Here is a 108,174-nt window from a genome sequence, read left to right on the forward strand (position 1 = left end):
CTCTATTTATAGAGACTTGGCTTTAGACGTCACTATCGATTGAGTCATCGACCATTTTGTTGGAGCTAAGAACGCAAGACGTTGACAATTCGTTGTGTAAATTCTGGGTAAAAATTACAAATATTTTCTTCATAATATTATTTTCTTTACTCCTACAAAAGCATTAAAATTGTTTATGAAAATTTCATTAATTTCTTCGTTGCTAATGTAGACATAGAGAGATTAAGAAAGGAAAAGAAAGGTCCATTGTTTAAATGTAGGTAAAATTTATATAACCTCATCGCTAAGTGAAAGAAGTAATTTTTAAATATGATATTTGTACTTCGTAGAAAAATGTTTTAAAAAGTAATATTTGTACGAAAGTACTTCGTGTAAGATATGTCGATGTTTTCTTAAACGTTAAATACCTCCTACCAGAATGGATTTAGCAGTTATTCAAATACACGGAATATTTTTAAAGTCGATATCAAGCCGAACAAATTGTCTAATATGAAACATAGTTTCAGTAATAATATTTCGAAAAATTAATTTGTTTAGCTTAGTACGGACTTCATTTTTAAAAGTAATAATAATTACAGTAATTACTTTGCGTTTATTACAGCTTTTTTGAAGTCAGTTAATTACAAAAAATAGTTTTATTTTCTGCTTTCTAGTGCTTTTTTTGAAGACCGTTATTTTTCTATTAAGTTTGTTTAATTTTTCCACTTTTTCGTTACCCAGTAGTTTAGGTAGGTACCTAAACTAAAGGTAAAACAAAGCGTCTGCGACGTGGGAGACTCGGTGGCAGTAGCTCATGTGGTTCGGATCCCACGTTAAGGTGTAAGTCCACGTCTCATATAGCTTCAGTGCTGAAAGGGAGGCTAAACTCCAAGCAGAGGTAAGACACTAGGGGCCGTATGCAGAGTCGTTCTGACGCGTGATTAGTGCCTACTAAAGAGTTCGACTAACATATGTTACCTGAAGTAGTCAGACTTTTAGTATGACTTTAATCATGTATCAAAACGACTCTGCATAAGGCGGTAGCTTTCTACTTACGAAACATGCGAAATTGGTTTACTTACGAAACATACTCTACATAAACATTTGTTTTTAAAAATAGATCTATGTGTTTTAGAATTATGCATGAACATACACACAGTTATGGTATTAACACTATCAGTCATTGGTGAGTTTTATGGTCTAGCTCCAAATACTGTCATTAGATACTGATTAAATTTACCTGGCACATCCACAGAAGTACCGGTATACTGTTTCAAACAAATGAACTAAAATCAGTGAACACAGTAAAAATGATTGTGTTAATTCAACTCAATTTTAACACAGGGCAGTGATTCCAGCGTGACTACCACTATGCGGTGTTAATTTAACACAGACCCCGCTGTGTTGGCGTTTAACACAGGGGGTGTATTACGTTAACACACAACCGGTGTTGAGCGGTGTTAAATTTGGATCTGTGTTAGTATTTTCGATGTTGATTCGACACCATGTTAGGTTCGGTAGTGTTGAATATTACTTGTGGCGGTGTTGTACCAACACGAAGAAAGTAACACAGTGTGTAGTGTGTTAATTATTTTGAGTTAATATTACACCGTATTCAGTATCAATATAACACAGTCCCTGTGTTATTTCAACATCATTTTCTTATTATTTCAACACACAATCTGTGTCATAATTCAAGGTCAAAGCCATATAAGTAACACTGTTTTGGTGTTAGTTCGACTCTACTTCTGTGTTACTACGATTCCTATTTGGGTGTTGAAATAACTCCGTGTGTGCTGTTGATGTAACCATTTTTCCGTGTTGGAAAAACTTGTGGTGTGCATGCTTACGATTACCGAAGATTCTAATTTTAAAAGAAAAATAATAAACTATAGAACACTTCATTTAGAAAATCTTCATAAACTTTTTTGTCGTCCTCCCCAACAATTACTGTGAAGTATTTCTTGATGGTGCGAAACACAACCTTCACCAACATCTTGTTCAAGAATGCTAGGAAACTCTCACCTACATCCTTATAGTATGTTTGCCTCTTAATCGTGTTTCTACTTGTTTTCCGCCATTTTCAAACACAGTCCCCGGTGTTGACTGGTGAGTTCTAATGCAGTACAGAAGTGACAATAATACGATGTTGTTTCTCGCTGTTGACATATTTCTTCAGAAATATTATATAAAACAATTGAGAACACATTACAGGGTTTGCACACTGAAATTTTGCGAATATCTGGATTTGTTTAAGTATTTCTTTCTACTGTGTTTGTCTCAGTACATAAGCCTTTATAATTAGATGTCCAATATATTTGGCAATCACGCAGAAAACAACACCGAAGATTCTACACTTGTGTTAATTTAAATCACAGGCTGTGTGTCATTTCAACTACCGGCATTTGACAACTCCAAATGCAGAGTGAGTTGTTCTAACCACCTGTTTGTGTTATATTTTAACATATGATTTTAAAATAAAACAAAGATTTTTTACAGTGTAGGCCTACGTCTTATCGATATGCGCTGTGGGTCTACATCATTAGACTTAATCGGCCATTCTAGCCATGGTAACATTCAATGTAATGTTTTTTCTAGCCTAAGCGTGGGGAACCTGCAAATTTCAGAGCCATAAAGTGCGGCCTTCTGGGCCTCTTGCGAAAATGCAAAATTATGTAAGAAATATGAAGTATACGCGATATATAATTCTGAAGTTACATATATCAAATAATATAGTGTTATACAAGGTAACCAAAAACATTCTTGCCGTTTTTGGCGTCCCACTAATCATGCACTCACAGAGAGGAAACGAAATGACACACGTGCCTGTAAAGCGATCGGGAGTTAGTCAGACCATCGGCATGCAGTAATATAAGCACGTTCCGTACATACAGCAGTCACAGCTTGTCCAATGTCGAAGAGAAATGGAGATATTGAAGCTCCTTATTCGCGTGTGTTTGTAGTATGACTTTAAGGTCCTGTTGATTGCCGCATCAAGTCGCCGCATATGCCAGGCATTTGGAGAGAATGCCGTGAACGAATAAACGCACCGCCAGGCATTGGTTCCAGAAATTCCGTTCGAGAGATGCGAGCCTTTCGAATGAATCTCGCAATGAACGACTGTATGTGTTGGATGATGAGGCCCTGAAAGCAGCCATCGACTAGTGTGATGAACTTGCAGAAAAGTTCCATGATTTCGCTGAAACAGTCAAACTACATCTGCATGTGATAGGGAAGTCACACAAGTTAAGAAAGTGAGTACCTCCACATACATTGTCGGCAGCTAACAAGGAACAACGAGTGACTGTTTATCCATGCTCACTCTGCACCATCCAACTTTGATCGCTTTGTCACTAGCTCGTTTATGATACTCCCAACAGAGATGGAGTGGGTCAAGTTTTCTGAGTAGTCAGTGGGTCGTGGGTCAACAGAATGTGACCTACTGTAACATCATCCACTGTAACCCACTGCGACCCACCACCTCCGTGATCCACTGCAACCCACCACCCACCATGACCCATTGCAACCCACCGACTCAGACTGACCTACCGAATCACTCTGCTCAATGCATTGTAGACAGTATCTTCTGAAGACTGGTAAATTTGTCTGTGTTTTACTTTCAAGATGTTCATTTTTCTTCCTTTTCCATTTGTTTCTGTCTACTCACCTGAGGTGAGTATATCTAAGCGAAAAAAGAACTTCAGGCACTTTTGGATATTGATATTTCTAATTGTAATAATAGCAATAGGACTTATACTACTACTTGTCTTTCGAGGCCTGAGAGTTTTTAGAGGAGCTAACTACTGGAAAAATACATTTTTAAATCACTGTAATGTATAAATTATTATATAAAAAATTGAATTTAAGCATTATGTCTACCTGATCATCACAGCTAAATTTCAAAGTCAAATGAAATTACTTTTGGTATATAGGGACTGTTGTTAGGCCTTATTCAAAACTGGGATGTTATATTGCTTTCATTATAATACATATCCTAAGGAGGAAGTGAGGATCCGAATTTTTGTGGGGAAAAAAATGAGTACCTCGCAAGCCGTTAAACTTGCGGAGCTGAGATTCGGTGTACTAACTCTTTATTGAAAATAAACAGAATGTGTCCTAGCATTTAAAAAAAAAAAAAAAAAAAAACTATCGGGGGAGGGGGACTTTCCATATATGGAAAATTGGTAGTGAGTTGGTTTATAAAGTTGATCGAAAACAATCGATATTAGCTAAGGAAAAAATTCAGAAACAAAAAATAGAGTGCTTCGCTTCATATATCCATTGCTTTCTACTATAGTAATTGCTGAAGCTTATGTTTATTATATGGAGCGCTTACAGCACAGGGCAATCAACGCATAAAGTTGTGAGACAAATAGACATAAAATTTGTACTGTAACCTAAATTACACAGAAATTTTAAGTTTGGATTGTACGCATAATTATATGGAACATTTTACACTTTTTCCCCCTTTACGTTGGTCTACTTACCTTGATTTGGAGCTTTCAAATTTCATCCTTTTTGCCACTGAAAAGTATCGATAATTCAACAACGAAATAATTATACTATGATAATTTAATTAAAATTCATCGTAATTTGGCCCATGACAAACAGTAGTGTGGTAATTGAAGGGGAAGAAGGGGGAAAATTCCCATTCACCTCTGAACACCTCCCCGGAACCTCGTTCCCTTTTGCTTTCTAGCGAGGGGCAGGAACTTGGTAATGATATCAAACCTTCATGTGTAATTACAAAAATTAAATTTATAAATAAATAAGAAATCATCAGTTTATCAGGCTTTAATTGATAATTTATGCACAAGATTCCCTATCGAAGGTGTGGTAGATGAAGTTTCTGTTCTCCATGAGTCGACATTGCCAACTGACATGGTCGATATGGAAAAGATGTATGGTGATAGAGAGGTGATTCTTCTTGCTGAGTAGTTCAAAACTGACCGAGAAAAATCGTTATCAGACTTAAGTCCAACAAGCAGATTGTCGATGCGGAGTTGCAGAAATCGGGTAGAAGTATTATCAATTTCCACGACAGAGTGCGAACGGGGATTTCCCCTTATGAATTTACAGACGACTGATATTAGAAATAGACTAAGTGCTCAAATATTGTCTAACTTGTTGTTCATCAATGTTAATGGCCCACCGCTAGACAAGCTCGAAATAGACGAGCTAGTTATTTCTTGGCTGAAGGATGGACATCATTCCGCTGCGGATGATTTACCACGAAAAAGTTCTGGAGGCCAACAGAAAAAAAAAACGATTTCAGATTTGTTTTAACGTGGCAAATTACGAGTTATGGAAAATGTATACTTGTATTACTAATGGTTTATTTGTGTTATTCAACTTTGTACCTAATTTTTAATAAGTATCTTCTTTGCTTTTTATGAACTAGAAGGTAAACTACTTTGAATAAATATACATAATAATTGCAATTATGCATATTTGTAACTTAAATTTAACGCGGTGTTTTAGTGATTACAGAAATACAATTAGTCTCTTTTAGTCTAACCGGCATAATCGTGGGACGTAAAACTTAAAGATTTCATTTCATTTTTTCAAATTACAATTATGAGCATACCCGAGCACCTTTATACGCTATGAAAAATTGATTGTTCAAGTCTTTTGTGAGAAAAATACTGTGAACTGAGAAATCATCTTTTTCCATGTTGTACAAGGGTATTTTCATGCGAATAGTTTTTTTTTGGGGGGGGGATGCGTTGAGAAATTAGCACTTGCAAGAATACTCTCTTAGTAGAAGTATATTTTAGGCACACACTAATTTCCCCCACCTCGAAGTGATTCAGTATCCTCACTGACGAACACTTTATCATCTTATATCTGTAAAGAGTGGTGCTTGAGCGATTGACTAGAAATTCAAACTCTGATTAGTGATAATTTCAGTCTTCTCGTGTTATAAGCTTAAACTCTTTAGTCAGTAGAGAAGAGGTTGTGGATCATGTGTCAGAGTTGATGACGATGGATTTTGGTGAGTCAGAGAAGGTCACAGTGAATGAGAGTGGTTCATGGTGGGTGGTGGGTCGTGTGTCAGAGTGGGTCATGGTGGGTGGTGGGTCAGTGGGTTGTGGGTTACGATGGGTGGTGGGTCAAGTCTTCGTTGACTCACGCCAACTCTAACTCCAAAACGTACCCGACATTGGTTATCGCCCTGTTCCTCACACCTCAAGACCACCTCTGCCCCCATAAAGGGTTACGCTCTCTGCATGGTGGCATTGTCGGCAAGTAGTGCATTACGAGCTTCTTCCACCTGTTCAGATAATCACTGCTGACGTGTACTCTCTGCAAAAGGTGCACCGTGCATTGCAGCAGAAGAGCCGGCACTGGTGAATCGCAAGGGTGTACTGTTACTGCACGACAATGCCAAGCCACATGTCGCAAAGAGGACCCGGACACCTCCAGCACCTTGGTTGGGATACACTGTCATGCAGTATATTCACCGGACCTTGCGCCAACAGATTACCGCTTTCATGGGAGATCCTTTTGAAATGAAGGAAACCTGTGGAACGCAGTCACACACTTCTTTGCATCACTACCGCAGAATTTTATCACCAGGGCATTGTGCGACTGCAGGAACGTTGGCGAAAGGTGTAGGATGGTGATAGACATTACTTCGAAACCTAAAGGTACATACTGTCCACTGTATTGCTATTTGTTCATATCACTGCTCTAGAACGACAAGAACTTTTTTGCAGCTTTGGATGCCTTGAGTAATATAGGTTGATTCTATACATTTTCTTGTGTTATTTATGTAACTAATGGATTTATTTAAAGCTATAATGTACGACTTTCTTGGAAAATGGGCATTGTCAATGTAACCTTTAAAACAAAAAATGGTTCCCCACCTCTGGTCTAGTCACAAAAATGGTTTATAAGCTACAGAGAGGAATCAGTAAATACTTGAAAGAGGACCTTTATTTTATAGAACTCGGTATACAAGACCATGACCCTTTCACGTGTACATACTTGCACAAGTAGCATATTGAATATGTATGCAACATAATTTCTGTGCGTTTATCACATTTATTCTATTATTTAAAAAAAATAATAATAAAACAGCCAAAGCAATTACAAAGAAAACAAAACAGTTTTAAAAGATTAAAAGTAATCTGAAATGAGAGCGAAAGAGAAAAACTTAAACAGGAAATGGCATGCAACCACAACAGTCAACAAATGATAAGAGGATATCATTGAAAACGAACTTTGCTTTTCAGCCTCTATACTCGAGTTAGATTTTTAAATTTTCAAGCTCCATCAAGCAGCTTCATCAATGTTTTGGACCCAACCCAAATCAAGTAACAAAGACTTGCTTAAGTAGAACACTAGGTGGGCAAGCAAGTGATGACCTAAGGCTGATAAAAAGTAACTCACTTCTTAAAAAAAAAAAAAAAAACTTAAATCATTGATTTCCACACTTACAAAAATGTTGGTTCTTTATGTGAGAACTTGAATGTATTTTAACATTTATTATGTTAATTAGTTTCAGCCAACTAACCAAACACCTGTTAGGATTTGGGGATGCATAAACAGAAGGCGCTTGACAATTATTCTTAAATAATTAATTTTATTAAAATTACAGCAAAATGATAATCTACAGAGAAATTGTGTGAAAACGTTGTCTTGTAAATGAATATATTTATTTGTACAAAATTTCAAAGCTTTAGTTAGCATAGAAGTGCGTACAAAGTTTAAGTTATAAGGTTTGATTTTTAATAAATACCAAAGTGATCTAAAAAAATATTGAATTAAAGAAAATGAAATCAAGTATTATACACTGAAAGAACCAACTGAAGCTATTGGTGGACAACAAAACAAGCGCCAACATAAGAAAAGCTAGGATTCTTAATTGGAACGTCAAGATATTGATTAAACACACCACGATTCTCTCAGTAATTACAACTTTGTTTATACATATAACATCGAGAACAATATATATTGTCCTCGAGAACTATGTAGTTCTAGGTAAGGCACGTTAGCTCAGTGGTAGATCCCTTACATCTGGTCCGTGAGGTCCGCGGTTCGATCTCCGGCCAAGTAAGTTCGTGGTTAACAACTTCGTGTCCGTAAGTTTTCTCGAGATGCTTCAGTCTCCTCCCACATTCTCATTCCTCCAATTCTTCCATCATCATTCATTTGCTTTATCATCGTCTCCCTAGCCTAACGTGTGTAATCGTGGGACTTTGAACTGAAACATTTCATTTTTTCCTACGTAGGTGCAAAATGAGGAAATTGCCTCTGCTACACAATTTTCTTGGTGGTGTATATCCCATTGTATCTCCTTTAGCATTTCTACAAGATGACAAATAAAGCTTTCTTGTCTCGTCTCGTAATTGTAGAAGTTTCATCTCGTCTCCATTCTCCAAATAGCTTTTGTCGTCTCGTCTTGAAGTTTTTCTCGTCTCGTTTTGTAAACGTATGTACAAGCTTTATTACCTGATTTTTTCTTCATTTCATCTAGAACAGAGATTCCCAAGCTTGTTTACTTCGCGTCCCCCTTCGTGACTCCTGCATATTTCATGTCAGGGGCGTCATTTAGGAAGGCAGGAGGAGCCAATTTCCCCCCCAAAGAGTTTGAGGAATACATATATATACTTTAATCGATTGCCTACAAATATAAAGTATAAAACATGAAAGTCTTATTTCCGTGATGCTCTTGCCTCCCTCAAGCAAAGTCTGAAATGACTCCCCTGTTTCATGTCCCTTCGTTTCGTCCTTACTTCTCGGTTTCGAGACGAAACGAGAATCTGTGGTCAACATGAAGAAAGGCGTAGTAAGTAAGTGGGAAAAGGATAGTCGCTATATGTTAATTTTCAATTTGGTAATTTAGTCAAATAAATTAAAATGAATGAATTTTGAAATTTTATTGGTTTGTATGTATGTTTTGTTATTGATTTACTTAATATCGGACTTCCGAAGAGAAACATCAAAGAATCTAACGACCTTGTCTATAGCGACAACGCCCAGTCACGTTCCCTCTTCAGTTTTATTAGGAAGAGGAAAAGAAAAGTGACAGGCCGGTAGCCAGCCCAGAAATGTAGGGGGGGCCGGCTGAAGTTAGGGGGTGCCCGATCCAACTATATTATAGTTCATCACCGTATTATAGTTCATTTGCAAGCCTACCGTGAAAATTTTAGGGGGCCAGCGAAAATTTATTGGGAGGCCCCCCTAGACCCCCCTTGGATACGGGCCTGAAGAGTGAGGTGGAAGAAGAAGGTAGGAGAAAAGAAGGAAAAGAGGAAGAGGAAAAGGAGAAAGGAAGAAGGAATTAGAGATGAAGAATTACTAGATAATGATGGGAATATAGTAAAGAACCTTGAATAGTTATTGAAAAGATGATTCATACCCGAATTTTGTCATTTGAGAATCAATCCTGAATTGATTCTGAAGAGACACATGTGCTCTCATACTATCCTGACCTGGATCCAGGCAACTGCACAAGTGGGAGTTGCCCTAACCCAGCCCAGGTGACGAGAAGTTTAATTTAATAGATTGCCTGTTATCTCCAAACGTTAAATAATCTTAATCCAGTATCTGAGTATCCATGATGGAGATCAAACACACATTTGAATTAGCGAAGAAAGAAAAAATCCAAATTAATTTACACAATTTCCACAAATAAAAGTTGTGAGATTCCTGAAAAGACTGTCTTTATTTGAGCTTTCCTCCCTGAGGCGGTTTAGACTAATTTAGTTATCTTTCATGACCTCCGTCATACACCAATACATATAATATGCTATTACACACTTATTATAAACACTATCGTCATAAATCAATATTAAATGCTATTACTTAAGACTAAATTGTCACTCATTCACGCACACGCACATACATACAGGACAATGTATTGTTATAGGTGAATCAGTTTTAAAGAAACCAACATCTACAATTTGTGGACACTTATTACATCTATTGAAAAATTAAACACGAAATGAGAACATGCAAATGAGTATACATATAAATGTATCGTTCCCCATATAATATTGAATTACAGCTATGTAGATAAATATATTCGTTAGTAACAGATAGACAAAAAAAATATTTTTTTAAGTGTTGATAAAATAAGATGTACATCTTTCTACAATATTATGTAATGATCACCTAGGATCAGGACAATATACACTGGAAGAATGAAAAAAAATATTAAATCTTTACTTCTAATATTGAACAAAATAAACTTGTACTTTCCTACAAGAAAACGCTGAAAAAATGTCCGTGGTTGCATTAAGACACGGAACACAAGCTACTAAAAATTAACTTCCTAAGTAAAATTTAGTTACAGAAAGTAGCTCGTGACCTGAAAATCAAGAACAGCAAGCAGTACTTAAACTTCGGGTTTTGAGGTCACAAGGGGTCGTTCTCGAATGGTAAGCAAAGGTGCTGCACGTTCGCCGACGAATTCTTGATTAACAGGCTGCCTTGATTTCGTAAAAGAGAGGTCCTGAGTTCATGCCAGTTCTATCCAGCTTCATAAGCCACACAAAGAGGTTTGCTGTGGGCTACCACTGATGCTATCCTTGGAGGTCCAAAGTTCGATCCCGACTCCGTAGCCACACAAAGAGGTTTGTTGTGGGCTTGCAATCTGATTGCTGCTCTAGGCTTGGAAGAGGAAGAAGTGATGCATCTAGTGATCTATAGTGCCCATAATTAGTGTGTGATTATCGTGTGGCAAGAATATAAGACCAGAAGCTGACTTCCAAGACGAGGCCGAAACATGTAAGTAGCAAGTAATGGAATTCAATGCATAAATGATAGATTCACTCTTAAGGCAGTTTTAAGCGATATAGCCCAAGGCTTATCTTATGCCTGGCGTATTATTTCAAATCATCTTTCTTTATAGATCAGACAGAATCTATATTATTTAATTAAACTCTATTAAACTAACTTTTATGACACACAGAGTTTGACCCTGGTTTAGCAGATAAGCAGTAGTGACCAACAGATTCCCATTTGTTGTATGTATAGCTTATGTAAATAAACAATCATCATCATTATATGTTTTCTCTCTTATTCCATTTTGCAATTCTCAAATAAGTTTAACGAAAGGTTGTAAGAACTAGTAGCATTATATTAGCGAAGGTTTACCAAGTAGTTTGTAAAATAAGTGCGTCCTTATTTATGATGGAATTGCAGGGGCTTATCGCCCAGCCTCGTTAGGGAGAAGAAGAATATATGGTTTATTGCATTGCAGATAGCATACCCTACAGGGGAATCGAGTCATAGGTCACACTCTATCACTGTACAACCACACCGATACTAATAAGAATAGTTATATTCTAAGAGAAGAAACATTATCATGTTCTAATTACATTAAAAAACTTAAAATGGTGGTTAGAATGAGTCTGTATGTCATGAAAAAAATAAAAGAAAGAAAAAGTAATAATCCAACGAGTTCTCGCTCGTACTTTCAGACAACATGTGAACTCACACGTATTATCAAAGCACCTTTTTGGTGTCCATGCTTTAACTTCATTTTCTTTAAATGTACACATATGAGATCATGTTGATGAATTTTAAATAACACATATTCAGTCTATAGACATATTTGTCTATACATCTTCGATTTCCTGAATTAAAAGAACAAAGTTATGTTACTAACACCAAGGTGACTACGTCACTTATCGGGTCATTTCAGTTAATAACTCGTTCGTTGACCAGCTTTAAATCGCTATCGCCTTATATAACAACGCGCACACATTTGTAGTTATATTTGTACAACGTATAACAAAACGAGAATATTCTAAGTCCAAAGGGATTTCTTTTTCGTATCAAGACTTGCTCACTGAGATGGAACACTGTTTAGATTTGAGGATTAGTATATAATGGATAAGATTGAAACGCAGTGGTACAAAAGGATTCCAGGTTTGTAAACTTGAGGGTAGATTTGCTGATAAATTAGGGTTACGATTACGACCTGCCTTAATTCCATGCTACATGCAGTTAGGATAATAACAGATGATGTTAATAGTTTCATATATTACTTAATAATATTACAAAATTTGAAGAAAATTATCTAACATGCGGCGCTATTTTAAAATTTACATTTTATATTCGTCGAATATTTTGAAACTATGGCAATCCAACGATCGTTCGGGGTTAGGTACCAAGACCCTTTACACATATTTATCTACTCAATTAAAGATTATACATTTCACTTTAATATCATATTTATATTCCACACGTATTTACATATACATATCTCAATATATATATATATATACTCAATAATCATTTAAACTTTCAAATTAATAGCCCCGACAAATTAATTTTTCCAGGTTGCAACACTTCATACAAGAAAAACCGACTATATCACAAATCTAACTAATCGACCGCACATAATGATAAATTTCATATTCTCAAGCATTCTGTTTGAAATAGTGGACATTTAATGTGTAAGGCCGGCACGTAAACACAGGATATATATATATATATATATATATATATATATATATATATATATATATATATATATATATATATATATATATATGACTAAAAATTTTAATAATACCTTTGGGCCCAACCAACTACTACAACATTCACCTTTATGATAACCAATAGAAACGAAAGTAGAAATGACATAGTCTAACGGAGAATTCCAAACGGATACTGATAAAAGGAAAGAAAGCAAAATTTAATCGTATACTGAACCACCGCTCACTATCGCAGTGGGTCAAAATGTGGTGGAAAACGATTCCTTGATATTCAACATCAACAAATACTCCACGAATCGTTGCTCGCGACATCTCAGTTGGTAATTCAGTTCAAAAGATATGTTAAATGGTAAAACATTTGTCAAGTTAAAACTTGGGGGGAAGGTTGGAAAATTTTAAAAAAATCTTAAACAAGAGAAAATAGAAGTTTAGCTAGAGAAGGGATGGCAGCGGCGCGCCAAAAGAATAAGGTAGAACACTAAAACTACAAAGATAAGTGGTCGAATTTAGACATATGACAATCCACAACCAAATATACTTTTATATGCCGAAAAACCGGCGGCCTACTAAATACGTGGCCTAAATATATATATCTCCAAGCCCACGAGCTAGTCTGTGTCCTGAGCAAGATTTCTACAAAGACAGTGGCTTTATGTAAATCTCACTTCGCGCCGTGTCCGGCCAAGACCTTGGAGACTTCGGCCCTACCGGAAGGTCAGTGTGGCCTCTAATTTAGAATTTCTAAATAAAAAATAATCCGATCCCTCAGAAATTGAGAAGAGTTACGAATACAGTATGGAAACTAGAACAAAGCCGATAAAATAGAGGAAATTCTAACAGGGATTTGCCAAAATTAAAAAAAAAATAAAATAAATTTTATACTAGTAAGTTTTCTGTCAAATCCCACTAGACGCTACCAGTCCGCAAGGGTGCTAACCTTGAGGCGTCAACTAATTTCAAAACACTATATCTACTAGAAATAGAAGAAATGAAAATTCACGGACATTGGGGATTTTGGACGCTCTGGTACGGTATAATGAGATTCTACTGTAATAAATTTTCTATATTATTCGATCCTATCCACTTCGTTACCTCTGCGAACATTAGTGAACTTGGATTATCAGGCGACGTGAAAAAATTCAAAGTTGCAGAGTAGTGTCGCAAATGTAAGCTGAGTGCATATATTTAAACCGTACCAATTCTGCAAATAGCTATTATGTTCTGTGATTAATTGGAAACAATCCGGAATCATTTGTTACATGACCACTATTCGCATCATCAGGCTGGATGATCAGTTAGTATGTCCGATTACTATTAAATGTTGAGCCACAAAGTGAAACTACAATCCACCATTTAACACGACACACTATCCTTACACAAAATTCTAACGTAAAGATTAATGTACTAAGCATTTATTATATATATATATATATATATATATATATATATATATATATATATATATATATATATATATACAATCAACATCTTCTGGCAAAATTACAACTGGGCACATATATGCAGGGCGTCCTATTATTTACTCACACTCACTACAATATATATGTATATATATATATATAATCACTATCTTTATTCATTTATATTTATTCTCAGTTATAAAAACTTCTTTATAGACACCCTATTCCATCATTCTGCCCTAGAGTGTTTAACGCAGTCTCAATATATATATTAAAATCAACAAGTCACTACAGTACACTGATCAATAAGTGAGAATTTGTACGAACTGATACTAAATTCTTTCAGTGCAAACTACTGTATATATTTCACTTCACGGCTTCATATTTTTATATGCAATGAGAATTCAATATCATTAACTATCCTCTTAACTGAATGCAATTATATTTTTAAAGTGTCAACAATGCGATCGTTCACAGAAAGCAACGGAGAGAGAGAATTTGAAACCGCAGCTTGAGAACAAAAATAAAGCGCAGTTTGATTTTGTTAATAATTCGATTACCTAACAATATAAATGATTGTGCTTTTCAGAGATACCGAATTATAATGTATTTTTTTGTCTACATATTTATTCATATGGACCAGAATTAATATTTAAGCATCAATAATTACAAAAAAGAGTAATTTTCGGGTGGACTAGATCCTTAAGTTACAGAGGAACAAAACACTAGCAGCGAATAGTTCATAGCCCGAGCGAGTTGGCGTTGGTAGTATGAAAACAAACTTTGCACTACTAAACACGCTTTGTACTCTGTCATAGTTAACCATAAGCAATATACTATGTAGTTACGGTACGGAATTAGTATGAATTTGCATTGTGTATTAATTTACATTTAAACTGACCAAAAGAAATTAATAATTACACGACAATACGCTGTCCGTAAATAAATATATCATAATTTCACTTACACATTACTTCTACTATCTACGTACTAAATCACACATACATGCTCCATCCGACATAAACTAAGAAAACAAATATTAATACATATCCCTACATATGTTAATTCATATTATCACACGACTCAAATATACGTAAATCAAACAATCACTAAATTTCACCATCCTAAACCGGCTCTATGAATTGGGGAAAGGAACGGAATAATCAGAGCCCAATGGCCCTTCTAATAATTAAATCATGTTTTCCAATTACTATTAATGAAAAAGAAAGATAGGTCCCTTTCCTGATAGGAAAAGAACCCTCACCAAAAATCGTTTAATCCATTTCCGTTGGAAGCTTTATCAATTCAAGAATAAAGTAGAGTCCCTGTTAACGTTTACACTGACATAATGATAATTAATTCTACTACCAATAATTCTACTACTACATACAAAATATATAGATGGGCAGGTTACCGTAACCCTAAACTGAACTTTTGGAGGGTGAAGGAAAATTTCAAAGGGGAAAACATTAATCTCAAAAAACTTAATTTGAAATATCACACAACCGCAAAACCAATTCACTTTGATGCTACTCCTGTCCACAACTATTCATATCAAGTCTGTTTTCACTGCAGAATTTAACTGTTCAGGGCTCCCTTCTCCTTCCAACAAGTTTATTTATTTACTGAAACTAATTTTACCTGAATATTTAATGAAATTTCAGTCCTTTTATTAAATTTTACTTCCTCATTACGACAGGAGGTGTTTCCCCGATGACTGCTGCTGGTAAAAGACGATGTCATTAGCACCTGAATACTGAGATGGAATATACTTCTCAAATCAGAGCAAAGTGTTTTGGCGTCGGAAAATATAAAACGAATAGAAAATAGTAAAAACTGGACGAAACCAGATTTTGGGAGGATATGGGCATCAGAGCGACGAAGGGGGTCTGAATTATTCTGGCAAACATCAAATTGGTAGGATATGAAACATCGGATCGGATATGAAACAACATCGGATATGAAACATTAGTGTCATAATGAAAAGCTTAATGACAGCATAATTCAACAGCAAGTTTCATGTTTATAGGTGGCACAATTATCGTATAGCATCAAATTTTAGGCTTAAACAAAAAAGTTAACCTCGATTTTCTTGAAAACTATGCATGAGGATTTACATTCACCCATATCATTTTGTTCAGCTTAATGAGATATATCGACTAGAATATGGCTTATCTTTGGATATTTCTTTCGTTAAACGCTATTAACATAGAATTTTACTTTCAGTTATTTTCATTGAACATTTATCTTAGTACTAAAGTGTACCCATAGAATGAAAAAAAAAAACTTTTCTTTCTTTTCTTTCTTTCTTTCTTTTTTTTCAATTTGAGGTCGTTTATTCATCTCTCATTCTGAGAATGAGGGTTTTCAGTTTAGTTGACAAATTTAACTTTGAAAAGTAATAATACGAAGCGTAATAATGATAAAAAAAATGTTTTACAATAATTTTCCTATGTCTTTTCAAATCGCTCTGACTATTAAGTAAAATTATCTGTACTACTACCATTTCAGTTTGAATCAATTAGATGAAGGAGTATATCATTATAATAAACATTTCATTACCATATTCGCAAGCTCTCATTTTACTATCAGTGAATATACAGTAATAACAATACAGATTGAGGTTGTGTTCTTTTTATGGTTCCCGACAGTTACTAATGTAATACGTTATATAGGCCTAATATACATGTACTAGAGATAAAAGCTTGCAATCTTTACGAATGATGTTATGACAGTTCTTCTGCTCATCATTAATCCATCCTTCTAGTTTTCAGTCCCTGGAAACACTGATATATTTGTTCTTAAGCAGGTGGAGAACGCTATTTTGTGGAATATGGACTAATATAGTATGCACGCATGGTAGCCACTTAAACGCGAACTTCCAAGCTCGCTTACTGAAAATTATCGCTGACAGTACTGAGATGTGTACTGTACTCAAGACTAGTGGCAGCTCTTGAGGGAAGTCATCGCTTCAATTAGTAGATTAGGTAAGTTTTCTTCCTTCAGTTTCAAGCGATAAAATTTTAAGTTTTACGGATGTCAGAACCCTCGAGAGCCGTCATTGTTTAAAAAGTAGATTTCTCAGACAAAATTTGGATATTAAACAAGACTGAACTATTTTAATGTGAATGCATCATCTTCCTAATGTGAAGTTCAATAATTCTAATAGCGCTATACGTAGTTAGAAATTTACAATTTCGTCACTCTTAAAAACTTTATTTTATTTTGTTTTACTTGGACACGAAGTACGTAGACTAGAATCGGAAGTACTAGACTATAAAGTATATTTAAATATTGTACTTCTTTAATACTATTACTACTAATAATAGAGGAGAAGGTGGTAGTATGGGACAGTCTTATTCCTTGGCAGAAATCGAAAGTATTAAGGGAAAATGTATTGATTTAAGTAAGGTCCCATTGTCGTATATCTGAGCATCATATACGAAAAGTTCCACTTTGAAAATCGCAAAATACCAGAAGTATACTGCAAAAACTTAAACATGCTTCAAAATGTACATCTGCGGAAAGATGTGGTAATTTGGGATAGATCATATATGTAACTAAAACATAAAAGTATGTACAATACTTGTAAGCAAATGCTTGCAGTGGACCAAATAAAGCAATGCAACTGCACGTAGCAACTTTATGGAACTATATTTCGGTGTTTAACTACAGATCAAGCAGAGAAATGTTTTCTACTCTGCTAGGACGAGAAAGTGTTTCATTAAGGACTGTGAATGTGGGACATACAATAAAGTCTCACTTGAAAAAAATCACATACGAAAACACAACGCCTACAGGCAGAGCATTCCACATGCGCCCATCTGCCACACACAATACACCGAATCCATACTTCACCAGGTTTTGAATTATTGTAATTTACGCCACAAAACATACATTTAGCATTTGCATCACCTATTTCTGTTTCAACTTTAATTGGAATTGATAGAACTGTGTCGTCTGAAGATACTGACATATCTGAGTCGTCGGAATGGATACGGATGATTGCTCTGTCTGGGTGAATTTACTACGGACATTCAGTTTTTGATTTCTTGTTTCTTTCCCCATTTCTTTTGAACTCCCTTAGGCACTGGTCCTAACTTAACCATCGGCATATCCACAGACACCAGCGTGGCAACCTGTGAAATAAAAGATGATGTTATATTATGGGACACCTCCTACCTGTGTGTCCCATAATACCACCTCACGCGTATAACATTTTAACACACTACCACTAACCTATCCATTAACTTATTGGATTCACATTACTACTACTACATTTAACTCCTACATTTAATTCCTATGATATGTGTGTTGCAATCCTCCTTTACAAAAGTTTTCACTCGTGCACAAATTAATGTCGACTTGCCAGAACAACACTTCTTAACCAACTAGCGCCTTATGCCTTCTAGAACCTTCTAGTAGCCTCTAACATAGTATGACAGCATCACCAATAGAATGTAGTAATACTTCCACACATACGCATGTGTCTCATTTTCCAACCCCGTCTCATACTACCACCTTTTCCTCTAATAATATATCATATAAAAGCGAAGTGAATGTAAACTTCTGTCTGACCGTATAACGAAATAACTACTGAACCAATTAAAATGGCATGATTATCAACAACAGGCCTCCCAAAGATAATATTACTATATTAAATTAGTAGTCTAGAATTGTTGAAATAATTGAAAACAACCGATATTAGTGTCTAATTCTAATCCGTAGTTTCCAGCGTCCTTAAGATGAATAGTATTACTTTCAATCCCGTTTAAGACTATATTCATCAACTGTCTGAAGGAGTGGGAGGAAGTGATATGTAAAAATAATCGAACACGACCAATGTTAGTAGCCAATCCAAAGTTTGCGGTCACTGAGATGAATAGTTACACACCCGATGCCGCTTAAGTCCAAATTCATTCCTCGTTGGCATGGGGGATGAGAGATGGAAAGGAGGTGACTTATGGATTTTGATCATTGCACTTTCGTTGTAATGCATGCCCTAAGGGAATAGGGTTCAATGGGGTAAGAGGTGGAGGTGTGAAAGGGTTCAGGAGAGTTGAGAGGCTGAGGATGATGTAAAATAAACAAAAACGATCAATACTAGTGTCCAATTCATAGTTTTCGGGATCGTTGAGAAGAATAGTGATACTTTTGATTAGGGATGCGTACGAGTCGAGACATCTCGAATCTTGACTCAAATTCGAGTCGAGACAGTTTGTACAATTCGAGACGAGTCGTGACAAACGTATTTCTCGACTCGAATTTTCTGGTCGAGACACGAGTCGAGTCAAGTCGAGACTACTCGTAAAAATCTCGACTCTACTTAAATATCTCAAAAATCTTTCTATAATTTTTAATATTATTTTGAAGAAAGTATTCACTCAGAAACACTCGGCAAGAGAATTTCGGAAACTGCAGGACTTGCCAGGTGTTCGAGGAGTGCTGTGGTGAGTGTTTTCAACAAGTGGCGAAACTAAGGGGAAACGATGTCCAAATGTCGAGAGGTTGTTCGCTCCCACCTCATTACAGATGTCGGACATCGTAGGCTGGGCAGACTGGTAAAACAGGATAGGCAGCGAACTGTGGCGGAACTAACATCAGACTTTAATGCTGGGCAAAGTACAAGTGTGTCTGAACACACAGTGCACCGAACACTCCTAAAATCCGACGATCGATTTATAATATTCTGTTACTAATACGTCCGCTCATCCATTATATCCTCATTGACAATGATACTCTCTACTTAAATATGAACCGAATTTGCATATGGTGCACATCTTGTTTAAAACAATTTTCAGGAGTAAAAACCTTGAATTATCAAAAGGTAAAAATAAACTTAAATGAACGTTTTTCGAAACGAATTTTGCACTAATTCTGCGATTCATTTAGCGAAGTTGTTAATAAAAATTTTAATACGAGCATTTTCGGATACAAGCAGTGGTGGTATTCAACCGGTTCGCACCAGTCCACTAGAACCAGTTGTTAAAACATTTCGAGTTCGCAGAACCGTTTGTTATACTCACAAGGGAATATTCTGATTTGGTGAATTCGATTGCTGAAAATGATTGCTAGCACTGGATTCAGCACCAAAAAGAACAGAAAGAAAAGGGGATGTTTAGTGGCAGACCGTATACAGGGTGAGAGATAAGTGAGGGCAAAGTGTGAAGATAGAACGTAGAAAATATTTAGAAATGCCATATTAATTTTGAAACGAGTAGGGGATTGAGGTCAAATGTTGGATATGAGGAATCCATGTAGAGATCCACTGAACAGGCGTAATGTGAATCATGGGGGACATCTGAAAAACAGCCATGTTGGAATTAACGCAAAAAGGATATACGAGAAGGGTGTCATGTGACATATGACTCTTGATGCACACAGTCTATTGAAATCTTTAGTAGCTGATACAGTTTGAGGCGTCTGTAACAGTAGGTGTTCCACTGTCGTAGAGGTGGCGTGAATGAGGCCACTTTCCAGCCAACAAACGTCGCGATCCACCCAATATTCGTTCATATGTTGGTAAAAGTGCAAATATTACCAAGAACAACCTGAAAGAGATCATGACTGACGTTTCCTGGCCTTCTGTAGAGGAGATAATAATATCAATCATCTGATGCTTCGCCCCCTGTGCCCCCCCTAAGGCGGTGGTTACCAAAATAACATTCCAGATATGAAAAACGCATACTTTTTTGCTACAACGACGCCAAATTTCACATTATTTGAGAAAAGTACCTTTTTCTCGTATCTCCCTACTAGGGATAATAATGGTGATTTTTTTATTTTTGAAAGGGAGCTATAGCCCCACATAAGTCACTGGCCATGAAAGGAGCATTTGAATATTACTTTTGTGACATTTATGAAAAATCTGATGCTCACTGGCATTTCCGGAACGAAATTTTGAATTTTTATAAAGATCCATCATCTAATGCTTCGCCCCCTGTGCCCCCCTAAGGCGGTGCGTTACCAAAATAACATTCCAGATTTCAAAACACATACTCTTTTTTCTACAATGACGCCGAATTTCAAATTAATTAACAAAAAATACCTTCTTCTCATATGTCCCTAATAAGGATATTTATGATTTTCTTATTTTTGGAACGGGGCTGTAGCCCCATTATCAGTCACTCTTACATGTAAGGAGCATTGGAGCATTAATTCTGTGACATTCGTGATTAATCTGACGTTTACTGGCACTCCGAAAATAAATTTTGGGATTTTGGTAACACGTCACCCACCACCTTTTTACGCCCCTTGCCCCCCAAAAGGGAGTCCTTGACAAAATAATGTTTGAGACGGCTTTACTAGCTTTGTGAATGAGTGTTTTTTTTTTCATTTTGTAACAAATACAACTCATTTGCCGAAAAATCTTTACGAATAATTATTGGAGAAAACTGCTTCCAAAATTTAACATTGAATCTCCCATAAGAAAAATGAACTTTTGAGTTTACATCCCCAAAAGGGGGGCTAAACAGCAATTTTCTCATATTTCCTTTAGAAATTCGAAAAATTCAGATATTTCTCAATAAGAGTACCAAATTTTAATTTAATAGTGTGAAAACTTCATCTTCTCCCAGTGTTGTAGAAAATTACACGAATTATGGAACAGTATATATAAAGGGAGAGAGAGAGAACCGGTTGTTTAAAAAATGGAATAACACCACTGGATACAAGACACGATTTTGTTCAATAATAATAATAATAATAATAATAATAATAATAATAATAATAATAATAATAATAATAATAATAATTCGGACTAGTTCGTTAATAAAATCAGTCCGTTAACATCTTATCGGGTAACGATGACACAGTGGCTATCCATATACCATACATGAAAATATTTCGCATGATTTTTTTGTACTTTCTTTAGCAATTTTATTTTTTATTTTTATCTATTTTTTAGGTTTCAAAAGTATGTGGAACCAAGACTTAGGTAAATTTACGTGTTACTCATAAATTTTTAAAACTATGCTTTTATCTCTGCACACCAATAAAGATCTACTTAATAAGGCATCATGCTTTGAAGAAAATAGCAATAGCAAGTTTTGAATTATCATCTAAACTTTATTATTATTATTATTATTATTATTATTATTATTGATAATACTCAAAAAATCGTGTCTACTACGCGAAAATACTGTTACTAAAATTTTTACTAAAGCATTGCTAAATGAATCGCAGGATTAGCGCAAAATTCATCTCGAAAAATATTCATTTAAACATTACTTTTACTTTGGTAATTCGAGGTTTTTACTCCTGGAAATTGGTTTTTAAACCAGATGTGCACCATACGCAAGTTCGGTCCATATTTTAGGTAAAACATCATTGTCAATGACAATATTTCAAAATCATATTCTCAAAAACTGATCTACTACAGGAAAAGAGCAATAATATGTATCGATGCTTGTACGTGAATGAATAGACTCATTTTGTTATCACTGTCACTAAAACCATAAAATAACTAACGACCACTTTACCATTTTATAGAATTTATGCTACGTATCCATTACAGTTCATTACATCAATTAAAAGTGATTAAAAACATAAGTCATTCCTTCCAAGGTATTGCACTCCTTAAGAGTTACATTTAGCTCTAAAAATTCTTGACTATTGTGGTTATACTGTTATATACATATGTTACTTTCCTTTTTGTGTTCTTTGTCTTAACGATATAGCATTCATTACATTATCAAAGACAAAACAAAAGTGTCGTTCTTTCTTGGCAATTATCAATGTACCCACATACAAACAAAAACTGTTGAAGTAATGAACTTTTAATTTTGTAAATAAAAGCTCATAATAACAACCCGATCTTTATAGAAAGTATTTAAACATCTGCGTAAACGCTCAAGATATAATTTCGTAGTAAACACGTCAAACTTTAACTTGTTAAACCAGGGATGCAATAAAAGCGAAAGATACTTCACCATTAGTTTCAAGAGCTGAGTGGCTCTCGCAATTGGCGTATTTTTTTCTTTTATCTAAATTTGACTTTCCTTTGAATGCGAACATTCTTATAAACATGAATTAAAAAGTGTTCTTCAAGTGCTATAAATTTCCGAAAATAACAATATAAGCCCTAGCTCGAAAAGTATGGGATCTACAGAAAAGCGGTTCGAGATATCTTAAACAAAATAGTAGGGCCTAGGGCCTTATATCTTTTGTATAAATATTTATGTTTAAAAATCGTATAGTGCTTGCGCAATAAATTTTAGGAAACAACACAGGGTATCTGAGAAATTTTAAGCAAGTACCTAAACCTCGTTTCTAAAATTCTTTGGAGCGGTGTGGTTCCAAAATATTCATACTTTCAAACAATTCCCAAGCTAAAGTACTTTTTATTATTATTATTATTATTATTATTATTATTATTATTATTATTATTATTATTATTATTAATTATTATTATTATTATTATTATTTCGGCAAGTTATAGCTGTGAAAGAATACTTTTTTTTAAACAATATTGGTGATATTTTCTTTTACATTTGGTATAAACAATCATTTTTCGAAGTTTTTATTATATTTCGTCACCCTCAATAACAGATATGTACAATAAAATGTTTCCATTTCAACTGCACGCGCAAACAAAACCGGAAATCTCGTTATTTTTTTCAAGAAGCCACAAAAGTTAAAAAGTAAGGTTTCTAGTACGTAACTGTCAAAATCAGTTGTAGTTTCTAGTAACTGGGTTTCTAGTAACTAAGGAGTATTGGGCTAAATATTATGAAGATCTCATATTTCTAATATGTCCAGGTAAGTCACTAGATTTTCAAAACATAAATTCATTTTGAGTTCTAGTTATTCTTAACGGGATAACTATGTCTTATCTTTCTTTTGCTACTCTTAAAGTAAGGAAGTATAAATTGAAAGTTTTCAGTCTCAAACTTTTAAGGAGCTTTAGTTTGCTATAAAAAAAAGGTCCTTTAGGCCTATATATTCGCTCTGTCTGCTCGTGTATCCATCCGCGAAACACAAAATCTCAAGAACTATTTGATGGATCAACATTAATTTTAGCCAGGATACAGAGCGTAATAAGTTTAGAATCGAGTTCGTTGATGAACGTGATATTTAAATCAGAAGTGACAGAAATGAACCATTTACGGTTTTTACATTGAGTACTATAGAGCAAAAACTGTAATAGATATCGAGAAGCAGCTTCTTGCAATCGATAAAGCGTCTAAAGAGAACATTTAATATCCAATCTTAAGACACTGCCAGGCAGAACTGTATTGATGAAAAAGTGACTTACTTACGTTACCAAACATAGGTGAGCGAGCGTCAGCGAGCGAAGGGGTTAGAAACCCCGCAGGGCTTGTTTCATTCCACCTTGATCCTCCTGATAAAACGTCACACTCGGGAGGTCCAACTTCGATGCAAATCTAACCTCACCTGCAGTACGAGCGGGACGACTGCCCCTGGGCGCCGAAGTAAGGGGACGGAAAATTCGGGAAAGTAAAAGAGAGAAAAAATTACTTGGAATATATGTATGGGCAGGGGTGTAGCCAAAGGGGGGGCCATCGGGGCCAGGCCCCCCAAATGGTTTCCTGCCCCCCCAAATGACAGCTTTTAAAACATCATAGTAAAATTATCTCGCTTCATTCATTTAAAAGTAACAAAGTTTATTGACAATTAATAATTTACGGTAAAATAGTATGAAGAAATATTGTTTTTCCATACCGATCGAAAAATAGTATAGTATCTCTTCCTTATACCGATCGAAAAATAAGATACATTTTTGTGACAGCAGATTACACAATTTACTGCGATTTATATTTGACAGTTTGAAGACAAACGTTTTAACAAGGTACTACTACAAATACAGTCATAAAACTGATTTGTAAGTACAGTATATTTTTATATGCTTTAACAAGTGTTTTAAAAGACATAGAGGATGAAAAATTTGTTGAGAAACAATGTTTTTATTCAATTTGGATTTCATTTGCTCTCTCTTTTATTTCTACTCAGGTTACAAAATAATATTTCTTTTTTAGTCACGAATAATAAATAAATATTTTTGTCAGGAAACCTCAAAGAAATTAAGTGAAATTTCAAAGAAAATCAATCTTGTGTAGATAGGTTCTGTATACAAGGTCTTAAATTTAAATATAAAAGTAACCAAGAAAAGTTTTCTTGCTTTCTCACCCACCACCTTCGAATATCGATATGTCACCTAACCTCACCTAACTACCAACTTCGAACATCGACGATCTTCTGAAAACATTATAGATGACCATGGAATCCATCGCGGTAGAACTTGGTGGGCAGTGAAACGAAGAAGGTATCAGGTGCATTTTGGACTTTTACTAGGGATTTGAACTGGCGTCCTCTAAGGTGATTGTCCAAAGAATGGAACACGTGATAATCGGACGGTGCAATTCCCGGGGAATATAGTGGTTGCAATATTGTTTCCCATCCAAGGCGGAGAATGGCGTCCTGAGTCATCCTAGCCACGTGGGGCGTAGCGTTGTCCCGTAAACGAGGACCCATTTGCAATTCAGAAGTGATGGCTCCAGGGTTTTGAGTTTTAGTTGAGCACAGCCCAACTGCTGACACTACACAATTGCATTGATACTCTGACCAGCTGGTAGCAGTTCCCGATGCACGATGCACCAAACACAAAAGAAGGACCTTTTTCCGGTACAGTGCTGGTTTTGGCTGTTTTGAAATTGGTTCATGGGATGCTAACCAATGATGACGGCGCCGTGGAGCTTCGTATAGGACACACTTTTTATCACATGTCAACGCCCTGTCCAGAAATGGCTCCGAAACAGTAAATAAACACAGGCGACTGCCGCGTTGCCTTCTGGCCCGGAGTCAAAACGTGTGAGACCCATCGACCCAACTTGTAGTGCTTCCCAAGTTGATGGATGTGCTGCCGAATTGTTTCTCCACACACTGAATTGTAGTCCCAGTTCCGCTTTGTACATGTGTTGGTGTTTGGCAAGTGGTATTTTCGAGTGTTTCGTCATCGTCCTTAAACTTGTTAAACCATCGCTGAATTGTCCGCGTCATCACGACACCTTCACCAAAGGCTTGGAATATCTTTCGCCCCCTCTACAGCGGCGTTTGACCTCCATTTGAAGTCGTTCAGCATACATGCTCTTATGACACTCTGTGGATGTTCCATGTTCCCTCTGTCTTTACGCAAGTTCATGGTGTATCTGAATTGCCACAACCAGGTAGTATGTTGGATATAGCCATACCAACAACTGACGTTCGCCTATCTCCACTCGCATTGAACTCACGGTGTGAGGTCCAATTGAACACAGACCTCCACGAAAAGGGACAGAACTTTCTTGGTTACCTTTACAGCTATGCACAAAAGTATAGCGTTTGGTCCCGGGCAGAAGTTCTTGACTAAACATAATAAAAACTATCTTGAATATAATTTACGGATAATAATAATAATAATAATAATAATAATAATAATAATAATAATAATAATAATAATAATAATAAGAAGAAGAAGAAGAAGAAGCTAAAATAGTGTTTTTAGTTTTCTAGAAAGAAACCAAAATTTTCCTTTCTTTCAGGCATCAAAAACACTGTTTTTTTTTTTTTGGCTTTGTACATTGTAGCTGCCCCCACTCAAAAACGACGGGCCCCTCCTACACAAACCTGCTGGCTACACCCCTGTGTATGGGGCGCCGTCGTATACTCTCACCCAGGACGCTGACTTTCCGCCGCATGGCATTGCTCACCTGCTTTCTTGTGACCACCTTAAAACAGATGGCTAAAGTCGAGCGCGAAAAATATATGCGTTGCAGTCGTAGCGTAAGTTTGTATGGTTCAGTGTGGACAGTTGAAATGTTTCCTCTAATTGAGCATCTAGTCAAGTATGAAATATGATCTGTGATTTGAGTTTTGACAGCAAGGAACGTATGAATTGAAATGAAATGAAATCTTTGAGTTTTACATCTCACGGTTATGCCGGTGAGGCTAAAGGAGACGGTGATGATGAGTAATGAATGAAATGGTGGAATGAAGAAAGTGGGAGGAAACGGGAGAATCCCGAGGAAACCCCCACACACGGTGTTTGTCCACCACAAAGTTCACTTGGCGGGGGCTGGGATCGAACCGGGACCCCAAGCACCAGAGGTGAACGCTCTACCACTGAGCCACCGCGGCCCCAGCAAGGAACGTGTCAGCTCTGGAAATTCATCCCCAGATATGTGACGTGTACTACCCGAATGCAATGAGTGACAGCAAGATGCGTAAATTAGTGTGATAATCCAAGGTTGGGAGGAACAATGTTCATAATTAACCACGATCAATCCGACCTTCTGTAATCACAGACGAGTTAGTGTCTGCAGTCGATGCAAAAATCCATGAAAACCGGCCTTTCACGATTTTCACGTTGTCACTGAAATTTCCACATTTCACGGTTGGTGCTGTACACAATCATTTCTGAAACTTTGAAGATCCGAAAACTGTGCACGCGATGGGTTCTCAGACTACTTACTGAGGAACACAAAAAGACTAGACTGGCTTTTTCTTTGACCTTTTTGACCCGATACAATGAGGAAGGAGATCACCTGTTGGACCACATTGTCACATGGAACAAAACATGGGTTTCCCACATGACTCCACCATCGAAGTGGCAGTCAATAGAATGGCGGCACACGACATTTCCAGTCAAAGTGAAAGCCAGAACAGACAAAGTCTACACGTAAGATTATAGTTACAGTATTTTGAAATTGCCATGGTGTCCTGTTAATCAAGTTTATATCACGAGGAACAACATAAACTCAGCTGTGTACTGCACAACCTTGGAAAAGTTTCGATGTAGTATACAGAATAAGAACCGTGGCCTATAGTCATCTCGTGTTTTGTTGCTGCATAACAATGAAAGCCCTCATTCTGCTGCTCAAACTTAAGAGTTAATCAGATCTTTTTGATGAGAGCTACAGGACCACTCATCGTATAGCCTGGACCTTGCCCCGAACGATTATCATTTATTTCCCTACCTGAAGCAGTTTCTCTCCGGTCAACGGTTTAACACCAATGAAGAAGTGAAAACGATTGAAGATTGGCTTCGGTCTTATGCGGATGCGGATTATTTCTACGACGTGGACATACAAAAACCCATTGAACCCAATGATAAATGTTTAAACAAACATGGTAACTATGTAGAAAAATTCCTTAATATCTACAGAGGAAATAACCAAAAATGTTTGGCACTATCTTCACTAGTTTTATTTCTATTGACAATCGGACCTTACTTAAAAATGGCATTCGTATTAATGTGGGCCCCGAACCACGACCGGGTCTTAGAGCCCCTTCATTGCTATGTGGTTAGCATACCATTGTTGGTGGGGCTCATGTGGTTCGGATCCCACGTTAAGTGTAAATTCAGGTCTCGTATACCTGCTAAAAGGGACTAAACTTCAAACTAACCAACTAACCAACGACTCGTGTAGTTTAAGGGTACATAGACCCTAATAGGGCCATTCCACATCATTGTCTCATAGCCAGTTCGATTGCAGGATAACACTACCAGCCTCAGTTATGAATAGTCTTGCATCGAGAGGTCTCAGAGTCGAATTCAGGGGTCGGCCATCCTGACTAAAATGTTCCACTACACAAATGCTGAAATAGTATTTTAAATATTAAGTCCTGTTCGATTTCAAGTTTTTTCTCCCTTATCATATTGTCAATGTTTTCAGTGTAAGTTGACCCTATCTAGCACTTCCGTAATCAAATACTTACTTTATTTATTTTTGAGCTTAACGTCTCACGTTTATTCTCCGAGCCCAAGGTTTGATTTGTTTTGAGATTAATGTCCTTTTCAGTAGCGAGGCTATATGATACGGGAACCTACAGCTTAATATGGGCAGAACCACATGAGCTCGTGCTGGAAATCGAACCCATCTCTCCTGCACCAAAGGCTCACATGTAATCCACATAGCCACGAGAGAGCTCCCCGAGGCTAAGGAAAATAAGAAAGTGCGAGGAAGTGGAAAAACTCCGTAAAACCCACGCACACAGTGGACTAGAAGTTGGATCGAACTACAAATCCAAGCAGAGACGAGCGCTCTTACCGCGGTCCTCACAAGGATGATTTGATTATGGTAGCGTATAAAATGTTTTAATCTCGTTTAATTAAATCTATATAATATTTAAATGCACAATGACATAGTTTGTTATATCTGATTAGAACAGTTAAACCAAATTGCTATTGTGTGTCTCCACTTGTTAGAAGATTTGTAGTTAACCTAATCTAAATATTATAAAAAATAATGTAAACATACAGAGGATTTGATGCTAAGAAAATATTAACTTGTTCCTTACATGTAAATATCACTAGGTTATACAAATCATGGTCTCTCTGTAAATTACTTACATATTCAGTAAGTTCTTGCCCTTTAAGAATATTGTGAACAAGACAAAAGTAAAGACGAATTAGCAATACTTTCAGAACACAGAAAGCGTGAAAGGTGTTAAAAATACGAATTACTTAACTTTATTAATTATATACAACGAATTTTAGAATAAAGATCAATCTCACAATATTACTGTCAATATTTTATGCATGGTTATAACAACAGATTGGAAACTACTATGGGTATCAATTTTGATATTCACATTAATTAATAGGAATATGAATTAAATTAATTGATTTTTGTATGGGTAAATGGTTCAAGTACATATTTTATAATGACAGTGTAAATTACTTCTTTATAAGCTGTAAGATCATATGTTTATTTCTTTGGTGCTTGTTCTGGAATTTCACTTAAGAAATTTTGATACCGGCTAGTCTATTGAATATTTAAATGCTCAGCCTAACATGTAATTTGTATCAATAAACCACAGCGGAAATGGTTTTAAAATAATTTAGTATTTTCTTCTTTTAAAATGAATCAGCATTAACAATATAAAATATCCATCTTCATTTACAAATAAAGAAATTTAGCTCCTTAAAGACAACGGCTAATAAACAAAAACAAGTACAGAAACACACTCACCTCAGAACTTCTGAACCGTCCCGCGCCTACTTCTCAATGTTGATTGAAGTACTTCTTGCCTGTGACTCTACCAGTAATACCACAGACTAGAATAACTTTTGCCTATGAGTAATACTCCGAGACTAGCGACTACAGAGTCATCTATTGTGAAAGTACTCAACTGATATAACCGAAGAAAATCTTGCGTACAGAATCTACAGATCACGTTGATTTCGTAAGTATGGCCTTCTAACGCAAAAGAGAAAGATAACTCTCACATATTCACAGTTCTTGTGTTTCCTTACGATTAGCGGCAACAGCGGTGAACCTAATAAAATAAGCAACATATTGAAGTATAGGCATCTTTGGTAGGGGAAGGGAGTAATAGGAGGGACTTGTACCCCCCAAATATCTTCTATAGAAGATGGCATAGGTCAAAAGTGAACGTGCCTTGATTGCTTTCATAGAAGAAGTGAATACTGCATTTGCCAGTGTATGACACACTCTCCATTTTCTGTTTTCAACTTTCAAAATTATTACCTCTGAAAACTAGATTTGAAAATATAAAATGATATTTTAGCAATTGAGCCCTCCCCGTTAGTACAGTGGCTAACGCTTGTCCTATGGTACAAGTGGTTCCCGGGTTCGATTCTCGGTGGTAGAAGACTAAAAAGTAATTTCACAATCATTCACTTTTATTAATCACCCGTCACCTTTAGCCTAAAGGACACCATTTGGATTTGAATTTAGCATCTCTTTCAGCAGCTAGGCTATATGAGACAGTACAGCTTAACATGGGATCTACAGCTTAACATGGGATGTGAACCACATGAGCTCCCGCCGGGACTCGAACTCGAGTCTTCCACTCCAAAGGCACGTACGCTATCCACATAGCCACGAGGGAGCTGTAAAAGAGCATAACCGTGGTACTAAAAATACTTATTTAGAAAGGGAACAATGTCACTGAAGTACTGTGTGCAATTGGAATGCTATTTCACACTGTGGGGAAGTAAGAAGACTCGACAAGCGTAGAATCTGGAAATTTTTCCAAATATAAATTCCCAAAATTTCTGTACCGGCGTATGAGACACAATTAAACTTTTAGATTTAACTTCAGAGGAAAAAAGTGTGTTCTATACGCCTGCAATTATGGTACATATTTTGATTATTACATCAAATATCACACGAACAAGCAGATATTATATAATAATATCTTGTATAATAATCATACCGTAGACATGTTACTAGATGAAATTGGTATGTTCTAAGAAAAGTAGGAGTCCGTTCCATTCAACGCAATGCAAAATCTGCGTTCTAATATACGATGATATTATAGGCATAACAGTTTTGATTGATTTTTGCAAGTTTTGCGTTTCGTTAAGCTTCGCAATATTTGCGAAGCCTGATATGGAATGAAGCTCTCAGATAAAATAATTATGTCGTCTAATTAATATTACAAGTTCACAGTAATTCTTTAAGAAGACGGCATATTGCTTAAAATTGTAATCTATAAAACATGTCAGTAACTGACTCTGGAACATGTTCTAGTATTAGATCTAAATACAGGTAGGGCCTATACTGTTAACCTGTTCTTACATCTATTTATTTATTCAACTATATATACGAATTTTCAAGGGGCAACTGTGACTCACTGGCATAGCACTTACCTCTGGTGCGTGGAGTTTCTGGTGCAATTGCAGATCACAAGAAGTGGGATTTTTGGTTCACAAACACAGTGTGCGTGGGTTTTCCCGGGGTTCTCCGGTTTTCTCCTACTTTCTTAATTTCCTATTATTATTCAGGGGCGTCATTTAGGGAAGGCAGGAGGGGCAATTGCCCCCTCTCAAGGGTTTGAGTAATACATATACTTTAATTGATTGACTACTAATATACTAGTACAAAACGTGAAAGTCTTCTTATGTCGGTGGTACTCTTGCCCCCCTCAAGCGAAATCCGAAATGACGCCCCTGTTATTATTCATCTTATCATTACTGTTTTTCTTAACTTCGGTGCATAATCGTGGAACGTTGAACTAATAAAACACTTTGAATTTTACAGCATTTCATTTCCTACATCTTAAAACTAATAATTTACTTATAAAAGTAACCAAGAAAATTCTGTCGCTTTTTCACCCACCACCTTCGAACATCGATGCATCACCTACGGCATGGAAGATCAAAAATAGTCCCCATCAGTATCGACGACCTTCTACCAACGTTCTGGAAAGTCATAGATTCCATCGCGGTAAAACTTGGTGGGATGTGAAGCGAAGAAGATATCAAGTGCATTTTGCACCTCTCCTAGGATTTGAACTAGCGTCCTCTAAGGGTTTGTCCAAGGAATGGAACAGGTGATAACCGGATGATGCAATGTCCGGGAAGTATGGCGGATGCAATAGTATTTCCCATCCAAGGCGTAGAATGGTGTCCGGGTCATCATAGCCACGTAGGGCTTAGAATTGTCCTGTAACAAGAGGACGCCTTTGCGATTCAGAAGTGCTGGCTCCAGTTTTGAGTTTTTTTGAACACGGCTCAACTGCTGACAGTATATAGTTGCATTGATGCTCTGACTAGCTGGTAGCAGTTCCCAATGCACAATGCCACGAGCAGTCTACCAAGCACACACAGTCTGCGGACAGCTGTTTTGGAACCTGTTCATGGGATGCTAAAGAATGGTGATGGTGCCGTCGAGCTTCGTACAAGACCTCTTCACATGTCAACTCCCTGTTCAGAAATGGCTTCTTCCTCAGACGAGACAGCAAACAAACACATGTGTCTGCTTGTGTTGCCCGCTGGCCCGGAGTCAAATCATGTGTTACCCATCGTCCCAACTTGTACTGGTTCCCAGGCTGATGGAGATACTGCCGAATGGTTTCTCCACTGGCCACTGTTCGCTTCAATTTCTGCCTAAAGATCTTCATTTTCTACATGTGTTGGTCTTCCGGTACGTGAAGCGTCTTCGAGTGTTTCGTCACAGTCCTTAAACTTGTTAAACCACCGCTGTACTGTCCGCGTAGTCACGACATCCTCATCAAAGGCCTGCCATATCTTCCGCCCCGCTGCAGCGGCGTTTGACTTCAGTTTGAAGTAATACAGCATACACGCCCTTCTGACGCTTTGTGGAGATTTCGTGTTCACTCTATCCTTAAGCAAGTTCACGGTGTAACTGAACTGCCACAACCAGGTATTATGTTGGATATATCCACATCAACAACTGACCTTCGTCTTATCTCCATTCACATTCAACTCACGGTGAGAGGGCCAATTGAATACAGACCTCCACAAAAAGCGACAGAACTTTCTTTGTTACGTTTATAAATGGTCGGTGAAAAATACTTTAAAATATAAGAAATCATAGATATATAGAAAACACATCATGCATAATTTTAATAACTGAAATGAACGATTTTTATGAAGAAATGAAAGGAAGATTAAGTAAATACAAATTAAGGAAAGAAATGATGAAGATGGATGAATTTTCACTAACAGAATCACTGGTAATGTGGAACATGTGATTCTACCAACAAACCATAATTCTTGATACGATGAACATACATCTAAATTAGATTAAAAGAGGTGAAAATACCAAATGGTGGTTGCAACACTTCAAACTTTATTCGAGTCAGGTAACAGAAACGATATCGTGGGAGAAACAGAGCCTGGTATAGGAGGTTAAAATGAAGAACTGAAGAAGGGAAAAGAATTGGGTGCACCGACATTGCGCAAATTTTCCCACGCTTATCTGTTGACACAGATAAAGCCTTAATGAGCAGGCAACAAAATTGGAAATTGCGAAAAAAATCTTGTGCAACGTTGCCATCATTACCATAAGTATATCGACTAATAAAAACAGTCACCAAAATGCAAGTCGTTTTAACAAAAAAAAAAAAAATACAAAGTAATGGATAACAATAGCATTTTCAGTCATCTATATTATATGTGTGCAATGGCGTCGTTAGAGAGGGTGACTGGGGAATGTGTCCCAGTCATTCATTTTCCGTATCATATCTAACTGTAAGATTAAAACTGTAAGAATATAGTTATTGAAAGCAAATAGTTTTGAAATACTGTAAGGAAAACAAACATATATAAAATAAACAATATATATAAATATTTCTAGAAGTTCTCTTGAAATATCGTGAACAGACGTTCGACCAATCAGAAATAAAGATTTGTCTATATCTTCCAGTTTTGGCCAATCAGAAACAAGCACTTGTATACATATTTCAGGTGTGTCTACCACATATCTTAATAACTATCCTTTCACCTTTCTATAAATGATACTTAGATTTGCATTTGCGTCTTAGTTGTTCTTAGGTGCTGTGAGAAACATTTGTTATATATTACCTAGGTATTATCGTATAAATTGTTACAAGAATGAGTGGTCAGTGTATTAGAGATAAATAGGGCCCCTTGGCAAGAAAGCTCGCCCCCTTGAGTGATGCAGCAACTTATATCTACGTGTACCTCCTACATGCAGTTAGAATTCTAAAGCAGCATGTCGAATGTTGTGTCTCGCCGCGGTTTTCAACGAACTTAAAGAGTAATGGAAAGTTACATTAATATCCATGTCAGTCAGTTGGGTCTATATTTTGTTAAAATATGTGTCTAGTCCCTATTTTAATATTTATGCCAGGCAATTTGTCCTATACTTTCGTAAGTGAATAAGTAAGCCTGCATTAGTATTTATGTCAGTCAATTGGACCTATACTTTGTTAAAAGGTGATGGAAGATATAACATTTTTGCCAGTGAAATAGTGAATACATTTTTCTTTAAATAGTAAGTTTAGAACACGTGATACGATTTAATTATTATTTCCTTTCTTTCAGATGTACTAAGAAAAGCTGTAATGCTAGTATAACAATGGATGAAAATACAAGTGAAGTTTTAGAAAGGAAAGATATTCATAATCATTGTGAAGATGAAGATGGTGTTCAACGGCATTTTCTTAGAGAGAATTGTAAGCGACGAGCCACTGAACAATTGAACGAGAAGCCAAATAAAATTATAAGGCAGGAAGTTTCAAAATTGGAACATCATGACACACTTGATCATAAAGAAATTAAAAGATGCCGAGACGTTATTTATAAAAATCGAAGAAAGGTGACTCCTCGTCTACCCAGAAACACCGTAGAGGCTATACAGCAAATGGTTCAGAAGCAGGATGATATAGCAATTGACGGAGAAAGATTCATCTTTGTTGATGATGAAGCTAATATAATTCTTTTCACGTGTAAGAAAAATATCGAGTAAGTATAATTTCATTTATAACCATTAACTTTGAAATGAGTTTCATTTACAGCATCAAGAAGTAGAATAGGAAGTAGTTGCTTGAACAGAAAAGTTCCTTTTTCCGTCTTATTTCCAAATTATAGTAAAATAGTTTTTTTTTTTTGATTCTCACAAAATATATCGTAACATAGCATTTCACCTAACGATATGACACTACAGTCTTGTTTACTATTTTCTTTTCTGACACTAATCTTATTTTCTTTTCAGTTTTCTGTGTGAGTTCAGCGGGTTAGAAGTATTTGCAGATGGAACTTTCACTTATGCTCCTAAGCATAAAGGAATAGCTTTATACATTTCATTTCGATGCAAAATTTCACACAATTCCTTAAATCCTGTTGTTGGCAACGTCGCGGCGGAAATTTGCGCAATTTCAGCACTTTCTGCTCCTCGTTAATAAGACATAAATTACTTAGATTATCAACGATCTAATCTTTAGAAAAATTTGCGCAATGTCGTTGCACCGAAAGAATTATATGCACTTAAAAAATAAGATGAGAAACCGTAAAAGCAAGTGGTGTCCAGTACCCACAATACGCATAAAGATTATAGCTGCATAGCATTCCATAACCTGTTTGACAACAGTAGCAGCAACGGGCTGGCGACTTGGTAATTTCACATGACGAACAGAACAATTAGTCTCAACAAATTTTTGATGCCAACTGTAAATTGTAGACCTGCTTTGAAATTGCCTACCTTGTTCCGTATGAAATCTACGCTGAACAGCTATTGCAGAGTTCGTTTCATGAAATAACAACACACACCGAGCACGCTCCACAGCAGTGAAAGTCGCCATTTTAAGAATACACTATGCTGGCACTCGCGGCGAAAGAATGTGGTTTAGTGGGACTACACGAGTCGAAGTGTATAGTTACAAATTGGTACCTATCCCTAAGTTATTTCAATGCAATTTAATATATTTTCGAAGTTGTAAAGTCCTTTCTGATTCACCGTGTATTTAAAAACCAAAGCATAGTTTGGCTACTTCATGTTTGAAATTATAGAAATTTCTTAATGAATGAAAGTTCTGAATTTAAGTTTACTTATTATTAAAAATACACATACACTCTTATATATATATGGAGAAATGTTCCGAATAAATTCATTCAAATTGGAAGCATTTCATACTATGTCAATGGGATGAAAAAAAAAAAAAAACACTTGTAGTGTTCTGTCTTTGGAAAAGACTAAATTCGTTAGGTTAAGCTCTGGCCTCTTAAGCCCCTATTCTATAACTGCTTCAAGTTCGAAAATGTTATCATTTTCCTTGTTTACCTTCATTTTTTAACATTCCCGTGCAAAGAACAGCTTGCGTATGTCTCTTTATCCTCTCATTTTCAGATCTTCGTTCCCACCGTCGTGATTAATCCCATTGTGTAGAAAAGCGTGATTTAACTAATCAAATCTATTACTATCAAAACGTCGAACATGTATTTCATACTTTGTTTCAGGCCTTGAAAACGCTCATAAGTACACTATAAGTCATTACTTGGCACCTTGTATATCACACCGTCATTAACAAATCATAAGTATATAATATATATTTTTTTAAGTATAAGTAAGAATTGTTGTGACTCTCATTGAAATGTTTGGGTTGCGAGCGGAGCGAGCAAGAAAATTTCTATAGTAACAAATATATTTCTTTGCAAACTGACAAGGACGCCAATAATTTTTCGTGGCGATGCGTCATTTATTCATTTCAAACACTTTTCCTTTCTTCCTGCTCGTTCGGCGCCCGAGGCGACAGCCCCGCTCATTTCTCCCTAGCTACGACTCTAGTTCCATATGCCGCTCGCATTTTTGACGATCCCAAACGTTTCAGCATTCTTGCCAATTTGATGTCGAAAACATAATCCAAACAATCCCTGCAGGGCTTCTAACCCGTTCCTACTACTACTACTACTACATTTGCTGTGGATCTATATAGTACAATGGCAAACTTATTTTAATGAAAGTTTAATGAAAATTTTAAAACAATGATCGTTAAATCACTTTTTGAATATTATTTTTAATCTTATTTTAACGAAAGAAGTGTTATAAACATTTTTAAAAGTAGTAAAAAAAAATTGTCCGTAGGCAGGATTCGAACCCTCGCCAAAAGCATTTTTGTTACTAGCATGTTACGCTAGACCACTCGGCTACCAGAGCCGACGACAATATTCGTTTATTTTGTGCTATATGCAGATCATGTCTTGTGATATCGCATCTGTATCGACCAATCAGATCAGAGGATATGCTGAAACGTTTGGGATCCGCAAATATGCATGCCGCTCATGACTTTGGAACCAATCGAAAACAAATGAATAACAAATACTGAGGGAAATACGTCATGCTTAACCTATCGATTATATTGGTAAAAGTAGTATGAAGATGCAGTTAGCTCGTAATTCAAGTAAATTACCATTTACGTATAATTTTGACGTAAATTCAGTTGGAGTCTAGTAGTCTTCTAGTCATCCCATCCCCTCCCTCCATTTTAACTTACTAGAGATTCCTACGCTCATACATAAATTTCTTCTGAATCTTCTTATCATCTCATCTCTACGGTTCTTCCGTGCGTGAAACAAAATTACAAAGCGTATGAACTTTTAAATAAATCCTTTTGTAACAAACGTTTGTCAAAATCTTCAAATACTACGAGAACTTCCTCCCTTTTCTCTAAACACCTAATACTTGATTCAAGCAAATTATATCATTAGTGTCCTTTTCCCTCCCAAATCAGATTATTTATAGTTTTCTCATTTGTTAGTTCATATATTCTTCTAATATTCAAAGTAAAAAGTTTTTCTCGTGTGATGTCAAAATAGTGTTCCTCACAACTTGCTCTATTCTATTTCTTAGCTAATGTTGTATTCACTGGCTCCAAGAAATCGTAGTGACTCTCTTGTATCGTGTATTTCACTACAAACTTTGGAATACTTTCACTACAAACTTTTTTCTTTCACTATTTTTGTAATGATTTTAGTAGGTATATTATCTACTTCATTTATCCTCCCCTTCATTTAGCAACTTTTTCTGGAATTCATCCCTCAAAATAGCAGATTTTGTCGTTTTCGTTTACACGACTTACTTTTAAATGCACAAAATACATGTTTCATTTTTGCAACCAGACAACGCCTCAATTTATTCTTTCCATCTGCCTTAAACGTTAGTTCACTCTCTAAAGATCTTCCTCTCTTATTACTGTCACTGTCAAAAATAAAACATAATTGAAACACTTTTAGAACAGATGTTGAGGGAAGATTAATGAAATAGTGTCTATCAACTGTACTTCCCGTGTTCAAAATCGTTACTTCTCTAAAAACAGTATCTATAGTATGACATATTTAACACACTTCTTCTTGGAAAACAGTTCGAAAACAAAGTGATGACACACTTTTCAATGTAGTCTTCCTTTAAAAAAAAATAAATAAAATAAATAAAAATCTCGAGAGACAAACATTTCACAAAAGACAGTTTAACTAATGGACGTAAACGTTTATAGTCGAAACCGTTCAGATTTACAATGGTACAACAAATTACTGATGTACACTGCAAAAATATACAGAAACTACTTTTAGATACAGTAGGACACTATACACATTACCGACACTCTTTGAACACCTCCAGATGACACATATTCACCTCTTGTAGATTCTGTGTTGTCCAAGTATGTACAAAATGTGCAAAACACATGTTATCACTTTGTTTTCCAACTGTTCTCCGTGAAGAAGTGTTTTAAATGTGTCATACTATGTACTGTTTTCTGAGATTGAACGCTTTTGGACACGCGAAGCACACTTTATAAACACACACTTGATATATTTCCTTCTTAACATCTGTACTAAAAGTGTTTAAATGCTGATTTATTTTTTACGGTGTAGATAAGGTTGCTTGTGGAGAATTCTGTGTGGAAATGTTGTATCAGATAGAGGAAGACAAGGCATTTTTTTTAAAACACAGTTATCGTCAGTGATGGAGTTACATTTCATATCAGTGCACAGTGGTCCAGACACCCTCCAAACCTGGCTAAAGCCTCAAAAGTCAAAATTATTACATATATGAAAGACCTTACAGATTTAATAAAGAAAGACGTAAGGTTTGCAGAAATAGGTAGGTTTTCGTGCCTGGACCACTGTGCAGTGGCATGGTAAACACCCACAACTGTAGAATCTGGGGCAGCGGAAACCAGATCAAACAGGTTCAGGTCAAACATTGAACGTTCGTGACAGTTCAAAGGTATATGTATTTTGTGCTCTTAGCAAATTTAAAGCATACTGTCCTTATTTCTTCGTGGAGAACGCTGTCAGTGTTATCGTGTATCTTGATATGTTAAAAAATGTTTTAATTCCACAGATAGATGAAGACGAACAACAACAAGACGTGACCTATTACTACCTGCAAAACGACGCAACGGCTCATTTTAACGCCGAGATTTCCTTGATATTTGCTTCCCACGTCGGTGGATTGACTGTGCAAGTCCAATTGCATGGCCTCCTCGCTCCATGTATGGGCACTATGGATTTATTTAAGTTGGGTTTTGTTAAGGATCGAGTGTATGTTCCGCCCTTACCAGACAATCTTGCAGACCTGAGAAATCGGAACTACGCTGCCGTTGCAGAAGTTACGCCCGATTAACTGGAACGAGTGTGGGAAGAAATTGAATTCTAGTAGGATGTTCGCCGCATCACCAACTGCAATCACATCGAACCAAAATGAGACTTTTATGTTAAACTTGCAGTGTTTTGCTACAAATTGACACCTTTCTCGTTCCTGTAAGAAATCACAGGTCGCGTCCAAAAGTGCGAAGTGCACACTTCCAGCACACACGTTCTAAGTCTACACATAGAGTGCACTGCACACTAGACAGTGTACACCTTGTCAAATTAACTTTTGATCCACACTTCGTTCCAGCGCCTCATCGTGGTGGAATATGGAACATTGATAACAAAAGAAGGGAGAATTTCACGTGATAGAAAATATAGTTTTTTTTTTTTTTAGATGAATGACTTTCCAGTTATTTTAAAGATAAATATATCGTACAAATTGACAATATGAGGCAACCATAAAATGACTCAAGAGTTTCTTTCATGTATGACATCAACTTTGACGTAGCCTACTTGCAAATATTTGTCATTTCAGATCTCTTAGGCGCAGATTATCAAGAGCGGAGCGTAAAGGTAATAACTATATACATATTGTGCTGTGTTCATAACAAATTCGTAGCTGCATAAAAATTAGTGGCGATGTTCTGTTTTATTAGACATGCTTGCGTGAGAGAATATTTATTAATCCATCGAGAGGATCCATCCAATCCATAGTCGTTTCATAGTGTAATGGGATTATATGATTATGAGACATTTGTGAAATCTTTGATAAATGAAAATTTTGACCTGTATTTCACTTTTGATTAGCTGTAGAAAATGCAAAATGTATGGTAATTGGCATATTACGGTCCCTCACACAGATCAAGTGCAATGAAATTCGGTAGTTTTGAGAGGAATTTGTTTAGAATCACAACTGAGAAATTAGCCTATCTACCTACGAATTAACATTTGCAGCTATAGCTGTAGCCATAGAGTAATAAACAATCTAGATATTTACTATTCTATGGTAAAGCTTAAAATTTTTCATATGACATTAAAGTTTGTAATTTAAGTGAAAATTGTTCCATTACTGATAGTCTAATTTTCACGATTAAACTACATAAATCATATAATATTTTAACCACAAAATTTATATCACACACAAAAGTCTTTAAATTTACATTTTAAGGACAAAATGTCTTTATATCATTATATTATTAAAGAAATCATCTGATTGCTTTCCCTACACTATTTTAAAATTCTATTGTATACTCAGAAAACATAACATAAATACGTTTGTTATTTCTGTAACATTTTACTATTCCACTCATAAAATCACTAATATGTATATTTATTAAGTAAATTATTATAAGGTCAGTTCACAAAAATATTAACCTCAACAAAAATATTAAAAAATATGCCTTTTAAACTTTTATTAGGTAATTTTGACTAGGGATACGCACGAGACGAGTCGAGACAGGATTTTCTTGACAAAATTCGAGTCGAGATACGGCTCTTCTAATAGAGAAATATACATTTTTCGAGTCGAGACATCACTTTTACAGCACATTTTCGAGACGAGACAGCCACAAATCTTGTCTCTTGCGCATCCCTAATTTTGATAATTTTGTTTTTCTTACTATGAGGTACCTCCATGTTTAGCACACAAGTGTACTAACTTAGTGTACATTCTCTCGCACTACACACTATGAGTTGGGGTGTGAGCTTGGACCTTTTGACGCACAGTAGGTGACATCAGTTCCGGAAATATGTGCACTTCGAATGCGCACTTTTATCTTTTAGACACGGCCCACATATACGCTCTTTCAGAGGCTCCGTCAGTCAAATTCATTGAACTACACATTCACAGTCTCACTTTTAAGCAAAAATATCTAACATAGAAGGCAGGGGTGCCCACAAGGGGGGATTATGACGCAAACTGCGTCATTGAAATATTTGGGGGGGTTAAAAATCTATATAAATATGTTTGAAGGGGTGTAAAAATTAATCGAATAGATTTTTTTAAATGGAAGAACACCTATGAATAGACAATTGCGGGGGGGGTGCGTCATGGACATAAGGGGGGGCACCACTGTAGAAGGCTTCCTTAAGGTTCAACGATAATCTCAGAAAGACCATTTCCCATAAATGATTGTTTAATGTACAGAGTCGATTTCCTGAAAAGAAGTACTTATATGAATGCAATTAATTTATGTATTTATTCATACAATTAATCTGCATCAAAAGTTGAGTTGATGTTGAGTTTAACGTCCCGTTCAGCAGCGAGGCTATATGAGACGTGGACCTACTGATTAACGTGGAATCCGAACCACATGAGCTCCCGCCGGGAATCGAATGCATCAGAAGAGATACAGAAACGTTTGCTAGTAATTAAGTTTGTTATGTATGAAGAAATAAATTTTTGTGTCCTGTCACTGCATTGTAAATCGCTCCTAGGGATAGTCTTAGAGACGTTTAACGTTCAGTCTTAGATCTGAAGATAGAAAATTTTATTTCGTCTTGTTTCTATAAAATTATTTGGGGTGTGTGAAAAATCAAACATGTGTGGGAAATTTTATCTCCTTAAGGGAAATTTGGAAGTATGTACCTGGCATCACTAGCGAACTAAAAACCACCTCGTGGCAGCTGGCAGCAGTTGGAGTCTAGAGAAAGGAGTAGTTACCATGTTGTGATTTTCAAGGATTTACTAAGAATTAGCTTACTTTCTCAAGATGTCTCATTTGTTTCAGACTGAAAAGGTGCAGTACACCTGCACTTGTGGCTGTTTGAGGCCTATTTCAAGAATATATTTTTGTAGACATTGTTTGAAGATTAGGTGTGGTTACTGCGTATCGCATGAGGTAAATTTACTCGCTTGATAAATATAGTATCTTTAATTACTATCTTTAATATATTTTAAGGCATATTTTTGGATTTGAGGTATCAGAATATTTTGCTTAAATTTCGTACTTCCAAGAATTTCTCTCTCTCTCTCTCTCTCTCTTTTTCTCTTTCTGGTATGTTTTGTACGAGGGGCCCAGAAGCACGTAAAACACACACAATTTACAGGAGAAACGAGTGATGCAAGTACTTAGACGTAACATAACGTAATCAAATCTTACCTAAACTAACGTAATGTTAATAGAAATAAGCGAAATTCTATCTATCATTTTTTGGAAAATTATGCGGGACTCCTAAACTAATATAACAAACTGAACTAACCTAACGTAACCTAAACTAGCCTAACCTAACTTAAACTAATCAACCCTACCCTAAACTTACCGAATGTGAACAGAAATTACCAAAATTGTAACATTTTTTAGAGAAAGGAGCTGGGCCCCTTCTGAACATAGACCATATATATATATATATATATATATATATATATATATATATATATATATATATATATATATATATATATATATATATATATATATATATATATATATATATATATATGGGTCAGGTCAGTTTAGGTTATGATTTTTGGATTTAGGACCAGAATTCTTTCTTCCTATATTTTCTGTTTTTGATGGTTTAGGCTAGGTTAGGTTAGTAATTACCCTTACGTAACATCAACTCATTTCTCCTGTAAACTTTTTTTTTTTTTTTTAACCTGATTTTGGACCTCCGGATCCGAAACTATCACGATATTAAATAGTGGACAGAAAAAAAACCGAAACATAAAATTAATAGATGTATAATTACACATTTTGGCACACCACTCGAAATTATTGTTGAAAAATTATAGTTCTTTTACTAATTTCGTGTGGAAGAAATTACTGGACCCCTTAACGGAACATTGACCCTAATTTCTTATTCTCAATAAGATTTCCACTGAGCGACATTACATTATTCCGTTTAGCATAAATTACATTCAAGGAGGCCGCCAGAAGTAATTTCTGAAAAATTTTGTTTTACGATTTGCTTATAAATATGGTGTCCAGATCTATGGTATACGAACGGTAGTGCAAAAATCAAACCCCTGTGCTAAATGGCCACTAAAGACCACAAATGCTATCGAACTGAGTCCTGGCAGGGTGAAGTTAATGGGTCTGCGACAGGGCGTTTGCAACTGTGCTTTTAGTTTCAAAGTAGTCGCCATTAACTGGTAAAGCAATTTTGTCCACCAGTATACATTAAGCACTACTTCCATATATTGGCCAAGTTTATTACACCTTCACGGCAAGATTCTAGAACACAGGTCCCCTTTCTCATTGAGCTATAATAAAGACAGAAAACAACGTGCCCTGCGGGGCTCTAACCCGCCTTCACTTGCTGACGCTCGCTCGGCAATACTATGTGAATTAAATATTAAACTTGGGTACAGAAAGGAACCAACTTACGTATTAACCTACATGGGGGGACCTGTGTTCTAGAACCCTCCCCACCTTTACCATAGATAGGATGCAACAAGTCTCCGATGAATTTCACAAGATTTCGCGTTTTCTGCCTGTGAGATCCGAGTCACATCTCTTATGTTACGATGAGCTGGATTTGCTATGACACAATCATTATCGCAACTCATTAGACTTAGTGCCAATTGCTCCCTGATACAACTTCAAGCTGCTGTCAACCTCCATTTGTAAGCGTCGAATATGTAAGTGACTTCTCTGAAGCATATGCGAAGACGGTGTTTTCTTTTCGAATGAAACACGTAAAATTGGTTTTTCAACACTGCAAAGGCTGACTGATGAAGAAGCCTTATTACTTAAAAATACAAATATATAATTTGGCTTTCACGAATTCAAAATATGGTAGTTTTGGAGTGGGTGTTTTTCTTTCTTTAACCTGCTGAATGTAGAAGCACGAAACTTACTATATGTGGGGCTTTTTGATAAATAGAAAGAACATTTGAAAGAGAGGGAGAAGAAAATTTACGTGGGTAATAGTATACAAGAGGACCTCATTATGTCCAGTGCACGTGCATACTTCCTACTGTTGCACTACGTATGAAAATGATTTTATTACATGTAGAAGTGGTAATAGAACACGCAAGAGACCCAGATCATGTTGTATTCACACTCCAATATGAAGTGTGAGTACAACATGATCTGGGTCTCTTCCGTGTTCTATTACTACTTCTACATGTAATAAAATCATTTTTATACATAGTGCAACAGTAAGAAGCATGCACGTGATATGCGATATGTGTTTCAAATGCCCCACATATACTCATACAAAATGTACAAGGGCACATTATTATTCTTCGCATACCATATAAAAAAAACACATTCTTAGAAGAACATCTGTAAGTACAAGGGCCATTTTAAGAATGCAATAAAAATTAGGGAGGGAGTACCAAGCGAAAAAGCGCACATATAGCCCGAAGTACAAGGGCTATATTATTGTTAATCACGAAATATAAAGGTGTGGAAAAGTTAATGCCTACAATGACCTACTCAGCAACATAGAAATGCTTACCGCCAACGTGCTGAAAGTTTAATACATTAAACTATCAATCAACAGAAAAAATCACTTATTATCTCCAATACAAGATCTGCAATACAAGATTTTAAAGCACAAATATAAAAAAACATTAAGATCGCACATTTACTTCACGATCCACGCACTTTACTTACTTACACGTTCAAATATCACCATTTTCATCTTCTTCCTACCGTACTGCCACCTGCAGAACACAAAGCACAAGCTCCGTCAATATACGCAGAACCAAAACAACAAAAATGGCACCCCCATGTAGGCGGAACCTCTGTGTAGAACTGCAGGACGTTATACGGCCCGCAAGAAAATCCCGAAAATGCAAATTACCAATAAGCGAAAGAAAGAAAAAAAAAAAAAAAAAACGCGAGCTCAGAAAAACCTCTACGGAATGAGCCCAAACCTTCACGAAACAACCCTTGAAAACAACCCTTCAAAAATCGGTAATCAATCACGGTAGACCTGCTACTACTGCATACAACTCTCAAACAGTTGAAGAGAGTTCACCGAGCATCAAAATAAACAAGTTGTACGATCCCAAAAGTGAAATACATACGTCGTTCTTTATAGTCGTACCACCACAAAAGTGAACGACACTCGCTTTTTTACCCCATTTTTAAGTTCCTAGATGTTCAGTGAATAATCTGTAAAAGACTGCACTTCGTGCGTCCTCGGGAAGTAACGAGGCACTGTCGTATACTATATCCTTTACGTGTATATACTAAAGGTATCCATAATGTGAATGTTGGACGTAAAAGGAGGACATTTGTTATAGGGTCTACTTCGTTTATACATTAGGTATCTCACCAACAGTTGCATGTATATCGGAGATTTCTCCTAGAAATGGAAGAAAATTATAATATTATTAAGTTGTTGGATATAAAGGGATGTAATAATAATATAGATTAACTACTTATTTAGTATCTAATTGCTAAGTAATTAAGTTGAACATTTATTTCAATTACGTTTTTCTTTTGACTGATGCCAGGTTAGGCTGTAGATTGAGAACTACAGGGTGGACCAAAAGTAGGTATACACCCGTGATTTGATAAAGTATATCATTCTAGTTTATAGGTTTATTTGCTTCGGCTCTTCCGAACTTAAGATGTAAGTAAAAACACATTAAGAACAAATAATAAAGAAACTAAGTCTACCTGATGGATAACAATAAGAAATGGTATAAATTTCAATCAGCTGATCATAACGGCACTGTATACCTACTTTCGGGCCACCCTGTATTTCGGTAACACCAAGTCTTGACAAAACCTTTAAATTTTGCATATTTAGATTTGAAATGTACAAGGGGATTCAAAATATCTGTGTAGATAATATAGTTACGTAAACTTTGTCACAAGTTGGAAGAATTTCTCGTTCTTCAAGTATGTAAATTGATCAGGAAGCAGACTTCGTAACATGGTGGTTAATGCACGAGCATGGTGATGTGGGAATCCGGGCTCGATTCTCGGTCAAAGTATTCTTTTCTTTTCTTTTACTTTTAAAAAAGTTAATATTATTGTATAAATGTATCGAATTATGTAAGAAGTGTTGGTATATATATATTTTTCTTTTTTTTATCATTATTTCAGGTTGATTCTCATTATTGTCCCAATTGTCTCGAAAATATGCCGTCAGCTGAAGCCCGACTGAAGAAAAATAGGTGTGTAGGGTTTATTGTTTATGATCATTATTTAGCATGTAGAACAGTGTACACTCAGTTACTAAATGATACGACTGACCTTATAGTACTAGTGTGTTATCCGGACGAAATAATTTCAAGATCCGCTGCTACTTTCATTCCAAGTACGAGTCTGTGAGTATGCTAAACAAATATGGTTATGGGGCCATGATTAACGTTAAATAAAACAAGGTCGTATATTGTCCGACCTACAATCGTGCCACTTACATGTACTGAAGAAATATGAAAAACTAGATAAATGTAACACAAGACATCACATAAGAGAATCACATGTAGATTTTACCATTTGTTTTGAACTTTATGGTCAGTTGCTCCAGTATTACGCCTCCTGGGCTTATGTATAATGTGAATGAATACTATCGAAATTACTTCGCATGGAATAATACACATTGACACTTCATGGTTAGTCATACCATTTAATTAAGAAAGATAAACCATACAGTTTCTGAATTTAAATGAAATGAAATAGTGGTTGTCTTTTATATCAGTATTTTATTGTTTACAATTTGTGATGTATTTAATCTGAAGAAGATGGTAGAATTAAAAAAAAAAAAAAAAAAAACACTGATTTAGAACATAGCATAGGTGAATTATTATTATTTACTTGCCATAATGAGTTTAAAGTTTGAAGAAAAACTGTATGCAGCGTTGAGCTTCTAAACGTAATAAATCGAATTGTATTATAGTTACACAGGCCAATGTGAGGTAAAGTAAGATACCCTACTCAAGTGATTCTTCATATTTACCTTGAATGCTGTTGAGAATGAGAGTCGGATTTGCACTCGGTTGTATATGGATCGTGATAACTAGTGTTTGTGAATAAAGTAGGTATGGCAGCTTCATTGCACAGCCTTCTGATGGCCAAAATCATGTTCTCTTTCGTAATCTTTGAACACGTCGCCTCGTGCTAATAGGCTATCGCCGTTATTACTTACTACTTACCGTTATTCTTTTTTTTTTCTCTTGATAATATTTCGTACGAAGGAATGAAGTATTTCTTCATGTGTAAAACTACGTACAATTTGTTAAACTGTTCTGTGGAAGCGCATCAGGTACGATCAACAAATAACAATCGACTTGGAACCAAACTATTTGGAAACCATGTTTTCTAAGACCAGGGGGCAAAATTTCCGGTAGCTAGTTGCCACTGGCGACTAGAAATTTAGAGCTGGCGACCAGTGTTTAGTATCAGTGGTTTCTGCTTAAACTCACAGGGTGGGCAGTTTGTTTCGTACTACAGTAATTGTCACTAAATGAGAGAAAACACGGAACGTGAAGTCTTCACAACGGACATGAAAGTGAAGTCGTCACAACGTTGTAATTCTCTTCTCCTTTCCCATCCTGATAGACACTGAAACTGTCTGACACTGAAAATGATTTACAGTCAAAAATTTATTACGAAATTTCTAAATTTGCTTCCAATCGCCACACTTTGTGCAGCTTTACCTTTGAGTACTGCTTCATGTTAGAGAGGCATCAGCAGTCTCAACAGAGATAAGACTGCCTACAGGAATTTACTGAAGACTGACAAACTGGATGATCGGGACAGAACGTTTGGGCGCGAAGCCGTTTAGGCGCCAGACGTTTGGGCGCGAGGTACATAGTAAAAGTCACAATTTACGAAATATAAAGTAAGCTAGGCACTGAAAACTAAGCGCGAATCAAGATATATACATTTCCTACACTTCTATCTTTATCTTACCTCATTTATCTATCTATTTTCTATCTTATTTATTCATCTTAATTAAATAGTTTAATGTGTTTGTGGCATTTGTTGCCTAACCTCGTCATGGATTGATTTTTCGCTTGTTCACGATTCTTGTACTTCTGATCTAATGTTGATCTAATTTTTAAGAAAGCTAGGAAATGAAGGAATCAGACGAACTGTTAATAATTTTCTTAATGTTAATTAAAACATATTGATTTAATTTTTGTATTTTTTAAAAAAGTTAATAATTACATACTTATGAATATTAAAATTTGCTTTCTTTCATATTAGTTTGCCAAACTCTTCTCTTCTCTTAAGTCCAATAAAGAACTACCAATAAAAGATTCCGCGCACTCGAGTTAAGAGAAGTGGCCCCGTGCAGCGTAGTCGCTAACTCTCTCGCCTTCTGTGCGAGCGGTCCAGGGTTCGATTCCCGGTAGGGGCACTCGGTCAAAAAAGTGTAACACGCTCTTTCAGGCCGGCCATCCTGAATGAGGTTTTCCTCATTCACACCAGGCAAATGCCGGGGTGGTACCTAATTTATAGGTCCAGGCCACTTCCTTCCTTCCTTTCCTTTCCCCGGATAGTGTGTCCCCTCAAACGTGACGGGCTAAATGGTCTTACATGCCGAGAGCCCAGACATCTAAAACTCCTAAATCCTAATCGAGTTGAGGTAAAGCTGTTAATACAGGGTGTCTAAGACATTGAGTTTGGGAACTGTAGTATGCTGTATTTCTGGTATCACTTTTTTTTATTAACATTCCAATATAAAAATAAAAACTTAACACATTTTTTTTCGTCCCATTGTAAGCATTTAATCTGCACTAAAGAAAGTGGCGAAAGGAAAGAAAGAACGATTTCAAAGTGAAAAATAATAGTTAAGTGTACATATATTGGTCATTTAGCCGCTAGAAATGTGTTTGACATTCACACTTATTGCATAACTACAGTAGAAGTTTTTTAATAGAATAGCCTTACTATGTACGTAATGCAGTCAATCATATCTAGTCTGGTCTATACTTACCTTTGGCTTGAAAAAGTTATCAAATAAAAAGCATACTTAACTTTGGTTGAAACTTAAATTTACAAACTTTAATTGTTAATTCAGTTTTTAGAATTTTCAAATTTCAATATTTCTAGTATGTGAAACGAAATCCAGTATAATTCAAGGACTTCCACTACAGTAGACACCTTGTGATATCTTGATTCGAACTTAGTACTCAGCGCCTAACATAATGACTTCTTAATTTAACTTGCGCCCAAACGTCACGTACCGTAGATGATTTGCTGACAATCTCCATCAATGGCCCTTTATTTAAGAACTTTGATCCGAAAACTGTAATCGACAGCTGATACTTAGTGCAGAGAGAGAACGTAACACAAACGTGAAGTGTTAATGTAAGATATTTTTTAACATGTATATGAATTGTCCGATTCAGAACTATTGCCCTGAATCTAATTGTCTGGGTTTGAAATTTAATGCCCTGATGTAATCTCTTTGCCAAAGCAAAGGCCGGGGAGGGGGGGAGGGGGCTCTCATAATTTGTACGTAAGAGATACTGGCAACAGTCATTTTTAAATTTGTCTTTTTATTTTTGTGCCCTGTCTGAGACTTTTTTTCGTACTTTCGATGATATTATAATAAAGGCATACCATCCAAAGAATATTAACTTTTTTGTTCCTTTATATTATTATAGAAATACTTAAGTTTAGTTTCTGCTCGATTAGAAGTAGAAAAGATCTTTGTAATGCTTTCCATTCAAACTATTCAAAAAAATGAGTGTATGCCCCTGGTTATGTCCTTAATACTAAAGTTTCGCTGCACTTTCAAATGTTCTGTATCCCAATTCACCCTGTGAGCTCCCTTGACTGTGGATAACGTACGCGTCTTTGGCGCGGGAAATCTGGGTTCGGTTCCCGGTGGGAGCTTGTATGTTTCGATCCTACGTAGATCCACGTCTATACAACCGCGCTGTTGAAAGGGACTCTAAACCTAAAATCAAATCAATTCGCGCTGTATAGCAGTTTGCAGACAGAGCCGGACAAGTTTCAAAAATTGATACATTGAATGAAACATATACTAAGATATATAGCCTAATGTAATATGAAGCATAATATAATGAATATAAATTGTTTTGCGAAACTGAGTTAACAACCTTCTGTTCTGATGGCAAGGAATCTGTGATTATAAATTAATTCACGGCTGTTCACATTATGAACTGCTATGATTATTTTTCTTTGTATGAGATTCAGAAAACCTGTAGAGCAGAAGACGTGGTTTTTAAATGCGGTGCTTACATATTGTTTAACAAGTATCACTGTGTGAACTCTTGGATAATTACAGGTATAATTACATCGTTTCACTCCAGAGTACCAGATTTTATTCGATCGTAGTAGCAGAGAAAATAATCATTATGTACAATAATCGAATGTAACACGAAGTTAGCTATTTTTATTCTATTGTAACTTTTTGCGAGTGAGATGACAAACCAAATACATTCTCGTAGTATTTACTAATGGACGCTATTTCATGAACAAGTGGGCACTCAACTATTTATTTATAACTTTCGTACTCTTTAAAACGTGGTAGCTTAACGATGAGAGAAGATGTTACATTTTAATTCGTGCACTTCCACCTTAAAATTGACTTATTTCTAAACAGTGATATTTTGCCATCTCTCTCTCTCTCTCTCTCTCTCTCTCTCTCTCTCTCTCTATATATATATATATATATATATATATATATATGGTGGTGTGTGGAATTTTGTATCATTGTTCCTCCAAAACATGCTCCAGTTCCTTAAGGGATGCTGGTGGAGGGTAATGTGACCGAACACGCTTTTCTAACTCAGACCACAATGGCTCAATGATGTTCAGATCTGGTGATTGTGGGACCCAGGGGAGGTGTGATAGCTCCTGGTCATGCTCCTCAAACCATGATTTCACAGTGTTTGCAGCGTGACAGGGTGCCAAATCATCTTGGTAGATGCCATCACCATCAGGGAACAATATTTGGACCATGGGTAGAACCTGGTCCCCCAAAATGGCCTCATACGCCTTGGCATTTATCATTCCATGCAGGGATATGATGGGACCTGCAGAAAACCACTATATCACTGCCCATACTGTAACAGAATCACCCCTATGCTTTACAGTTGGGAGCAGACAGTCTGTATCATAGGTAACCGACTAAGAGTAACGCGACTGAGCGAATGTTAAAAAAAAAGTCTGTATCATAGGCCTGCGACGGTGTTCTCCATACGTAAACACGACCGGTTGTTGGAAACAAGGTGAAAGTCGATTCATCGGACCACATTACGTGTTTCCACCGCTCATGAGTCCACGCCTTGTGGTCCTTGCACGACTGGATATTCCTCTTCGCATTTACTGCTGTGACCAGGGGTTTGGCGATAGCGGCCCTGCCATGAATTTTCATTTTATGAATTTTCCGTCGCACTGTTTTCAATTAAACCGGATCTGTAGGCCGGAATTGAGTTTAGACGTAATTTTCATTGCAGTGGTCTTGTTTTTATCTGCTACAATCCGTTTTAATGCCCTCCGGTCGCTTTTTGACAGGATTGTCTTTCGATCACTGTTGTGCTTTGCAGACGTCGTTTGCCCATGAATTGTGTATGCCCTTGTGACATTCGACACAGTGCCTTTCGATACCCCCACAATGTTCGCCACTGTTACCACTGAAGCTCCAACCAGAGGGGCACCAACGATCATGCCTCTATGGAAGTTTGTCAGGTAGCCCGTTTTACCACACCACGACACACACAGGTGAACTGCTGACGGAAGAGGAAGGTCCACCTGACACATTGAAAACAACAAACGATCGGCAACCGCAACACGTGTTGTACAATGGTGGAGGGCCAAACTTAACGTGTCCTGTATGAAGTGTTTTTAGATTTTTTGTATATATATATAATGTAGCATCAGCGTAAATATCCGCTTATTGCGTTCTGTACTTTCAGACGCGTGGGTATGTATATATTCCCTCTACCTTGATTTTAAGATGTTCTACTATAGCCCATGAATCAATGATTATATCTTTATATACGGCTGTTCACATTATGATGTGCTGTGATTATTGATTATATGTATGAGATTCTGACGGCTGTGGAGAACATTTTTCTAAACTACAGTGTAATCAGTCTCGAGTTTTTGTGTTGGCCGTTGTCTAAAAGTCAAAATAGGTACAAGACTTTCAATAAATAACCGGAAATATGTTTTTGCTGAATACTTATTACGAGCATCAAAATAACTATTTTTCCGCATGTTGTCCTTCTTCCTCCCTAATTCAGTGCATCTGCAGACAGAAAAATTATGGACGTATGCGTAACCACCACTGGACTTCCACGTTATTCTGGATCTTCAATCCACTTAGTGCATGTTTAGATGGGTCCAAAGGTGTGGATATTTGAACTCAACTTTTATCATCAGTGACAATGCGATGCATAAATGCTTCACTATGAATTTCATGCAGACTTAAAGCTCCCTGTACACATCGACATGTCTATATCTTTTCCGATGAATTCATCTCGCATATACTTTGCTGAACCTCAGAACACCATGAACGATATGGTGGACTGATCTGGGAAACTATTTCTCATTTAGTAACTTATAATCAGAGGTTCCAGTGTTAGTTACATTAAATCTCATTAGAAGAGTCTATATTTGTTATATCATTATTCTTTTAACTTTTAAAAAATACATTACATCACTACTTTCATACTTAAATCTCAATTATGAACAACGTCCAAAAATTCTAACTCCTTTAGCTATGCCATACGGCATTTAGTGATTTTTTTTTTTTTTTTTTTAACTGAGACGTTTGTCTTCGCTTTTAAAGAAGGTATAAGGAGGTAGTGACATAATGTATTTTTAAAAAGCTATAGAACAATGATGTATGCAAGATATGGACTTTCGTGATAAGATGAGCATGTTGTTTTGACGATACTAACATTGGAATTTTTGTAGCTTTGTGATTTGATATCGTCTGAATTATTTTTTATTAAGAGTCATCTTTTTACATATTCATAATTTTGAAATATAAGTTTATATCATAATCGTAAAATATTTCAAAAATTAGTATTTTGAGAATTAATTCATTACATTGTTATAGAGCCATTCCATGTGAAATCAACCAAATTTTCAGGGAATAAACCCTCGTCGTCTCAGAATTTGATGAAACGTGGTGTTCATGTAGGTCTCTGAGAGATGATCATGCACCAAATTTTAACTCTGTAGCTCCTGTAGTTTGAGCACACGGTGGTAAAAAAAAATGGGTTAGTTTAAGTACACTGTGGTTAAAAACCTGCAAATTTGATATTTTTTGTAGAATCTCGTTAGCTTCAATTAGTGCTAACGAAAAATAATATACCATTTTGAAGAGCAAAGAATAGGCTACAAGATATGACAAGAACATTTATTTGAAAATCAAAGATCATTTTCAGGAAATCCCGGGAAAATTTTGGATCAGTGGTATCTCAGAAACTGCCCATTTGATTTCTTTGAAATTGGGTACCAAGGTAGCCCCATATGTTCGGTATAAGTGTGCCAGATATCAACTTAGGCCAAGAATGAGCCTGGAGTCTGCAGTGATTTCCGTGTAACCATGTCGGGAGGGACACCTGGGGTACCAATGTGGCAACTTGCCAATTTGTCAGTACTGGTGAAGTAAGGTGTAACTGACCTAGCAGTAATGTTTTTCTGGTGCAATCTGTAATTCAGTAATCCTGGATCTTAGGAACATTTCATTATCAATTGTAGTACATTTCATCGACCTAAATGTGTGAACATTCTGGCAGGTTCGTTACCTATATAAAAGCAGAGAACATTGAATATAATATAATTGAACATTGAATTGAATAACAAAAAAAATATAATATAAACGAAGAAAAATGAGCAATGTAGAAGAGAGGAGTCGCTAAAATTAATTCTCTTTTAACGAGGGCGATTACTAAACATCACCTACTAATTGAAATCTTGATTATGTTCCAATAAAGTAAATTTCAATAAACTTTCTTGTTATTGTTAATTATCCCATATCGGACTCCCGAAGAATCTAAACAACTTATTGACCGTGCCAATAGCGACTACTCTCAGTCATGACTCCGTTTTCTTTCATTCAGAAATAGAAAAGAAAGAGAAGAAAGTAGAAGGGTAAAAGAAGGAGGTAGGAAAAGAAGAAAGAAAAAGAAATAGGGTATTTTAATAACAAACAGATTACTGGATAATTCCGGAAATATAGTAAGAAGTCGAGAAAGTCCTCGAAAGATGAATCATTCTAAATGTTATTAACGACTAATCAATTTTGGAATGCTTCGGAATAGACACATGTTCCCTCATACCACCCAGACCTAGCTCCAGGCACCACGATCGTGGGGTTGCCCAGACCTAGATCTGGAAATGAGAAAAGTGAAATCATTCTTTGTACTGTTATTCCAACCGGTGATTGATAACCATCCAGCATCTGAACTCTGTTCTCTAGGATCGACCACACATATGAATTAGCCAAGGAAGAAAGAAAAAAAAATTCAAACTTATAAACTCAATATAAATTTAGGTATCGTATCAATAAGAATTTCAACTTCCTGGAAGAAAGATGTCGTATTTAGGCTCATCCTGCTATTTTTGTTTCACTCCTAGAGCCGATTTAAACCATTAGTAGCGGTCCTTCATGACCTAGGTTATTTACCTTAACACATATATTAAAACATGACACATATATTACAGATGTTAATATGACAAACGATATCACTAAAATTACTTAAATTAAATCTATCATGCATTCACACGCTCACTCACTCAGGACAGTATATATATGTTTAAAGGAAACCAACTAACTACAAAGATACAAATAGTTTATTACATTCATAGTGAAAAGGAAAATTAATTACAAAGAAAATCTTAAAAGCACAAGTTCTTGGTTATATATTAATAGAGTACATAGTGTTATATTTTAGTAAATTTTTATATATTCAATCATATTGACAAATGGGGAAAAAAATTAATTACATGTATTATATCTTAGGCATGCTAAAGCAAAATTATGACTTGCGACATACGCAAAGGAGACACTTATTTCACTTTTTAAAAAAAAAATGGACAAAGAGGAAAGAAAGAAAAAACTTTTAGGTGTATTAAGACTTATATGAGTCTCTACCTCACATTGAGCAATAAAATATTAATAATTTTGAGCGTTTAAATCACAAATCACGCACTACTCGTAGTGTCCAGAACATTTCGCTCCATATAACTTAGGTTGTATTTATATATATATCTCTATACATATATAACTATTGGTTTACAAAAACCATTCATCGACTATATTTAGTTTGTAACTCTTCGCAGTTTATATCTGCACTCGCACACTGCAATGTTTATACCCATCTAGGGATTTCGAAAAAATCACTTACGCCAGAGGATGTTTCTCCTCTTAGACAGTCCATTCACGAATTTATTAACTGAGTAATTTCAAGTTACTTATTTGTTCAACACTGGGACACGTCATGAGACCTTTCCTTTAGATCAACTTTTGTATATATGTATACATGGTTCGGATTTACAACGATCTTCCACAGGTGTACGGAGTGTGATGGTTTAAATTGAGGATAGAAAAAAAAAACTGGTCAAGTCACAGGATACATATGCAGGTGAGAAGGATTCAAGGTACACTTTCCACAATGGTTTTAGGTTGGTAGTTCAGAGGTAATATTCGTTATTATGTGGGTTACGTTTAGACCTGCCGTTACTTTTAATACATGCCATTACATAATTACAGAGGTTATCATTTACATCGATTCAGAAGAAAAGGAAAATTACTTGAGTGCACGGCGGTATTCTTGACAAAATCTACATTCCCATATTTGTCAGAAAACTTACTGGTAAACTATAGCTACCAATACACGTTTGGGGGGACAGACACGAGCGCTCTTACATATATTCATATAATACATTTAATATCATACTTTTACTTTAAAATCATATTCATATACTAAGTACATATACATTTCGACGTATTCATTTCTCTCTCTATATATATATATTTATAATAAATGCGCACACATTTAAATTAATCACCCCAACAATAATTTTTGAAAAGGTTGCAAGTACAAGAAAACAAATGACTTCCGACATTACATAAAAAAGAATTGATTTTTACCTGATACCGCGCATCTATGAATTTTTACTTTTATATAATCAATTCGTGCTTAAATAATGAAAAAAAAAAAACTTTGGTAGGCAGGCACGTGACACAGAGCATTCCTAAAGATATAATTAGATAACCTAAAATACAATTTCTGGGCCCAGGTTAACTACAAGGTAAACGAAAACCAAAACAGAAAGGAAAGTGACCAATGGATTAAAAAAAAACTTAAGAGAGACGACGGTGAAAGAACGTAATCGAAATGTCGTCAACTACGAAGTCTTTGTTCATTTCGGCGATAGGTCAAAATGTGATGGAGGACCCAATCATTATCTACTTTATCCATGAATCGTGTCTTGCAACGTCTCAGCCGGTAATTTCAGATCAGAGTTGTACGTTAAATAAATCATAAACAACAAGTTCAAAATCGGGGGGGGGGGGGGTGAAGGTTGAAAATTAAAAAAAAAATCTTGAAGTAAGAAAGAGACAAGAGAGAGAAAGCGGCGCCAACGAAAGGAGAAAGATTAAAGTACTACTCACTACACAGAAGAGTGATCGAATTTAAATATATAACAACTCATAGCCAAAATATTCACATATGCCGAAAGAGGGTGGTTTACATAAATACGTAAACTAGGAGGGAGGCCCTGCTGCCAAGGATGCAAGTTCTGTGTCCATCAGATCCCAATCTTACAAGAATTTGCTTGTAAGATTGAAATCCGATCCCCGTATCCGGCCCAGACCAGCAGGATAAAAGGAGAGGGGGAAGGGACCAGGTAACTGCGTCCCCAATTTTTAAATCTCTAAGTAAGGAAAAAAAAATATTCGACCCCTCAGAAGAACTAAGAAGGTTCAAGGACAGTAATGAAACTAGAGTAAAAGTAATAGCTAAGATATCTCTGACTAATGATTTGCCAAAATAATAAAAAAATTAAATAAACTGAATTTTGGATCGGTGATTTCTATGGCCAAACCTCACCGATAGCTCCCCTTCGCAGAATGCGCTAAATTCTGAGGCATCAATTAATTTCCATCACTATCTAGTTTGGAAACTAAGAAAAGAAAACGAAAGTACTCAAGGGGGGAGAGGTCGATGCCCGGGTACGGGATAATAAATTTCAATAATTAATTGTTTTGATTCTGTAACCCTGTCAGAGCTGTCGCCTCCATGAACATTGTAAGCTAGCCCGAGTAGGTAACGTGAAGGAAAAAAAAAAAATATCTCACGGAGCAGGATATTCTATTTTAAAACCGACCAGAAAATATAATTCACTACAGCCCTGTTGTATAACTACTACTGTCTTTTCATAATTTATTATTCAATATGTCTAGTCAGCGATTGTACGATGCTACCCATTCTATCAGATGGTATTACTATGGTTGATTATTATTATAACACATTAAACTACAAGGTATTACCATAGTCCGACTATATATCGCCCTCCGGTCCGCGTGATATTATGGTGCAGGGGTCAGAACCTGAGATGTTTGTAGCTACACGTATCTATTCAATATCTATATATCAACACGCGGCGAAGTATTCACTGGGCTACTATACATTTAACTATATGGGTGTCCTATCTTCTATATTCATATACTACAATATTCATATACTTCATATTCATATTCATATAATATTCATATCATCATTCTTTTCATTTACTACGACGCTATATTTTACAAACACCCTGTCTCCTCTATCTACGCCCAGCCTATATACACATTTCATCATAACACTTTAAAATCTATAGTCACTACAAACATTTCCCATTCCGATCACCGCACGACAACCTCACTCGAACTCAAGACTCTTTCACCACGCACACAATACTATGTAATACCTGGTAGCTTTATTAAGAACGAAAAAAAAAAAAAAATCCTACGTATGTTCACTGAAAATAGAATTATCCGCGATAATATTTAATTTTACGAAAATTCTGCAGCAACAATGAAATTCTGCAGCCACGAAGAAAAATGAACATTTAATATAATTTCAAAGCGAAGAACTAGCATCATATCGCCCGACTTCTGTTAAAAAATTACGTATTGTTTATTTACTTAAATATTTCAATTTCTAGACTAAGCAGAATGTTGTAATTTTCAGGATATATTAATTTTAGGTCACTTAACCTAACTGTACATCCATATGGGCTGTGAATTATACCTTCTAGGTTTTATTTCGAAAAGAAAGGTCAATTTCATGGAAACTAAATCACTAAGAACATCGACATGAGAATGACGGTTAGTACTGACTTTCGACACTAGAGGCTAGCGACGATATAATCAACCCTTGAACAACTGAATGTGACCTTGTACACGGAATTATTGTACTATATTACGTTCACTTTTAAATATTGTGTATGAGTTCACTTAATGACGGAATAATAAAAAAAAATTATCGCATAGCAAATACTACACTGTCCATATTTAATTATCTCACACACTCTTTCATCACTTAACTACCACTACCACTGATACTACATTACAAATATACACATACTACTTAAACTACAAGACACATCATGCCAATACACACCAATCATCACTATCATTAATACATGTTATACTAATAAATATACACAGACAACATTCAGATTTTACCATTTTAAATCGGCTCGAAAGGAAAGGGAAAGAAAGGAACAGGGCCAACTGGCCCTTGTATTTACTAAATCACATTCTTAAAATCAACCTGTTTAATCAATGCCCCGAGGGGACATATCGAAGTGTTGACTAACAATAGGACCCCTGCCCTGAAGGGGCAGGAACCCGGAACAAACTACATGTTCAACTCATCCCGCTGGAAGCCGTACTCCCAATTTGGGAGTCAGATAGGAGCCCTTACTGTAAATTTACACGTGCATTATTCTACCTATCTTAACTACAACGAAATTAAATACCGCCATATATGTTAAAAAAAATCACTCGCTACCTACATAAACAAATCTATATATGGACAGGTCTTATAACCCTCAATTAGCAGGAAAATTGGAAGGTGAAAATATCAGGGGAAACACTGATCTTCAGAACCGGTTTTAGGAAAAGAAAAACGGAAATCACACTACTTCTGAATCCTGTCCATAGCGATCGGAAGATGAAATCATGGCGTCACTATATTGCACTTACTATTTCAGCTTTTTAGTCCAGTTTTTTACTATGAAATTTAATAGTTCATGGCTCCTCGAGACCTCCAGTGATTTTACATGTTAATAAAATCCCAAATGTTACCTTGTTTGCAGCTTTTCTAGCTCCTTTTTGACTTTCTGAGCTGGGAAGATCTTAGTCCGGCGTCTTCATTGAAATTCTTGCAAGGAATGGGAATAATCGCGCCCTAATATCATAGCGTGGGTTTATCCTCCAATCAAAACAAAGCATTTTGGCGGTGGGGCTTTGAAACGAATAAAATTTGGTAAAATCTGGATTAAACTAGATTTTAGAAGGACCTAGGTATCTAAACGAGAGGTGAAGGGTGGTCCTGAAAATTCTGTCGAATTTTAGATTGGTTATTTGATCTGAAAAGTTCCGTCCAATAGTGGACCTATGTTTTCAGATAGCACTGACACCGTAAGAATTGTAATAATCCATTTACACATCCATATACAAGACTTATAACTAATTTAAAATATAAATAAAGGTATTGACTCCCAAAACTATAATTCCTAATATTTTTTTTTTTTTTTTTTTTTTTTTACAGTTTTCCATGTTAATTTGAAATAGAATAACAAACAAAATTACGAATTATATGAACAGCCAGAAATTTTTTTGTTAAACGTCAAGTACAGTCGGTGCAAAAAATTTCGGGCACCCTCCTATTAAAAACATAATCTCATTAGACTGTAATGGCATGCCAGTAAGCTCTTAGCTCTAGACTAAACAGCAAGTCGAACTTAAATGTCCATATATTGTTTAAACATAGCTTGTAAAATCACAGTGTTTATACAGCACATTTTCGAGTGTCAGTAGTGGATAGTCCTATGATCCACGTGCAGCACTACCTGTAACTGTTTGCATTCAAAAGCTGCATTGCTACGTAGGTGATTCCACTATGTCAGCATTGCCACGCCTTTACGGTGCCGATCCATTTGGCAGTCATAGCAATAAAGTGAGAGTTGGACTTCGCCTGATGCAAGCGTAATGACAGTACTGGCTCCACAACTTAAAGCTCACAGTCTGAGCAAGATGTGCAACAAGTGCAGGAAGGAACGAAGTAGGCACCATTCCAGAGCAGCTGACGTACGGGCAAATGATGATCAAGAATCGTTTGATGGGCAGTCTCTTAGTGGAAATCCTGATTAGCTTTTCACAACAATTGACATATTGAACCAGAGCTTTCAGGTACTTGGTGCGTCACCAATTCAGAAAAAGAAGCTGAAGAGATTGACACCCCAGGTCTTTCTCCCGACGTAGTCACACGAAAATCATTGTAGACTTCAGGCCCATTTTTGGCCCAAGTTGACATTTGGCACCTTATGCCGAACATATGGGGCTACCTTGGTACCCAATTTCAAGAAAATCAAATGGGCAGTTTCTGAGATATTACTAATCCAAAATTTTCCCGAAAAATATTTGATTTTCAAATAAATGTTCCTGACATATCTTGTAGCCTATTCTTTCCTCTTCAAAACTGTATATTATTTTACTCTCTAGCTCAATATTTACGGGAGATATGACCAATTGAAGTTAAGATTCTACAAAGAACATTAAATTTTTCAATTTTTTACCTTCCTGTACTTTGAAACTACAGGGGGTACAGGGCTACAATTTGGTGCATGATCATTTCTCATAGAGGCCTACATGTACAAAAGTTCCATCGAAATCTTGACACCATGAGGTTTCGGGCTTGGTTGATTTCACATGAAATAACCCTATAAGTAATCATTCGCATTTGTATTACGTAAATATACTAGAATATCTTTACAACAGGAAAACAAAAAAAATTGTTTTGTTTTGAGCAACTGTACTGAAACCAAATCAGTGTACAGATTGTTTTTGATTACGAAAAGACCCGCTTGTGGCATTCTGTACTTACAAACGAGCTTGTGTATTTCCCTCGATCCACAGCCAATGAATCAATGATTATATCTTTGTTTACGGCTGTTCACATTATGACGTGCTGTGATTATTGATTACATGTATGAGATTCTGAAGGCTGTTAAGAATTAGAATATTCTGAATATAAGAATAACGTTACGGTACTATCTGATCTGGGCAAAGGCTTCTCAAGTAGAAATATTTTGATGTGGAACGTACTTCGTTTTGCTGCGGTAGCAAACTTTGAATGTGAACTGGCTTCACCCTTTCGCATCGACTACCTTTTTCGTGAATTCGGTAACTTTTAGTTAATCTGATATGACTCCTAGTGTAATTACGCCCGAATTGGTTTTACGTAACGTTTGGAAATAAAATTACTGAATTTTAAAACCTCGAAATTGTTCTACACATTAAAAAAAAAAAAAAAAAAAAAAAAAGAAGAACTATGATTTTCTAGGTTATTTTGGGTAGTGGGTGCATACAATTTTAAACTTATGTTGAACAGATGATTTTGTCTAATATCTCGTCATAAGCCTGAGAAATTCTCGATGAAAAATAAGAGGGGAGAAGTACTCAGGGTAACGGCAGAGGGGAAAGAAGGAAAGCGGGTATTAGAGGGTGGTGATAAATTTTCAAATCATACATACCATCAAAAATCTATTGAATAATTTTGAGAACGAGAAATACACGAATTTCGTATACTTTATTCTGTTCTTCCTACAAAGAAACAAAGTGAAAAAGCTCTTCATTATCGATGAAAAAAATCTTAAAAAGAGGGAGACGGAAGCAAATATTATACATTTTATTTTACTTGGTAGACATGCCTTGATATCTTGTGAATATTAAAAAGTTTTTTTTTTTTCTTTAAATCATACAATAGTCACAATCATACAATCTTTAAACAAGCAGTTTTTACTTTGAATTCATAGCCGAGGGTGTAAGAAGTTGGGGTGCAGAATGCATTTTTCTTTGAAGAAAATAAATATAAAATGAAACAATTTGAAGTTAGAAAGAGAAAGCTGAACATTGAGAAACATGGAAAAATCATTTTCAGATCCGCACGTAAGAAAGGAAAAAAAAAAAAAGTATTAATCCCAGAAGCTGCAGACAGGCAAAATATTATTATTAATGATAATAATAGGTTGACTGTCTCGATATAAAATAAGACAATGACGAAATAGGTAAGCAATCTTTTCGTTAACTTAAAAGTTACGCTGAAGACGGTACGTAAAGTTTAAGGTAGCTGACAAATATCGACCTGAAGCAGAAAGAGAAAGAGTATGAGGCAATTTATTTTCGGATGTTCGTACTTGACAAGTAGCTATTGGGTAGCAGTATATATATATATATATATATATATATATATATATATATATATCGGGTGATTCCGTTAGTCCGTACCAGGCTTTTAAATCGAAAACGGTCCGAGATATGTACAAACTGAAAAACACGCATTCCATTAGTTGCAAAGGACAACAGAGCGAATTAAAAAGTTTGGTCCCAGGGTCCCAGACGGGGTCCAACTCAAAATTGTCAAATGGAAAGAGGGGTCAAGTGGTATTTTGCTTGAAAGCTCATGTAGAAAGAAAGAAGCTACAACAAGTCCCGATTCGTTACGATCACCCTATGCAACATGGCGGCGGGTCAAAATGTCATCAAAAGTTGCATTGAAATGAATGTGAAAAAACACATATTCCAGTGGAATTGGCGGTAAAATTGTTGGACAGTGCCCGGTAGCCCTGGAGAGTTGTGGTGTTCATCATAAAAACACATCAGCGAATGGTGCACACAGCCGAAATATTGAGTCAGTGACACTAGTCGGTCGGGAGAAAACAACTGTTTTCACTTTGCTTGCACAGAATTCTTCGAGATATGGAACGAGGCAAGCATGCTCTACCAATGTTTCCTGAATCTGTTTTGTAAGAGGTTTGGGGCTCTTCCCAGATCTTGACCTTGGTGTCCGTACAGGATGTGTGTTTGAAAGCCCTTGTCGGTAGTTGTAATGTTGCTTCTTAGGGTGGCCTCTCCCCTCCCAGACTTCCGACACTATGGGATCAAGGAAATTGAACACTGTATCCTCCCGACTGGCTAGTGCAACGGACGGAATATTTCGGCTGTGTGCACTACGCGATGATTTGTTTTCATGATGCACATCATAACTCTCCAGGGTACAGGAATTATACGGAACATTTTCCTGGGACATGTTGTTTTGCACCATTTGCCCGCATTTAGCCCAGAACCCAAAACGGCGGTATAAATAGATCTGTATTTTGGACTTGCCATGTGCTATCCAATGACATAAATCTTGCCAATCCCCGAGTGTCACGTTGCTACCCTCTCCGCGTTATTGTGCTATTTCCGCTCGAGAATGCATTTTCCCCCCAATTTCCGACCTAGGTTTGAATGATGTCACAGCCTGGTTCGTCTGTATACCTATCTTAAGCTCAGTGTTCCTCAGTAACAACAGGAGAATAATGGGATTGACGCAAGGTTCCAGCCCTGTCCTTTTCTTCCCTATGCGTCGTGTAAAAGTGAAATTCATGAGACATTAATGTCGTGAAACGTATAACTCCAAATGAAATACCGAAATGAATAAACATACTCATCTTTGATAACGATTACTGCAACTGTATTGTGCTGTTTGCTGGTTTATATTTGTTGTACAAAACATACGCCTTTCGAGAGAAACAGTCGCAGACAACCTTGAATTGAAAGGCACGAACTGAGGTACGCTGGAACACAGTTTGTTCCACAGTAAGTTGAGCAGGCTTTGCTGAAGGGTCGTTAGTACGAATTGTAGTGAAGTACTTGTGCTGTGCAAAAATAATACACGCTACGAATTGAGGTGTGTTTGTGTCAGAAGGCTTCCATTTCATTGTAGAAGGTGGCACGTACTACCCTAATATCGTGTGTTAGTGCAGTGTCGGCTAAAGGTAGCATTGTATCGGAACAATGCCATATACGAACTGAGAGGCATTTCACATGTTAATGGTGTTAGGGGAATGTAGGCAAAACTATAGAGCTACAGCCCGAATTTATAACGCAAGATTCCCACAGCGACAATCAATTTCCCATAATGTACTTCGACGGTTAGCAAATCGTCTGAAACAAACAGGGCGCATACCTTCTCAATATGGGGGTCACAAACATGCTCCAATTGTAGATGACCACGATGTCGTTATTGATGTTTTGGCTGCCATCGAAGTACGTCCTAATGCATCCTCAAGAGATATTGCCCGGGATCGTGGAATTAGTCAAACAAGTGTACTGCGTATACTGTGGAAGCATAGATGCCACCCATATCATATCTCCTTGTGCCAGGTGCTAACAGATGCCGACCGTAATAAGCGCCTCCAGTTTTGTAATTGGGCCCGTCAGAAATTGAGGACAAACCCAACGTTTTTCAGTATGTACGTGCTGTGGATAGACGAAGCAATATTTACAAGTGATGGTCATGTCAACCTACACAATGCGCATTATTGGGCTGTGGAGAATCCGCACTGGACACTACAGATCGACCGTCAAAGTCGTTGGATCATCAATGTATGGGGTGGTATCATTGGAACACATGTAATTGGGCCCTGGTTTATTGATGGAAATTTAACGTCGGCTCTGTTCCATCAATTCTTGACAGAACATCTACCCCAACTGCTGGAAAACATCCCACTTCATGTGCGGCGTAATATGTGGATGCAATTGGCTGGTTGTCCAGCACATGCTGCTCGTATATGCAGAGGTGCATTAAATACTTTATTTCCGCGCCGTTGGTTAGGAAGAGGGTCCAATACTCCTTTCCCTCTTCGCTCTCCAGACCTTACGTGTTTGGGGCCGCGGTGGCTCAGTGGTAGAGCGTGTTCACCTCTGCTGTTTGGGGTCCCGGTTTCGATCCCAGCCTCCGTCAAGTGAACTTTGTGGTGGACAAACACCGTGTGCGTGGGTTTTCTCGGGTTCTCCCGTTTCCTCCCACTTTCTTCATTTCACCATTTCATTCATTACTCATCTCCGTCTCCTTTAGCCTAACCGGCATAACCGTGGGACATAAAACTGAAAGATTTCATTTCATTTTCATTTTCAGACCTTGTGCATGGACTATTATTTCTGGGGTCGACTCAAGGAGCTTGTTTACACGAATAGACCAACTACACCAGAAGATATGAGGCAACGTATAATGACCGCATTTCGAAGCATAGGAGAGGCAGAGCTTGAAGCTGTGGGCTATAATTATTATCGCCGTCTGGACCGTTGTCGTGCTGTACATGGACGACAATTTCGGTAAAACGTGATGTAAAACGTGCTGTGTGAAGTGCACATCTGTTACATAACGGACAGCAGCCGTCTCCAAGGTAAATATGATATATCCTTTGTACGTTATGCGATGGTAAATTAATTCTTAGAACAACGTTAGACGTTTCAATATAATATGCTTACCTGTCCACCATAACGCTTCCATTTCCATACTGTATATGTTACCAGTGTTGACTACGAGACGAGACAAGACAACACTTTTCAGTAGTGTCACGAAAGAGAACTGAACAGTCTTTGTAGTATTGTACCCGGAAAACGTATGTTACCAAAGAAATATAGCTGTTCAAAATGTTAAGGGTCTTCCCTCCAGCACAATCAAACAACTGCTAATTTGGAGGTGGACCCTGCCTGGATATCTCGAACTTGTTACCGTGATATGTTGTACTTTTGAAATAATGAGACACTTGTTTTTCTGTTTTTACGTCTGGCTGCCCGTTTCAGATTTATAGGGGTGACCATATTGTTTTCAATGCAACTTTTGATGAAATTTTGACCCGCCGCCATGTTGCATAGGGTGATCGTAGAGAATCAGGACTTGTAGCTTCTTTCGTTTTACAAGAGCTTTCAAGCGATATACCACTTGACCCCTCTCTCCATTTGACAATTTTGAGTTGGACCCCGTCTGGGACCCTGGGACGAAACTTTTTACTTCCCTCTGTTGTCCTTGCAACTAATGGGATACGTGTTTTTCAGTTTGTACATATCTCGGACCGTTTTCGATTTAAAGGCCTGGTACGGACTAACGGAATCACCCGAGATATATATATATGTATGTATGTATGTATGTATATGTGTGTGTGTGTGTGTGTTGTTGTGTGTTTATGTATGTATGTGTAGATATAATACAGGGCTTAAAAAAATCTTGCAAGTACTCGCCAGCCAAAAAAATCTGCTAGCCAGACCATTTTGTAGTTAATGTTTTTACAAATAAACAAAAATAACTGCGACGCAGTAAACATATCAATACATTTTTTTTATTTTGTTTATTGACTCTTACAAATAATAAAAAAAAGTGACGTGTGCTGTTTATTCTTGAGTTCACGTTTTTGACTGATCAGACTAGACCCGCCAAATGTAAAAAAGTACTCGTCAGTGGCGACCAGGCAAGTGGAGTTTTCAAGCCCTGTATATATATATATATATATATATATATTTATTTATTCTTAATTGAAGTATTTACAATGTTTGCTTTTTTCTTTGAAGTATGTTCAACTTTTACATCAGCATTTTATGTGCTTACTTTAGTTTCTTCTAGAAGATTTGCTTTAGTTACTGGATGCTTATATTGAAAATACAATATTATATGTTCGTAGATGCGCAAATTGCTTCGATTGCCCGAGCTGTCTACACACACTATCAACACGAGCTACTACTATATCCACACAAAGCCCAGATGACCCTTCGAAGATGATACCTCGCAAAGTGTACTATTTAGCTTGTAGTTTTTGTCGCTGGACATCTCGTGACGCAGGATTACCAGATCAAAATGTTGGTAAGTCGTTGGCTGTTGGTAAGATGTATTTGAAAGTCGAAAAATATTGGAACATTTTAGTTAGAGGAGTTCAGTCATATTGATGATAGTGGAGTAAATAATTTGGGCTCTGATAAAAACATTCCAGTCAGGTCTTCTATATATAACACACTGCGTTTGTAACCTATTAATGAATCATCTGGTACATGGAGGAATGGTGTAAACTTGCAGTTAGATTCAACATTAATCGGTCTCATGAGTAGGAAATTTTAAAATCAATATTGTCACGGAGAATTCATTGATAACGGACTTCCGTTATTCCAGTATAAACATGCTTTACGATACAGCGTTGCCAGATTTTGAACCAGTGGTACGCCTCGTACATTCAGAAAATAGAGTATTATTATGTACTAGTCTAGTTAGCCGTTATTCAAATTAGTTATCCCGAATTCTTAGTATTAATTAAAAAAGAAAAATTATTTCGATCAGTAATTTTTCGTATTAAGGTGCGTTGCAAAATGATACGAACGATACAAGATATCGTCATATTATGTGATCGGAAAGGAAACGGAAAATGGAAGTGAGGGTGAATGACACAGTGTCGTATTTATGTTACGCGATAACAGGTATTGTAGAAATAGACGCATATAGACGACATGACGAAACGAAAATAAAAAAACAGCCCAAGAGAAGTGTTGCAAAATGATACGAACCAGACATGTTTAGCATAACAACACATAGCTAGTTCGCTGCTACGATCATAGAAGGCGCTGGACGAGAAGGCGAGATGTATAACAGACTAATGATAGAAGTGTAAGGTAGTGTACTGCAACGAGGACGTCTGGGTGAGGTGGCGAGTAAGAGAAGCATAATGGGCCGTGGCAAAGTACTGTCTGAGTGCGAAAAGGGACAAATAGTGGCATATAAAGAAGAAGGTGTATCTGTTAATGAAATATGCACGTCGAATTGGGCGGAGTGCTTGTGTCGTGAACAATTTTCTTAAACTTGGGATGCGGTATGGAGTAAAGAAATCATCAGGTAGGCCGCGTAAACTAACGCCACAACAGGAACAACAGGTTGTTCGAAAGCTAAGTTGTGGTGGAATATCCCTTACACAGTTGGCACGAGACCCTAATATTCGTGTACATAAATCTATCTTATCAAGAGCTGTGAAACGCTGCAATTATCTCCGATATAAGAAGTGCAAGCGACAGCCACGACTCACCGCGCAGCACAAGGAGCGACGGGTGAATTGGGCCAAGACACATGTGACCTGGAAGCAGCACTGGCGTCGTGTCATCTTCAGTGATGAAAAGAAATTTAATTTGGATGGTCCCGATGGCTGGCGATACTATTGGCACGATTTGCGGAAGGAGGAACAGATGTTCTGTTAACGACAGCAAGGAGGGCAGTCGTTAATGGTGTGGGGAGGCTTTGGTTATTATGGTACAACAAACCTCGCATTTCCTACATCTCGCATGACATCAACCACGTACCAAACAACACTTGCAGACAATTTGTTGCCATTTGCGGCGCGAATTGCCGGTCCCGATTGGATTTTCCAACAGGACAATGCCACTATCCATGTTGCTGGAACTACAAGGGATTGGTTTCGGGACAAAGGTGTGATTGTACTTGATTGACCTTCCAATTCCCCAGACATAAACCCGATGGAAAATCTATGGGGAATATTGTGTCGCTCAGTGTACGCCAACGGTACACAGTACAAGAATGTTCGTGAGTTGCAGGATGCCATCATCGCTGCATGGAATCAAATTGATGTGACTCTGCTGCAAACGCTCGTAGACAGCGTGTTTGATCGAGTGTTCAAGTTGGTGTTACGAAACGGCTCATTTATTGGCTATTAGAACTGGCTTTTGTGTTGCGTTCGTATCATTTTGCAACATTTATTATCGTATTGTTTTGGTTATTTTTTGCTTTCAATTTGGTTAGCCGTGGAAGTGAGTGAACTATCCATGGCCTGTATACATATCCTCCTTGTGCATCTTTACATATCATGTATTCCATCCTTAACATGCGTTTACTAAAGTTATGTCACATATTTGGATCGTTCGTATCATTTTGCAACATACCTTATTAGCTTTGAATAGAACTTATTTTCATTAGTGGAGAGAGAGAGAGAGAGAGAGAGAGTGAGAGAGTGAGTGAGTGAGTGAGTGAGTGAGTGTGTGTGTGTGTGTGTTTGTTTGTTTGTTTGTTTGTTTGTTTGTTTAAATGTTGGCATTAATGTAGAGGTTTCATCGTCGTATTTTCCATTTGTGAATGTGTTGCTTTATCATGCGTAAGTTTGTCTTTGGTTGAGTTTTTTCTAATTTTTGATACTTCCTATTGATACAAATGGCGAAAGTGAAGAGACTGTTAAACCGTTTAAAATTAATTTTTAAACATAGCACTTGGGTCGAGGATTTTTACAATTTATTTTCAATTCAAATACACATTTTAAGGGGGAAAAGGAAAGTCAAGTGTATATCTTTCTGATATTTTTCATAAATCTCTTCCCATGCGAAGAATGGGCAAATCAGCTAATCTAAATAACTGTCTCAATAATGCTATAGGGATTGATATTTTTTAAAAGAAAATAATTTTGTTGATTTTTATAGTTTTAATTCTAGTTCTTTCTATTTAAACCACCTGTTATCCAATTTGTTCAGTTCGACGAAGGACTATATACCCCTACTTTACTTTTTTTTTTTTTCGTGTGCCCTTGTAGGTGTTTTTGTTTTGTTTTGTTTACAGTGAATTAAATGTTGCCTTTTACGAGCTGTATTCCAGGAAAAATAGGTACTTTGATAACATTCAGGGTAAAGATATGTTTCGAATATTATAAATTTAATTACCTCACTTCGAGTGGAAAAACCTTCCGACATTGTAGATTTCACTGGGAATCGAACCAGGGTCTTCGGCACCAAAAGCACGAGTACTAACTATTAAGCCACTCTGATTTTTCGGCAGTACACTGTATTAGTGTTTTCTACTACATTATTAGTATAATTATTTGACTGAATTTTGCAGTTTCTCGTTTATTGTACTACTACGGATCTGTAGATATGTTTGAATAATTGGGATGTTGGAGAATTAATTAACGTTCTTCTATTATTGCTTCCTTCTTGTCGTCTTTGAGTAATAATAACTTGCATTTGGGCAGCTGAGGCTTCGCCCCCAGAGCGCGGCTCCTTGACTTCTTAATACTTTGCTTGTTCACTCTGTTACAGCAGTGCTTGTTTTATCCAGGAACTAGCAACTTATTATGCGATGCTTATTTTGCGAGCTTTCTGTTTATTTGTAATTTGTAGTTTTCGAAAAAAGAAATTAGAACGTTTTTGAAGGGGGCAGACCCCTTGCATACTGTCAAGAGAAAGTTCGATTCTTTTTGTTATAACCTTGTCGAATTTCCAGTATTTGCTTTTTGTTAAATAGTTTTTCAGTTTTTTTTTTTTTTTTTTTTTTCTAAGAACAATAGTAAGGTATGGGTCATCATCCCTTAGAACTTTCACAAATTTACTTTCTGAAAGAAAATTTTTACCATTTACTTTCTGTTAAAAACTTTTTTTTTCCCGTAGGATTAATAATAAGGAAGTTCCCTAACGAGGGTTAAGAAACGCTTCTCATTTTCCCTCTGACATCAGTAGTAAGAAAGTTCTGGATCTTTCAAAAAAAAAAAAAAAAAAAAAAAAAAAAAAAAAAAAAAAAAAAAAAGTGGGATCGAATTGTAGAAACCCCATAGAACCCCGTAAAGACAGAATATTTTTTGACTATTTTCTTATTTGTCTGTTTCAAAAACTACGAGCATGCCAAGTTTTCAGTTTCTATTCCGGTTTGTAGTAAACTTTTTGTTGAAAAATAACCCTATAATAAGGGCAAATTTTTCTGTGGATTAATTTCGGGAGATTACAGACATGCTCAATTTCATCATTGTGTCCTACCGAGAATACCTAATGATTATTGAGTGTAAGTATCCCATAAATAACGGGGAAGATTTTTCAGTTCCCCATGAAACTCCACTGAAGTTGGATTTTTAAAAATTATTTTAAGTGATTAGACAATGCTATAATAAACCTATAAGGATACCAAATTTCAGGTTTTTATTCTAATTACGTAAAACATTAGATTAAAAAAAGTAAACATTTAAGTAACATGGAGAATTTTTACATGCCCATTTTTTACCTTCAGAAAATATAAAATTATACTTTTAAAAATTTTCCACTTGGTTTCTCTGTTAAAGCTATAAGCATGCCATATTTCAACTTTCAACGTCAACCGGAAGTATCCGTGATTTGTCAGTAAGTCGGTTCATGTAGCTTTATATATATTAGAGGTGATAGTGAAGACTACCATGACATCACCATCATCAAAGTGTGTTTGTTATTTCAGCTTGAAAGTAATCATGATTTCAACTTCCTGTACTGACACTTCTTATTTTCTATTGAGCTACACTTTTTTTTTTTTTTTTTTTTTTTTTTTTTTTTTTTTTTTTTTTACATATCTCGCTGTTGTTGCTTTTCCGAAATTACGTTCGATTCCAGCATCCTGCTGGGGTCTGAATGTGTAAGAGACGTATCGACCTATTTCTTTCGACATTCTTTTGTATTTCATTCTATCTTTTCTTTAGTTATCCTCATGGTCGTTTTCTTGTCATTTCCGTGTGTATGTAAGCTTTCCTTTCATCTTGCATTTGATTTTTATATTTTTTAAAGAAGACTCAATCGAAATATACATCCAATAACTCGAAGCAGTGGGAAAATTAGTCACGCCTGCAGGCCGTGTTTAAACCTAGGACTCGCAAATACTGTATTGTGTAAATCCTTATTATAATTATAGAATCTGCGTCAGGGAAGCAAAATTGGTAGTTTAATATAGTAATCATTAAAAGACAAAATTTATTAATTGTGTTTAATTAAAAGTACAATAGTAGAATCAATGATTATAATTATTGGTATGATTTGTATTATACATTATGGTATGATTACTATCCATCAACGATGAGATTCTCACAAGATATCGTAAAATTAATAGTATATTTCTATATAATATACAAGAGTTAATACAACTGTTTAATTTGTCTAGCAACGGGTGCGTGGCCGGAACGTGAGAACCCTCATGCCTCACGAATTAGTGCTTTATTGGAACACTACAAAGTGATAGCACAGAAAGAGAAACAGGAACGGGAAAGAAAGAAGTTCACTCCACGGAGAAGCTACTTACATTTTTCAGTAAGTATGTATCAGTTGTGTAGGAAATTTTTGGTGGTTGCTAGTGGGCGATCGTTGAAAGTGTAATATTAGGTAGATAAGTGATCTTTATATCCTGTTTTTTGGTAAACTGAAAAATCTTGTGTGGGAGATTAAACCCAGGTTAGTCGAGTATAGTTTTCTCAATGTGAAATATTTAATCGGTTGGCAGTTATAGTGTGGGAAGCTTCAAAAACATTAATCTTTACTTTTGCGATATCGTACTTTATGTTTCAGTTGAATTAGTTTTCCCCTAAGCTTACGAATCAATGATTAAATCTAATGATACGGCTGTTCACATTATGAAATGTTCTGATTAAGCTGATTTTATTATGAGATTCGTAATGGCTGGGCTTCTTCCCACAACAGAAAATAATTAACGTTGGAGTGTCATCGCTTAGCCCGTGAATTCTATTTATTAAAATTCATCCTGTATGCTAGATTTTCATACTATAGGTGTAGTTATTTCAATTATCAGTATTACTGCACGTAACTAATTCTACGATAAGAATTCGATCGAATAGAAATGAAGTAAAAGTGAAGTGTGTGTGTGAAGTTTTACATTTTTAAAGTTACTTAAGTTAACAGTACTTGAGAGAAAGTATGCTATAGTTCAAATGAGAACATGTTTACAAGCACATTGTTGTTACTTCTAAATATAAATAAATGGTATAGCAACTACGTGCTCTTCACAGATTAGTTATAGTAATTTCTACAAATAACATACAAGTAAATTTAATTTGCAGTTATCTAGAAATTCATTCGAGTTTTAGCGCACGAGAGGACAAAGCTTTTAAATTCAGTGTTAGCGTTTAGTGTGTGCATTGTATTTTTTCTGAGAAGCATGTTTCATTGTGGTAATAGTAGTAACAATTATCTGGAATTACCGTTACCGTTTTCTTCACAAGAAGGATAAAGATCTAAGACTAGTGATAAAATGTACAACAGACATTTGTCCAGAAAGCAAAAGGTTTTACCATATTTTCGAAGAGGGAGGTGGTGTACTTTTTTTCTCAGCAGTGTTCCTAGAGAAGGGAGGAACCTTAATAATCGTCCAGTTTAGCAATTTATAGATGTCACTGAAGAAAGTTTCAGAGAACACTGAAATCGTGTGAGTAAATCACAAAAATTAGAGGCACAAGATAGCTGTTTCTTTGTGATTCTGTAAATAAGCAACTCTGAGCAAAGCAAACAGCTATTATGATATGAACATGTGTATGAAATATAATATATTGCAAAATGTCACATATTTCCGTATGGTTTACATGAATAAATTAGCTTTAAATTCTTAAAGAATGGTTGTTGTTGTTGTTGATTTGGAGTTTAACGTCCCTTTCAGCAGCGAGGCTATATGAGACGGGACCTACTGATTAACGTGGAATCCGAACCACATGAGCTCCCGCTGGGATTAAGAGAATGGTTTTAAAATGGTTAAGGAATGAGTAACACCTCATAAGGGTGGTAATTAGGGCGGAAGTTGTTTGTATGAAGGACGTTTGTTGTTTCTACTACATAAAATGGTCAATTGGTCACTACATTTTTTACAAGGTTGTCTACAAAGTAGCTTTTCCAATGTTATTAGGCACTCATATACCTGCAAGAATAAAATCCATTCCATGTTTGGATATATACATAGAAAGCAATTTTGTAATATATGTATATTAAATAGAAAGAAATTGTTGCTGATTAATCGGAGCATATATTTTCTCTAAGACATTCCGATCATTCTCATTGGTTTGGTTGAAATCGGTCAAATACAAACTGGTAAAAGGGAGTGGGCTTCTCGAAACTTCAGAGTTTCCGTATTGTAAATAATATATAATGAGAAAAATATCCTTGATAATTCCAACCCTTCCACCTAGCTGGTTTAGTGTCTAGCGCATACGTTTCTGTTCCACGGGTAGCGGGTTCGATTTCTGATGAGAGAGAGTCCTGAAATCTAAACATCCTCATAATATTTAATCTTAAACTGTAAATCCACGTTTCTTGAGACGCTAAACTCCAGCCAGTCAGCAGTTGCGATGTAAAGTTGAGATAAACGAGGATATAAATCACGTGGCCAACACCAAAATAACTCTAAAACAGTTTCACGAGGTTTAGAGTTCCCTAATCGTTTTGTAAGTCACGTATCCTATTTTTAGGACAAAATCGATACACATTTTTAGAGGACTTCTCTCTGACACAATTACCAATTATTTTAACTTTCGAGCGACGAAAGGAGAGAAGACAGTGTGGTGATCATGAAAAAGAAAATCGAATTTGATATTTCAAGGGATTTACATGTTTCATTCCCTATAGATACCGAAATAGTGTTTTTTCGGGTCTGTTTGTCCGTCCGCTCTGATGTGCACACACCTAGAGGCCATACCATTGAACGTATCATAACCTAATTTTAAATTTAAGGTTTTTATGTGAATCTTTTTTTTTTTTTTTTTTAATTTTCTTCCTATCCTTACAAATAAGAGTGGTTTACTAAAGGATTAAAATAAATTACGATTTTCTCGAACTGCTCCAACGATTTTGTTTATATTTCATAAAAGTTTTTCACTAACAAGCGCCACAGCGTTGTATTAGTCATGAAAAATTGAAAATCGTGGGTGTAAATTTTTTTCGGACGATTTTCTCAAAAACAATTCTGCTGATTTTGTTCATATTTCATTAATATCCTGACAGTATGGCGTAACTCATTTGTCCTGGAAAAAATTAGGAGGGGTAGTTTTATTTTATTTATTTATTTTTTGTACGATTTTCTCAAACTGCTCAGGTAATTTTGTTCATATTTCATGAATAAATATATGATTAACAACCTGTCATTACGATGTAATTTATTTGTTATGAAATAATCTAGAAGGGGTAGTTTATTGTTAGGGTTTTTTTTTTCTTTCTTTTGGATGATTTTCTGAAAAACGACTCAGGCGCTTTTGTTCATATTTCATAAATAAATACTGTATTTAAATAATAATCCATTAATGCTGTTGAAATTTACTTCGTGAGAATATCCACAAGGGATAATTTGCTCTTGGTGCGTTTTTTGAAAGTTTTGTAAAATACACTCATAGAGTTTTGTTATTTTTTAAACAAATATTTCATTAATAACTTAAATATGTGACAGATGTTATTTTTTACGCAAAAATCTACAAGGGGTAGTTCACTTTTTTTTTTCTCGGGAGTTTTCCAAAGTATTTCACGGGAAAATATTCCATTAATAACTGCAACATAATTTCGTTGAAAAAAAAATGGTGCGCGAAAGTTTAGTGGGGTGGGCCATACTTTTTATTCATTACCTTGTAGACTTTTTGAAGCGATATCTAAAAAAGGTGGTAACACAATTTCCCCACAGTCGCCTGTAATAGAGCCGATTCAGCCAGTTTTTCATGAAGCTGAGACTTAGCCAAGTAGCTTGTCGCACTTTACGATACAAAAACCGTTATCCTCAGTTTCTGAATCAGTTTTATGCATGTTTGAAATTTTCCTCCCTCAAATCGCCCTTCAGAGTTCTTTCTATACTGAAACCTATCGGCTCTTTTCTTATGTTCTAGAATGTAGAGTTACTCCATTTAATGAAAATAGTACCCCCCTTTAAAAAAAAAAAAAAAAAAAAAAAAAATTCGTTATATAAACTACCTTGTCACAATACTTTCATATGACAAAATATGGGAATGAATATGAAATTAAAAGGTACTCATTTGCTCTTTTTTTTATATTTTTAACATTAATTAGTAGAGTTTTCGCTGAGTAGGAGTAAAGTGGATGGAAATTACACAAGTGATAACTATATAAACATATCACTTGAAAACATAACATTTTTAGGCTTTCAGTGGGCCCTACCATACTCACACCACATTTTCACTTTATGCACGGCTTGACAGTACCGACAGCATAGTCAGCAAAAATTCAAGGATTGGTGGCTTTTTTAAAGAATCTGTAACATAGTAGAGAAGAGAAAGTTTATATATACGTTTCATTTTTTTAAATAAAAATATTATTATATATAGGCCTATACCAGGTTATCATAAAATAAGTATCGCTGTTCAGAGAACACTGTAGACGTAACCACTCGGCAGAATGAAACCAAACTTGGTAGGAGTATATTTGAGAACATGCAGAAGAGATTGGTGTAGAAAATAAAATTAGTTCCTATTTTCTCCACCAGAGGTAATTATGGCGCTGTGCAACACCAAGTAGGTGCAGCGTGGAAGAAAAATGACACTAGTGATGCTAAATGAAAAAAAAAAAGTGTAATTACCTCTTATGTAGGTCTCGTGGCATTGATTACCGATGCTATTAGTACCCCGTGGTCAGTGGCGGATTTACGGATGTAGGGGGCTTTTGAGCTGAAGCGTCCCTTTAAAAGTCTTGAATATCTTACAAAACGAAGTTGTTAGTCTTTCCTGTGTTCATAAACTTCAAGCTCCCTCAAAATTCCAGGAAAAGATTGTCAAATCTCGCCTCCAGAGGCTATTGTGTTTCTGTTCAGTGTTAAGTGTGGTAAGTGTTGTATGGAAAAAAATTACATTATTGATATTCAATGAAATAAAGGCCTAATTATGCCCCCGTGCGACTCGTGGCATTGATTTTTACTCCTAATTAATAACCCCGTGTTGTAGTGATGTGTTAAGGGTGATGGTGATGTGCGATACTCCCCAAAGACAGGTCTTTGACGTGAAGGTTCCTGGACAAGGAAAATCCAAGGTGACTAGACCGTATAAGATGATGACGTTCTAAGGATGGGACCTACAGGTTAACATGGGATCCGATTCATGTCTCTTCACCGGAAATCGAATCCGGGACAACTTGATCACAAGGCAACGAGTGTGGGAAGAAAAAAAGCAAACATCGGATCACCATCAATTCACTTCTGGCACATAGTGACGCCCAAACCCTTATCACTGAAACACATGCAGGCGTGAGTAAGCACCGGGAGAGGTAATTACAGCCTTTCATAAAATTTAGCACCACTAATGTAGTTTTTCTTCCACGCTGCACTTAGTTGGCGTTGTACAGCGCCATGATTCTCTGATGGTAAAAATTGGAACTAATTTTGTTTTCTACACCAATCGCTTCTGCATGTTCCCAAATATAATTCTGCCAAGTTTGATTGCATTCTGTAAGTGGTTACGTCTCCAGAGTTCTCTGAACAGCGATACTATTTTATGATAACCTGGTATGTAAGACATCTCTTCAAACGGCTGACATTTACATTGGTGATGATGGTCAGTCAACCTTCTGTTATCGATTAAGAAAAAAAAGATTGTATGAGAGCTCTGCTAACGATCAGGCAATCAAGAAATGTCTAAAATATGTACTCATAAACAATATGAGTACATCAGATAATTTAGGGTATTATTTGCCACGAAACTTCCCCTAAAATATTACTAATTTAGAAGAGTAGAAAAGACATGTTTTACATACGTAATTATCTGGGATTATTATTATTATTATTATTATTATTATTATTATTATTATTATTATTATTATTATTAATTATTATTATTATTATTTTGGTTCCTTATTCTAGGATAAGTTTGGTTTGACAGCAGTAATGGCTAGAAAACGAGCTGGTTTGTCTCCTTTGTGCGGAATCTCGCTTAAGGATGAATCTGGAGCTCCCCCAGAGCTTGTTCCGTCAGAGGCCTCTGAAGAAATCGAGCAGCTACCGGAGGACGTCTTTCAAAAACCAGTCAATTTAAATACAGGTATGATTTATAACTTAATTTTATCGTGTTGCGAGATAATATTTTTCTGTTTATTTAACCAGAAAATAATAAAAACATTATCACACTTCACAAAGGAAATTAAGCTTATCTATTTCGCTTAAACACATCATTAGGGAAGGGAAGTAGGAAGAAAACATTAGGGAAGGGAAGTAGGAAGAAATCATCAGGGAAGGGAAGTAGGAAGAAAAAAAATTACAGGAAAGTAACTTCGAAACATACCTTTGGCCTTCACATTCGGATCGATAATCAGTTCCAGTTCTGGATTCCGATATGGCACCCAACGGTTTTCAGTTACTTCTGTTGTTTAGTTAACTCTTCCCGCTGATCTTTTTGCGTCCAAAACAGCTTGGATCCGACGTGGAATGGACGTATACAGCTCTTGAATCGCGGTGTGTGGAATTTTGTACCATTGTTCCTCCAAAACATGCTCCAGTTCCTTAAGGGATACTGGTGGAGGGTAATGAGACCGAACACGCCTTTCTAAGACAGACCACAATGGCTCAATGATGTTCAGATCTGGTGATTGTGGAACCCAGGGGAGGTGTGATAGCTCCTGGTCATGCTCCTCAAACCATGATTTCACCGTTTTTGCAGCGTGACAGGGTGCCAAATCATCTTAGGTCATCACCATTAGGAAACAATATTTGGGCCATGGGTAGAACCTGGTCCATGATTTGTGTTATGCCCTCGTGACATCGGACACAGTGCCTTTCGATACATAATGTTCGCCACTGTTGCCACTGAAGCTCCAACCAAACGGGCACCAACAACTATGCCTCTTTGGAAGTCTTTCAGGTCGCACATTTTACCGCACCACTTTCACACCACGACACTCGCAGGTGAACTGGTTACTGCTGACGGAAGAGGAAGGTCCACATGACACATTGAAAGCAAAAAACGATCGGCAACCGTAACACGTGTTGTACAGTGGAGGGCCAAACTTACGTGTCTTGTATGTAGTACGTGTCTTGTGTTTTTAGATTTTTTCTCCCCCCCCCCCCTCTCTCTCTCTCTCTCTCTCTCTCTCTCTCTCTCTATATATATATATATATATATATATATATATATATATATATATATATATATATATATATATATATATATATATATATATATGTCAGAAAACTAAGGTAAACAATGGCTTTTGAACAGTGAGATATAGGCTTCAGGTATTTTATAGAATTTTCTCATAATCAGCTTTAGTTCATTTGTAACTGCAGAAAAACAGCAATTATTAATCTGCCATGTGAAGGATTACATGGCCATGTGAAGGATTGTCTCTGTTTTGAAAAGCAATATGAAGTTGAGGGAATTTCTGTGGAAACTTTTGTTAAGCAAGTTTAGAAATCAATGAATAAAGAAATGAAGGAACAGACGTTAATAGGGAAAAGGAAATTTTGAGAAGAATCGTGGTTGAAATAAATACAAGAAACATTGTTTTAGTGTAGGAAAAAAAATACTTATATACTGTCATTTTTCAATATAGTTCTTCGTCTTCGTGTATGCAGTGTCGCCATCTTTCGGAACCTTTCTTATTGGTTAAGGAGAAAATACTTCTAAGAAGTATACACATTAAGTAAGATAGCGGGATGAAAATAATTTCAATTATTATTATTATTATTATTATTATTATTATTATTATTATTATTATTATTATTATTATTATTATTATTATTAAAGGCCAATGAACGACGATACTACAAATTGATTTAAACAAACTGTTTTTAAAATGCAGTATGTTTTTAGTGTGAAAAGCTGTACAGCTAAAAATAAAAATAAAGTATTTAAATGCAATTAAGTAAATATGATTGAAAGACTTAAGTATACTTTTTAAACTTAGTTACGTGAAATTGTCTTCCAAGTATTATATATGTGTATTGTAAGTTAGTTTTTTATGTAGATTTGAGATATGTAATAACTTGATGCAGTGTCATTTAAAAAACTACAACTTTATGTTCAGTTGGCAACACTGTTAACCTTGTTATATTACAGAGTATATTAAACAATGTTCCCCTGCCGATTTTTGCATGGTGCAAAATTTCAGCGCTTTTTGTCTATTTAAAAGTTATCACAAGGGCGTATCAAGATAGGTCTACCCTGTATATATCAGGTGTTCTAAAAATGGCACCCACAGAGCGTTATTCTACAAGTCAAACTAAAGCAAAACTATATATATTTGTGTACCCTTCGAGTCCTCGTCTGGAGAGACAAATTGCACAATGTGGCAACGTAAAGAACCATAGATTAGATGTACCAATCTCTCAAATAGTTACATCGATTCTTTCCAGATGGTAGCTAAAGTTGATGTTGATTGACACTAGCATCACTTATTAGTGTAGCAATCGATTCAACTACTTGCTGTATTCGTAGAGTAATGCTAATGATTGCAAGTTAAACTGCGACGTGGCCACGTTGTAAAATTTTGATTCCTCATAGGGGCTGAAGGAGGCCCTGGAGGACATACATTGTATAACATTTTTGCTTTATTTTGGCCTGTAGAATAGTGCTCTGTGGTCCGTGAGCGCCATTTTTAGAACACCCGATATATGTTGTACGTTTTGAAGAAGATACATCTAAGGAATCTCAATAATAAAATATTTCAGAAATAGTAGTATAGTAAATAGCAATATTTACCAAGAAGAAAACGGTAGTTTTTGAAATATTGCAGATGTTTATGTACTTATCTGTCTTCAGGTAACATGAAGGTGATTCATGTATGTTTTATCATATTGTTTGTTTTCTAAAAGAAGCATGGTTTATTTTTTTTAGTTACCACTCTTGTTCAGAGCCTTTCGCAGCCTGACTTCCAGCCATTGTCGGTAGGAGAACTGTTTCCAGCTCATAAGCATCTTCTTATCAAGAGATCTCAGAGATGTAGATCTTGTGAACATAATTTAAGCAAGCCTGAATACAATCCTACTTCTATCAAGTTCAAAATTCAACTAGCAGCATAGTAAGTCTTAAGTAATTGTTATATAGGTATTATAAGTAGAGTGAAGTATTTTGTGAAACCAGGGGTAAACTGATGATTTACCATTACTTCGTAATCAGAAGGGTTCTGGTTCAAACCCTGCAGGCGACACCATAAGATAGTTCCAGGGTTGTATCCCCCCCCCCGTCATTGTAATTGACAGAATATCCCCAGGGTCTGCCCAAGTTCCTTTCCTTCGAGCTTATTGTTGATTGTTAATGATTTCAGTGTAAATTGGCTTCGGGGGCTATATATGGAAGTTCGGCAAATAGACTGATTTTAAGGAAATATAATAGTACTGAATAGATTATAAAAGAACTCGCCTCAAGTGTTTTAATTTTAGTGTAAGTTATTTTGGGTATTAATAACTACATAACGTATCATAGTCAATTAAAATTTTTGCACAAGGCATATTGACGCACGAAATTAATGTACATCGTATTCACGGATGTTAGAAATAGATGATTTTTACAGAGACAGTCATCTGCTTGAATAATCATAAAATTAAAGATGCACCTACCGAATCATATGCATATCACATCCTATAAATACAAAGGTTCATTGTGTCATCATTAGTCACACTTCACATCTATCCTATAATTATAACCTTGTCCGGACCGCATCCTGTTTAGTAGGTTAAGGATTCAGTGATATTCCAGCTTGTGAGACAGTGTAGCAGGTCCTGTAAGTCCTTCAGTATGGGAGATAACGTTGATCTTCATACATCTTCATACAACACACTGTTACATGAGGCAAGTTAGATGATCTGGTGGCCAGTGTTAGCCTGCTCGTGTGATATCGTTGTGGAAATATGGTGAGGTCCATCTAACTAAAAAGATGAGGTTCCTTATGCCTGTCATGTGTCCCCCCCCAAAAAAAAAAAGAAAAAAAAAAAGACATTCCAGTAATTGTTTCCCCTATGAAGTGAAGGTGGACATACACTTGTCCTGTTCAACAATGCGAGGAGCATTTTTGGGAGTTCAAAATGTGTTTAACTGTAGCATTGGTGCTTTCTAATCTCCATGTGGTGGGGTTAATAGCGGTGGGAGTAATTGTTGGTATAAATGACTCAAATATTGACAGAAAAACTTCAGTATATAAAATTCGACGAGGAATATCAATCTTCGAGCTATACTTTATAAAACAATAATGCATGCAGGATAACAAAATATTGCAGAAAAAGGCTGAATAACAATGTAACCTGGATGATGAGGTAGAGGTATTTTGTATAGAAATTTAAAGGTTTTCTTGAAAGTACATCAGAAGTTACCAGGTTACATGATTTCATTTTTGTGATGTGAAGAATAGATGATGATTTGGGACGCAGAATGGTGTATTAATAGTTTCTCGTGGCAACATTCTGTTCAAGGTGGATTCTCCGTAATAACTTTTTGGCTGAAATTCAGAATGAATATAATTTCATTGCATAGAGAAGAGTGAGGACGATCATAATCTGCAGGATATATTATGTGGATGTTAAAGCATATAGAAATTTTCACATACCATTTCGTTAGGCTTACTTGTCTAATTTGATACCATTTCGTAGATGAATTATTTGTTCGTTATATATTGGCTTGTTGTACGTTAGAAATATTTCATGTTGAGGTTCTCAAGAACTTAACGGAACAGAACTAGTGAGTGTAACTAATATAATAATATCAGTTGATTTAGGATGTTTTGTGACTCAAAATTTGATTTTGTTCTTGAGTAACAGCGTAATTGTACCTTATAAACTCTTATTATTATTATTATTATTATTATTATTATTATTATTATTATTATTATTATTATTATTATTATTATTATTATTATTATTATTATAACTGTGGTACTCCTAAATATGTGATAATGCTCCTAATGTTTGTTTATCCTATTATTAAATACATGATGAAGTGCCGAGCTGACGGGAGTTCACCTCTTTTGTTAGGAGATTTATATTAATTCGTTTATGAAACTAATTGTAGTGGTAGTCTTAACTATTTTATCCTCATTCTGGGAATAAAAATAAAAGAATAATCATTAAAATTTTTAAAATTGGAGAAGTGTATATATATATATATATATATATATATATATATATATATATTTTATCAGAAACTATTAATTAGAACAGACATTGATTATATCCAAAGGATTGCATTTACAATACAATTTTTTGTTCACTTCGTTATTTTAAGTTTCGTTGCATTGTCTCAGTTAGGTTTTTATGCTGTAAAAAGTAACGATAGATTCACTCATTTAATGCAATTTCTGAACAGTTACCATGTTCCAGAAGTAAGAATTCTTACGTGTGAGCCGCTGTTCTATGGGAAGGAATGCCATTTAATTTTAAAGTTGTGTAATCCAACCCAACATCAGACAACTGTTCAGTTTTTGCGACTTCCAACTCGGGAGGAAGATGAAGAGGAAAGACAACGAGAAAAGGAAGAGAAAAAGAAGCTAGCAGAAAAAAGGGAGGCCGAAGTAAGTTTATTATTAATAATAGTTCTATAGATTAGTAGGTTAATAACAAGTTTCTCAAATTCTTGGTTTAAACCTGATACGATTTTAATGCTTATAAGTAATATTTTTAAAACTTAACAGAAAAATACACATGTTTACAGCAACGAACACTAGTACAAAAATTTGAAAATAATAAGTTGTCCAGGACTTGCATAATTCAAAACTTTTGTCCAGTATTTCTATAGTTTAAAAGTTTCTAATGTTAGGGAAATAGATATAGGTCTGTTTTAGATAGGTTGCTGAGACACTTTAATTGAAAAAGATTCTCAAGGAAATCAACAAAAATATTACGATAATCGTACTTTCATGTGTTTAACTGAACAATAGAGTATAAAAGGTTAAGTAGGTAAATTATGATTGATTTCTACTGTATGACATGAGTTTTGTATTTGGCTAATCACTGTTTCTAGCATTAGAGAAAAAGCTTAATTATTATTCTTGATATTATGTTCGTAGTACTGTGTTCGGTTCACGGGTAGGGTTGCCACCTTTTTGTAAGCCTAAAGCAGGACACATACTTATCAAGCATGTGCACACCACCGATTCCTCACACCCAAATTTGTGCACGAAACAAATTATTAAGAATAATAGAAAGAACTGCACATATTTATGAATGGAAATTTAAACAAAAAGACGCGAAACAGAAAACGTACAGTTTCCGTTTCTTGGTGATTAAACGTATATCTAACGTATTCATTTTCGTTTACGTACTTTTATAATAATGTATAATAAGTGAAGTAAAATATTTACCTGAGTACAACTTGTTAGATTTGTTTTGCCGAATTTTCGGAAACTCTTGGCTGTTACCTCTTCCGAGAGACGAAAATTAAACGGAAAACTAGATTCCAGCTAGCTTCATTTTTTTTTTTTTTTTTTTTTTAAAACCTTGATGTTGACCAAAAATTCTCATTTCACTATCCTGTTGTTGTTTTTCTCCTGATTTACTATCAAGTTGCCTTCAATCCTTCCTGCTCTCTGAAATATTTAACGCAAATAATGAATGCAGGGAACAATGATTGGTAGTGAACTGGAAGAAAAGCACCAAAAACAGAATAGAGAAATAAGAATTTTTGGAAAACATCAAAGTAAAATAACAGGAATGTAACTACCTGGAATAGTTTTTCGTCGAATTTTCATTCCTTGCAACCCTCGTCGTTACAGCCAAGATTATGGAAAATTCGGGTAAGCAAATAAAACGACGTACTCGTGTAAATATTTTATTTTACTTAGTATTATCATCGGCAGCTACGATCTCTTAGCGCCTTCCCAAGTAGCACAGACAAGCGAACAGGGCCTAGTTCCTTTAAGGTCCGCTGTGGCGCTAGTTACGTAGACGAATATTTTCTGTATAGCAGGCAAATGAAATAGCTATAACAGGAAAAGAATTCTGAAGTCCCCTCCCCCCATAGTATCACAAAAACTAAATCGTTTTTAAAATTGAATACAATTAGTATCGATTAATTAAGAATAAAAGATAATACAAACACACCGGGAAAAATCCTTTACAAATTACAAACGAAACACTTCCCCAGATAATGGTTTGGCATTTAGAAATTTTGCATGTTTAAAACATTCTGTTTCAACATCTGCTATATTCGTCAGCAACACTGGAACTATTAAATCGCAAATTGTTACTCTTAATTTGAATGAATGATTGTCCGAAAAGGGGCACTGCAAATACTAAACGTATAGCAGAAAGGAAACAATGTAGATGGAAAGAGTTTTCGAAAGGCGAAACTCGGGTGTTCACAAACTGGACGGGTCTTTTCAACAACGTGAATCACCCATACTAGTTCTTTTGTAGGTTAACACTTTGAATAATTTTCCGAACTACAAAATCTCCTAAGAAAGCAATAGAAGCTATTTCACTGTATCTGATCCAATGTCTGAAAAGAAAACCATAAATAGGAATATTGAAATATTATACAAACTATGACAATAGTAGTGAACAATAAGCTAAAATGTTATGAATTGACTAATTTCTTAAAAGTGGTATGAAGTGACTAATTTCTTAAAAATGTTATGAAGTGGCTAATTTCTTACTGTGCATATAGTGTGTGTAGTGTAAATTGTTAGGGATTGTATTTCAATTGCATTAGAATTTAACTGAATTTAACTTTTAGTTTACACATTAATAAATGTGTCTATTTTCCTCCTATGTTAGTGCAAAATGGTTGTAATATTTTCCCTGGCATTATCGTATTCGTAGGTTTCATATGTTAGATTGTCAGAACTACATAAATATCTTTCAAAAACATGAGACTTTCGTAAATCATTATTACCCCTGCACTGATTAAGTATAACATTCTAGTTTATGGGTTTATTTCCTTCGGCTCTTCCGAGCTTAAGATGTAAGTAAAAACACATAAAGGACAAATAGGGAAGAAACTAAGTCTACCTGATGGATAACAATAAGAAATGATATAAAATGCAATGAGCTCATCAGTACTGTACTGTATACCTACTTTTGGGCCACCCTGTATTATTACGATATTGCATTTCACTCAAGTAAATCGAAAATAGTTTTATCTAGATAAATAATAGGGAAATTTGGGGTTACCACTGGGACACCAAATACTGGGATAGTATCTGAAATAAAGGCTCTGGTTTCTTCTATCCCATTAGCAACGGCGTCGATCTCGGGAAGCGTTGGAGCCCCCCCCCCTTCCTTCGAAGTTGAAATAGGCTCCCCTAATGGGGGGCCTAAAATGCTATGTTGAAGTAAGTTCTCCAATTTCTACAATATATGGTAATTCGTTTTCCTGTTCTACTAAAGTGTGTCTGCCATAGGGCTCCCCAAAGCTAGAGAAATCGGCACCCTTTCCCATAAGCTAAATGTTTTAGGTCTTTTTTTTTTTATAGAAAATAACCTACGCATAAATCCCATTACTACTTAGAAACATAAATACAGACAGCATAAAGAAAAATCAAAACTTGAAAAAGATTATAAGTACAGTTAAGTCAAGTGTGAAGTACGATTTTTTGACGAAAATCCAATGTTTTAAAAGTAAGATTTACCTAAATTTCTTAGATCTATATTAACTCTTTGTATTAGTTCACACTTTTGTATTTCTTTCAGTCTATAAATAATAATAATAATAATAATAATAATAATAATAATAATAATAATAATAATAATAATAATTATTATTATTATTATTATTATTATTATTATTATTATTATTATTATTATTATTATTATTATTATTATTTGATGCCTGGCTCATTTCTTACCGCTGGATTATGTTTATCAAAACCCTTCCCGTTAATACTCATTGAAACTCGTCAACTCGTTCCTTATTTTGACTATTTTTATTTGGCATCCTTGACAACACTAAACTTGTCAAAATCTATTTACTTACGTGAAAATAGACAACCTTTCTTTCCGTTTAGTCCACGTTAGTGGCGCCACAACGGCCGAAAGGTCAACTATCCCGTGTACGCTAAATCTCATGTTACGAGAGGAAAATGGTAAGGCGCTAAGGGATCGTACCCGGCGATGGTATTATACATTCTTGGTGGTAATCTCGCTTCTGCCAACACGAAAAAATTTTAACGATAGACCATATCGATATCTGGGTAGTCATATGAACACATCGTAGATCCAAATTTATGGACTATAGTTGTAAGTATTTTGGATAATTTGGCGTCCCACTTGTCAAGCATAATTCGGGACGCTGAAAATTCTTAAAATTCGGGATGTCCCGTCGAATTAGAAACAGATAAAACCCAGTTTCCGGGAGGTTTTCAAGTGTTATCCAGCATCATGAAGCAATTGGGAAATATTTCAGAGTACCTTAAGAGATATTGAACTCAGAAATAACTGTGATGGAAGTCAATGTAGCGACCACATAGTAATTAGCGTGGTCTGTCTAACCTATAACACTAAAGAGTTAACAGAATTTGTTTCGTAGATATCATTGCTTTTAAGTTGAAATGTGTAAGGGGAAGGTAGAGATGAATCTAAAATAAAGTCCGTAACTATTGATTGTTTCACTAACATGATAAAATATCTCAACTCCGGACGGTTATTCAGTTTTTATTTTTTTATTTCGGTCAATTGAGATGTGCCTGTTATTTCAGTAATATTTTAGCGAATGAAAGAGTAAATCAGTCAGTCATTACGACGAATACAGAATAATGGTTGATCAGTGTGCAAAAATGCGTATTTCACGTGATAAAGGAAATTCAGTATGTTGGAGGAATTCCTCATTTGTTGACATTCTACACTTCTCGTGTTGTGTAGTAATGTACGAAAAAAAATATATTGTGTAGATATTTCAATTGGAGTAAAAAAATCTGTGAACCTGTGTATTAGTAATATAAGTTCCTTATAATTTGATTAGTTCACTATCACGTCTTATTTTCCGGATCCCGAGAAAATCAGGCTTTTTAAATTTCATAGAACAGTAGTGTCTTGCTTTTCGTCGTTTTTGGATGAGACAGACTATTATATTCAGAGTAGTTCAAACTTGACAATGAACGCTAACAAATGCGCTACAGGGTGTGTCGGATAATGATATATATATATATATATATATATATATATATATATATATATATATATATATATATATATATATATATAAAATATAATATTAGGGTGGTCCTTATTTATATGGGGAAAAATAAATTTAGGAATTTCCTTGGTCTCACCCCCTAAAATGGTTCCATATGGGACAAAATTAAGCCAGAAGAAAAATTAAATCCATTGAATAATTTTAAATGGTGCCCCAAACGACCTAAAATTTTGAATGCGTTTACAATGCATAGTATATGGGGAAAAGCTGGAATAAACTCTTGTAATTTACAAACGGCTTAAGGGAATGGAAAGATATCTTGGATAATGGAACTAGAGGAAATGACCAACCTAATTTTGTATAGCATTATTATGGCGGCCATCTTGAATTCAGGTCAAATTTTTTTTTTTTAAAAAAAAAAAAGAGGGTCATGTTACATATCATTTTGAGGTGGCGTTTTCCCAGAAGCACAAATCTCGTACTATTTTCAAGCTACCAATAATCTTGTAAGAGTTATTACGTGTAAAAAACGAAATGCTTCGATGTAATGTTATTTTATTGTAGTTATGGACCACAGATTTGTAAGAATTTTGGAAGTACTTTACATAAACTGGAAACAAACTGCTAGAGAAAGTTAAATCTTTGTTTCCCCATGAATTACCAATAAGTTTTTCCATCAAGATGATTCATAGACCATTATGAGGAAAAAGAAAAAGTATAACATGGAAGAAATTGAAATATCCCTTATTTATGTAGTACTGTAACTTTGGGGTAAGTTTTCAATAGGTTTTCAATCCTATATACTACACAGTTCACTTTTCTCACATCTAGGAAAAGATTATCTATGAGAATTCACTATGTGCAAAATAAACTTTTTTTGATACTCATTTTTCGTAAAAACGATGTTGTAATCTTCTGTTAGTTTCACTCCCCTTTCTGCTGCATCGTTTATTACGGAGATGAATTTAACTATTGTCTTTCCTTGAAGATAGTCATTGTTATCTGACCATGAAATCGGATCACACTCAAGAAACCCTTTGGGTATTTTAAATCTCACGAGAAAAAAAAATTGTTGTATCAAAATCACTGATTTCTCTTTTCGCAAGAATTTTTATATTATCCTTGCGTCAAGCTTCTTTGCTGCTTCACGGTCTCTCCTTACAGTTTTAATTCTTTCAACCAATTTTTGTTTTTCCACTATGTTAACTTCATCATCAAAAAACTCCAATGCTACGTATTCCTCCTTCAAGTACCAGAGATGCCGAGAAAATTTAGAAAGAGCCACTTCAGATAATTCATTATCCATTTGCCTATAACTGTACAAAGCTTTCAAAAATTGCAGGTCTTGTAATGGTGAATGGGATAATTGATCACATTTAAATCAAGCTTGGACATATAGTCGTATCAGAAAAATTCATGCATTCCGAAGACCCGTCTCTATTTGCTTCGTTAAACGAAAATGTTGGCGAAAGAGAAATATTTTTAAACAGTATATTGCTTTTCCCATCTACCTTGCATGGTGAATTGCTCTAGGCAAACGAAAGAAAACTCTTCGAGGAGGTATGCCATCCAAGAATGTCAGTTCTAAAAATTTTCTGTAATCTTCTCTGCGGTGTCCTGCTTCTACAAGTTTGATAGCAAAATTCAATACTTCATTTCTTACATCTGAAATGTTGTTCCTTACGTCATTATCATCTTCAATTCTGGAATAAAGTTAGTACAATCTATTTTAGACCAATCGTTCTGAAAATGCTTAAATAGGGGAACGTCCGGTCCAGATGCAAACGAAACACAACACTTGTCAAATACACATTTTAAAACCAATTCATAAATGTATTGTCTACAAGGAAGGTATAGATCATCATTTTGGAGCATCTGCTCTAGCAGAATGAAAGCACCGTTCACATGACACATATTACAGGGAATAGTGTGACAACAAACTGCCTGCACGAACTTTACCAAGTTCCATTCTTCAAGCTAATGAACTGTAGTAGAAATAATATGTTCGTTCTCCTCTCCATGATGACAAACTGAGAACACCAATTAGCCTCTCATGAACATCTCCTGTAATAAATATTGGTAACCCGTCGATAGTCTCTCTACCAGTCAAATTCGGCAGTAGTTTTCCGTCTCATTGCACAACTAACGCACTTGATGCACTCCGAAATTGTTTTTGTGGTCTTATGCAACTTCGCTACGGATTTTCTCTCAGCATCGATGCATATTTATTACTAGTTCCTTTTCATTATGGCCTAATGTTTCTGCCGTCGCTGTCAGTATATGTATTCTCGTTCTATCAGTGGACTTGTATCGATCAAGAGCAGCAACCTGTCTTGGAGTTTTAAAATTAGTTTTTCCCCTTTTACATCTCTTGCAGGGTCCGGGTGCACACAGGCACATATTTACATTTTATCTTACATACTCAACTGGGTTTTCCTCTTCATTTCTTGAAATGCTTACATCCGTGTATTTTGGTGTAAAATTCATACAAATCATTTTCAGAAGTGCAGTTTTCTTTTGCGTTCCTCTTTCTAATGAAGCCGCGCATATCCCTCTTGTTCTTTTCGAGCCAAACTTATGTCTTTCCATTTAGTTGTGTAAGAGTTATTACTTGTGAAAAAGAGAAATATTTTCACAGGTAATAATTTTTAGACGACTATAGTGCCAGATTTGTGTTTCTGGTGAAACGCCACCTCCTTTTTTTTTTCATTTCCTTTTTTTTTCTTTCTTCTGGAATATGTGTAATTAGTTTGATAGTGACGCTTATTTATATACTGATGTGCTGAAATGGTACTGGAAGTACGAGAACATTCACGAGGTACAGTGTCATTGGCAGAGAGACTTTAGAACGCCTCCACCAACACTGGACAGCTGCCCGCATTCGCGATAAATTCGAAAGATCGGGCTGACCACGAACACCTACAAGTTCGGCTTTCAGTGCTGTGGTATTGCGATATTTCACATGATTACCGCAAAAATTAGTAAACCAGGGAGCGCATGAAAGAGAGGTGAGCCAGTCAAGTGTAAGACGCGTTCTGAAGAGTGCAAAGTGGAAAGTATACATTCCAAGACTGCTGAATGCGATGAATGAGTACGATTTAGATCGAAGGATGGACTACTGTGAATGATTTTAGCACATGGTTGGCGAGGATACGGAATTTGCAGAGAAGTTTGTATGGACTGACAAGGCGCAATTCAAACATAACGGTACTGTAAACCGCCACAATTGTCTGCTGTGCTCCTGAAAATCCTTACACTCATGTGAATAGGACAGTGAATTTACAGGCGTTGCTGTGTAGTGTAGTCTGAGTGCTTGGTGCGATTGGTGCCTTCTTTGAGGGTACCGTAATTGGTGAGGCGTATCATGATATGCTTTAAACAAAGGTTTTGCCTTCTATCCAAAACCTGTATGCTAATGAACTTTTTTATATGCAACAGGACGGAGCACCATCTCACTACTATCGAGATGTCAGGTTGTATCTCGATAAAACTACCCGGACGGTGAGTTGGTCGAAGAGGTCTTGTTGAGTACCCATCTCGGTACTGAAGTCTTGGGACTATCTCAAAACCAGGCATAGTCGACGAGTCGCGTAAAAAAAAATCATAAGCATGTGCTGCCATCACAACAAATACGCTGACAACCGTACTTCGGTGTGCAGTTCAGCGCCGTGGGTGTTGTGTAGAAGTTGTTGATGGTCATTTCGAACCAGAGATGTTCACCCTCGCGAGGGTGGCCCTCTCGAGAGCATCCTCACCCTCAAGTTCCCTCGCCCACAGTGACGCGAGGGCGAGGACAAGTTTTGGCCGCGAGGGCGAGGACAAGCTTCGATGGCGGGGGTGATGGTGCGCGAGGGCGAGGAAAAGCTTCGACGAAGAGGGCGAGGGTGCGCGAGGGCAAGTTTTGGCAGCGAGGGCGAGGATAAGCTTCGAGGGCGAGGACAAGCTTCGATGGCGGGGGTGAGGGTGCGCGAGGGCGAGGAAAAACGAAGGCGCGAGGGCGAAGAATTCAATAACGAATTTTTTAAATGAATTAAATGTAGACACCGTAAATTGATAACACTTAGTGTAATCCACTTCATCAAAGTCAGTTATTAGTTGATCAATAATTGTAATTGATCTTAAATTAGGATTATCTTATAAATCACTACTGTTAATGGTTTAATTGAATTGTCAATTTTGTAAATAAAATCTCATTCTAAGATAATTACGTTAAGTGTAGATCGCAACTATCTAGGCCAGCCCACAAACTGTTTTTAATTGAAATCCTATCCGTTTTCCAAGTACCCAGTTACAAAACTATTAAGTCAATACTGAAAACTAAAAACGAAAATATTTATTGCAATTAAACGATTAACACGATTGGTATTATTGGATGGGAGCCCGTTGGCTCAGTGCTACAGCCAATCTCTGGTTTCAGGGGTCACTCGTTCGATCCCAGGCCAAGGAATTCGTGGAGGACGATAGCGTATACTTGGGTTTTCTTGGGATTTTCCCGTTTCCTCCCGTTTTCTCATTCCACCTATTCTTTCATCATTCACTTGCAATTCCATCAGTCTCCTTTTGCCATCGATGGCGTAACCGTTGGATGTTAAACTAAAGATTTATTTTATTTTATTTATTTATTTTTAAGATTGGTATCTTTGAAAGCGTTCTTAATATAGTGTAAGAATATGCAGCGCACAGTCTTGAAAAGGGAGACTATTTTGGGCGTCCAGTAGGCTTCTTTCTGTGATCTGTTACCCTTCATTATCGACGTTTTTATTATTTTTTTTTTTTTCGCTAAATAGGATATTAAAATAGAATGATTTGGTTCTATATCGCAAGTTTTAAAGCTCCCTGACAACTGATATTTAGTCAGCAAAGCATAGGAAAACTTAGAAATAAAGAAGCAAAACTACCTGAAGTATTCGGCTATGGTTCATCTAATCATGGGCGTCGTATCGAGGGGCTTGGGTGGTCGCGTTTCTCCCAGATTTTCGTCACACGTATGTAAGCAAACTAAGAAAATAAAAGCATATATTCAGGGGTGTAGTCGAGAGTATACGAAGGTGTATTGCTCAATCTTAGTCATTTGCGCATACTTTCTGCTTCAAGGCGTGTAGTACTATATTCAAAACTAGCATATATAACCTGTGAAATTTTTAAGACTAGCGTATACTCTGAAAATTTTAAGACTATGGTGTACGCCGTGTGAAATTTTAGGACTTAAGCAGGAAGTTTTTGATAGTCTATTATTGCAACAGAGCCCCTGCCCGCTGCAGCCCCTAGTTATTCGCCTCTACTTTCTAAACATTTTCTATATATTTTACAACCCTGGAGTTGATGGCCCCGCATCGTGGAGGTTGTGGGGACATTATCTAAGCCTTTGGTCAAGTGGCCTTACATTTGGACCTGTCAAGTGACCTTACATTTACATAGATTACTATTGAGATAAGTGGGTAAAATTGCATTCAGGTTTACACCTATAATTTCATGATTCTTAGTGTTCATCCTCCCGAAGGGGAACTTCCGAAGATGTCCTCAATTCTAACTATAGAGAAACGTTCTCACACAACAGAATAAACATAATTTCAAACTGTTCATGATCTATATTTAGAAAAAAATAGCACTCTACTAACGTAATTTGCTGTTTTGGAAAATATAAGTTTTACTTATGAATATCTGGGAATCAGTCGATCTGTCTGTATTCTGACGTATTAGAGTTAATGTCCCTTTATAATTCATCACCGATGCCGATGCTAAATGGTACGTGAATCTATAGTTTATGGTAGGATCCGAACCACCATAATGCGTTCACACGTCACTCAAGGGAATCGAACCTGAGACTTGCTGCAAAGCAGACATGCTTGCTAGACACTATACTAACTTCCTTTGTATATTTCAATATCATTAACTTTCAGTAATCACCGGTAATCGACCTATAACCAGAGTCGAAGTCTAAGAGGGAGTTATTGAAAATGTTTAATTATCCTAATTTTATGTGTAAATATTTCACTTTAGAATATTAGCGTTTAAATACTCCACTCCCCCATACAACCATTACACACGCTAATACTATGTAACAAGCAGTAACGACTACATATTATCAGGTGCAACATTTAATCAATCAACATATAACATATAAAGCTTATAAAATTTTAATTTATCAGCTGGATTACATCTTATGAAAAAAGTTGACAATTTTTCCACCTTATATGTTAGTTGTTTGACGTAACGTAAGCATGAAGGTAAGCTTAGATCTTTGTTCGAAATTCACATTGAAATGATATTCGCAAAGAATTTTCAGTGGGCTGAATCTCTCTCGTTCCAGGTTGGCTACAAGACTGCGATAATCGTAGGACGTGAAAATGAAGATTTTATTCCCCAGTCAGAATTTTTAAACTATCCTATCTCTTCAAGTCAATAATTGTCTGTTTTGCATTATTACTTCTCAACCACAGAGCAAAATTAATTCAGTCACTCTACTCCTGTTTTAATGATGTATGGCAGCGTGTAACAAATTGTTGCGAGGTCCTGGGCAAGAAAAGTTTGTGATCGTCCTTTCAGTTTTTTAATTGCTAATTATAATAAAATTTCTGGAAATCAATTAATCTACACATTTAATTATTTGTGCTAAAGAAAATAAAGGTTTGTTGTCTTACTTTCCCGTTCCACCATTTCTTTCATCATCATTCACTTGCAATTTCATCCATCTTCTTTAGCAGTTACATAACTCGGACAAATGTATCTCTATTAGTGAACAATATTTGAGCATCGAAATTAACCTTACAAGTACATTGACACATTTCAGTTTATATTTTAAAATACCAATTAACTTAGATTCACATTCAAATCAATGAAGTCATTCATGTTATAGGTTAGAGTGGGTATATATTTCCGAGTGATAATTCAACAATAGTGTTCTGAAGTATTTTATTTGTTTGCTGACGGAGTTTCAAAATTAAGCTCTTTAGATCTTTCCCTTTGAATTTGTTCAAATTCCTCAGTTACGCTACATACATCAGGGATGGCCAACGTGTTGACTGTCAAATTCTGACAGATAGTCCGCGGCAGTCACTCTACCGCCACTCATCAAACCTTGATTTCACCCTCACCCTCACGAGAGCCGCCCTTGTGTGGCTGAATACTTGCGCTTGCATCGTAGTTCAAGGAGCATTTTGAAGTAAAGGCATTGGATACTGTTGATAAATGATGTAAACGTCACTATCGACCGAGATCTCCATAGTAACAGTTGTTCCATTTTAGGTGTTCCACAGTAAGTTATACGATGATATATTTGGTTTCCTTTCTTTAGGACGTATGTTAAGCAAGGGCGGATCCAGGACGGACTTCTGGTGGGGGTGGTGGGTTGTAATACTGCTACTTAGAGCTACTTTTAAGAGCTCCAAACTCTGGGATGCGTTTTACTTGTATATATAAAATAAAGAAGTTTCCTCTTATGGGGGGAGCGATCGCCCCGATCGCCCCCCTGGATCCGCCACTGACGATAAGGAAATAATTCAACAAATAGGTTGAATAATTGATGCTTTGATCCTCACGAAGGAGGCCCTCTCGAGGCCTCCTCACCCTCAATTACCCTCGGCCTCATATCATTGAGGGCGAGGGTGCGCGAGGGCAAGGAAAAGTTTTGAGCACGAAGGCGAGGGCGAGCGAAAATAATGGACAACTCCTATCGCGAGGGCGAGGACAAGCTTCGATGGCGACGGTGCGCGAGGGCGAGGAAAAGCTTCGACGGCGAGGGCGCGCCAGGGCGAGGACAAGTTTCGGCAGCGAGGGCGAGGGTGCGCGAGGGCGAGGACAAGCTTCGATGGTGAGGGTGAGGGTGCGCGAGGGCGAGGACAAGTTTTGGCCGCGAGGGCGAGGACAAGTTTTGGCTGCGAGGGTGAGGGCGTGCGAGGGCGATGGACAATTCCATTCGCGGGGGCGAGGGCCAACTGCTACTGCGAGGGCGAGGGTGAGTGAGGTCGAAGTAAAATGAACATCTATGTTTCGAACACATACCATAACTCTCTGTGCCAAAAATTGTCAAGAGATATGTACTAACAGTGATTACTTTTTTTTTTTTTTTTTTTTTTACCCTCTGTATGGATCATTATTATTATTAAAGGACGAAAGTTAGAAATTCATCCGTTCATTATTGAACACAGTATGAGCTGCAGTTTACAAGTTACAGTTACCTTGGTTCTTCTGTGCATAAGAAAGTAGAGAAGCCTTAGTTATTATCCAGTTTTCGTAGTTATTGTTTGCCATTATATAGGAATTAAAAGTGGTATATGAATTTTTAATAATTATATTGTATGAGCCGTGAGCATAGATTTAAGTTGTAGTCAGTGAGGAAAAAATCAGTCATCCATTATCAATTAACAAAGCTACTTCTCTGTACAGAGATCTGCAGGACGAGAAGATGTGAGCCTATTGTTGCCTTCTCTGACTCGTCAGTTATCTACTTCAGAAGATCCAAAGCCTGTAAATATGAAGTTGACTGGAGAACTGAAATTCCCCGAAGCTGTTGTAGTACTTCCTCCTCGGGATGATGCGGCAGAATATGATGATTCCGGAGATAATTACAATTTTCAGGATGATCCACAGTAAGTGTTTCTGTTTATAATTGAAATTCATGGTCTTCAAACATGTAGTGAAAACCAGAGCTTGCAGTATTTGGTATGTGAAGGCATACAAGCTATATAGATGACGTATTGCATGGTTACATTTAAAACATTTATGTCCTTTCTTATTTCAGAGTAAATTGTATTCTAAAGCATTTTTTGTCATAAATCTTTTTGAAGAAGGAAATAAAAAAAGTTCTAAATAAAAAGAAAGAGTTGAGCCTGATGAGAAATAAGTGATAAGCCAATACATACCATTTATTACTTCAATAAAATATAAGTTCTTGTTCAGTTTTGACATGGGGGCATCAGCCAGTACGTTCAGAAGTAAGTAAACAGTTAGTGGAACATTAAATTGATCAGTTGAACTTGTATCAGTTGAACTTAAATTGATCAGTTAGCCTTGTAATCACGAAGATACCAGGGTATTAAGTTGTATTAGGCAGACAGAATTTTATTTTGTTGTTAGGTGCTATGTAGTAACTGGTACGAAGTTAAGATCTAAAGATTAAATTTAAGTCCTGAACTACCTCGTTTAATACGCTCTTCCCGGGTATCTAATCCTAAACTATACTGAACGAAAACTTGTGGGAGCCTTAAGTAGAAATGATGCAGCCAGTAAAAGTTTATTATTATTATGACCAAATTCAAGGCTGTAAGAGTTTATGCATTTGAAAATGAGAATGAATACAAAAAGTAATAAATCAATCTAGTTTGTAATTTGTTTGTATATAGTAAATTTAGTAATGTATAGTTGATACTTAAGTAATGAATTCGTTTTTCTTTTACCAGTCACCGCTATTCAACATATCTCTTGAAAATTGTACTGGTAAAGGCAGTTTTGACTTTAATTCAGTGAATTGGAATATACACTAGATAAGATATTTTAGAAACTTGAACTATTGAAAGATTATTGTGTCTTCTATACAGAATATCAGTTTTGTTTATAATTGTTCAATAAATTAAGTATATAAATCACTAGATAAGAGTTTCATCTCCCTATTCATATTATTTATTTAGATTTTATATTAGATGTGTTTATGGGGAAATAGAAATTTAGTAAGTTACAGATAACATTCTAGTATACGTTGGTTGGATTCGAGTTTAACATGTCCTTGCAGCTCACCAACAGGGACTGAAACCGAGTGTCCCGTACGGTAACCATATAGTAACGGGGGAGCTTTCTATTACACGTATTTGCGTAATATATAATTTACGTAGAATCAAATACTCTGTTCTAATATCTTGTTTTCTTATTTTTTAGGGTAGTCGTATGGCGGAAAGCTAACAAGGCAGCTGTGAAGTTAGTAGTCATTCCACAAGCAATAGAGGGCGAAGTTCGTGTTGGCTGTTTGATGAAGTATGGTTATGTGAATACTATGGCAACGTTAGAACAGAAAGAGCCTCAGAAAGTGACCTTGAGTGTTAAATTATTTATTACTATTGGGAACGTCGTAGGGCAGTCCGCATAGCTTTTCGTATACCTCAGAACATGATTATTTATTTATTTAACGATATTTTGTACAGTTCTTAACATGTTTTGCTCTCTGATCGACAGATTTTTCAAGACCCTGATTCTTTAGCTTGTTTTCGTTAAAGGTTACTCTTTTTGTTATCAGGCAATTTTGGTCTGAAGTGACATTGTGAGGAACAGTCGATGAATATTTTTTCCACCTTATTCACTGTTATTCTTAAGATCAGTGTGAAAGAAATGTTCAGCGAGAAAATGTGTGACTGGGCTGGGGTCCAACTCTTCCATAAATCAGCCCCACAGTTTCATTCTGGAGGATGGTGAAACACGTTGTGTTCATACAAACCCAGAGATTTATTGAATGAACACTCCAACAGGAGAAATATTTATACGTAGTATGTGTTGTGGATGTAAAAATTTAAGCTGCAGAACACTATCTTCAAAAGAGAAAATGCGTGGGTGATCTGGGGGAGACTGGACAGCATCGTTAAGACGAGGTTAGAATTGGTGCAGTAAACCGGAGACTCGTTTTCGGTCCGTGGCATAGTTGCATCAGTAACATAAAATAGATACTTATCCTTAAGGGTAGTATCAGTAGCATAAAATAGGTAAAATCATTTGCTAATGGACCTGTAGGATACATATTTGTAATTAGAAATAAACATTGATCTTGTATGCAGAAATATTTGAATTATATCTTCTTACTATTCCTTTGTAAAATCATTCATCTATGTTGTGGACATTCTTAAAATATCAGAACAACGAATATCCCGGAAAGCTATACTTTACCAGGAAATATGGAAGAACCACTAGCACAAAGTATTTTGATTGCGGGAGAAAGAAAGAGGGGGGAGTAAGAGTTAGGAAGACTCCAGACGGTCGAAACCCTGTAACAAGGAAAAAATAATCTTCCTGGATACAAGGTCAGTGCTTATTTTTAATCTAGGTAAAATCAATTTGTCACGTTAAATTTTTAAATGGTGATATGTTGTGTAGTGTAACTAATTTACACACAAAATATAATAATTGGTGAACTGAATTTTTTATTAAAATAAGTGAAGACAAGAAAGGACTGGAGTTTGTGTATTATTTGTACAACGTTACATCTGTTGTACTTTGAGATCATGAATTATTTAATGTCAGACATTGTAAGTGTTGTTATTGCACAAAGAAATGTATAAATTCTGTTCTTGAAAAAAAAAAAAGTTACTTGATCGGGAATCTAGTCTGTTTCAGTGCAAAACTAAGCTGAAAACACAGTCACAACTGTAGAATTCAAACTGAGAGATTTAAGTTTAACTTGATTCGCTAAATGCTTAGTAAAACGTGTATTTTATACAAAGGTCGGTCAGAAAGTAGCGCAAATCCACTGTAGCTTGGTAATGTTAAATATAAGAGAAATGACGTTTTGTACGTAGAAGTATTGGTTCTTTGGAAATATCACTCCATATACGTATGACACATTTGCTTCACTGTACTGCAGCCATCTTTTGTTTTCATATGAATGCACGTTCGTAAAATTCTTGAGATTGGTTATTATATCACTTCTTTACACACGCAATGAGCTCGTTCATCACTTCTTTACACACGCAATGAGCTCGTTCTATCTGGAAATTACTTGTTACTCAAATGAGCCATCACTCGCCCAGATAGAAATCAGATAGTGCTAGGTCGGGACTGTATGGGGAGTGGTGACACCACTATCCATCCCAATTTGCCACTCTTCTGAATTGTTACGTGTGCAGCGTGGAGTCTTCCTTGTTCAGAGCCGTGGAATCCAGCGTGCAAATTTCTTTTCTGTATTCAAATCCAAATCTTTGACTCGCGTTAACATACATCCTTTCGTCATACCTGTGTTCTCCATATTTTGGCTCGTGGTGATGCATCTGTGTTTTGGATGAGTTCCTCAATGACTGGTGCATTTCTACCGGTTATGACCTATGAAGCTATCGACATGTTATCTCGTTTCGTTGTGTTGTCCTTATGGACTGGCACCAGTTTACTGTGAATAGATGGTGCTGAATTATTCTTGATTTTGTAGAGGAATTTGATTCTACACGTTGACGCAGTAGGATGTTACATTGATCATTTATGGTGGCTTACCGGCAACAACAGGAAATAAAAATTAGGTATAGGTTAGGTAAGGGACTGATGCGTGTATCTACAAAATTTAATTCCTCTGCTGCTAACCATTACCGAGCTACAGTGCGTTACTTTTGATCGATCTTTGTATATTCGTTTCCAAGAAGTAATCTAGCAATACTGCTTTCAAGTAACGCTTAACCAGTAAATATAATTTATTTAAGACAAGTGTTATATTGTGTTTAACTGATCTGCCTGGAGTCGATAGAAGAAAGAATTATCGAAAAAAAGGTTATTTTCGGCTCAGGAAGAAAATACCGGCTGACACACTGCACTGACAGACATTCCTGACTAAGGTTGGGTAAGCTTATTGTGCACGCAAGAGAAAGAAATCTCGTTTGGTCAAACACTGCGGAACAGTCTTCTGTAGTCTAGTTTCAAGTTGTACTGTGTTTAATATGTAATAGTTTTCATAATAATGAAAGTGACAGGCAGTTCAGTTCTAAAAAAACTGAAAAGAGTTTTCATTGATTTTTTTTTGCTAACAGTTACAATTGTGCACCTTGGAGGTGGTTGTTAAGTAATTTTTTTTTGCCATTTCACAAAGCTTGCAGTAAATATTTTGAAAGAATATCGGCTCTTTATTTCTTGTTGATTAAGGATTGTGTGTGAGAGTAGTTTTTCATAAAGTGACACCTTTATGTAAAAATATAATCACCTGTAGCGATAACATGTTCGTAAATATCCGGCAGGAGTTGTGTGCCATTACGTGCATCATATTGTGGTAGGATTGGAAGAGCAGTCTACGGACAAAAAATCGCTGGAAATGATAATGGAAGTTTTTTTTTTGTGTGTGTGTGTGGGGGGGGAGGGAGGATAAACATTTACGTTTTATTTCTGAATAATAATCGATGTTTGCAATGAACTCGGCATGTAGCATGATTTACGACATTGGTATTGTTATGGAAGCACCGATTCTTGGAATGGTCTGTTTCGCATTACAGCAGCACAGTGCAAGGCAGGACAGGTAATATTCCGTTTTACATAAAATGAGTTTTCATACATACCCTTTTTTTCATTTTTTTTTCAGGTTTTCTGTACATATGTATATATATATATATATATATATATATATATATATATATATATATATATATATATATATATATATATATATATATATATAGAAAACAAAAAAGAGGTAAAGTAGCATGGTTTTAAATATAAGGTGCCATGCTGAAAAGAAATGTGTTTCACCTCAATCTGCTGAGGTTTGATAACCGAAAATGACAAGGACATAATACACGAAATATCAAAGTATGAGAGAGAGAATAGTTCATCTGTCATAAGAGTTGTGTCTATCATAAATAAGTCCGAAAATAATCGGCTAAGGCAGGGGAAAGTGGAGGAGGAAGAAAAAGTGCTCCATGTATAATACAATACATACTATACTTATCCCATTGACTTCAATGCATTTTTATGCCAGTCTTAAAAACACATTGGTCTTAGTTTTTATTTTAAAAGGATATTTTGACAACTCTGATTGGTACACCGTTTATTTACGAAAAAGTGTCTAAATGTTGAAAGAGGTTAAGGAACAAGTCTTGGGGAGTATGAGGGATGAAACAGAACCTCGAATCTCAATTTATTCAAGATTTAAGACATTTTTCCATATATTTTTATATGAAGGCCTTTCTTACTCCTTTTCGGCTGCGCTGCTAAACGCGTGACCTATTGGTAGAAAGTTTTTCTACCGTGAAAATAACTTACTTTTATTTTAAAACTTATATTATCGAAGTATGGTATTTTACAGAAGAAAAATTTCCAATATGTTACATGTTTAATAGCGTAACCAAGCAAACTATATTTAGAAAGAAGGCCTTGAAACTATCGGTGTTAATTTTTTTTCACAAGGATGTAAAGGAAAATGGTTTTCCTCTTTGAAATTGAACCGTGTAGCATCCATCAGTAAATATCCAGTTGCTGAAGGGTCACACGTGCAATGTTTTATCATGAAGAAAAATTACTCCTCTGCGATTCCAACAATTTTTAACTCTGAAGTACAAATATTTCTGACGCACAATGTGAAATTTTGTAGACTTGAATACAGGGTGATTCTTTATAGGGTTACAACTTCAATCAGTTATAATTCTTTATTGGAACCACACACATACTTGGTTTATATGTCATACTGCAAAACACTGACACGCGTAGTGAGTAGTTGCAGAGTTGATCACACGCGACGCTACGAGTGAGTCGTTCAAAATGGAGACTCACTTGTGCGGAAAGAGCTAAATGCGTGTTTTGGTCTGAAGAAACTAAGTCAGCGACGAGTGTACAGTGTAAGTTTCGCGCACAATACGGTAAGGAACCACCCAGCTGATCAACAGTGTACAAATTGCACCAGACATTTGTTGAAACAGGTTCTGTGCGACACACAAATGCTTCAGGGCGCTCACCCGTGACTGACGATGTGGTGGAAGCATTTAAGGAGAGTTTTGTCCCCAGTCTTCAAAAATCTACACGACGTGCATCACAAGAAACTGGTATCCCTCAGACCACTGTTTGGCGTGTATTGCGTAGAGCCTTTCTAGTTCAACTGTGCCCTTACTGGCGCTGCTATCGATATGTGCTTTCCCGTACCTCCCTCGAACGAGGAGGGACAGGTTGCTACGGCCGAGATCTTTCAATTCTTGGATGCGCAAGCGTTGCCACAATGAATTATTTGATGGACTTCGCTGTGCTTCGTCTTGTTAGCCACTTTAAGTAGTCTGATCTTCACTCGTCAAGACCAAACGACTGAATGACAAATTGGCAACACAGCTGAGGTCATTCACTTCTTTTACCTAAGCAAAGAGAGGGTTTCATCCGCCAGAGGGTGGCGGGGGTGGGGCCGAAGTTTAGTTCGCATAGTTTCAGAGGGCACAGGTAGAATAGACAGGCTCTAGATGTTTGTCCATGAAGCCATACAGACTGTCCTTGGTTCAAGCACTGAGTAAAGGGGATAAACATATCAGACATAAATTGTTACCATGTTGGATCGCATTAGTTGTGATGAGTCATTCTTGAACAATGTGGTATTTAGTGACGAATCAACTTTTTACCTTTCCGGCCGTCAACACACACAATTGTCGTATTTGGGGCACGGAAAATCCACATCACAAGTAATTAGAAGGGTTAGAAAGGGATTTTTTTTTTCTAATGCTCAATGATACACACATCTCCAAACGGTTCAATTTGCATTTGCACTTGCAGTTTCCAGTTTGGTTCTTCAATAGGCTTTTTGATCCGGAATTATTATTAGTAGAAGAAATGTGGGTCTATTATTTTGAACTTCAGACGGAATAGCAGAACATGGTGTGAAAATCGTTTCACCAATAAATAAATAAAAAAAAAAAAAAAATTCGTGCAACTTTTCTGGGAAGGTGTTGCCCTGTTGACATTTAGGGCCTACCACGAGACTTTGTAGTGACAGGCTAGTATTATGCCGAGTATTAAAGCCATTAAAAAAAATAAAATTAAAAAAAAAATGATGTAGGGAAGCTGTCGTCCAGCATGCAATGTCATGTATTAGAGCAGTGATCGCCAAACTGTGGATCGCGAGCTATTAGCTCGCGGAGACATTTTCGGTAGATCGCATTAACGCTCTGATTGGCTAGCTTTGATTTCTCCATAACAAATGTAAGATTATTTTTTTTTTTTTTTTTTTAAAGTAGGTAGTTCTTTTGGTTGGTAGCTCACAGTAGGATTTAAAAACTACGATAGCTCATAAGTTTGGCGAGCACTGTACTAGAGCATGATGATTCTATTATGATAATTAGTTTCCAAAACTTATCTCCGTGGCTACAAAAATACGCAATTTTTTTGTTCAAGTTTAGCGTTCTTTTTCAAAACCAAAAGTATGGGAGAGAGAAAACTTAAAAGTTCAAGATAAATTCCGAACCATTGAAATGCGTTCAAATTTCACTGTTGGCACACCGGGAATCAAACGGCCATACTAAAAGGGACGACAAGCTCCAATCCAACCAAAGGCGTGGGTGCTATCTCCAAGGATACTGTTGACGAATAGTAGAAAAAAATTTGTTCCTTATAGGCATTCATCCATTTCTTACAGACACACACAAAGAGAAAGAAAACTGCAGGAAAATCATGTCAAGTCTGCTGTCATTTGCAAGTGAGTCGGGACAGGAACTTTCTGGACAGTTCTTGTATATCTGATCATAATTGCATTGGATTACTATAAACTACAAGGAATAATCAGTAAATAATTTCTCTATGCTGGTATTACCCATGTAGTTATTCTAATAGAATGTTTACACTTTGTGTGGGACATATGTACACCCATGTCCAAAATTATTGTCTCATGTCTATAAATATGTTGTTGTAGGAATATAATTTGATAACGAATTCGCCCGGTATTTCTTATGATGTTAGTATGTGTGTAATCGGCTAAGACATGTATGTGGCAAGTTTAAAGTCAAAAGAGCAATAAATAAGAACAATAAAACGAAAATAAAACTTTCTTGTTCATTTACTAACATTTTGTTTTACTCATTCTAATTTTCTCATTTATAATTCTTTTCCTATGAAATTTACCACAAATATACATTTCCCGATTATACACATAGTATCAGTATTAAAAGTACCCTGCAAAATCATTATCAAATTATATTCTTACAAGAAGACAGTTATAGATATGCGACAATCATTTTGGACATGAGTGTATATACATTTTCTCTACATACAAGATGGCGCACGAAATGTTAGACCATTTTTATTAAGAATAATGTAATGAAACAAGTGGCAAAACAAGAGAATACATGAAGAAGTGTTCTAATAAAGAACATGTTAACATGGCCGCCACTTTAATTTTGAAATTTAATCTTTTCACTGCAAAATCTGTTTCCGGGGCCGAAAAAATATTTATTTTTGTTTCTTGAGTGTTTGTTAGTCATGTTAACATAATGTGAAAAATATATCCTGAAAAATTTATATTTTGCGTAAGAAACTATATTCTCACATTTGTGAGGGTAGTCACTTACGGTACACAAATGTCTACTATTTCTAAGAAGATGCTTTTCATTGCAGTTTTTTTTTATACTTATATTCTTTTGAGTTGGGTATTTGTAAATAAACGAACTTATTTCTGTAGTTTTGGCTTACATTAGTACACTTTATTCAAAAATTGTTTTTGAGTGGAAAACTATAGACAACTAGTGTGCGCTCACATATTGAAAAGTTGCATCTATAGTTGTTATATATGGTGTATACTCCAGATCGCCACTTGTAACAGTGATTTCAAACCTGTTTGTTATGAAATCGTTGGAAACAGTTGTTGTCTTTTGTCAAACATAAAAATACATTGCAATTACTGCATAAAACCCTAGATCTCTTTTTGCATCCTTCCACCCTACTGCAAAGACAGGTTTTGAGTTTCTGTGGTATAGCACAGTGAAAGACACAATCGTACCTCACATTATCCAGGTGGTGTTTCTGCTGAATTCTTTGACTCTGTTTTCTTCTTGCTCTTCGTCGGTACTAGATCTTCCTCTTTTCCTTGGTAGCAACTGAGAAAGCATTGAAGCTTCGATCAAGTGAAGAATATCGATGATTTGTTTTCTGGAACGTGGCAAGCCAAGGAGTTCCTCTTGTATTCTAACCATGAGTTACACACTGCCATATCAATAAAATGGAAAATGACACGTAGGTATAACTTTTTAGATTTCAAATTAATTTTGTAATAGGACATAAGCTCCTCATTTCAATTTAAAGAAAGTAGAAGAGAGCCAGGTAAGAAAGGAATACCAGATTGAAGTTTCTAATAGATTCTCGGCTTTAGAAGATTCGGAGTGCACTAGTGTTGAGGATACCTGGATTAAAATTAGAGATAGCATTAAAATTTCAGCAAAAGAAAAATTGGGACACGCGGAAATACGTAAGAACAAACCATGGTTCGATCAGGAATGCATTAAACTAAAAGAGAAGAGAAAACAGGCAAAATTACGCTGGCTACAAAATCCGAATGAAATAACTACACAAAATTTCGCAGATATCAGGCGGGAAACTTTCAAAACTTTTAGAACAAAGAAACGCGATTTTTTGAAAGCTAAAATTATCATAAACTTATTTGTGCATTATTTTTGGTGTACCCGCCTTAGGCAATTTAATCCTTTTTTATTTTAAAAGTCTGCTACCTTTAAACAGTGTAAATAATCATTGTACGTTCTCGCAACGGATGGATATCAGCAACGAGCAGACGAAGCAGCCAATGGCCTTGGCAATCAACTTCAGCCAATCACAGTCGTACTTGTGCTTACGTCACTATGGTACGTGGGACTCACGTGAGCATCGAAAGGAAGGAGAAAACGCAAGAAGCAGCCATCATTCGGCGCCAAAGAAACTAATGAGACAAGATTCACTTTCTCGTCGCTTCTGAAACAACTCATATAAAATTTAATATTTAGTACATCCGTTCGTATCTGTATTATTTAAAAACATCAATATCTTTTGTTGTTATAATCATACCTTGTACTTGCAAAGACATGTAAGTATGGTTTAATATTAAATATAATCTCCAATTTGTTCGTATCATTAGCGTTATTCTGACCCGAGAAATGCTGCCTCGATGCTTTGTTGTGCATGGTACAAAATATATATTAATGCTAGCAAATTATCGTTGTAAGTTGTTTTTTCAGATTAAATGATGCTGAAATTTTGTCATATTCATACGTTTAAGGTTATTTGAATTTTCGCCTATGTGTCGTTAGCGGTGAAAGAAACTATTCTTTTGTCATAACTTGTTTCGTCGTCAAGGCTCGGGTGAAAAATTCGATTAATGACTATCTACTGTAATGTTTGCTCTACTTGGATTACCATCATATGGAGTAAACATTACAAAATTAAGGAACTTGAAGATAATAGTAAAAATAAAAACATCCGGGACATGTATAAGGGGATCTGCGAATTTAAGAAAGGCTATCAACGCTCGTGCTTATATATTAAAAAAAAAAAAAAAAAAGCTGACGGTACAGTTCTCACTGATACGGATAGCATCTGAAATAGATGGAAAGATTTTTTTGACGATTTGCTTAACACGCAACCAAAAACTAGTGTGCATGGAGAAAAGGAGATACACACCGCAGAACCGTATATTCCAGAACCCAACTGAATAGAAGTAGAAACCGCTATAAAGAAATTAAAGAAACTCAAATCTCCGGGTGTAGATGAAATCCCGGCTGAGTTAATTTTAGCTGGAGGCGAAAAATTGTGGAACAAGATACACAAACCCATCCTCCTTATCTGGAACAAGGAAGAATTGCCACAAGAGTGGAAAGAATCAATCATTTTTCCAATTCACAAGAAAGGCGACAAAACTGACTGTAATAATTATCGAGGCATTTCTCTTCTGTCAACATTCTATAAAATCCTTTCAAATGTTCTATTAGCAAGATTGGCCCCCCACACAAATGAAATTATTGGAGATTATCAGTGCGGATTTAGACGAAATCGATCAACTATCGAACAAATATTTACCATTCGCCAAATACTCGAAAAAAAATGGGAATACCCCGGTACATCATCTATTTATTGAT

At 36.1% G+C, this 108,174-nt stretch overlaps 1 protein-coding gene across 2 annotated transcripts; it reads left to right on the plus strand.

Moving 5' to 3' along the window:
* Positions 1 to 42,283: 42,283 nt before the first annotated feature.
* DCTN4-p62 (dynactin subunit 4) lies at positions 42,284 to 101,734 on the plus strand. 2 transcript variants are annotated; one of them, XM_081771650.1, is made up of 10 exons: positions 42,459 to 42,517; positions 46,688 to 46,758; positions 65,764 to 66,031; positions 67,307 to 67,485; positions 72,550 to 72,695; positions 78,232 to 78,409; positions 81,200 to 81,383; positions 83,660 to 83,864; positions 96,809 to 97,011; positions 98,294 to 101,734. In XM_081771650.1, the coding sequence occupies exons 4-10, from the start codon at positions 67,401 to 67,403 to the stop codon at positions 98,499 to 98,501; spliced, it is 1,209 nt and encodes a 402-aa protein (XP_081627776.1). In that variant the 5' UTR covers positions 42,459 to 42,517; positions 46,688 to 46,758; positions 65,764 to 66,031; positions 67,307 to 67,400; the 3' UTR covers positions 98,502 to 101,734. The 2 variants fall into 2 exon arrangements, with proteins under 2 accessions (XP_081627770.1, XP_081627776.1); XM_081771644.1 differs by lacking the exon at positions 65,764 to 66,031 and having other exon boundaries at positions 42,284 to 42,517.
* Positions 101,735 to 108,174: the final 6,440 nt, after the last annotated feature.

The sequence above is a fragment of the Thermobia domestica genome, chromosome 1, assembly GCF_964235325.1.
Source record: "Thermobia domestica chromosome 1, izTheDome1.hap1.1, whole genome shotgun sequence".
Classification (NCBI taxonomy): Eukaryota; Metazoa; Arthropoda; class Insecta; order Zygentoma; family Lepismatidae; genus Thermobia; species Thermobia domestica.

Excerpts from the sequence above, each read along its gene's own strand:
- DCTN4-p62 (XM_081771644.1), top strand. The coding sequence starts at position 42,389 with ATGTCTCATTTGTTTCAGACTGAAAAGGTGCAGTACACCTGCACTTGT. Across the intron at positions 83,865-96,808 it reads CAGAAAAAAGGGAGGCCGAA|AGATCTGCAGGACGAGAAGA; the intron begins GTAAGTTTATTA and ends TTCTCTGTACAG. Across the intron at positions 97,012-98,293 it reads AATTTTCAGGATGATCCACA|GGTAGTCGTATGGCGGAAAG; the intron begins GTAAGTGTTTCT and ends CTTATTTTTTAG.